This window comes from Cavia porcellus, unplaced genomic scaffold (genome assembly GCF_034190915.1).
Source record: "Cavia porcellus strain 051 isolate PalLab524CR breed Dunkin Hartley unplaced genomic scaffold, mCavPor4.1 scaffold_25, whole genome shotgun sequence".
In the NCBI taxonomy this organism is placed as follows: domain Eukaryota; kingdom Metazoa; phylum Chordata; class Mammalia; order Rodentia; family Caviidae; genus Cavia; species Cavia porcellus.
The window spans coordinates 48,263,037-48,403,947 of record NW_026947508.1 but is presented as its reverse complement, the minus strand read 5'-3'; the positions used below and the strand labels follow the sequence as shown (position 1 = coordinate 48,403,947).

The 140,911-nt window shown below is 48.3% G+C and overlaps 3 protein-coding genes and 3 long non-coding RNA genes across 23 annotated transcripts; 4 read left to right on the top strand and 2 right to left on the bottom strand.

Annotated features, from left to right (window-relative positions):
* Positions 1 to 9,040: 9,040 nt before the first annotated feature.
* On the top strand, positions 9,041 to 11,039 carry LOC134472846 (uncharacterized). The gene is made up of 3 exons (XR_010042822.1): positions 9,041 to 9,108; positions 9,871 to 9,954; positions 10,087 to 11,039. It is a non-coding gene; the product is annotated as an uncharacterized LOC134472846 (long non-coding RNA).
* A 3,263-nt stretch (positions 11,040 to 14,302) lies between these two features.
* On the bottom strand, positions 14,303 to 16,376 carry LOC134472845 (uncharacterized). Of its 3 annotated transcripts, none has more exons than XR_010042821.1 (3): positions 15,885 to 16,372; positions 15,406 to 15,492; positions 14,303 to 15,213 (listed from the first exon to the last, which is right to left on the bottom strand). It is a non-coding gene; the product is annotated as an uncharacterized LOC134472845 (long non-coding RNA). The 3 variants fall into 3 exon arrangements; XR_010042820.1 differs by having other exon boundaries at positions 15,835 to 16,371; XR_010042819.1 differs by having other exon boundaries at positions 15,406 to 16,376.
* A 9,609-nt stretch (positions 16,377 to 25,985) lies between these two features.
* On the bottom strand, positions 25,986 to 30,964 carry LOC134473078 (uncharacterized). Its single transcript, XR_010043186.1, has 2 exons — positions 29,581 to 30,964; positions 25,986 to 29,497 (listed from the first exon to the last, which is right to left on the bottom strand). It is a non-coding gene; the product is annotated as an uncharacterized LOC134473078 (long non-coding RNA).
* Positions 30,965 to 31,029: 65 nt separating this feature from the next.
* Positions 31,030 to 115,003, top strand: Lrp8 (LDL receptor related protein 8). Of its 13 annotated transcripts, none has more exons than XM_063236513.1 (21): positions 31,031 to 31,334; positions 32,013 to 32,132; positions 62,713 to 62,835; positions 80,385 to 80,513; positions 83,410 to 83,790; positions 84,606 to 84,731; positions 85,330 to 85,452; positions 87,308 to 87,346; positions 88,520 to 88,639; positions 88,712 to 88,837; positions 93,597 to 93,771; positions 95,905 to 96,132; positions 97,538 to 97,656; positions 97,883 to 98,022; positions 99,508 to 99,649; positions 100,552 to 100,704; positions 101,434 to 101,658; positions 103,745 to 103,813; positions 107,185 to 107,357; positions 108,324 to 108,500; positions 110,599 to 115,003. In XM_063236513.1, the coding sequence occupies exons 1-21, from the start codon at positions 31,232 to 31,234 to the stop codon at positions 110,635 to 110,637; spliced, it is 3,030 nt and encodes a 1,009-aa protein (XP_063092583.1). In that variant the 5' UTR covers positions 31,031 to 31,231; the 3' UTR covers positions 110,638 to 115,003. The 13 variants fall into 13 exon arrangements, with proteins under 13 accessions (XP_063092587.1, XP_063092583.1, XP_063092591.1 ...); XM_063236519.1 differs by lacking the exon at positions 31,031 to 31,334 and adding an exon at positions 31,888 to 31,902; XM_063236517.1 differs by lacking the exon at positions 108,324 to 108,500 and having other exon boundaries at positions 31,030 to 31,334.
* Positions 115,004 to 117,840: 2,837 nt separating this feature from the next.
* On the top strand, positions 117,841 to 127,029 carry Magoh (mago homolog, exon junction complex subunit). Its single transcript, XM_003460953.5, has 5 exons — positions 117,841 to 118,028; positions 120,401 to 120,459; positions 122,191 to 122,301; positions 125,839 to 125,921; positions 126,683 to 127,029. Exons 1-5 carry the CDS (start codon positions 117,941 to 117,943, stop codon positions 126,780 to 126,782), a joined length of 441 nt encoding a protein of 146 aa, XP_003461001.1. The 5' UTR covers positions 117,841 to 117,940; the 3' UTR covers positions 126,783 to 127,029.
* Positions 127,030 to 127,171: 142 nt separating this feature from the next.
* On the top strand, positions 127,172 to 135,954 carry Czib (CXXC motif containing zinc binding protein). 4 transcript variants are annotated; one of them, XM_063236526.1, is made up of 8 exons: positions 127,172 to 128,875; positions 129,357 to 129,440; positions 130,610 to 130,666; positions 131,092 to 131,173; positions 131,386 to 131,417; positions 133,173 to 133,250; positions 133,918 to 133,983; positions 134,963 to 135,954. In XM_063236526.1, the coding sequence occupies exons 1-8, from the start codon at positions 128,852 to 128,854 to the stop codon at positions 135,038 to 135,040; spliced, it is 501 nt and encodes a 166-aa protein (XP_063092596.1). In that variant the 5' UTR covers positions 127,172 to 128,851; the 3' UTR covers positions 135,041 to 135,954. The 4 variants fall into 4 exon arrangements, with proteins under 4 accessions (XP_063092596.1, XP_003461002.1, XP_013002114.1 ...); XM_003460954.5 differs by lacking the exon at positions 127,172 to 128,875 and adding an exon at positions 129,025 to 129,170; XM_013146660.2 differs by lacking the exons at positions 127,172 to 128,875; positions 129,357 to 129,440 and adding an exon at positions 129,035 to 129,170.
* The last annotated feature ends 4,957 nt before the right edge of the window (positions 135,955 to 140,911 follow it).

Below are 140,911 nucleotides of genomic sequence, written 5' to 3'. Positions count from 1 at the left end.
GCACCTAACCACTGTGGATGATGGTCCAAAGCTCTCCCCAGGTAAGGACCAATGCTCTGGAACTCACTTCATGTGCCCTCAACTCCCCTGAGTGAAGAAGGTCACTGTGTGTGATCTAGTCGGGCTGCAAAACCTCCCAAACTTAGTCTAGTATGGCTGGAAGCTGGACAGTCCTTGATCACTGGGAGCGATGATCTTAAACTCTCCCCCTGTCCATGATTTTTAAAACTTATTGATAATAAAGATATAGGTAGATGCTCCCTTCAGGGGTTAGTATGTATCAGGGTACATACCATCAGTGTGCATAGTGGTGGACAGCTTGAAGCTTATTGAGCATGAAACTCCATAAATTCACAAGCATGGCAAGGACATCATGTTGTTTAACACTACTCTGAAACTATTTTCTGCTATAATTACACAAAAAAACAGAAAGAGACTGAAGTATTATTTGCATGTGATATTTATTATACACCTGAAAAATTAAAAAGATGATTACGAATAGAATAACTTGGGAAAATAAATATAAAATTCATAACTTTTCTATATATGACCATGAATTAGAAAAGATAAAGATCTGGTTGATGCAACAAGGAAAAAAAATCTTACAATAGACAAATGAAGCTTGCAAGATCTACATGAAAAAAGTTTTAAATGATATTGGACACACTTAAACAGGAGTAAATGCAAAGAGATACCCTATTCTTGGGTAGGAGGCAGTGTCTTAGTGAAATCAGTTCTCCCAGGTTAATGTATACACTTACAATGATCCCAATAAGAAAAGAAAATAAGGTTCTGCCCCCAGTATATAATAACTAGAAGAGAGATATAGAATTTATTTTTAGTATACATTAAATAAAAAATAGATGTTTCTGATCAGTGGGGCTTCTCTTTCCACTCTCCCTATTATCCCCACATTCAAATTTCTTCAACTGCATGTCTCTACTATTTTTTAATGTGTGGTTTCCAAAGTGTCTATTAGGCTTTATATCTAGATGCCCCCAAAGCCTCATGTATTCCAATATGGGGCTTTTGAGAGGTGACTGGATCATGGGTGTGTGATACCAGATTGGTCCACTGATTAGGTTAGCATAGTTCTGGGTGCAGATGATAGATTTACTGGAAAGGGAAGACTCTCCCCACCCGAGTGTTGGTGTGACACCAACAAATAGATTTGTAGCCTGGATGGAATAAAAATGGACAGAAGAAGAAAGGCTGCTGCCTCCTGCTTGCCCTGCCATGAACTGTTTCTCCTCTACCATGACTCCACTCCAGGCCGTACTGTGCCATCTTGGAACCAGCCAACTGTGGCTTTAAACCTGTACAAGCAGGGTCTGGGGATTTAGCTTAATGGTATATGCGCCTGCCTTGCAAGCAGGCAGTTGTGAATTCAATCCCTGCTACTGATAAGAAAGGAAAAAGACGAAAAAACAAACAAACAAACAAAAAAACCTCTACAAGCTGTGAGCTAAAATAAGTCTTTCCTTCTTTAAGGGTGATAGATATTCTGTCCCAGCAACGAGAAAGTAACTAAGATAGGGATTATCCATCTGCTTCCAGCTAGCACAGAAACATGAATGGTCAGACACAGGAGTTTCTCTAGGCCAACCCTAGAAGTGCTGTGCATCACTTCCTTTCACGTTGCACCAACTAGTATTTCATATGATCATATTTAATTTTTTAAAAGGGCTCAACTATGTGGTCCCTTTTGGTGCTTAGAGAAATTGAGTTGAACATACTTTGTATGGAAAAATTGACAGATTCTTAAATTTACATGAGGAAGATGCAAGAAAAGCAGGAATATTATAAACAATTTTATGCACAGTCTGATGATTTAGATGAAATACACAGGTTAACTAAAAATTAACTCTAGTAAAACTTGTAGAAGAAGAAATAGACAGCCTACATAACCCCATATCTCTTAAGTAAATCAATTTTTAGTAAAAATTCTTACAAGGAAAACTCTAGGCCCAGTTGGTCTTTAATGGCAAATTCCATCTAACATTTAAGGAAGAATAATACTAACTCTATGAAAACTTTCAGGAAATAGAGCTTTCAAAATCAGCAATTAATATAAAAAATTTTTGTCATCTATAGAAAAAATAATATGAATACTTCATAACTCATTCAGTTCTTTCACGAGACCAGCATTATCTTAATATCAAAATCTAATGAAGATGTTACAAGAAGAGAAAATGAAGAAAAACAACCCTCAGGAAAATAATTATGAAAACCTAACAAAATATTAGCAAATTGAATCCAGCAATATATTAAAAAGAATCGTAATCAAGTCAGATTGAATTTTAAAATGTAAGGTTAGCTTAACATTCAGAAATCCATGTAATTAACTATATTTAGAAAGTAAACAAATAAACCCAAATGCCTGCTTCTCAGAGAAAAATCACTTGAGAAAGTTAAAAAAATTTATAATTTAAAAAAACATTCAGGAAGTTAAAAGCAGAAGGCAATTCTCTCCATTGGATAAACACTATCTACAAATAGCTTACAGCTAACACCATACATAATGGTGGAACATTAACTTCTTTTACCTATATTTAGGACAAGGTGAGGATGTCCACTTTCCCAACTTCGGTTTCACATTGAATTGGAAGTGTTCATTCAGTAAGTCAGGAAAAAGGAAGACTGTAAAAGGCATAAATAAAAGAAAGGAATAGGTTACAATGTCGAAATTTTAGAAAACTATAGTCTCCAAACTACTTAAACTAGTAAGTAAATTTATCACAATTCCAGAACGTGAGGTAAATCTATAAAAATCAGTTTTAGTTCTTTTTTTATAAGATAATAAAACCCAGCAAAATGAAACAGAACAAACCCAGTCAATACAAAGCAGCAAAACTGGTACACAACTTCGAAGGAGGACAGCAGGAAACCACCAGTGGTTACCAGAGTACAGCTGACTTTTGTCTTCACGATAGCTGTTCATCAGGCAAAGCAAAATCAAACCAGAGCAAAACAGAATAAAGGCAATCAAAGAACATAGAATAAAGCAAAGCAGAACAATATTGGGTTTCAAAAACAAGATAGAAGGAAATCCCCCATTCTTGCTATATTGCGTACTGTCGTCCTCCCAATAGATGCTCAGACTGCTGGCCCCAGGCCTGCGAAATCTACCAAATGGTACAAGCATTCAGTTGCTTTTTGTACTTCAGTTGCTATCAACTCAGCCTGCCCTCAGATCCAGCTTGGGGCGGGGAGGGAGGTTGGTGATTGTTAGCTCACTGCTGATAGGATCATGGGAAGCGCTGTCTGACTTTTCTGTTCCTGGACCCTGCATGGCTTGTGCAGCTTACCAGAAAGGCTGGCTATTTGGCTTCTTGGTGGGATTCTCCCTGTCCCAGCATGACTGATTCTCTGACTTTTCTCTTCCTCATCAATTTTATTTCTATATACTAAAAGAAGTTTAAAAGAAAAATGTCAACACCACTTATATGGTCATCAGAAAATATCAAATATTTAAACATATTCAAATATTTAAAATATATCTAATAAGATGCAAACATGTACCTAAAACTAGAAAATATGGCTAAGAGAAATTAAATATCTAAATAAATGGAACAATGCACTCTGGATTCAAGATATGAATTCTCTCCAAAATGACCTAGAACTTTGACGTAAGCCATCTCACAATCAGGCAAGTTTTCTGAAGTAGGGGAGCTCTTCTGGAATAACATGGTAATTTATGATCTGGAACAGCTGAATCAATCTTGCAAATGAAGAGCAAGTTTCAAAAACTGATACTACCTGACTTCAAGACCTAGTATGAAAAAATTCTAGTATTTAAGACGCAGTGGTTCAAAGCCAATAAAACCAGAAGCAAGGTCCAAATCGGGAATTCACACAGAGACCCCACACTGAGTTTCAACTGAGGCACTCAAACGATTTACGGAGGGCAGGGGGAATATCTTTTAAAACAAATGGTATTGGAATAAATGGATATTCTTGTAGGGAAATATTAAATTTAGTCCTTAACTCATGCAAAACATAAATAGCAATGTGATGTGGATCACAGACCTAAACAAAAAAATCATAATCACAAAGCGTCTAGAAGAAAACACACAAGAGAATACTTTGGGGACTTGGAGAAAAGTGAAAATGTCTTAGAGGACAGGATATACAATAATAATAAAAGAGAAATAAATTAGACTGTGAAGCTAAAAGTTTCTGCTATCAAAATGCATCACCGAGAGAGTTTCAACCCGTAGTGATCACCTCCTTGCAGACACACCCTGGCAGCTGTTCACACACTCAGCTGCCCTCACAAGCCCCGTGGAATATTTGATATAGGAATCTGAAGACACTTAATGTTCACTGAGTTCAACTTCTTGCTCTGCAGAAATGACTGGTGTAATAGATTTGACAGTTGTTCACCCACCTTTGACTTCAACTCTTAAATTCTCTAGCATCCTGTGATTTCCTATTCCCAGAAAATGTAGAAAGGTTTGTGATGGAACCTAGACTGCTGATTGAATAGAAAAGTTGTTCCATTATTTCATTTACATGATGTGGATGAATACTTGTTTGAATTACCCAAGCAACATAGAATCTAGTTTCAGAAGAACCAAGTTTTATTTGAATGATTATGTGCAAAAGGATTATGGTCAATGTTGAATAAATAATGAATAACACGAGTATGATTTTCAAAATCCATTGTGCACAATGGACCTTAACAGATTATTTCCAAATTTTGTTTTTGAATAAAACTCTTCAATATCCTACAATTCCTTGCCTATAGATTGGAATATGTAACATATTATTAAAGATGCTATTTCTCATTTTTTGCTTCTTTTCTCATTCCCAACTAATCCAGGGAAGACTAAATGAACAAATGAATACAAAGTACACAGCAATGATTTCCCATACAGAGTAGTGAAAGTGCTTAATCTGCCATATATTACTTTTGTCAACATACAAATAAAAAATTATAACTGCTTTCCGAGACATCATTGGGAAAATGAATAAGTGCACTAAAATTTAGTAGAAAATATTTGATATATGTATATACCTACAAAGAATTAGTTTACAAGAGTATAAGGAAAGAACTTAATATATACCTTTAAAAAGACTAATAGTATAATTTTTAAAATAAGCCATCGGATTGAATAGACAACTCGTAAAAGAAATTATGTAAATTGATAACAGGCAAATGAAGGAAGTGCTCCACACTGTCATCATGTAAGTACAAATGAAACCACAAGAAGACAGAACTACATCTCTACCAGAATAGTTAGAATTGAAAAGATTGACAATACTAAAGATTAAGGTCATGGAGTAACTGAGTTTCTTATATAAATTTTTGGTGGATATATAAAAATCATACAATTTTTTTTTTAAAGAAAAATCTGATAGATTCTTAGAAAATTATCAGTTTTGGTTTGGGGCCGGGGATTTAGCTCAGTGGCATAAGCACCTGCCTTGCAAGCAGGCGGTCATGAGTTCGATCCCCGGTACCGATAAAAAAAAAAGTTAAAAAAAAAAAAAAGAAAATTATCAGTTTCACACAAGAGACATTTTAAAATACATTAAACAAAAAGATTTACACAAGAATGTTCAGAACTACTTTATTAATACTTGTCCAAACTGGAAATACTCCAAAAGTCTATGGATAGAGGCACGCTTGCAAAGTGGCAAGGTGTAATAATGACATCCCATGCAACAGCAGAAAGGGACAGACTACCGATACACACAACAACCTGAGTGGAATCTCAGAATAGGCAGACAAATCTGTGGTGAAACCCCCCGGTGCGAGATGATGGCCGAGGAGGCTGGCTGGGAAGACACGTGACCTCGCGGGTTCTACGTGCCATTCTGAGTAACTACATGTGAACATAATTGCCAAAACTTACTGCACTAAACTCTTATAAATCTAAACATTTTACTCTATGTAAGTTATACCACAATAAAAACTAAAAGAGCAGCGTTGTGGGGCACACCCATGATCCCAGTATTCAGGAGTCCGAGAGTTCAAGGCCAGCCTGGGTTGAATAAGCAAGTTCAAGGCCCTGCACTACATAGTGTCAACACACACACACACACACACACTACAACAACAACAGCAGCCAAACAAACAACCTAGAAGAATAAGTAGCTGGGAGGATCATAAAGAAATCATTAGACACAGTCAGAGATGAGAATTTAGGCTCATTTCAAACGAGCGGATTAGAGTAGATTCCTTAACAATGATGCTGCGGTACCCTGAGGAAAGTCTGGAACCACGCACCCTGCTTTCACAGATTTAGCTTCCAGTGGAGCCAAGATTTAAAGGCAAATACAGGAAACCGAAAGTTCTGAAGCAAACATGGGTGATTCCTTCGTCTCAGTTTGGAAGTGGACGACCCTACTCGAAATGCCACAAACCCAAAAGCCACTAAAGAAAAGATGAATATGAGCCCACCAAAAATTAGCCACACCTGGCTGGGGGAAAATACCATAAATGAAGTTAAAAGAAAATGAATAAAACATTATATAAAGAGCAACCATCTTCAAAAAAAAGATTAATAACCCAAGAGAGAAATGGGACAGGATAGGGACTGATGGCTCACAGGAAATATATGTAAATGGCTTCTAAATCTATGAAAAGACATCTATGCTCAATCACAGTGAGAGAAAGGCCGACAGAAAAACATCAAGTTACCACTTCCTCCATTAGACAGCATAGATCAAGATTTTTGATAATCTCCTGCATGGCAGTGCTAGGCAGTAAGCTTTCTCCTGCCTGTTGATGGGAATATAAATTGATCAGCTCTTGTGAAGACAATCTGGTGATATCTATCAAATATAAAACTGCACTCACCCGGTGACCCAGACATTCAGCTTCTAGGAATTAATGCAACAGATACACTTCCACATGTCCAGAAAGACAAACGACAGAAGCCATGTAGGCTGATTTGCAGAGGCAGATAATGGCCATCAAGAGCGGCTGGCTCAATAAATGGCCATGTCTTCCCATAAAGGGATTCCTCAAGATTGCTCCAGAGCTCCAAGTGGGCTAGTGGGGGCCCAGGCAGCTCAGACTCCGGAGCCGGGAGCCCTGGGTCCTAGCGCAGGCTCTACCCTTCCCCACCCTTGCACCAGTGACTTAATCTAAGCTCCCCTGGCCTCAGCTTTCCTATGTTTCAAATGGGAATGGTAACAATAGTGCCAATAGCAATAGCGATAGTAATAATAAAGCCCTTACCCCACACTGGAGATTAAATGAGTAAACGCGCTCAGTGCCCTTAGATCGGTGCCTGGGGTGTGGTAGATACTTATGCATGGGCTGGAATTACTAATGATCTGAAACAATCTCTAAAACTAAGCTCAAAAAATCAGTATTAAACCGGGTGCTGTATTGAAATGTTACACTGTACCCCCTGAATGTGTGTATTACTATGTGCCAATGAAAAATGAAAGTATGTATTTTTAAAACAGGTGTGCAGAACAATTCTATGTTTTTATACTTACGTAGGCACAAAATAGCTCTAGAAGGGTACACTAGAAACTACAAACTGTACCTGAGGAATGGTGAGGGTGGGAAACACTTCTCATGGGTACCTTATAAACTTAACACTTAGAGTATTTTTACAAAGTATACATATTATTTATTCTAAATTTAAAAAAATTTAAAACCACGTATTTTGCAAAGAAGTCCCATAGGGTGATGGAGCTGTTCTGTATCCTAATTATGGTAGTGGCTGCACAAATTTATACATGTGTTAGAATTCATAGAACCATATATGCATAAAATGAACGAAGCAAACTTTACAGCCTGATTTGTTTCCTTTTGACACACTGAGGATTGAAGCCAGCCCTCTTTGCTTTGAGACAGGCTTGATCAGTTGCAAGGTTTCCCAGGTTGTTTGGAATGTGTGGTCCCCCTACCTCCACCTCCCAGATTGTGGGGATCACAGGCATGCACCACCATGCCCAGATGATATTTTTAAAATTAAAAAATGCTTAAAATAGAGCAAATCTGGAGGACAGAAGACCATGAGGCAACTGCACTGAAAGGGAAAGAAAGCCTTCGACCGAGGGAGGGACACGGTGGGGAGAAGGAAGGGAGGAGGATGCAGCAGAGCTCAGGCCCTGTGCAGGTCTCCTCACGGAAACCCCAGAGAGCAGCCGTTTTGGTCGCTCTCGCTCCAAATGTCCACATGAAATTAGAATCACTTGTCTAAACTGTAAGGGGCAGGGTCTTTAGATCAGGCCCATCTGACTCTAAATGCCATGCTCTCTTTAACATAGAAGGTTCCTTTTCCCCTAGTTAGATCTGGGCATCAAGGAGGGCTGCAGAGAAGAGGTGACATTTGAACTGGGGACTTGGTGAGTTTATCTGACATCTGTCCTTCACAGTTCACAATGTAGTCTCTGTGGCTGGCTCCCTCTGCAGTTACAGAATACAAGCAGCATAGTTATGGACCGAGATGGGAAAGGTGTATCAGTGAGATTCTGCTGTGTAACAAAATACATCACAAATGTAGTAGTTCATTTCAAAGAATAAACATTTACAGATGGGGGGACTGTTCTTCTCATTATGAATTCTCATTCAATTGATGCCCTCCAATCCTTCAGCCTACTCCAGGTTATTTCACAGCAACACAAAAGCACTCGAGCCAGCAAGGGCAGGAGGCAAGGCCCTGGAGGAAGGTTTGGCACAGTCGCCATCTTGGCCATCAAGTTTCATGGGTCAAAGTGAGCGGTAAGGCCAGCCCAGACCAGACGGTCAGAGAATAGCTTCCCCTCCTGAGGGGAGAACTGTGAAGTCCCGCTACAAGGGGAGAACAGAGCACAGGGCACGTTTCATAATGACCTGTTACAGAAGGGGAGCTCTGACTCAGGCCCAGCAATAAAGCCCTCAGGATTGGCCTGTAAGTGCTTATTGTTTGATCCCAGTGTGTGTTTTGCGAAATGGTTTATAGTACTGTGAAATCTAATTACTGCACTTTCCCAGTCTAGGGTGGTTTCATCAGGGAGCGACAGAAATTTCCGTGTCACAGCGTGGTGGGGCTGTGGGAAGGTGGGGGGCGGGGGGAATGGCCGGGGCCAGGTGATTTCTCTTCTTTTGGAATAGCAGTGTGAGAACAGCAAGAGAGGGACCATCGTTCCTTTACAGAGGTGAGAAAGCCCAGGGAGGGCAGGTATATGCCCAAGGCCACACAGTCAGTCATCATGGGCAGGGATGGGAACCAAGGATTTTCTTCCAGGGCTGGGGAAGGCCATGGGAGGAAGCCCTCTGCACCTGAATCTTGTAAAAGAATGGGGCTGGGGCCAGACAGAGGTGGAGCAGAAATTACATTTACTCCTCTTGGATCCTGCAGGCCTGCATTTTTTTATTTCTTGAATTTGCATGATTGAATTTTTCCCCTCCAAAACTCTTTCCTGGGCTCCCTCTGTATCATTAGGTAACAAATGGATTTGCAGGCATTTCATTAGATTGGAAAATTACAGACAACCAGAAGCTTTGACCAGCATTTTCTCACCTCCTGGGGAGCCCCTCAGACCAGAAAATCAGGCCAGGTGCTGAGAATGGGACTCTATGCTGATGTCCTGGCCAAGCAGCCCTGTCAAGCCTACCAGCCTGCTGCTGACTTGGTGGCTCTTTTCCCTGGACCTCTGCTCCTGTCCAGACTTTGCAGGAGCAGCTAAAGTGAAAGATGATATGAGCAGACTTGTGGGGCACAAGCAACACTGACCTGTGCTGGGGACATTTCTGCCCTCCAAGTGGCTGATGGGGGAGGCAGGAGACCGTGGCACCTGCCTTCCTGCTGGCTGAAGATAGGAAGGGCTCTGTCCTCTCCCGGAAAAGGCAGAGGGCCTCATTTGACCCAAAACGCATTGTGTGCCGGGGCTCACAAGGCCTCTGCACTGACTCTTCAGGTTCTCTGTACACCTGGGATGGACACTGGCTGCTGGAGGGGACGAGTGAGGAACTGCAGGTGGAGGGAAGCGGCATATGACACAGTAAGCATTGCACGGGGCTGCTGTGCGAGAGGGTGTGTGCACACGTGACTGCCCAAGTTCTGGGGCATCCCTGCCCGCTGCCTGTAAGACTACTGGAGCCTCTCCAAGGCCGTGTTCTTTTCTCTGCTCCAGGGATCACATCCCATGAGTTCCTTGGCCACTGGCTTCTGGATGAGGTGGCCAGCGACTGAGAGTGGGAGGCTTTATTCCCAGCACCCTCTCTGCTCAGCCACGGCTCCTATCAGAGGCTCCCAGACCATCAGCCATGCTGCCTGGCCCTTCTGGCTGGGGCACTAACTGCTGCCCGCTGCTGTGAGCTGGGGTTTGTCTCACTGCCCCTGCGCCTGTCATCGAGCCCCCATGAGGCTGCAGCCTCCTCAAATCCTTCTTTCTCTCCCTCCTTCCCTTCCAGGGGGTACTGTGAACCCCTTGATCGCGGATCAGGGTCAGGGGAAAGCAGCTGACCTCAGCCCCAGCAAAACGGGTTCTGCCTCTCCAAGCCTGCTAATCTCAGAGCTGGTATCTATTTAATAAACTTGCCGCTTTCCTCTAAAAGCTCTTTTAAAATTGGCCCTAGGGTTTTTTGTAATAAACTTTCTATTTTAGAATAGTTTTAGATTTAGAGAAATATGGTGAAGATAGTTCAGAAATTGACTCACTTTTTAAATTTTATTTTAAAAGGAAGCATTTCATTATTTCTGCAAAGAGAAAACCAGCATGACTTGCCTCAAATAGACTTTAATCTTTAAAATGAACAGAGAAAACAGAAGTATTATTAAATCTTTAAAACTTAAATAAAAAATTAAATGACTCAATGCACATAGTAATAAATCTGATTGATTTAACAACATGCAATTTATGCAAAGTTGGCTAGGGCTGGGATGTGTGCACATGTGTGTATGTACAAAGAAGAGATGGGAGGTGAGCCTGCCACCCACGGGTGACATGTTCTTTTCTTCCACGGTCGGTGAAAGTGACCCAGCTGAGCTTTCTCTCTGGAAGGAGCCAACCAGAGCTCAGCCCAAACTTATAGAGCACTCGCCTGCTGTGGAAGACTGGCCTGCTGACTGGTACATCTCAGCCCATCACAGTCTCCCCAAACCTGATGGGGCAGAGGGTGCTGCATTTTAAGGAAATGGTTCAAGGCCACAAGCTTCTGCTTCTGCTACACTGAGGCAGTGGTGCTCCAAAGCCTGCACTTTTAACCACTACTGAGACAGCAACAGGAGGAATTGTCTTTAAAAAGAGATTCAGGCTGAAGTATTGCTCACAGGCAGAGCATGTGCCCAGTTTAAGCGAGGTCCTGGGTTCTGTCCTCACCACTGCATAATACAAAGAGACAGAGGGAGAAAAGAGAGAAACAGTGAGACAGATTCCGGAGGAGGGGGAGATCGCCTTAGTTTTATCCGGCCCCTATCCACTTTGTACTTTGAATTGTCTCAATTCCATAAAAAAGTTGAATGCATAGAAGGATAAACACATTGTCAACAACGTCTCGTCTCTAAGACTCAGCTACTGCTGGCCCTCTCTTTCTATGCATAAGCTTTGTATTTTGAGCAGAAATAAAGCCCAATGAGTCCTTGGCAATACTAAGTATGATGTGTTTGCTGTTTTGTCTGATAATTCCATTTAGAAATGAATTCGTAACTGTGAAAACAGAGGGATGTCTGTCTGCAAAGCTCCCGAGGTCACCCCGCACATCCCTGGCAGCTGGACTCTGCATCCCAAGAAACGCAGGTTCTGCAACAGGCGGGACCTCTGCAGACAGCTGTGGTTGCTTTCAACACGGCTGCAAGCTGCCAAGGCCCCAGAGTCCCTTCTGGCGACAGGGCTTGGAGGGAGCAGAGAGACTGGCGGGGTCGACACCCAGGTGGAGGTGGAAGCCATGGAGTGGGTGGGCCTTCGCGGTGGCCTGTCCCTGCTCCTGGCTGCTCTTCTTGCATAGTCACCAGCTCTCTCTGTCCCTCTACCTGGGCTGGGCTTACGTGTCCCCTCTTTTAGAGCACCTTTGCTCACCACTCAGCTACTGTGCCCCTCACTCTGCTTCAGCTGTCTTCAAAGCACTCCCAGCTGTCATACTTTTCTCTGCGTGGCCAGTAAGCCCCTCAGGAACATGGCACTGTCCTTTGCTTGGCTCTACGCCAGCACCTGGCAGAGCCAACGTGAGCAGGAGTGAAGTATTGTCCACAGTGGTGGAGTGAGCCAGTGAATGGATGGGCTGGTGACCTGCAGTTCCAGTTTAGACCCTAGGCCGGTGCCACCACCAGGGCCCTTAAAGCCTCTCCTTGTCTGCTCCTTGCGACAGAGAACTTGCTCCTTCTGATCCTGAGAAGTCAGCATGTGCATGAGTTTTGTCCCCAGATATGATCTTTGGCATGTCCCTTTCAAACTAGGCACAAATCAGAGCATCTCAGCATAAGAAGGTCTGAGCTCAGGGACAGTCTGGATCTTTCCTCCAGGTCCCCAAAGTCCTCCTTTCTAGAGACTTTCTAGGGAAGGGAGATTTCCTTCTTTAGGCTGGGCCTGACACTCTGCAGAACCACAGGACTGTCATTACCCTCTCTCTATGTCTGTTACTCTCTATGTCTGTTGATACCTTGCAACACAGATGGGGAAATTGAGTCCCAGAGAGTAAATGGGATATTCAGAGTTCTGGAGGATCAAACCAAATATGTTGTCCAGTAGTATCCATGCACTTTGGTCACTGTCTAACCAGTTGGTGCAGCCCCGTGCTGGCTGCCAAGATCCCCCACATATACCTGGTGGTGACAGGTGCTCAGAGAGACAGGAAGCAGGAATCCCTGTGATTTCCCCTGGCGGTGCGCAGCCTGCCCCTGGCAACTCTGCAAACACAATGCAGGTGTGCAGGCAAGTAGTGTGAGTGGGGCACTGGCATGGCTTGAATAGGCCGAGAACTGGGCCCCCAGCTCTGAGTTTTTTCTCCACTACCTGGGTTTCTGCCAAAAAGCAGCATCTCCTTATGGTCTCAGGAGGCCAGTCCTACTCAATGATTCAAGACCTTTATCTACCAGCACTGCATGTTCTCATCCTGTGTGAGGTCACAGCCTAGGAGCCCTCACTCTGAAGCTGGCTCTGTCCCTTAGCAGCTACGTGACCTTGGGCCTCAATTCCCACAGGGCTCAAACAGTAGTTTGTTTGTTTTAGTCAAGTCAGTTGCAAACATTTAAGAGATAAAAGATAGAGACATTTTACACAATAATCTAGGTCGCTAGCTTTTCTTGAAAAAATCAGGAGATCCAGGCTTGCTGGGTCCCCAGCCCTGGCAGGTGACAATCCACTGGAATGAGGCACTCCCATGCCTGCTGGTGGGTTTCTGGCCTCTGGGAGCCCAAGGTCTTGTCTGCTACTGAATGGTGCTGGGTTACAGAATGAACCAATGAAGGGATGGATGGTGAACGAATTAATACAGCATGATAATAATAATGACTGTCCCTGTCCCCTACTTTCTCAGAGGAAGATGAGGGGTCATGGTGTTTTGTGTATTTTGAAATGCTGAAATAACAATCAAGACAAGCACTTACGTAGCACTTACTGGCCCTGTTCGAAACAACTTTCTTTAGTTCTCTCATTTGTCCCTTGCCATGGCCCTAGAGGTGGGATGTCTGTGAGCTCTGGTGGAGGCCAGGGAAGCCAGTTGAGGTTTCAGGCAGGGAACAGGCAGTAGCACATGGGGCCACTGGCTCTGGGAGAGCCTGTGTGGAATGAGGGCGGGCAGCAGGAGCACCCCCTCAGCCCTGAGGGGCGTCTTTGTGTTTCCTCCAACCCCTCCAGCCCTGCAGCTCCTGCCTGTGTCCGATGCTCCTGCCCAGCGGACTGGTTCCATGGCCCTCTCAGTTCTGCACCTCTCTTCCAGGGGGCAGGCCAGGGCCCAGGAAAGTGTTGCCTGTGGGGGCAGGGTCTGGGTTTTGGGTCAGATCCACTTTGCTCTGGTCCAGCACTTTCCCTCACTACCTCTGAGACCCTAGCCATGCCTCTTAGCCACTGAAGCTCCATTTCCTCACCTTTCATAACTCATTGGAGTTCATTAGTAGTCAGCAAGCACAGAGCGAGAGCTAGGCCTGCATCATTCCCTGTGCATGAACCACAGCATTTCCTAACCGGAAGATGGACGCCCAAATTGGGGAGGCCAAGTCCTGGGGGGGGGGCACAGCTGAGTGTGGATTCACAGATAGCCTTCAGCCTCGGGTCAGGGTGAACCCAAAGCTTGTGTTCTCAACAGGAAGAACATAATGCGGGTTTCATTAGTCGCGAGATTACAATGAGATAATAATTAACAAACAGTAGCAAATGCTTGAGTAGTCTCTCCACCACCAGGTACTGTTCTCAGCATTGTAAAACATTGGTTTATTTAATTCGTGCACCAAAGGAATCAACAGGCTCAGCAGCTACCATTCCTTGGCTCCTTTCATAGATCAGAGAGGCTAGGTGACTGGTGTGGCAGCCCTGCGGCTCTCCAGTCCTTATTTTTCCCATCACTCCTAGGACACACAGCACCCAGAGGTGCTGAGCCCTAAACCCAGACGGGTTCCCTTCACCACACCTAGTGTTGTTATGGCAGCAGAAGTGGCTCTGTCCCAGGACCTGCCCACATCCAGCTGGGTCAGCTGGGTGCTCAGGCCGTGACTGGTGGGGAAGAGAATTAACAGCCTGGGGACCACGCAGGAGCCATGCCGGCCTCCTCTCCAGATACCCGGGCAGGGCTGGCACAGTGGCTGTTAGAGCTGAGTCGGCCTCCTGGCCTCAGTCTCACCAGGCCTCTCCTCCCTCCCCTTTCCTGGATCCCAGGCCTGGGCTCCCAGAAGCCCCCGGGACAGCCATGGCTGTGCTCTCATGCTGTGGCCTTCCCCTTGGGAGTGAGGCCGCTGTCTACAGCATTGCCTCACGGTGACTCTCCCCACCCTCGGCCTTTTCTCCAGTTGCTCCCATCTGAAGCCTCTTCCTTCCTGCTGGAAAGATCTCCAGCTCCCGGTCATTGGAGTTTGTCTGTCCTCTTCTGAAACATAGCTACTAACACAAAATCATACACAAAAATTATCAGCTCTTTACACAGAGAACATACACACAAGTGTGCACTCCTGCGGGGACACGTCACACCACCCAACATCAGGTCACACAGGCACTGTCCCCTGCTGGTGCTGGAGTCTGGTCCATTGTGCTGGGCAGGCATGGCCTGAGGTTGGGCACGGTGTCTCCGGGGAGACAGGCTGGGGGACCCAGGGAACAGGCTGGGGCTCACACCTGCAAGAAAGGAGAAGGGGAGGGTGGTCCTCAGTGGGGACTGGAGTCCTGGCTCCCTTTCCTTCTTGTCACTTGTGCTTTCAAACTCCCTCCAACTCTAAGCCCCTCCCCCAGGCCATCTTCAACCAGCATTTGCAAATGCAGAGCTTGGTCTAGAGCAACCTTGACCCCCACATACCCTGTGAGCCTTACCATGCCAGCCTGGCTCTCATAGCACCAACCCATACCCGAAATCTGCTCCACTTCAGGCATGTTGTCTCTGGGATCCTCTTGGTACCTCTGATGGAGTGAACATGGAGGTTCGAGAGGTGAAGGAAATTTCCATAAGGGAACCAGGCTGCCCAAGATGGCTGCTGGTCCCTGGGTGCCCAGGCTGATGTGAGGTCCCCCTCAGCCCTCACCCACTGCTGGGGCAGCAGCAGGAGCAGACAGACCCCAGCGGGTGGATCTCTATTGAGAGGGCCAGGGGGCAACAGGAGAGCAGCTGCTGGGCACAACTGGCTGTCCTGGCTCTGCGAAGCCATGTCCTCCACTCACAGCTCTGAAAGCCTTAGACAGGGGAGCACAGCAGCTGTTCTTCCCTGTACCCCAGTCCCACTTGGTGCCCACAGACCCAAGTACCAGGCAGAAGCACTGTTGCTGTGGGGCCAGCTCTGAAAACTCTGTCTGACCTGGAGTGGAGAGTCTCAAGTTGTCCTAGACCTGCAGGAGCACACAGTAGAGCTGGCGCCAAGGGCTCAAGAGATTATAGTAGGAAAGCTTAAAACTAAAATCTCCATGGCAGGCTGATTGCCTTTAAGAACTAGGCAAGACAGTCCTAAACAGAGGAAACACTGAGTTCAGGAAGGGCGAAACTGCTCTTGGCTGACATCGGGCACAGCCCTTCCCTGGGACCCCCAAGGAACTCTTCTCTTGGGGGTGGGAGTGCAGCAGGACAGACCCTGCCCATGTTGGGCATCAGCCTCGCTGCTGCTAGACTTGAAGGGAGAAACCATGGTCCCCATTTGAGAGGGGCTCGGTGAGCTGCTGCCAACTGGGGAACTCGAGGCCCCCTCTCCCCTGCAAAAAGAGCACTCAGTATGACTCCTGCTCAGAAGACTTGTTTCCTGCGCCTGGACCCAGTAGGAGACTACATTTGCCAGCCTAACATGCCAAAGTGACAAAAGCTGTGTGCTAGCATTTGGATGTGGTTTGTTTCCAACAAAACTCCCTTGGAAATTCAGTTTGTCGATGCTGTGGCGTTAGGAGGTGGGGCTTTTGAAAGGGATTAATGTATTTCATGCAACACCGGATTAGAGGTTGCAGGAATGGATTAGTTCTTACAAGAACTTTTGTTATAAATGGGGTCAGCCCTTTGGTCTCGTTTCCCCTCCTGACTGTCACTCTGGTTTGCACTCTAGTCACGGGTTGCCACCCACTGTGTTAGAATGCACCATGAGCCCTCAAGTCAGATTTGGCCAATAGATCTTGGGCTTCTTGAGCTCAAGAACTGTAACCAAGTAAACCTCTTTTCTTTAAAAATATTCCAGTCTTAGGTATTCTCTTATAGCAGCAGAAAATGGCCAAATACACCATGTAAGAGGTTCTCAAGGAAGGTGTATGCATAGAAGTTGTGTTCACTACTCCAGGGCTCAGCCTCAGAACCTCTGGGGTGACACCCTTTGATCTTTCCTCTGCCCCCTGGGATGACTATATATTGAAGATAGTGGTACTACGAGAGGGAAGGAAGGTGCATCCCTGAGTCAACATGAAGAGAGATGCTTAGGACCCACTCACCAGCATTACATTTGTGTGAGCAAAGAATAAACTTTGTCACTCCTCCTTTGAGATTTCAGGGTTTGCTTGTTGTCTTAGCATATCATGCACTAGCCTAATAAGCTCCTCCTTAATGGACTTTAAATTTGGTGGTTTCCCAGTTATTTTATTTAAAGACAGAGTTCTATGACTAAAATCCTATATCTGAGATGTCTTCTCTCAGGATCATGCAGCTCAGATGCCCTGGAGACTCAGGCAGCTTTAGGGCTGCAGAAACCTTGAGCACGGTCACATATTCTGCCTGTGACCTTGGGCTGAGCCCCAGGGCCACACCTGCACAGCAGCGAGGACTTGTGGAGTGTGAAGGTGGAGATGGGGCTGTGGGGACTGTGTTTGGTTATTATGTGCATTCTCCCACCATCCCAGCTAAGCAAGGAAAGGGAAAGAAACCCCGGCTTTATTTCAGAGTGGATGCCAGAATTCACAGAATCTTATTCATTCTTTATGCGGGTGTTGATTGGAGTCACTGGTCTTAGTGGAGTGGATCCCCTCAGGCCAGGCTCTGACTTTGAATCTCCCAGTTTTCTCTCTGGGTCCTTCTCTCGCAGGCACAGTGGGCTCCGTTTTGAAGGAGAGAGGGTGTCATCCACCCCAGAGACAACAGAAACTCCCAAGCATTGAGTGCTTACTCTCTGCCAGCCCTTTATGGTTCAGTGGAGCCTCCATGAACTGGGTACTTTCATCCTCCACGTTGCCAGTTCTGGGCCTGGCACAGACGGGACATCAGTAACCCTGGATCACAAGCAAGGTTTCATGGGCTCTTGATGGGACACAGAGTGAGAGGTGGCGAAGAGGACAGGGTGGGACCCAGGGCGGGATGTGGTGTGAGGCCCAGGAACAGGGAGAGGCCGGGACTCAGCTCCTTAGGGCTTGTCCATCTGGGGCCCCAAGGCCAGTTACCCAGGCCGGTTCAGAAGGATGCCAGGGTGGACAAGCATCTCATGATACCATGGCCAGGCTGTGGCCCCAGGACTTAAAAAATATGTGTGATACTCACAAAAGAGATGTATACTGCATTTTGTAAGAAATGAATAGGTTAGGTGCATCATTTATGTACACTAGGACCTTTCTGAGAAACAAAAAAGGTTGTAATGAGTAATTACGTTGAGACAGAGGATGCATGGGCATCCTAGATCCAAAACATAAGAATGACAAACACCTTGAAGCCAGTGTAACCCTGAGAGCCAGCCCAATGCAGTGTGCCTTCCCTACACCCTCCTTCCCCACAGAAGTACACAATATCATCAATTTACAGCAGCTCATTTTCTCAGGTAAACTTCTGTCACATTCGTAGGAAAACTCTAGACAACATTGTTTATTTTTGCTTATTTTGGGGCCTTGTAAATGTTGGATCATGTAATGCGCAGTCTTTCGCAACAAGCTTTTCTCAGTCTGCATTACATTTCTAGGAGTCCTTCACAGAGTCCGCTGCAGCTATGTTGGATGCATTTCCGCTGCAGTACAGGATTTCTCTATATGGAGATGAGACAATTCCCTCATCTCCTGGTAAGGGCACCAGAGAGCTCCCGGACTTTTGCCATCACTGAGCGCACTGCCATGAATGTCCTTGTACCTTTCTGTCCCCAGGTGCTTTGGGGAAAGACTTTCTCCAGGGTTCACACTTGGTAATGAAATCACAGTATCTGACATGGTTACAACAATTCCCAGTGCCAGAGGAGTATGTAAGAATGTCAGTTAGGTCTGAGTCCACCAATACTTCTCACTATTCTGGGGACAATCTCTATGTGGTTTTAACTTGCATTTTCCTGACTGTTTAAGGTACACCTTCTCTTCTTCAGGTTTTTTTTCCATTCATATTTCTTCTGCTGAGAAATGCCTGCTCATATATTAAGTTGTTTGTTCTCTTAATAATATAAAAGAGTTCTGTGCGTATTATGCAGAACAATGCTCTGGTCAGTGTGCTGTGCTGCATTTTCTCAGTTTGTGGTGAGTCTTTTCAACAATTACAGAAGACAAAAAGCCACTTGGAGGGAGCATAGCGTAGGCATGGTGATAAATACTTCATCAGAAAAAAACCCAACAAAACATTTCTAATGCGCACAAAGAAGTAGAAAATATTTCATCCATGAAAAAAGAACAAGATAATATTAAAAAGAAACAGGGTTGGGGATACAGCTCTATGGCACGGTACCTGCCCAGCAAGTGCAAGGTCCTGAGTTTGATTTCTGTACAAAACATAAGGAGCAGTTAGATACCCAAGAGCTATTGGAAATATGGTAGGAGAAAAAAAATTTTAAGGTCTGTGGAATTTTTTCAGAATGGAGAGCAAAAAGGTATGAAAAATAGATGGAAAAATAAGTTCAGGAAGGTGTGTATTTGAGTAATTTAAAAGTTCCAGAAAAAGAAAATAAAGGGAATCACTGTAGAGGTAGACCTGGAATGTTTTCTCCAAACTGAACATGGTACAGAACGGTCTTCCAGAACGAGCAGGCCCCCGCGTGCGCAGCACAGGAAGCAGATGCTCTGGGAGACACTGGAAAGCACCCAGAGAGAATGAAGTGATTAGAAACAGCATTGCGTGGCACTTTTCAACAGAAACTAAGACAGTGGAGTTAGCTTTCAAGTTCAGAAAGAAAAGGTGAATTTTATCCCTGGCCAATTAAATGTCAAGCAGTTTTAGAAATACAATGGCTTAATATTTTTAACTTAATATTTTTAACTCAGCTAACTGTATCAGTTTATTTTCTGTTTCAAACAACACAGTAACACAGAGTAAGTTTTAACGAGAACTTTATTTTGGGTCATGGTTTGGTCCAAGGTCGAGGTGCAATGGCTTTCTTGCTGACCAAGTTCCAAGACAGCCAGGTCATCCTACATAAGAGACAGGAGCCTGTGTGTATGTGTGCGCCTCTGGTCTCCGTTCTCTATCAAGCCACTAGGTTTCAGCCACAGGGGTTCCAACCAGTGACGTGAATCCTAATCATCTCAGAGGCCTCTCTGTTGAACACCAGTCAGACTTTCTGCTGTCTTACGTTTTAACCGTGGGATGAGACTCTACCAGGAGGTGGGGAGGAGAAAAAACCAGAGCATCTCCCTTTAGAAAACTGGGGGTAAGGTTTCCCCAAATAAGACAGATATGGGAACCAGGAAGCCAGATCGAGCAGTCAGAAATCTACAGGGACTTCTTTAAGAAGAGGAACTTGATAGGATGTTTAACATGGGAGATTGCATTAAAAGGAGATTTACAGAAATGAAGGAGAGTTTGGAGGAAGTGGAAAGGATAAAATTGTAGAAAACTAAGCGAGAAATAAAATACCAAAGCAAAAATATCAATTGTTAATTCTAGAGAAAATGCAAGTGGTACAGGCAAATACTAATCATGCACACTGTGAACAGCATTTATTTTGCTATCTCATAAAAATCTTTGGAGGATATGACAACAAAAGTGCAGGTGACAAAAAGAAAAATATAGATAAATTGGAACATATCAAAATTTTAAAATTCTGCAAATTAAATGACACAATCAATAGAGGCAGAAGGCTATTCACAGAAAAGGAAAAATTTGCAATCATATATCTGATAAAACATTAATATCCAGAAATAGACTGGGCATTGTGGCATATATCTGTAATCCAATCTACACAGGAGGCTGAGGTAGGAGAATTGCAAATTAGAGGTTAGCCTGTAACCAAGGTTGATGATGTAGCTCAGTACAAGGCCCTGGGATCAATCCTCAATGTCATGAAAAAAATCCAGACAGAAATACAAGAACTCCTATGACTCCACAGCAAAAAGATAAATCAGATTTAAATATGGGAAAAGAACTTTAAGATATTTCTCCAAAAAAGATAAACAAATGGCAAATAAGCACATGAAAACTTGCCCTGCATCACTCATCATTAAGGAAATGCAAATTAAAACCGCCATAAAAACCCTCACACCCATTAGCATACCTGCTATTTAATAAAGTGTTGGTTGGGAGATAGAAAAATTGGAGCTCTTGTGCGTCACTGGTGGGAACGTAAAAGGGTACTGCTGCTGTGGAAAGCAATGCAGTGGCTGCTCAAACAGTTAAAACCAGACGCCGCAATTCCACTTTGTCACATTCAGAAGAATTGAAAGCCCTGTCTTGAAGAGCTGCTTGTACATCCATTATCACAGAGCATTATTCACAGCAGATAAACTGTGGAAGCAACTCATACGAATCACTGATGGACGAATAGAGGAGCGAAATATGGAACACACACGGAATCATATCCAGCCTTGAACAGGAAGGAAACTGACACGTGTTCCAACATGGATGAACCTTGCAGACATACTCAAAGTGCAATAGGCAGTCCCCAGAGGGCAAACAGAATATGATTCCACTTCCCTGAGGTATCTAGAGTAGCTGAATACCTAGAGACGGAAAGTAAGATGGTAATTGCCAGGGGCTGGGCTGAGGGAGGAGGAACCAGTGCTTGGTGGAGCAGCTTCAGCGTTCTGGAGATGAAGCTAGTGATGGCTGCACAGAGGAAAACGTACTTACCACCACCGCACTGTAAAAATGACAAGGTGGCAAGTTTTATGTGTATTTTACCACAATTAAAGTAACCATATTTGTTTTTAATTTTTTATTAGTATATGTTTGTAGTACATACTGTTTGCATTCCTTGCAGGGATTTGGTAATGCACATGAGGCATCTTAAGTCTTTTATTAGTGTTCGTGCTGCTGAAGCCAGAACATTGCAATTCTTTTTCATCTTGTTCCCTTCCCATCTTTCCCACTTTCCTTCATCTCTTGACCCCCTTCCCATTTGAAAAAGACTTCTCTCTCTACCTTCTATGATCTCTCTTTTATTTTGGCCTTTATTTATAGTTTAGGTTTCTTATATTAAGAGAAATCAGGAGATATTTAAGCTTGTGTGTCTGATTTATTTCACTTAACACTATGATCTCAAAGCGCATCCATTTTCCTGCAAATGACTCAAGGTTAATCTTCTTTATGGCAGCATAGTCTTCCATGGTGCATAAAGACCACGTTTTCTTTATTCAGCCATCTGGTGGTGAATATATAGGCAGTTTCTAAGATTTAGCTATCATGAATTGTCTTGTAAACATGAGTCTGCATGTATCACTGTAATATGATGTCTTTAACTCTTTCAAGACTATATCTCGAAGAGGAATAGCCAGAATTTCTAGTTTTAACCTCCTGAGGAATCTCTATACTGATTTCCATAGTGGCTGCACTTATTATGCTCCCACCAGTAATGTAGAAGAATTCCTTCTCCCCATAGCCTCTTCAGCATTTGATATTATTTGCTTTTTTTAGACAGTATCTCACTATATAGTTTTGGCTGGCCTTGAACCACTATGTAGCCTAAGATGCCTTTGAACATATAGCAATTATCCCTCCTCAGTCTCCAGGGTGCTGGAATTACGGGCCTGCATCTTGGTACCTAACATTATTTGGTTTCTTGATGGCTACTCTTCCTGGGGTGAGATGGACTCTCAATGTTGCATATTTTAAATAGACAGAAATAATGAACATTTTCCATGCATTTATTGGTCATTGTACTTCTGAGAAGTATCTATTTCATTTGGCCATTATTTTATTGGATCTTTTATTTGGGAGGGTGTAACTTTTTTTTTGAGTTCTTAAATGAAGGGAATTAGGAATGTAAAAGGTGAAATCGCAACCAAACACTGTGGAAATCCAGATTACTAGCAACCACTTTGCAAACCTGTTCACCAATAAATTGTAGAATTCAGAGAAATTGATACATTCTTAGATACACATGCATCACTAGAACCAAAATCAAGAAGACACAAAATTCTGAATAACGTAATAATAGGTAATGAAATAGAAACAGTAATTAAAAACCCTACTAATTAAGAAAAGCCCAAGTCCAGTTAGATTCAGTGCTGAACTCTATAATAACTTCAGGGAAGATGTAACACCAACACTTCTCAAGCTCTTTAATGAAACTGAAAGGGACAGAGTACCTGCCAAGTTATTCCCTGGAAGCTAGCACTACCCTGGTTCCAAAATCAGACAAGGATACAACCAATAATCTCTTTAATGAAAACAGATGTAAAAATCCTCAACAAGATCCTGGGAAACGGTCTTCCGGGAGAACACGGCGGACAGATAACAGCAACTACTGGAGGCTATCTGAAAGACTTGGCTCAGAAGCCAGGAATGGTGCGGACTAAGGAGACATAAGCAGGTGGAGATATGCTCTGCTGACTCAGGAACGAACTGGGCTGAGAGAAACCAACTTGGAATGCAGTCCTGGTGCTAAAACAGGAACAGAAAAGCCTCGGTGTGGAGGCTGGACCCCGTGCCATTGTAAGCCGCGATTTGGGTTTCCCGCCGCGCGGCGGCTGGCTGCCTCTACATCGGCTCGGCAAGGAGAGTGACGCGCGGAAGCTCTGAGAATGGCAATCTGCGAACGGCAGAGAGGCGTGCACTGACTTGTGATGAGGTGAGTGAGAGAAACTGACACTCTACCACAGTTTGACTCCAGCAGAGGACTTTCTGGGCCCGAGCAGTCCTGCGGGAGCAGGGCACAGTGGCGACTCCAGCCACACATCCCCCTCTCGGGCGGGATTGGTGAAAAGTGCCTGGCCTGCATGATGCTGCCGGCGGACCTGGTAGGCTGTCCCAACCCAGATCCCAGAGCCTGACGGTGGCCGGGAGGGGAGACGCGTAGGCTGCCTGGTCCGTAACTCCCTGGTGCGCAGCGGTGAGCGGGAACACCTAACTGGCGCAATTCGATCAGGCTGTGGCTGACTGGGAGAGAAGCTGGGCCTCTTATATAAGCTTGCATATATAAGGAACAGAGAAGAAGAGGCAGCATGGGAAGAGGCACCAACAAGAAAAGCTCCTCGGCCCCCAATTCTGAGAAACAGGCAATAGCAGACACCGCGCCAATACACATAAGGCACCATATAGAGAGCCTCATAGACCAATTCAGGAATGAAGTTATCAACGACCTGAAGCTAGAAGTATGCAGAATAGTTAGAGAAATGCTAAGTACCACCCAAGAAAAAACAGGTGGTGGAATGGAAGAACAGAAAAAAAGGGGAGAATTGTTGGATGGAGAAAACAGAGAAAGCATAGAATACGTGAAGCAGGTTCAAAGGGACTACCAAGATACTAAGAAGTCTATAGAAGACTGGCATAACAGCTTGAAAGAAACTAAGGACAGACTATCTGAACTGGAGGGCAGACTTGTAATATGGGAGGATGAAATGAAAAACTTCTTAAAAATAACAAAGAAACAAACAGCAATAATACAAAGACAAGAAGATGATAAGAGGATCCATAACTTAAGGATTAAGAACATAAAAGAAGAAGTAGGGACACAAACAAGTGAACTACAAAAGCTACTCACAGAAATAATCCAGGAGAATTTTCCTAATTTAGCAAAAGGTAAAGATACTCAGATGTATGAGGCATACAGGACCCCAGCTACCTACAACCCAAACAGAGCAACACCCAGGCATATAATAATAAAAATTCCAGAAATTCAATACAAGAACAGAATATTAAAAGCTGTAAGAGACAAGAAACAGACCACTTACAAGGGAACACCCATCAGAATTACAGCAGATTTCTCTGCACAAACCATCAAATCACGAAGAGCGTGGGGGGAAATAATTCAAGCTTTGAAAGATAATAATCTCCAGCCAAGATTGAGATATCCTGCACAACTGTCCCTGGAAATTGATGGAAAAACAAGGTGCTTCCAGGATAAAGAGGAACTGGGGGAATTTGCAACCACCAATTCAACCCTACAGAAAGTATTGCAGGATATTCTAAAAGAAGAAAAATACAAAGAACCCAGAAATAGTGGCGGGGAGGCCACAACAAATGGAGCAGAGAACAAAATGAAGAAGACAAACTGACAACTACTGACAGAAAAAGAGCTCAACAGAAATGAGACAGAGAAGATTGGATGATAGGAACAGCTATTTTGGAGAAAATGACATCTTAATAGGTAATACTGATTTAGTATCATCTTGTTTTGAAGTCTCATCTAGCTTTTGTCCTTCTGTCTCCAATGGTCTAAATAGGCTGTATCTTATTGGATTTTATTATGTACGATAGTATAAGCAAAAACCTTTTAAAGACAAGGAGATTATACAGAAACCATTGTTCATTTTCTGTTAGTCGATTCTAAATACTCTGTAATGCTGTCATTCTCTTGAATGGTTTTACATTGTTTTGATATACTTAATGCTACAGTATACAAAGTTGTACTCAAGGATTTCAAAGAAAGAGACAATATGGTAACTACTTTTAGGTAAGGATTATCTGGTGGTGAAACACTATTCTGCTTAAATGGTTATGTTTTGATCTGCGCTGTTTCGTTGTTATGCCCTCTTTTATCTCAATCTCCAATCCATTATTTACTTTTTTATCTTTATCCTTTTAATTAAAGGAAAAAAATAGCAGGATATATTATAGTAACCCACTTTGACTTTTCATTACCTTGATTTAAAGCCCTGTATTACTCTCACCATCTGGTTTTTAACTGATGTTTCCCTATTCTGTTTTGCTGGTTAGTATCAGGTTCGAAAGTTTAGGCATCAGCTGTGAAGATAATGAGATTCATTATGACGCCCATTCTTGTTGACTTTTATCTACTTTTGAAGACCTACAATGTCTCCAATGTTTTGGTTTTGTCGGTTTTATTCTTTACTGTTTTGTTCAATTGTATTATAACTAACGATATAGGCAGTTCTATTAGAGATAGCGGGAGGCATTATGGTAACCATTGTTGATCACCTTGTATTATGTTTTTACATTATCTATTATGTCCACCCTTTTGACTTGACCGATTCTGTTCTGTTATGTCACATTTGGTTTTACTCTCTTCCAAAAAAGTAATAAGAACCGTGGGAGCAATGAAACCCAAAATGTGTAATAGTCATGGTACAAAAGAGAGGAAAAGAAAGTGCTCCAAACTATATAACTGCATGTATATTTAAGTGTATAAGATAGAAAATGATATCACAGAGTTTTATTGGATCAATGAACAGAACTGTTTGCAGTATCATTGATGGAATGTCCACTTTACAAGCTTTAATTTAGTGACTTGAACAATTATTTCTAAGATGACAATATGTAATCCATTAACTAGTGATTTCCTACTGTTTATTTTTTTCTGTAAATCTGTATGACTTGTACCCTTTCCCCGCTTTTCTTTTTCTTTTCTCCTTAAATTAAAAAAAAAAAAAAAAGATCCTGGGAAACCATGCAGCAAATCATCAAAAAAATTATACATCATGATCAAGTATCTTCATTCCAGAGATGCAAGAATGCTTCAACCAAATCAACAAATACAATGCGTCAGATAAACAAGGACAAAAATTACAAGATCATTTCAATAGATGCAGAAAAAAACTTTGACAAAATCCAACATCCATTTATGATAAAAATACTGATGATAACAGGTATAAAAATTATCTAATAAGATAATAAGAGTTATTTAAGGCAAACCTACTGCCAACATCATACTAAGTGAGGAGAAACGAAAACTTCCTCTCTAAAATCAGGAAAAGTCAAAGATGTCCACTGTCACCCGTGCTGTTCAACAGAGTACTCAAAACATTGGCAAGAGCAATGAGGCCAGAAAGAGAAATAAAAAGGATCTGTATGGAAAGGAAGAAGTCAAATCATCATTATTTGTACATGAACATGATTCTCTACGTAGAAAACTCCCCCCAAAAAATCCACCACAAGACCCCTAGAATTAATAGAATTAATAACCAAATCTACCAGTGTAGCAGGATACATTATTGACACACAGGGCTGGGATGTAGCTTAGCAGCACAGCACCTGCTGGCAAGTGCGAGGCTCTGGGTTGGATTCTCAGTACCAGGAAAAAGATACATCAACACACAAAAATCTATAGTGTTCTTGTACACCAATAAAGAACTCATGGAGAAAGAAACTAGGGGGGGAGGTACCATTCATAACAATGTCAAGAAAAATTACATACTTGGGAATTAAGCTAAATGAAGAGTAAAATATTTCTATTATGAAAACTACAGTACCATAGGGGAAAGAAGATTGAAGAGGACATCAGAAAAAATGGAAAGTTATCCCCTGTTCTTGGATACACAAAACTAATAAAATCAAAATGGCCATACTTTCAAAACTGATATATAGATTTAAAACAATTCCAACCAAAATATCAATCAAATATTCATATAACTAGAAAAGACAATCCTAAAATTCATATAGACCCAGAAGAGATCAAGAATATCAAAAGTAACCCTGGGTAAAAAAGAATAAAGTGGGAGGTATCACAATCCTGGACTTAAAGCTGTATTACTAAACTACCATGATAAAAACAGCATGGCATCAGCACAAACACAGACAAGAGGATCAATGGAATAGAACAGAGGAGAAACAATCCCAAGCACATTCAACTATTTGATCTTTGACAAAGGCACCAAAAACATACACTGGAGGAAAGATAGTCTCTTTAATAAATGGTACTGGGAAAACTCACTATCCACAGGCAGTAGATTGAGTGTAGATTGGTATCTCACTTGTGTGTTAAACTAAAATTGAAAATGGATCAAATATCTAAATGTTAAAGTAGAAACACTTAACCCGCCTGAAGAGAAAATAGACAATTCTCTTGAAGTTTCAGGCAAGGACTCTTTGAATAGAATCCAGCTTGCACTGGGAGTATTACTGAGAATCAACAAGTGGGGCTGCATCAAATTTAAAAACTGTGCAGCCAAAGAAATGAGTGAAGAGACAACCTACAGAGTGGGAAAAATATCTTACCAGCTAAATGAATGAAGAAACTTGTTAAAATCCTTAGTCGAAATCATATTAGGTAGGAGGAAGGTGAGAGTTTGACTCCCTGAGCACGTGTGTCTCTGAATGTGCCCGGGTTCGGGGTGTTGGAGCGTGTGTGTGACAGAGCTAAGTGCTCGTCATCTTCATAGTGGGATGCCAAAAGATAGCATCTAAAATTGAAGATCAAGAATCAGATGAAGTGTGTTACTTAATTTCACAGAGATACGTACGTTATGTACCAAGAAACTCTGCTAAGGGTTGACAGCAGTTGCCTCTGGGAGAGAGCAACGGAGGTGCGGAGTGAATGAGTTAAGTTTCTTAGAAGATTTTCTAGACTATCTCGAGTAACACTTTGATTTAAAACAAAAAAAAAGCAAACACTAATCCAAACCCAATGCAAACAGAAAACTGCTCAGCCTTCCCTGGAAGGCTCCACGTCACAGGCTGCGTGCACATGGGGCCTAGGCCAACTCTGGGTCACCTGACGGCATAAGCGGAGGGCTCAGAGCTCCTGCCCACCACTCTTTTCCCCAGAACACCGAGCTGGTAACCCTTAGAGAAAGTAGACACAGCGGGGGCAGAGGTCCACTGTTTCCTTGCATAGCCACAGTCATTTTTTTTTTTTTTTGTCTTTTTCTTTTTTATTGGTACTGGGGATCGAACTTACGACCACACACTTGCAAGGCAGGCGCTTATGCCGCTGAGCTAAATCCCCAGCCCGCCACAGTCATTTTAAAGCATATTGCAAAAATGCAACTAGTGTATTGCTTAGGATGAAGCCAAGTTCATTAAATGAAAGGATTTAAGAAAAATACAGTCAGTCCTTCATATCCATGGGTTCCACATTCTCAGATTCAACCAACCATGGATAGAAAATACTAAAAGAAAAATTGTGCCTTAATGACTATGCACAAACTTGTCCCCTGTCATTATTCCCTAAACAATATGTACAATAACTATTTACAAGGCATTCACATCATATTAGGCATTCTCCAGAGATGCTTTAAAGTAAGATGCACAAAAGTCATACACAAGCACTACAGCACTGGCCGCAATGGGCAGTAGCATCCATAGATTTTAACGTCCCTGAGAAGGGAGGCTGGGACCAAACCCCCTGAGACACCGAGGGACAACTGCACTTGGGTGACAGCAGAAGACACAGTGGAAATGGAGGCAGCATTCAGGTAGGATGGGAAGGACTGGAGACACAGAAGCGCTGACCTGGTTTAATCCCTTGGGTTTGGACTCAGGACCCCAATCCTGGAGCAGAAGAGAGAGGGAGAAGGAGAGGGAAGCGGGACCCACCCCACGTCCTGGAGAAAGTCAGTAGAGCTGCGAGCCCAGCTATCTGAGAGCACGTGGCCAAGATGCAAGAAAACGAGGCTGGGCTCGCCCTGCTGCTGTGTAAAATCCTGGCTTCCTCTGTATAATGGTGCTTGTGATTACAGATCATAAGGATCGACCCTCATAGAAAGTCCTGCAGGAGAGCCTATGACCATGCTAGAAACACAGATCATGACAAGAGTGAAAACTTACATGCGTGCTGAAAAGCTTTCGAAGGACTTTATATGCACTGACCTTGTTCCTTACACATTCTAGGACATGATGTGGCAGCCAGGCTGCAACACAGTTCCCAGGGACTTGGCTTCCTGGTAGTCATACTCCTGTGTGGTCCCCGCCTGTGCAAAAAAGGGCTGACCTCTGTGGAACCAAGAGGTACAGAATTAATGGCACAATGTGACTTTCACGCATGGGTCAGAAAACCATTTGGAATACTTGCTTACTCTCGGTTGGATCAACTGTCCTGAGGAAAGCCAGCTGCCAGGTCATGAAGACGCTCAAGCAGTCTATGGGGAGCTCTACCTCGTGAAAACCTGAGTCCTCCTGCCAGCCACCGAAAAAAAACTCACACAGCAGGTGACGTGCTTTGTCTCCCAAAGTAGTGATATGCTGCAGGAAGGCAGGCGTGGGCCTTGCCTGTTCTGCACATCCTCCAGCTTTGAACAGTGCTGACTCATACTAGGGCCTCATATATTTCCGCTGACATTTCCTCATCTGTCCGTTGACCATCTGTCTCCCCACCAGGTAGGGCCTCCCTGGGGCTGGCACCGTGCCTGATTCACCTTAGCACTCTCAGGCCCAGCGCAGGGCTGGAATGTGCTTGTGGAGAGACACAGTGATCAAGACATAGAAGGGCTAATGGCAAGAACACGCTAGGTCTTCTGGGCAGCCCTTTGGAGGAAGTCGTGGGGGCTTGGAGGCTGCTGAGACAGGTTGGTTTCCAGGTGGTCTAGGGCGAACAGCATCCACGTTCATCTGGGGAGAAAGCCAGAGGGGAGAGGAGGCAGACTAACAGTGAGCCTTGGCACCTACAAGCTGGTCCTGTTTGGAGGCCCACGCAACACTTTCGAACCTAAAGAAGGTTTGTGGTTGTACCAGCGCACAGGAGGCCGGAGTCGAGTCCTGCCTCTGCTCCTACACCCCCAACTTGGAGGTAATGGAGTGGGGCTGCAACTCCGACGAGATGGCGCGCTTTCACATGCAGAGGCGTGGGCGAGCCCGGGTAAGCGACCCCTAGCGGCCGGGATGACGCATTCCTTCTGTGGATACACAGTCTCAGTTCACCTTCCTGCATCAGTCAGGTTGACGTTGCCTATTTGTCTGCCTCTCTGGCCTGGCGGGTGCAAAGTTCTGAGTCTGGGTGAATGAACAGTCTGTGCGCCTCACCTCCCTGCGGGTAATCAGAGGGTGCAACGTGGGCACAGAAAGCGCCTCCATATCCGCCCCCCCGCGATGACTGACGCAGGGATACTGACCTGCACCCCAGCTTCTCGCTTACTGCGAACATCTCGGTGCCCTAGCTAGCCTTTGTCTCCTGCACATGCCGCGCAGGTCTGTGCACCCTACCATATCATCTTCCCTCCTGCCCTGGCTCTCCTAGACATTTCTCTACCCCAGATCGGCCAGTCACCTCCGCCAGGAAGCCCGTGCTGCTTCCCCCGGACCTGCTATCTGCAGTGACAGGCTTATCCCTGCGTCTGCAGCGCCCCGGCCCTCTGGAGGTTGGGCGCGAGGTCCGGGGAGCGCCCGCAGAGGGAGAAAGGGACGAGGGAAGCTAGCAAGGCGGCAGCAGGAGGAGCGTGCGGCTAAGGCGGAGGCAGAGGCGGCGGCAGGAGGGTGGGCGGGAGCGCGCGCGCCGGAGGCCGCCCAGGACCGGGGCCGCGCGCCTAGCCTGAGCCCGCCCCGCCGCTGAGCGTCACCGAACCTGCTTGAAATGCAGCCGAGGCGCCTGGGCGGGCGGCAGCGGCCACGGCGTTGGCGGGGGCAAAGCCAGAGGGAGCCCCGGACCCGCGGCGAGCACTTGGCGGGCTGAGGCTCGGCGGCGGCGGCTGCGCGCGGGGCTCGGGGCGCGGCGGCCGGAGCCCCGGGCCCGCCATGAGCCGCCGGGAGCGGGGCGCGCTCGAGCCGCAGCTACTCGTGCTCCTCCTGGTGCTGCAGCATCTCGCGGCGGCGGCGGATCCGGCGCACGGCGGCCAAGGTGCGTGAAGCGGGTCCCCGGGCCGGTTCCGTGCCGCCAACAAAGCGCGGCCCGGAGGCCGGTGGGAGGATCGCGGCGAGCTCCTCGGGGTCCCCATCCCTACGGACCCTCGGCCCTGGCTGTAGGGGCGGAGAGCCCGGCGACCCGCTCCCCAGGGATGGGCGTAGCGGGGCCCGGCGGCCTGCGAACTCCGCGGGGGGCGCACAGTTCACGCTTTTCGGGTGTACTGCACGTTGCTCGCCAGTGAGGCTTGAGTGGCATGCGCTCCGCCGCGGCGGCCAGCTGCGTCCCCGCCTGACAATGCATTTCTGGGGACCCCTGCGTGCGGGGCAGTGACTGCTAGCAAGGGGGACGGCCTCGTGCGCGCAGTGCGTGTGTCGCGCGTGAGAGGGCCTCCGTGAGCTGAGACTGCGTGGATTTACCTCTGCGGGCCGCGTGTGCGGCCGAGTGTGTTTGAATGGAGGGTGTATTCTGGGCGTGTGAGCCTGGTGTCGCTGTGCCACCCAGCGGCCCGCCACTCGAGAATCCAAGCGTATCCAACCTTGCCTCTGGGTCGAGAGTGTCCAAGGTACCCGGGATCGCCCCCTTTGCTTCACCCCAGAAGATTCCAGGCTGCCTGGTGGGAAGCTGTGCTCGTGTTAGTTGACCCAACTCACGACTCCTTAACCCGCCACCCAGGGCCCGTCAAGGCGTGTGAAAAGGACCAGTTCCAGTGTCGGAACAAGCGCTGCATCCCGTTAGTGTGGAGATGTGATGAAGACGACGACTGCTCGGACAACAGCGACGAGGACGACTGCCGTGAGTGGTGGCCAGCGGGACGCTCGGGCCCGGGGTGGGTGGTTTATTACGGGATGGAGGGCGCCGGCTGTGTGCGTCCGTGGCTCCAGCCAAGTGGGCCACCTGCTCCAGCCTGGCTACCTCTTTCTAGGCGGTGGCTTTTGGTACCGGGTGGCCGCGAGGCCAGAGCCTCCCTGTAGGGCCCGGGGCGGAGCCCAAGGCAGTGTGCTGCGGACGAGCCAGGCGGGGCTGATGGGCTGGTACCAGGGGCTGGAACGCGGCAGTCTCTGAACTCTTCTACTTTCCAGCCTTACGGCCCTCCGTGGCGACCCACAGGGCCCCATGGGGCATGCGCGGGTTCTAAACTTACACGCTCCTTTTCCGGAATTTTTTTTTTTTTTTGAATGAATGGGCTCCTCGGGGCCCCTGATTGGCTGGGCAAGGACCACCCCATAGGTCTCTGTGGCCCGAGCTGCCAATCATGGGGCGGACCGGTGTGTAGCATTCCAGACCCCAGAGAGCACCCTGAGCCCTCGAGGAGGTCTCAGGGGCTCATCCTTGGTGGCACCGCTACTTCTTCCTCCCGGGTGGTAGGTGTAGGCGCTGCTTTTTGTTGAGTCACGCCGAAAACCTTTCTTAGTCTGCCAGCCCAGCCTGTGCATGAGTCACAGGGCTAGTACCAGGAAGGAGGGGAGCAGGAGGAAGAATTTGTTTCCTGGAAGGGACCCGTCTACCCTGGCTTCCTATGCAAAGCAAGGTGTTTGTGTGCTCTGGCATCACTGATTTTGAAGTGCCTTCTTGGAGTGAGAGGGGTTTGGTGTGGTTGTGAGTCAGGAAGCCGTTGGTTAGCAGGCAGTTTGCAGCAGGGATGGCTGGTAGTTGAGGAAAGGAAAAGCGACTTTTGGAGAATTGCAGGCCTCACCCTGGAGAATGTACAGCCCCGGCCTGGGAGCACTGGTCTCAGGGAGGAGGCAGCAGGTGGGCACCACACACATACACCTGCAGAAGGGAAGAGGACATTAGGCTCGCTGTCCTTTGAGTCCTTGAGGTTTTTTTTTTTTTTTTAAACTGCTAGTCAGCCTTACTGGTTCACTCTAAGAATACCTAACTGTGATTTGAGTATGTCTGTCCTCCCTGCTTGTTTCCCCACCTGATCAAGGCTAATAAGTGAAAACCCTGGACACCTCACTGGACTCTTGAGGCCTAATTCTAGAAATGTCATTGGAAGTAACGAGGTACACCTGCTGCCCAGCACTGTGGTGAGCGCTCGTTTTATATAAATTCCTTTCGTTTTGACAATAGTGCTTTGTACAGAGCAAAGACCAAGGCACTAAGGGTAAAGTTACTTACTTAGTAACTCCTAAGGTGCTAAGTAGGAGCCTCAATTTAAGCCCTTGTCACCAGTAAGTGTTCTGAACCTGTGACCCGGATCATCTCCCAGTGCCTCTGATATTACAACTGTGGCTGTGGCCAGGGCAATTTCAGAGTGAGACTGAGGCCTGGGAGCTGTTTCTCTGGTCCCTGTAGCAGGGAAGTGCTCATGAGCAGGGAAAGAAACTGTGCTTCTGGGCTGGTTACCCCTTTCCTCCCTGGCTCTGTCTTGTGAGGGTGGTTGTAAATTCAGAGCAGAAGCTTTTCCTGTTGTCCTGCTTTCTAGATAAGGACACTGGCTTACCCGGGACGTGATTTGCCCAAGGTCACAGAGCTGAGATTAGAACTTGGTCAAGACCCCTACCTGCCTCCTTGCTCAGGAGCACTGCCTGCTTCTCAGGCAGTGAGTGGTGTGGAAGGATCTTAAAGCTGGAAGGCTGAGCTGTAAATGCTAAGCTTGTCATTTTTTCATTTTATAAGGCATTCATTGGGCAAGACAGAGGAGTGAAGTAGCCTGTGGCTAAGTGACCTCAGGTGGGGCTGGGGAGGTGGGGATGGTGATAGTCAGCCTGGGCTGCTGCTTTGGCTCTGAGAGGTTGAGACAGCGTTACAGACAGAGTTAGTGGACAAAAGTGCAAAAGCTCTGGGAGAAAGGGTGTTGGTGTTGCACCAGGCCTGACTTTGCTGAGCTCGCTTTTTGCTCTGCCAATCAGAGCAGCTGCCCTTGAGGCTCCATCCTGACTTACTACATAGAGCATTTGAAGACAAGGGACTGGAGTAGTGTCCCTACCTTGAGGGCTATAGAAATGGCCTCCTAAGCAGCCAAAGAAGGCAATTAAAGAAACAGCATGAGGCTTTGGGTGGGTGTGTTAGGGCTATCTGCTCAGACTGAAGTCACTGTCTCTCTGAAGGTTGTGTCCCCCATGCCCCACCACGCACCTGACCCCCTCCCTCAGAACCTTACCTTGCAAAGGGGCCTTGAGCTGCTTCCTCTGCACCTCTGTGGGCTGCAGAATAGGGACTGGAATTTATAAATAATTTCTGTGTGAGGCAAAATGAGTTCTAGCTCCCAAAGGAGCCAGAATGCAGCTCCTGAATACCAAGAGGCCGGTGGAGGCTGGCAAGAGGGAGTTTTTGTGTTGAGGAGGCCGAGAAAGCCTTCTGGAGAGAAGAGAGCTGAGCTGGGTTTTGATGGATGAGAACTGGTGTCATTACCTCAGTGCTTTCTATTTGTAGGTGGGATAGACCCTGTGTTACAGAGGGTGCTGAGGCTTGGGGTGACTTAGTCCCCGAGTCACACAGCTCCTCTAGTTTGGAGCTGAAACTCAAGCTGAGGCCTTCTTAGTCTTGATGCTTATCCACAATGAGGGAACTTGGCTCTCTGGACACACAGATGGAGCTGGTGGGATGGGGAAGGGAAAAGCTTGTGGGGCTTCAGTTCCCAGCATAGAGGACCTTCAAAGCAAAGGAAGGGGCAGGAAGCGCAGGCCTCGACAGCCAGGAGAAGTCTGGTGGGATTCCTGGCTGTGGGCCACCTGGTTCCAAGGCCTTGGTTTCCTGTTGTTGCTCTCTGATGTCTGGGGGTAAAGGTAAGGATCTGATCTCTAGCCAGGCCTTTATTCTCACAATGACAACCGAAACACTTGCTTATGGACCAGGCGTAATACTGAGATCTCATGCCTGTCCCTCTGGGCTCCTCTAGTGGGTAGAATGGGTGACTATGGGGTGCTTGGATTGTCCCCAGTTTGTAAAGGCACAGAGTGGGGAAGTTGTTGGCTCAAGGACATATGAATTTTGAGTGAAATTGGAAGGCGTACCACAGTGGAACCCGGGCTGTCTGGAGTACTAGCTGGTGACCCTGGCAGGTCCCTTCCCCAGACCTCTGGTCTCATCTTGACATAAAATCATAATGCTTGGGCCCCCTCCCCTTACTCCCCCAGCTCTGGGGAGAAAGACTAGGTAGAGAGGTGGGCTAAGCTTGTGCTCATTGAGTTCCACCTTGTTCAGACTGCTTGTGGTTTCCTTGTGTCCCCAGCCCTATTACCTCTTCATCCCGTATTTAGTACATGGCCATGGCCAGGTCTCCTGAGGCTGAGCCCATCAGCTGGGCAGGGCCAGCCACCAGCTTCCTCAGTGCTGCAGCTTGCACTGACCCAGGCCCAGCTTCACCTCTTATCAGAGCAGAATCATCTAACATAGAATGCTGCTCTTCTCTGAATCTCAGTTTCCTCATCTGACCAGGCAACTCAACCATTCCAAGTACTGCTTGGGCTCCCAAGCACCCCATGGATAAAGTCACTCTAACCTCTTGTCTGAAGGCGCCTAGAAGAGACGCTTGTCTCCAGCAGTGGGTTGCTGGTCCCAGCAGGGGGTTGTACGAGGTGGTCCTAAGGCGGCACTCAGCCCCGAGATGATGTGGAGGTAGCAAACAGTAGCCTGAGGAGGGGCTTGGGAAGAACCGAATAGACAGGCCTGATTCGTCTCCATGAACAGGTAGCCAGGGGGCTAGAAAAGGCGGGCCTGTGTGGCCTCTAGCTGCTTTTCTGCTGGTGGTAGCTGTAATTCCCTGTACTCTGCCGGCTTCCCTTGCTCCTTGGGTCTTCCCAGGGCTGTGCTTAGCAGGCCTGGGGAGTTTGGTGACACTTCCCTTTGGCCTTCACACTTCCCGCCTGGTGTCCTGTCTGTGAGCAACCTGGGTTTCTTAGGAGTCTGTGCTGCAGTCGGCTGGAGCTGATTGCCTGCTTCTTTCCCAGTTGTCTGTAGGTAGCTAACTTGACATTTCCTTGGGGAAATGCTGGTAGCAGGTGAAGCCAGAGGAGCCCAGCAGAGTGAAGTCCCAGAGGGTGATGGAGCAGGTGCCTCTCGAGAGGCGTAACCAGACGATGCTCTCGAGGCCCAAGGCTAGCAGTCGTGCCAGGCCCTCTTACAGCCACACCTTAGGGCCCCAGCCCTACACAGCCCTGGTAACATCTATACCAAAATACCTACAGTCTCTGAATGCCTGGCACCATGCTGCCTCCCCTGGGGAGCCCTGCCTGACCCCTGCTGGCCCTGTGCTCCCTTTTCTCAGCCCGGAGAGCTTCACTCAGCCTTGCCTTAGGCTCCAGGGTCTCCAACTCCATTCGCTCCCTGGAGGAAGTACTGATTGATAATCCTGCTTAGCTGCCTAGCCCTCCCCTCGGCCATGCTGGGCTGTTCGCTTTCATTTGCTTTGCTAATCAGAATCTCGGAGGGCTGATTTCCTATTATTTCCATTTTAAAGATCAGCAGAGAAAAGGGGCTTGGTCAGGGATGCTGGGTTTGACCATAGCTGTCTGTTCTTGAGCACAGGTGTGGCCTGGAACTGTCCTCTCAGAGCTTTTCCTCCCTGGTGGAGTCTAAGGGCATTGGAGAAGGTGGGGAGTGACTGCCACGCTGGGCAGTGCCTCCCTGGGCTCCAGGTTTCTGACTTGGCGAGTGGAGCTGGGGACGGGTCCTCTTCTCTAGAGATCCCGTGGAGCCCCAGCGTAAGGCTGTTTCCCAACCTCCCACAAGTACCATGCTCCAAAGTTTCCAAAGGCTTCTGTGGGCCATTCTGCACAGATAGGGACACTGAGGCATGACATGTTGCAGGTACAGGGGATCCTGGGGAGTGCTGCTGCTGCCTGTTTACCTGAGTCTGCAGTCACACAGCCTTGCTGCCTGCTCTAGCCCAGGCTTCTCAATGCTTGGCTCACTACTGCCCTGACTGGGCCTTGCCTGTGGCCCCTGGCTGGCAGGAAGTCATACAAGACAGCAGAGTGGATATTTGGTGAGAGTTCCAGAGTGTGCACGTCTCTGGGGCTCTCTCACAGTGACCTTCAGCCAGTGACTGGACACATTGCGATCACAGAGGAAGGAACTGAGAGCCGAAGTTGCTTGTTCTGAATGGCTTGACTCTCGGTGGCAGGACTAGGCCACACCTGACCAGCTGCAAAGTCAGACACAGATGAAAGGAGGAGACACAGCCATGGGTGTCAGTGAAGTCCCTCCCTTCCCAGGCACACAAGGTGCCAGTCCCGGCCAGTTCCTCCTGACAGGCCTGGCCCCTGGGGTGCCCTTGAGCAGCACCCTTGGGTGACCCCGGTTCCTCTCACAAATTGCTGTGTGTCTCCAACTTTGAAGCTGGAGCGGAGCTGGTGGAAGACCTTCGGGAAAGGCTGCCCGGTCCTGACCGAGCTCTGCACTGGCAGCACCCTGTCAGACCCCTGTATCACAGATGGGGCTTGGTTACTTTAGGGTGAGGAACCTGGTGCCATAGGCCCTTCAAGTGTCCTCAGATAGCACCAGTCACCTGTCCTGGGGATTCCTCCCTGCTTCCATGCGCCTGCTCTGTGGGACATGGAATATGATAGGACAGACAGCCCGGAGGCTCTCTGGGAATGCCAGTCTAGGCCTCCCTGATGGTCACCATCCTGCCCTGGACACTGGCCTTGAAGTGCCGCTGCCCAGGGTCTTCATTGCTGCCGCTCTGGAGACTTTTAATTTCCAGCTTGTCCCACACGGTGCAGTCTTTGAGTGTGTGTTTTCTCCCAGGGCTGTGGGTCGAGGGCAGATGGTGCAGGGGGCTGTGAGCACCCCTGTTTTCCTTGTGATGAAATTAAGGCTGGTGAAGTCACAGGATTTTTGGAACTGAAACACCCTTCAGTTGATTCTTTTTTTTTTTTTTCCCCTCATGGAAGTAACCCCCTGCCCTAGTTATGTGGAAGTAATTTTGTACTTGTACTAGAAAACACAAATAATAAAGAAAGCAAAAATAGGCAGGCAATAGTCCCCGTTGGTGATACCACCACATGAGCAGCCTATCCTTCCAGGCATTTCTCTCTGTGTATCAGTTGCTGATATTCATGAACACATGCATTTTTTAAAACAAAAATGAGATGTTACTCTGATTATTTTCTCCTCATGTCCTTCATGGCTTTCCATGACAGTAGCAGTCAGTTCAGACCTCTGTTTTAGGGACTCAGTGTTGTTCCACTGTCCAAATTGGACACACTCTCCTATTGATTGATATTTGATGACACACCCTCCTATTGATAGATTATGTTGAGTTGCCTCCCTCCCCCCAACTCCATAAAAAACTGGGGTGGGCATGCTGCATCTTTGCACCTTTGTCTGATTTTTTTTTTTTTTTTAATCGGTGCCAGGGATTGAACTCATGACTGTATGCTTGCAAGGCAGGGATTTATGACGCTGAGCTGAATCCCCAGCCCCCGGTCTGATTTTTTTTTTTTTAAAAGGTTAATTCCCTTTTTTTTGGACCGGAGATTGAACTCATGACCTCGCACTTGCCAGGCGGGCACTTATTCCACTGAGCTAAATCCCCAGCCCCTAAAGTTTAATTCTTAAGAAAGGAATCATTCAGCAGGTACATTTTCATCATTACTTTCTAGAGATATTTTTTTGCCACCTCAACAACATCCCGAATATCCCCATGACTCCCTTCCCAACAAGGTGACTAGCCCAAAGGATCTCTGCTTTTCCTGAGCCCAGGATCATCTTGTCCCAGCCCCACAGGACAAAGTAACCATATCTAAGCTACTCAAAGCAGAGCAGGGAGAAAGGGCAACTATGTTTTGTCCCCAAGGACTTCTCACCCATTTGGAAAACCAGAAATTAACAAAACCATTCCTTCATTCTTTCCAACATAATGGTAGACTATCTCCTCCATCTGCTTGCAGAGATTATTCTGTCTTTGCCCGGACTTGCTCTGGGACCTGGGGCAGTTAGCTCCGCTGTCTGAACTTTGTTTCTCCTTCATTCATTGGCTCCCACTCTACTACCACTGGGGATAACCCCGAGCAGAATTCTTGTGCTTGGAGCTGGCTTCGGGGCTGGGGCTGGCTTGTCTTTGCCTGAGAACTGTGCCTTTGGCTTCCCATGCTACCTGGGAGGGCTGGGGGAGTGTAGCTGTCCTGGGGGACTGGATTTGGGGAAAGTAAAAAGAGCAGTTAGTCTTCTTATGGTCTACTTCCAGAGCTGAGCCTGAGACCCAAGTTTCTTGCATCACTTGCATTTCCACCTTCTTCTCGTGCTCATGATTGGATTGGACACTGTGCAGTGATGGAGCAAAGTGGAGTGAGGTCCAGCAGCCCCACAGGCCATTCTGAGCAGGGATGACAGCCCACATGGTGGAGCTATACAGGCTGGGGGGCCCACAGCGCAGGCCTGTTACTCCCCTTCCTGAGCCTGATTCCCGCACAGGGAGTGGCTAGGCAGAACCCTCAGCTGCTCTCCTCCTGCTCTCCAAGGACACAACCAGAGGTCAGCTGCTGAAATCACAGCAGGCAAGGTGGTTGTAGGTCAGCTGGCCAGTGGGGAGGCCCTGGCCTGCTGGAGAGCAGCAGGGTCTCTGGTTGGGAGGGGCTATAGGAACCATCTCATCCTGCTCCTGTGGCCAGTGGGGACCTGAGGAGCTGCTTCTTAGGTGTCCCTGGGAGCTGGTTAGCCAGCCAGGCCTGGAATGGTTTGTTACCAACCAGGGGCTTGAGTTACCAGTGGGTCCAGGTTGAGGTTAGAGACAGGAAAGTGGATGAGAGGCAGGGAGCCCTTCTTAGGCCAGTTTAAGCTGCTTGACAGTGCTAGGGGTTGGAGTGGGCTTTCCTGATGGCCTGTTTCCAGGGACAGCTAGCCAGCACTGCTCTGATCATCCTTGCTGTACTTCCTGGACCCTGAGCAGCCATCTGCTGCCCATCACCCTTAGAGCCCCTTCTCAGCCCCAGGCATGGGCACATGTGCTTGTGTGTGGATGTGTGCTTGGGAGGAGGGAGTGTGTACCAGGGGGGAAGTGACTGTTCTAGATGCTCAGAGGGCACGGGCCCAAAGGGACATTCTTCCTCCCACACCCACTGAAGTGGCCCAAACCAAGCCAAACACCACCTCTCACCCCTCACTGTTGCGATGGGGAATTGTGTGTGGCTGGAGAGATGCCAGCAATCTCTGTTCTCAGCCTGCCCCTGCTATGACAGCCTCCCTGCCCTAGGCCCCTACCCTGAGGACTGAGGTGGGGACCTGAGGGCCACAGCCAGCCTTGCCTTACCTCACCTTACCTTACCCGTTGGCTGTTTGGCATTCTGTGCTCCTCTTGAGGTCTCTACTGGGAGACCTCCCTGGGAGGGAGCTATCTCCTCTAGTTGTCTAAGGTTCTGAGAGCAGAGGCTTCCTAGTAGTTGGAGTCAGCCATGGCCAGACCCCCGTGTAGGGCCGCTGAGGAGCTCTCTCCTGTTCCCTGAGCCCCAGTGGGAAGCAGGGGGGAAATTGTGAACTCTGATCCCACAGGACCCCAGAAGCCCTGCCTTGCAAGGCGCATGGCCTAAACTGTACGTGCAAAGCTAGAACCTACTGTTTATTAGCAGAGCCTACAGTTAAATGGTTTTTTTTGTTGTTGTTGTTGTTGTTGTTATTGTTTTGGGGCTTTTTGTTGTTGTTGTTGCTTTTTTGGCCGTTCCTTTTTGCAGAGCTCCGGGTGGTGGCTTTAATACCTGTGAGCCAGACAGAGCAGACTTTACACTGGCAGCCTGTGAGAAGCTCCTTTGTCTCTCTTCCTCCTCTTTGTGCCTGCCACTCCTGCCTGCTTCTCTGTAGGAATCAAGGGGTGCAGAGTCAGGGGGGACTTTCCTATGTCAGCAGCCCTTCCATTTCCTAGTTGGGAGGTCTGGGGTGAGTCCCTTGAGCCTGCACCCTGGGCTCCTGCTCTACAGTGTGGGCAGTGAGTGATCTGGGGCTTGTAGAAAGTATCAGAGCTCCATCTCCCTGCAGTGTAGGAGTCCCACCGAGCCAGGACTTCTTTCTGCCTGCACCATGGAAAACCCAGGCAGTTGTGTCTCTTGAGCCTTTGGTCTCTGCCACTTCCTCTCCTCAGATGCCTTGGTGGTAAGATTCTGTGCTGAGGTCTCCCCTCTGGAAACAGAAGCTGGATCTGTTCAACCCAGTTCCTTTCTAAGCCTGACTCCAGACCCTTGTTTGGTACAGTTGGGAGCCATACCTGTGAAATTCCCAGGGCCCCCTACCAGGCTTCCTCACCTCTCTGAGCATCTACCTCATCAATATCTGGCCCTCCAGGTGACCCCAGGATTATGGGAAGCACTAAGAGTGGTACCTAGCGCATGGCCAATGCTCAGTTGAAGACTGTCTGGCCTGAGACCCCCTGAACCCCGTTGTCCCGTTCGTCCTTCATGGACCCCAGATATGGTGAGCTACTTTACTGCTGGTTGGGGTGGGGGAACCTTCTGACAGATGCCTTTACACCCCTTCTCTCCTGTGGCTCCAGACTGGAACTTATTAGCCCAGTTTCATCAGGGAGCGTCCTTCCAGGGACCTCATTAGGAAATGAGCCCAGGGCCTCAGGGACCTCTGGGAGGTATGGGGTGTAGGAGGAGCTTGGCTTGTGTCCCACTCTGACCCCTAAATATACCACATAGATAGGGGAATGTGGCCCTTTAGAGGGCAGGAAATAGACCTATGACATGGAGTATGGGAAGCCAGGTGTGAAGGGACAGACTTGGCTCTACCTTCTGTCCCTTCTGTGTGCCATGCACTACGCAGAGGTGGCTCTGGTCCTGCCCGCTGTAGGCCTACTGCCCTGGTCTCTGGCCTGGTACAGAGCATGCCCCAGTGAACCTGTGCTGAGTGGGCTGCAGCTCTTGGCCTGGGGCTGCATCCTGGTTTGACCCCAGTGCCTTTGATCAAGCCTCCTCCCCCCACCTCCCAGTGAGGGCATCTCTGCAGCCCTGGGGTGGGGGAGGGTGACTGACTGCCTGCTCTGGGCCTAGACAGTGCTTCCTGCTAGAAATCTGTTCTTCTGTCAATCCCGATCTGCCTGTCAGCTCTTGTGCCCTCCTGGACCCCATCTGTGTTCCTGGGGCCTCTGCTTACAAGCACACCCTTAACCCTAAGCAGAGCCTGCCCAGTGTCCCTTCCCCTCTGTGTTGCTACCACAGCCCCTGTCCAGGGAGGCTCAGCCTGTGACAGCTAATGTGTGCTGTATGCTGTGGGCTTGGATGAGGCCCACGTCACAGGGCCACTGCTTCTCTGAGGCTCCCAGTGTGAGGCCTGTGGGAGCCTCTGTGCTGTCACTGTGACTGACCTCTCAGGCTTTGGGAAGTGGGAGGCAGGGATGGACGTCCCATGCTGGGAGGTGAAAGTGACATCCTTATGCTGTGGCCTCTTGGGTTGCAGAATAGCAGTGCCCAGATCTGTACTGACCCGTGGCCAGGCATTTCTGTCTAGTTGGACCCTTCTATATGTAGGTACAGCCTGACCTTTGTCAGGATCCTCTCTTGCTCTCTCTGAGTCGTTACCTGTCATGGTCTGCAAGTCCTTAGGTTCTCCCCCACCATGACAGGTTGCCCTGCTTACCACCCTCTGCCTGCTCTCTGTCTTCAGTCTGTAGTGATATTACCTTCTTAGGGCCCAGTCTTGTTAATTGGCCTTCAGAGTTTTGCATGAACTATTTCCTCTGCAGGCCCAGGTCCCACTCTTCACTACCCCCAGCCCCAGGACTGTTCTGGCTGTACCCTTAAAAGGAAGCTTGGCGCCCTCTCCTGCTGTCTCTGTGCCATTGTCCCTTGGCTTGGAAGGTCCCCCTGTCCCCGCTTGAGCCGCTGCTCCCAGGGCCCCTCCTAGCCTCCTTGGGTCAGAGCCTCCTCTGAGCTCCCCTGCCCCATTCCGTTCCATTTTTTTGTCTTTCCCTGTCACTGTGCATTCTGATGGCTTGATTAGCATCTGTGGGTCAGGATGCAGACCACAAACTTTGTGGGGTGGGGCCAGGAGGCCTGGAGAATACTGCCAGGCTTGCGCCTGCCCAGCACCCTATACTGTGTGCTGTATATCAGCTCCCTAGCTGCCTGTGCTTGGCATGGTATTTCTGTGCGTTCCTGGGAAGTGCTGTGTGGCCTGGAACCTTGTTGTCCAGCCTTTACTGAGTGTTCACTCTGTGCCATGTGCCCTGCCAGTGGCTGGGCAGGAGCTCCAGATGGTAACACGGACCCTGCCCTGGGAGCCATGCCCCCCTAAGTCGGTGTTGACCTCTTCTGAGCTTGTGAGGGGGTGGAGGAGGACTTGAGACCCCTCCCTGTCACCTGGGGTACATTCCCATGCAGTTAGGGTCACACCCGAGACCACAGCTGGACCAGAGCTTCCTCTGCCCTGGGCCTCTGGAGCTCTGGGCCACCCATCACAGGGTGGACAAGCAGGGGCTTTGCTGGTTTCCAGTGGATATGCCCACCTGCTCAATTGGCTCAGTGTTTACCCTGCTCTGGAAACTTGTCCTGGTCTATTAGAACTATCCTAGTTCTGAACTCTGAATCCTAGGAACCCTTCAGAAGAGAGGGGGCACCTTCAGCCACTGGGCCACCGGGCCCGGCCCGGCCCCTGTCCCCAGGCCTGTAGCCGGCTTCCCCATTACTAGCAGATCTGGTGCCAACTGGATTAAGTGCTAGCTCATTTGAAAACAGAAGATTCTAGTTTCTTCCCCACAATGCAACGGAGAAATGCAGCCTCCTGGAAGTCTGGAAGAGATGGGGCCGAGCATCCTGGATTCCATGCAGGGAGGCAGGAGGCCTGGCTGCCATGGCAGAATCTCCCTACACAGCTGGTGACTGCCCTCTGTGGCCTCTTTCCCCAGCTCTGCCCTGCTCGCTCCCTCAGGTACAGTGAGAGTTGTCACAGTGATGGGGCTGCCTGGCTTCCTACTGCCATCCACACACATCTGCCCGGGGCCCATCTGGCCTCACTGCTCCCGAGAGGTCCTTGTTCCCTCTATAAATAGGAAGAAGCTGGAGAACCGGCTATTTGCCTTACATGTGTTCTCCGGAGAGAAAAACCCTTTCCACCTGTCATTTCCAGGCTCTGGTAGCCCTTTGGAAGTGGGCCCGGTAGGAGTCACTGTGCCCATTGTACAGATGGAGACGCTGAGCCCTGAACTCCACTGGCACTGACTGGCTGGCTGGAGAGAAGGGAAGACAGATGGGTGGCTGCGCTGTGGTCGTGGTTCTAACTGGGGTGCTGGCTGGCTGCTTGGCCTCTCCCCCTCCACATGCCCACTCTGTCAATGTCTTCATCAGTAGGAAATGATGGAGACAGATGGAAGGGGAGGGAGAGAGACAGCAGGGGGAGGGAAGCTGGTGTGCGTGGGGGAGGGGAGAGCACTGGGAGGCAGGGGGAGGGGAGGGGGCCAAGCAACCTTGCTCCTTCCTCTTGTGGTTCTCACAGTCTGTCTGCGCTGATTCCTGACAGATGGAGGCAAGGGGAGAGCTGGTGCCAAGAGGCTGTCACCGCAGGCGGGCAGAGCTGGGGGAGGAGGCTTTGTGGCCAGAGTTTATGTGGGGAGGGGAAGCAGCTGGTGGTCTGGCTGCTGGGCCTCCTTGGAGCCCGCTCCCCTGGAACTGTTGGAAGGGTGTATGTGGAGATGCTGAGTGGGCAGGGGTGAGTCTGCCACCTGCCTGGGGCTGGCCATGCCCCATCTAAGTGAGACAGCGGGGTCCATACCCTGCTCCCTGAGAGTACTCCCTCTAAGACCTCCTCTTGTCCAGCCCTTAAGGGATGTGGCGGTGGGCAGGGCTCTAGGCTCTTGCTGAGTTGCAGTCAGGGTTTGTCAGGGCAGGGAGGGCCCAAGGTCGGGGAAGCCCTTAGGTTCACAGGGGCATCAGGGCTCAGAGCAGGGTATCTGTGGGGCCAGAGCTCAGCTCCTTAAGTTGCTTGGGGCTTGCCCATGTCCCTTTCACAGAAAAGAGCCCCTTCATCTCAGGCTCTGACTTACCAGCTGGGGTGGGCAGGCCTGACAGGGGCTGCCTTGGTTCCCTGGGAGCCTCTAATGCTGTCAGAGCATGGCTTTCTCCAAGTGGGCCTGGCTGTCACACCGTCTCTGCCAGCCCCCAACAGCCCAGCACAGAGGAGGTGCCCACAAAGGGCTCCTGAGTGAGTGGTGGGATCCCCCGTGTGCTTGCCTCCTGGATGGAACCCCATTCCGTAAGGAAGTTCTTTCTAAAATTTCTGGGGGAAAGTTCTATCTGTCTGTCCAGAAAAGCCCTGTGAGTCCCAGGCCTACCACAAGTCCCCTGGCTGGTCTGGCTGCAGGGCAGCCCTATAGAAACCAGAGATGCTTGAAGCCTGCCCAGCTCCTCAGTGGCCCCTGACTTGATGTGGTGTCCATTGCACCAGTCTCTGGGCTCTCAGTGATCACAGGTGTCCTGCGCTGAGCCCCTCTCTGCTGAGGATCACCTCTCAGTCCTTACAGCTTTACTTGGAGAATAGTGAGGTAGGAGACAAGAAGTGACTTCCTCTAGGTCACATGGGGAGCCGGGGGTGGGTGGGCTGGGATGGAGAGGCTGTGAGGGGGGCTGTGGCAGGGTTGGAGTGCTTAAACTGGATAGGATGCGCTTGCCTGACAGAGGCAAAGCCAGCCCATCTCTCCATCCTCCCTACACTCTTCCCTTGCAAGTCCTTGGCAACAGGATTTCAGCTGCTACAGGACCAACCCTGGAGCCTCCCTGGAAGACAGGATGTGGGTGTGCTCAAGGGTGGAGCCTAGGGCCCTTAAACTGCGCTCCCCAGGCTGCTGTCTCCTCTGACGAAGTGGAGGAGGTGGCTGGGGCTGGGTCTCCTTCCTGCTGTTGCTAAAGCTGGCCAGAATTGCCTTCTTACCATTAATATTAATATGGCAGTCATTAGAGATAAATCATTGTGTGTATGCTCTGTGCCTGGGCCACGCCGGTGCCCCAGGGGAAGCCGGGAGGGCCTGGCAAAGTGTCGGTCCGGGATACAGGGAGTGCTTCCTCCACATGTCTCTCCCCAGGGCCAGACCCCAGCAAGGTGAGCTGGGTAGGAGGTGGAGTCAGCTTAGCCCAGACTGAGTGGTTGACAGCCAGCCATGGGACTCTAGTGCATGGATGCCTGCTTCTCCCCTTTCTCTAGCATCCACAGATTCATTGCAGATATTATTGTTGGGTGCTGTGCTCCCCCTCAGCCTGATCTTGGCTCTTTGAATCCTTTGGGGAGCTCTTGCCAGATAGCATCCCTTTACCCCTGCACAGAGTACAGTGATCACCCAAGGATATGACCCACTCACCCACAGTCAGACCCCACATCTCTTCCCTCTCAGTGCTGTAGTTTCCCTGTCAGTGCAGTCCCTGCCTTCAAGCATTACTGACTGGGTATTAAACAAGATGGGGGGCACAGCTTGTGACCTCCACTGTGACACTCATTGTGTGGGGGACAACGTATTTGAGCACCTTAGCTCTCCATTAATGACTACATGGTCCTTTAACAGCATTGTGGAGGTGATCTGCCCTGTCCCTTTGCTGAAAGGGATGTCAAGGAACCAAGACCATGGAAGACTCACTCAAGGTCACGTGGTACAGGAGAGTTGGCAGCGGGATTCAGATCTTGGTCTCTGACTGCCCAAGGCAGTTTGTCAACCACCGCATCAGGGAAGGGTCCAAGGGAAATTTTGGAAATGGACTTGGAGAGATCCCAAATTGCTCCTTATCTAGGAGGCAGAGGCCCTGGGATGCTGGATGACAGTCATCTCAGCCTCTCACTTCATCACAAGCAAGCAAACTCAGGCCCGGCCCTGGGCGTAGGATGGGGAATTCCCCAATTCTGGTGAGATCTGTCACAACATTAATGTAATTAAGCCTTGTTAATTCACCTTCTGCTTACACTGAGCTCTTGACAATGAATTAGTCATAAGCGAGGCAGTAGTGTATTGCTGTGTTTTTCCAAATACTCAGCAGCAAAGACCTCATCAGGAGAGGCAAAAGAAAGACCTGGAGGGCCTGTTTCTGCTGGCCTGGATGTCCCTCATGCCTGACTACGTAATGGCTGCTGGGAGATAGGGCAAGGGTACACTTTGGTTCACTCACCCCAAGCAGCCTGCCCTACTGGAGATGCACAGATGGGGTGGCGCAGGAGCAAGGCATACCCCACCCAGTCCTGCAGCTCTCCCTTGGCTCTGTGTCTCATATGCTCTGCAGAGGAGGGTTCAGGAAAGGCATGTTTCGATCTGGACCTGCGGCCCCAAGCCACCTGAGTGTTCTCCAACACCTCTGCACTGCAGTTGAACTGGACAGGGGAACCTGTGGCCCCCGCAGGTACTGAGCTCCCTGTCTCCTGAAGTGTGCAGGCAGGGTCAGATGTTCCAGGCAGGGATGCTGGAGAGGGGGATCTTTTCCCATCTCCGTCTTAGGAGCATCCTTGGTGCCAGGGCAGGCCCACATTCTGGGCAGATTGTCCTTGGCCCCTCCCCTTTTGCTAGGTTAGGTACCTGCCCATGGTGGGGATCCCCTGGCTGCAGTGCTGTCCCCTCCCCTTAAACCCCACAGTCCTCTTGGGCCTTAGACTAGGCCACGTATGGTGTATTTGGAACAAACCCAGGCTATGGGTACCTAAGATTTTAAAAATTAATTAGAGCATTAAATGGTAGCCCTGTGGGAGAATCCCACCATCTGGCTGTCACAGAAGAGGCAGGGAAAAACTCAATGCATATTTTTCTGTGTTGGGTGAGCATCTTACGAAGCCACCTGTGCACGTGTGGGTATGTGACTCAAATGCTTTGGTGCGTACAAAGCATGACGTGTGTGTGAGTGTGTTCAGTGTGAAGTGCACATCTGAGTGTGTGTGTGCCTCTGTAAGCATGTGTACCCACCTGCATGCGTATGTGCTGTATGCAGGTGCCTAAGGGTCTGTATGCATTGCTGTGCGTGTGTAGTGTGCCCAGGCCTGGCTCTTGGGCAGCTCTGTGTGCAGGGGAGAGGGTCTCCTCAGCTCTGCTGGCTGAGGTGGTGGTCACAGACAGACTGGGCAGAAAGTGAGCAGGGTTGCGTTCAGCCAGGTCATAGCTTGCCTTTGATGGGTCTCGTTTGATAGATGCACAAACTCCAGCCTGCCCAAGCACAGAGACTCTGTATAGAGGGCCTGTTCTGGAGCTCTTGCTGCTCCAGGGGGTAGCTGCCCTGGCCCTTCCTGTCTTTGCATTACGATGCTTTAGATTTTCCTGGTGGCTTAGTGAGTTTCCTGAAATACTGCTACCCTCCACCCTGATTTCTCAGGGCTGCCTAGGAGGCAAGTTCAGAATCCTCACTGAGATATCTGTGTTCTTTCCACTCCTAGAGGAGGTGGTAATGGTCCACTGGCTTGCTGTGTGACATGGCCCATGCCATCCCTCTCTGAACCTTGCCCAGTAGTTGTAAGGGCTCACTGAGGAGGCATATGCAAAGGGCTTTGTGAACTAAAAGCCAACGTAAAGTGAACAGAAGAGGACTCTACGCACAATGACGAAGTCCACTTGTCTTCAAGGTTTTCTGAGGACCAGGCCAGGGCCCTTCCCAGCCTTGCAGTCTGGACCTGACCCATTGCCCAGAGCCACCTGCCTAGGTGCTAGCACTATCTTCCAGCTTCTGTCTCCCAGGTATAGCAATGGGCTAGAGCAGAACACACTCAGGGGAGTGGGACTCACTCCCCCCTCCAATAGGTGGTGACACTAAGGCCCAGAGAGGGTGAGTGGCTTCCTGAAGGCCACACAGCAGCCCAGGATAGAGCTAAAGCCGGGACCCAGGCCTCCTGATTGTTCACCTTAGAATTATACCACTGTCTTGGAAAAGGGAGAAAGCAAATACGAAAAGGGGCTTGTATACTGTGAGAGAAGGAAGTGGGGTGCCATCTAACAGGAGAGAGCTTGGGATGCACTAAAGTCACAAGTCATTATGCATGAACAGAGGATTTTAAAGTAGTATTTTAGTGGTTTCTGTTGAACTGTGTTTGCAGAATTCGGGTGGTATAGTCTAAATATCTGGCTGTAAATTTTGTGTATATTAAGAGATCTAAGCCTCAAGATTATACTCATCCCTCTGTCCATCTGTATGTTCCAAAGCGTCCCCAGGACACCTGTCTGGACAGATCTTATCCCGCCTCTAGATACACTGCCAGTCTGGCAGGGAAGAAAGCTGAGTGACTGAAACACAAGGTGACAAGGCTAGAGCAAGTCTCAGTGTCGGAGTGGGGTCCCAGTAGGCTAGAGGCAGGGAGCCCTCCACTCTCAACACCCAAATAATGAGTACAGTGTGCTTGTCAGACACCCCAGCCTCCCAGCAAGTGTGGCTTTGGCCTTGAGCAGGTGCACCATTCGCCCAAAAGTAGGTGGCTGGTGCCTTCCAGTTCTGTCTCCCCACATGGCTTTGCCTGGCTGGGACTTTGCGTGTGGTTGGAGGAAGGGCCATTTGGGGGGTGGGGGGTGCTCTCTGTGGGGTGCAGCGGAGACCCATGTGGGTCAGGACAGAGGCTGCAGGGAAGTTGGCCAGACTTCCACCTGCTGCTTGTGTACCCCTGAGGGCCAGTCTTGCTCTGTTCCACTCAGGTTTGTTATCCTTGTAGGATTAGCTGGGGCAGCTGCTTCTAAAACCACTTGCCTTGGAAGCCCAGCTAACTGCCTGGTGAAAATTCTACTCACCTCACTCTCCCTTCTTCTTTGTACATAGAGAAAATAAGTCAGAGAAGAAGCATAGAGAGCAGGCACCCTTTAAAAACTGTAATAAAAACTGCTTGGAGGCCCATTGTAAACAAAGCCTGTGGCCGGGAGTCACTGCCATGGTGGCTGAGGACCTGGGGAGGAATGTCCATCACTGAATATTTTCTGAATGCCAGGCCCTGTGTGGGGCACTGAGGTTAATTTGGTCTCATAGCCAGCTACCCTACAAGTAAAGGTTTTTCAGATGAGGAAAACACAGGCTCAGAGAAGCCAAGTGGTGGTAGCCCCGCCCCCCGCCCCAGTGGCAGGAGGACGGCCACAGCAGGCAGCAGTCTAGACTCTTTCCAAACCTTGGTGCTGGAGGGAGGTGTTGTTCATCTGAAGGAAATAACAAGGTGGGTGGAATTACCCTGGGATGGCAGGCAGTACTCAGAGCATAGGCGATCTCAGCATGCCTTGTTGGGACCTCTGCCAGGGTAACCCTGTGGCTCAGGACCCCTGGCTGATGGGCAGTTCTGCAAGAGGGACTCTAAGCATGAGTTGAGATGGCTGTGGGAACGTGAGCTTGCCAGGCACCTGGCCCGCCTCTGGCTGAGGCACTGTGCTAAGGCCCGTGGCTATTACATTGTCGGTGCCCCTTGCCTGTTGCGGCCTCAGAAAGGAGGGAGGTGGCTCAGCCAGAGCCCAGAGAGCTGGCCTCACGGGACCAGCTCCCTGCAAAGGTGACTGGCTCACGATAGGACCTTGCTGGATTCGCTGGCCTCCCACAGCTGAGGCCTAGGACCTATCTGTGGGGACAGGAGCTGGCAGAAGCAAGGCCCTCCTAGGTGCTCTACCAGAAAAGGCGTCTAAGCACGAGCTCAGAAGGGTGCTGGCTGAGGGGCTCTCCCTGAGGTGGGCCCCAGGACACCCTGTACCTTGTGCATTTGCCATCCGTCCAGTGACTGCATGTGGGCCTGCCTGTCTTTCCCCACTTGGGCATAGCTGTCTCCTAGGAAACAGGGAATTTTCCCTCATTCCCATCATTAGGGTGCCAGGGCAAACAAACAGCCTAATCCAGACGAGTCCTGGGCCACAGTCACATTCTCTTTTCGGGTTTTCTCTTTATTTCTAGCAATTTTGAGAAGCCTGAAGTAATTGGTATTCCACACAGGTTAATGGAACTGCAGCCTTCTCAGTATTATGCCTTAATTTCCTTTATCGCATAGCAAGTTGGAATTAATCGCCCCTCTCCTTTCCTTTTCCCACTGACACCTATTACCAGCCTGTCTGCTGGTTAAAGTCACTTCGTGGCAGCTCTTGGCTCCTTTCCACTTCCCTGGGAATCTTTCCGACCAGAGCCAAAGAACAAGGAGGGGTGAAAAATCCATTTGTACGAAGTGGGGATCTCCTGTGGAGAACTGATTTCCCTCCCTGTTCAGCAGGGAACGTGTCCAGCCTCCATCGGGCACAGCTGACTGAGGTCCTGTCATGGAGAGCAGCCAGAAGGCTGGAGTGGCCATATGTCCACGTTGGGAACAGGATTCCTGTACTGGTGGGTGGGGAGGGGTGGCCTCTGCTGCTTCTGGCACCTGGATTCAATCCTGTGACTCAGAGTTCCTAGGGTTCTGTTTTTTGCTGGAGAGAGTCTCAGATTCTGTGTGATTTCACAGAGTGTAGATTTGGTGACTTCCCAGGCCTAAATTTCAGCTGAATGGGTCTGAGTTCTTTTAGCATATGAATTTTAAGATTCCGAGATCCTCCCAAGATAGGCAGTTCTGTTCCTGTGAGTTTAAGGCTGCCTTAAGATTCTGTGAGTCTCTTAAGCTGCAGTTCTGTTCCATGGCTGGAGCTTGCGCAGCAGTGTAATTGCTTTGCTGAGATTGCCTTGGGAGTGTGACCCTAGGTCAGCCCAGTCTTCTCTGTCCTCATTTTCCCTATTTATGAAACACAAGGTTGGGTTCCAGCCACCAAGGCCCGAGTTCCAGGTATATTCTGCCCACGGCCCCTTGGCTCCTCCTGAGCCTCCCCGCAGTGCCCCTGTGGACTGGCCCAGCTTCAGGACCTCCTGGGACCCAGCCAGGCTCCTTGTCCATCTGCCCACCCACTCCCACTCCAGCAGGAAGCCAGCCCAGCTTTCTTCCCTTGAAGCCGTAGCAGGCAAGCCACAGTGGTGAGAATGAACAGTAAACAGCACTATTGACAAGGATGCACCCTGCCTTCTAACACAGGACCGGTCCTTTGCCCTAGTCTAGGTAAGGAACTGAAACCCTGAAAGGTGAGCTGACTGATTGTTATCCAGGTTGTCCGTGGGACTCCACAATGGACTTGCTGTCGGCACACAACAGGTTGGAGTCTGCCCGGATAGAGAAGCCCTCTCTGGGCAGCATGACACAGCAAAAGCTCCCGCCCTAGGGGTAGGATCTGCTCTCGGGCCATATGTTCCCTTGCGCCTGCTGGAACTAACTCCTAGGAGGTTAAAGGGCTTCAGAGAAAGGACCCACATTCCTTTCACCCCCAAAATGTACCAAGAAGCCAGAAACAGCTTCTTTACCTGCTAAAAAGAATACTTTTCCCCTCTGGAGCCAGTTTCTCAGGGTGAACTTCCCCAGCCTGCTGCAGCCAACTAAAATCGCTCTTTTTTGAGGTCCAACTTGGAGACAAGGGAGCGATGGGGGAGGGCTTGGAGGTGATGAGTTCAGTGTCCTCCTTTCCCAGCCAGGCACTGAGATTTGGAGAGGGAAAATGAGGCTTCTTAGATGGACTGTGATTTCTCTACCCTCGATGCTAATCAAGACCATCTTAGCTTGCTCTGGGTTGTGGCTGTTATAGCTTCGAAACTTGTCTGCTCAACTTGGCTGTGAACTCTGGAGAAAGGTCCACCTCCCATTTTGTTCTTGTAGGCTCCTCCGAGTTTCCCATTCAGATACTCTCCTTGTTCCCTAAGGTCCCCATCTCCAGCTGAGGCTCCTCTGTTGTCCTTGCCTTCAGGGCTTGTCTCTTTCTCCATTGAGCACCTGCCCTGATCTTTGTGCTCTGCTGTCCTCATGCCCTCTTGGAAGTGAGGACTGACCCCACTGGCTAGATACCTCCACCTGCCCCGAGTGCCTTCCATCCTTCTGTCCCTTTCTGCCTGTCCATGTGAGGCTCCTTGAATGGTGTCCATGGAGCCATTCCTTTCTCCTCCAATGACTACAAGAGCCTGAGGCACAGGAGAGAAAGGGCTTGTTCAGTCACCTGAGGTCAAGGGCGGCCCAGAGGGGTGCCCAGGGTCTGCCCGTTCAGACCTGGCTTTGTGGAATTCTCCAGAGAAGCCCTTGTGAGGCTTTTCCACTCCTGAGGACCCAGCTACCAATCACCGTACTGGGAAGGGTTTGCTTTTCCTGGTTTCCAGCCCACTGGGCTGCTGGGATGACTTCGTAGGCCTGCTCTGCTCTGGTGGAGGCCCCATGTCTCCCTGAGCCATCGCAAGGAGACAAGCACTGTCCATCAGGGCTGCAGGGTCTCCTCATGGTGCTGATGCCTGGAAGGGCCTCTTACAGATCTGGCTCTGGCCTGCCCAAAATGCAGTGGCAAAATGAGTATCCCTCAGGGGAATCGAGGCTGTAAAGGTCTGCTGTGGACCTCTGGGCCCTGCAGGCCCTGTGCTGGGGTCTATTCATTTCTGCTGTACTGGGTCTTGTCAGACACTATCAAGGAGGTATTTGCACTAGGCCTCCTGGGATGGGGAGGGTTTGCCAGAGGGAGGTGGAAGGCTGCTTGCCTAGAGGAGCTTGTTGAGTAAGGGACCATGCAGAAAGCCCATTGTTGTCAGGGGTTATGTATAGCAGGAGGCCACGGGTCACAGAAGCTGAAGAGTTCCTGAGTGCCTGTGAAGGCCCTTGGCTGAATTCTAAGGGATACAGGGAGCCAGCAGAACAAGCAATGATGGCTGAGTGTGGGGAGGCCTTTGGGAGCACAGAGGGTGCTGGCTCTGGGTGTATGCCCCCTGCCAGAAGCACAGGTTAGAGGGGGAGGACCAGAGGGCCCAGCCCCCACTCCCTCCCTCTGTTGGCCTTTCCCTGGGGCTGAGGATGGCTGACATCATCACTAGTAGGGAGGGGAGCCTGGAGCTCATCTTGTCCAACCATCATGCTATGGAGGAAGACAGCGAGGCATGGAGATACAGGAGACTCATGACCAGGCCACAAAACACAGCCACAACCCCCAGATGGAGACAGGATAGTCCAGTGTTAACCCCTTCTCAGTGGAGTATTTTTAATCTTCCAGTAATCCTGCAGCCTCCCAGCATGGCTGTGGGACTTCACAGAGCCCCACTAACCTACAGCCTCCTGCTGGTCACACAGGTGAGCACAGACTTCCCAGATGGCTAACCTGGGGCTGGGAGTGGCAGCGTCACAGCACCTCCTTGGGCATAATTTGCCTCACACTTGCTGGCAAGGGTCCCAGGCTCAACACAGAAAGGCCCCCGAGAGGCAGCAGGCCCAGCACAAGGAGACAGGTTTCTCAATAACAGGGTGTCGCTGCCCATTTGTCATCAGGATGGGCCAACGGGGCTCCTCTTAGAAAGGCTTCTCTTCCCAGCCTAATTGGTGAAATCATTTGCATTTTTTGCTGAGCCAGAGCTGCTTCGCAGCATGAGCATCCATTGCCTAGTGGCTGAAGGATGGAATAGCATGGATGTTACCGCCCACAGCAGGAGCTACAGTGCCCTGACCTCCAGTGGGTAGGTGAAGGGATCAGACCTGTCCCCAAAAGCACAGGGAGTTCATTGAGTTCGTCACTGGAGTCAGTGTCTGCACCCGTGGGTTTCACAGCCCCTCTTGGCTCAGGCAGCAGGCGTTGGGCTTTCTACCCACAGTTAGTGGGGTCTGAGAATCCAAGAGACCTACCCTGTGTCACCCAGCATATTGGTGTCAGAAGGGTGGGAATGACATGGAGCTGTCCCCGACCTTACCCTTCCATCAGGAGACTGGTGGCAAGAACAGGTACTGTGAGGGTCCCAGGAGTTGAGGACTGCCTAAGAGACCTGTCAGTTTTAGGTGACTTGGCTGGGTTAAGACCAGGTTGTCTGGACAGAGGCTGAGTTCCCTTGGGATAGGTCAGATGCACCTTGCCCAGTGGAGGCACCCTGAGAGCCAGGCAGAAGCCTTGGCTGGAGGTCCTAGGGCTTTTCCAGGACTGGCTTCCTATACTCTGGAGGTTTTTTCTTTGAGCATATCCTGAGTTTTCTTCTAGTTGTTTCCCTGGGACCTATGATACTGGTGCCCACTGGGGTGGCCAGAAATCCAGGTGGGGCTGGCCAGGCCTGGAGGATGGGCAGTGAGGCTACTTTTTCAGGCATTGTACTCACATCATGTTTGGTTCCTTGGAAGCATCAGCCAAGGTCCTGCTGGTCCTGCCCTTCCCACATCACCTCCCTGACCTTCCCTTCAGGACCCCGCTGTCACTGGTTCAATACCCAGTGCATACACAAATCACAGGGACAGGAAGACGCCTTTGTCGTCTCTCCCTCAGAGACGCTCATCCTCCCTGTGGCGACAAGGAGTCCCACATACCCCAGGGAGGGCTTGAGCCTCCCTTAGTGACAGCCAGGCTGGGGTCAGGCAGTGTCCGAGAGCAGCTGGGATGTGCTGGTCTGTAGGAGGAATCGGCTATGGGAGGCTCCAGGTGACTGTTTTGGAAGGATTTGGAGCAGGGCCAAGAACCACAACCCTGGGTTACAGATGCAGAATGTCAGCTGTGCAGGGCTCCTTAAAGGTTTGTTCCTGTGAGGAAACGAAGGCCCAGAGCAGAAAGGCATGGCGTGGTTCATTAGAGGAGCGGGGCCATAGCAATTCTGTGAATGCCCACTTGCCACCAGGTACTGTTAGGGGACACAGGGCTGAGGACATTGAGGAAAGAGCCCTGGACCAGAGGACAGGGACGTGGCCTTGAATCCTGACCCTCACCCTGCTGGCTGGGAAGTCTTGCTCAAGTCTCTCCCCTTTTCTGGGTCTCCCTCCTGTCCCCTTCACTTCCTTAAAGAGGCTAGCCAAGGTTGGCATGGAGACCTAGCTCCACACTGGACCATGGCAATTTAGGCAGTTCATGGAATGACCTCTCTGCCATAGCTACAGGATGCAGGGTGATAGGTGACACTCCCTAGTTATCCCTCAGCCCAGGGCACACGTTACCTCCCCAAGAAAGTTGTCTCTGCCGTAGTCACCCCATTTCGTGACTGTCTGACATCTTTGTACCTCTGACACTTGGGTGGTGTTTGCTCCATCTTGTGATGTGGCCTAGTTAGAAGGCACAGCCCTATGGAATAGGTCAGGAGAGGAGACATGCTAGAGAATTTTCCAGTTTAAAAGTAAAGATGCTTTTACCCCTCAGTGGTTCTCCCCACATCCCCCTTTTCATTCTTTCCACCTCTCCCTCGAATATTTCTTGTGTCCTCAGCTCCTGCAGTCTTCCTCCTCCTCCCCAGGTGGGATGGAAGGGTGGGAGGCGAAGCGAACTCAGATGTCACCCACTGATGGATGGTGGTGGCCCCAGAGCCCGCTGGGCAGTACAAAGCCCTAAAGCTGAGAGCTGTGCCCCGCCCATCATGTGGTGGGAACAGTTCGCTTCCCAGCATTACCAAGAGCCTGGCCTAGGATGCTGTCAGAGAGTGGATGCTTGGGCTCGGGAAAACACCTCCTTGCAGTGATGGGATCCACGCCATCCACAGCTTATTGACTTAGGCAGCCGCAGAGGCTGTGATGCAGTCTTGTCACTGGAATTTAGGTGTGTAAGTCCATGCCTTAGAGGAACTTACGAAAGCCGTCTTCAGTATTTTATGAGAGTCACGTGTGTAGGGAGGGCATAGGATTCAAACTCATCCTTGCTAGGCCCAGAGAAGCTGGCGATGGGCTTCGAGCTCCAGGCTTTCGCAGAACTATTGATGGGATGGTGGGGAAATCGTAGGGTCCCCCATCTGCCACCCTGCTTCCAGCATGCAACTCCCTCGTTACATTTCACATGGTGGAGTTTTACTTGGGAAAAGTCTTCTGCTTAAAAACAAAGAATAAAGTTTGCTAGCCCCTGGACCCCACCCCCGCTCCATGCCGGGACCTGCTGCAGCCTGAGAGGGTGGCTCTGGCAGTGGGGGGAGAGGCAGGCAGCCTCCTGGGAGGGGTGTAGGTTGCTCTGGGCCATGGTCTCCTCCCCCTCTCACTCCTGCTGTGTTGTTGCTATAGCCAGAGAACACTTTGGGTCTGTCGTCCTGTTGACTAGGGTGACAGTTTAATAGTAGCTTCCTGGGCTGTCATTTAAATCTGCCTGCCAGGTTAGTAGGCCGGGGGTGGGCTGGCACACCCCCTGCCTCCACCCCGGATCTTCGTTCAGCTGGCAGTGGTCGTCTTGGCAACACCAGGGTCTGGCTAGCTCTGCAAGAAGGGGTGATAGTGGGGGGAGCAGCCCTTTCATCTCCCTGCCCTGGGTACAAGTGGCCCAGCTGCTGTCGGGCTGGCCCAGGCTTAGGAGGGGAAATAGGAACAGCCAGGGCCCTTTTGTGCCTTCGGGTCTGAGGTGGGGGATTTACATTTTTGTTTCCCTTTTGAGGTCCCTGGGAGGGAACCTGCTCCAGACTGCTGAGCAAGTATCGAGCTATAATCTCCCTTTCTTCTGGGTCTCTGGTTCGCGTTTCTCCAGGGCTCAGGAAACAGCCTCATCCCTGATAGCTCATTTCTCAGACCCAGGTGGCCTGGTATCAATCCGTCCCCCACATCCGGAGGTATCCTCTCAAAAAGTCCCCACCCTGAGCATGGAGTCTCCCCAGTGGGGTTCCCAAAGCTCCACTCTGGGCGCAGTTATCAGTCACCTCTGATGGTTCAGCATCTGGTTGGGCTGACCCTGCCTGGGGGCTGGAGCCCGTGTCATTCTGCAGAGCTCATCCCCTCTTACGATGACGGGACTGGAAGCGTGTGGTGTTTTCCTGGGGATGGTTCACTTGGCCACTTTTTCTTGGGAAATGAGTTTCTTGGTTGAATAGGTTTAGAAGTGCTGGGGAAACACTGACTCAGGTGTCTCTTGCAGGCCTTCTCTGGGCCCTTGGAAAGTCACTGGTAGCATGAACCTCCAAGGGAAGAGTAGGTATCCCAGAATTTGGGGTGGATGGCCGCTCCTGCTCACTGTCCTGTCCCCTGCCCTTCCTCCTTCTGATAGGGGCCAGTCTACCATGTTGCTTGGCCTCACTGATCTCAAAGCAGGCTCTGGCAGTGTGAGCCCCGGGTTTTGCTGGCTACTGAACAGCAGCCTTGTGCTCCACAAGAGGCTGGCTGGGTCCTGGGTGAGCTCAGGGAAAGCGAGGCCCTGTGTTGGGCCTCTTGAGCGGCTTGTGTCTGCGGGGACATGTTGGCCTGGTGGAGATCTCAGGCCCCTTGTACTGGCCTTCACCCCAGCGCCTCCACTCAGACCCTGCAGCCTTCTTCCTGCAGCAGCCTTTCCACTCCCACCACCCCGCAGCCTCCTCTCTTGAACACATGGCCCTCCTCTGCAGCTGCCCCTGGCTTTCTGGCCACTCCGTGGGAGCAGCAGTCAGTCGATGCCTGGATTTGGATGCAGCCCCCAATGGGCGTGTGCTGTCCTTGAGCAGCGACTTCTGTGGTAAATAGGAGGGACATCTACTGGCAGGAGGAAGGACCCTGAACAGCTCTGCGGGGGCCCCCTGACTGCACTGCAACGTGCTGTGGGTGGCACAGCAGTGTGAGGGTGTGCATCATCTCAGGGCTGCCAGAGGGGCTGAGTGATCACAATAATCTTGTAAGAGTACAGCCTGGGTGAGAAGAAGGATTGAGACTCAATCAGCACCCACTCCCGTCTCTTGATGAGAAGGGAGGCCAAGGCAGCTCCCCAAAGGGCCCCAAGCCACACGTCAGACCTGCACCTATTTGCTTTTTTTGCTTTTATATAAAGACCTGGTGCTGTCCGTAGCCCATTTGCTCCTCATAGCAACTCTGTGTGTGTTGGAGGCAGATAAGAGGGAGGCTGAGAGCAGTTGTGTGACTTGAGTAAGTGCAGACGCCTGATTGGCCATGTAGTGTCTGACACTGTCGTCAGCCTGCACTCCTGCTGTAAACAGTAACATGCATATCCTTTGTCCTGAGTTTCCCACTGTCCCTACACTGTCACTGCCCTCTGGAATCCCGAGTCCTTTATGGCAGCCTATCTGTTGCCATGACACCAGATTATGATGTCACAGACCCTGGATGACTATGTATCACTCCTGGGTCGTGGAGTACAGGGACTCACAGAGGTGGGCATTGTCCAAGGGGCAGGCTGGCATGGAGGGACATAAATCCCTGGAAACGGAGCTACGGTCTCCAGCCCAGCTGGGAAATCATGCTGGGAACTGGAGCCAAGGCCCAGAAAGAGAGGTCTGCCGCAGCTTACTCTGCAGTTTACGACTGCTTGCTTCCATGGCAAGCATAAGATGGCCTCTCGATGGGACTGTTGGACTCATTACACTGAATGGCCTGCTGCTGGTCCCTCTTTGAGAGTGCCGGAGGGCCTTTATGCCATTCGTTCTTGTGGCAGCGCTGCATGGGAAAGTCACATCCCACTGGCTCAGACAGGGAATGGACTTGCCTAGGGTCACTTGGTGAAGAGGTGGCCACAACAGGCAGGCTCAGCTCTGATTCCAAATCCTGCTGTGTGCTCACACTTCCAGCTGGGCCCTCCATAGTGGTTAGTGTGACCCCAAACCTAAACCTGACCACACTGTCTCAGTTTCCCCAAGGCTGAACATAAGCAGAGCACAAGTGGTTCCGGGGCAGGTCTCTGCCTCACATACATGGCACACTGCCAGGGCCCACCTCTCACATGTACTTCTGTGCTACATGGCTGACCTTTACCGACTTGTCCCTGCCTCTCCAGGTCTGCATGCTTAGCCAGCTAATGCTCAGGTGACCAAGGGCCTTCATGGAGACAGTGACATGCAGTTGAACTCCCACCATCACCTCTTTGAGCCTCAGTTCCCTCTTCCATAGAGTACATTAGCAACAGCTACTACCATAGCTATGAGAAGTCACTGAGATTACAGGTGAAAGATGCCAAGCCAGAGCCGGGGTTGAAAGTATCCAGAGTGGCCTGGACAGTGAGCAGATTTGTTCTGGAAAACACCATCAGGGACACTATTCCTGCCATTGTCGTTTGCTGGGTCTCCATGCTGCTCTGTGGGATTGTGGTGATGCTTTTGGCTACTCTGGTCTTGCCCAGTGCCTGTAAGGGTTTGGTACATGGAAGGAGACCAAGCTCACCCCTGAGCGTCCAGCGTGCAGGGAAGAAAGGGTCCTGGAGAGTCTGGCCATAGTGTGGCCAGTGACAGAGCCTTCACATTACCTGCAAGCCTGCATTACTCTTCTAGTCCCTGCCTGGTCACGCATCCTGGCCAGAAGTATGTGCCCCCTTGCCCTGGTCTCCTGGCTAGCTCACTGACCTCTGTGTCCAATGGCAGAGGCTGGTAAGTCACTGGCTGAAGCTTCCACGGTGCTTTCCTGCCTGCTTCCATGGGGCCTGCCTTCCACCTGACTGAGTGTTGTTAGGGAGCTATGGTGGGTAAAGGCAGGTACACCTGACTGCAAGTTCACCCAGTTATGATGTAGGCATATAACAGCCTCTCTGGACCTGGGTTTCCTCATGTCAAGGGAGAACGTGAAAGGCCTGGGTCTGTAGTTTGCTAGGTAACACATATAAGGGAGACTGCTGTACAGGAAACTCTCAGCATTGTTGGAACAAGAAAAAGAAAACCTGGGGTATGCCTTTCTCACCGTGGATGCTGGACTTCTTGCAGGGGAACGATTTCCAGTGCTGTGGTTCACATCATGCTGACTTCAGATGGACTATGATTCACCCAAAGGAGGCAGTGGTACAGGGCGCAGGGAGGGCTGCCTCAGACTCCCTAACCGTAGGTGCACCGTGATTTCTTGGGTTTCTTCCAACGCTGCACAAACACAAACACGTCTAAGGCAGATGCGAAGAAAACTCATCTTAGAATGCAGATACACTATAAGGACTCTGGAAAAGAAAGGCAGAAATGAATTTAGGGAACCAGTCTCTCCCCAAATCCCTGAAGGCAGCTAGAGGGCCACAGAGGAAGCTGGCTTGTGGGAGGGCTTCTTAGAAGAGCTCATGGCGAGTGTGTAATTGACGGAAGGCAGTGTTTGGAGAAAGGGCTTTCACCCCAAAGACAGGACGAGCAAAGCGTGACGGTGTGTGTGGTGCAATAGGCACAGGACATCGCAGCTGTTGAGGTGGGGCCAGTGTGGCAAGTATAGAGGCTGAAAGCAAGGAGAGGGGAGTAAGCTGGGGGCAGGCAGCATCCAGGTGGCCTCTGGTGTCCCACCCAACCCCAGCTCCTCCAAAGGTGGACTTTGGAGTTTGGGATCCTGAAGGCCTGGTAGGTTCTGCTGTGCTGAGGAACCTTCCTTTGAGGTGAGAAGAGATTGCCCTCGCTGTTTCTGGGCCTCCTGCTCTGGAACGCCTTCTACACCAAATGATTATCTCCCACCCCTTTTCCAGGGATGAAGAAACTGAGGACCAGAAACAGACAGTGGTTTGTTTGAGGGCACACGGCAAACCCAGGCCTCCCACCTCCCCGCCCAGGGCTCTGTCTTCTGCTTTGCTACCCTGTCACAGCTCCTAGACCTTCAGTCCTGGCCTGTGGCTGGTGTAGAAGTGGAACACAGGTTTGCTCCAGAGGAGGCCAGTAGGTTACAGTGTGGGGAGTCAAGGCCAGGGTCCCCAAGGCCTCGTCTCCCCGCATGTTGGGGTCACCAGGCCACCTATGCTTATCCCAGAAGGCCGAACAGGACAGCTGACCTGACTGTCCTGCCCACAGTTAGCACTAGACACTCCAGAAGGAGCTGGGGAGCCCAGATAGCAAAGAGCAGTCACATGGGGCATCTTCAGACAGAGCAAGAGTCCAGAGCCAGGACCAGTACCCACATCCTTGCCCAGGCACCGCTCCCTGCTGCAGGGATCGAGTGCCCCATTTCTTTCACTCCTCATTAATACTTAGACTGTGGAACAGCTGCCACTCAGAAGTATCTGTGGTGTGCCGGGTTCTCTGTGACGTGTTCCTCAGACAGCACACCTTCTCCTCAGTCCTCATGGTTCTTCATTTCCTTCTTCCCATTATAAAGAGCTAGAAAAGGAAGCTTGGGAACTAACAACATCCCCAAGGTCTCACAAATGGAAGGAGGCCCCAGTGGAATCCAAATGAAGGCACAGAAATGGGAGGTCTCCTCTGCATGACCTCAAGAAGGCATCCGGGCCAGGGACCGCTGTGGGGACTGCCCACACGGTGCTTGGTCACCACTGCGCACATAAGATGCCTCTTTCCTCTTGCCAAGGAGTGCTGTTAGGTTCATGGCCAGCTCCCAGGTGCACTGGGATGGGGTCTCGACTGCCAGTGTGGATGGGATGGGATGGGATGGGCAGGTAAAGGGCTGAACACTGGCTAATGGGACCAGAGTGGGTGAGGGAAAGCTGCCGTGAGGTGGAGACGGCAGCAGTGAGCTTTGAGGGATAAGAGTGTGATGGACTCTGTTGGCCTTGCTGGACTTGGCATTGCACTGGGGGTGTATTTCTGCATGGTGAGGTACGCTGTGGCCGTGTGGTGCTGCAGCAGGTCATGTGGCCTGGCTTTTAACTGCATACCTTCTGGTCACTTTTTGGCCCCTGACTGGGTATCTCAGGAAAGCTTTCCACATCCTTTTGACTCCTCATGCTCTTCTCCTTGCTCCATAGCCAAGAGGACGTGTGTGGACAGCGACTTCACCTGCGACAGTGGCCACTGTATCCCTGGGCGGTGGAAGTGTGACGGCGAGGAGGAGTGTCCCGATGGCTCTGACGAGTCGGAGACTACTTGCAGTGAGTCCTCCCCTGCGGTTGGGGCAGTGTGGGCCTGGGCCTGGATCTGGACCTCAGTTTCCTCTTTAGCTCCTCCATGCTGGCTTGGGAGGCCCCAACAAAGTGATGAGCAGATGCTGCTCCATGCCTGGGGCGGGGGGGTCCTGGTGAACAGTCAAGGCCACATGGTTGCTAGTTAGCCTGCTTCTAGACTTTTCTCATAGTCCTCGTGCAGGTTGGACCGTGTTCTAGAGCACCAGGAACTAGAAGCAGTCCACTGACTCCTTACACCCAGATGCAGCTGATAGAATTTTCGGTGTGGCTAAAAAGATAAGAAGTATGAAATAAAAGTGGCCTTTATTTTAAGAATGTGGAGAGAGACTCCATGACCATCGGGGCCTGGCATTCTCTCTGCCTGACACATGGTGTGGGGGCACACATGTAGTTTAGGTTTGGGGTGGAGCCTAAGGGGCATTACTGATGCACAGGTAGCCCATTGGAATTTATTTCGCACCACAGGTAAATTGCTTAGGGGTGGGGAAGGTGACCTCAAGATAGAGCCTCTTGATTTTACCTCCCAGCCTTCCACCGCTGCAGCTTCCCATCCAGGGCACAAAATCCTTTCAGAGGCCACAGTGCATCTTCTGGGCCACCCCATGTGCAATTCCAGTAGCAGGAGGGCAGCTGGCACTTGTTGAGCATTCCCCTGGTACCAGGCACCACAGGAAGCTCTTTGTTCATGCTAATTCCTTTTAACCTCACAGTAGCAGGGGTTGGTATGTGTGTGGGGGGGTACTGTCACTTCCTGAATCTTGTAAAGGTGGAAACTGCGGCTCGGAGAGGTTCAGTGATTTGTCTGTGGCCATCTAGCCAGGACATTCAGGCCCCAGTTCCTGCCCATGCTGTGGACAGGGTGGCTGCAGAGGCAGCCATGGGCAAGGTGGAGACCTGGGGCCCTGGGCCCGCCTCCCTCATTCGGGGCTTTGTCTCTCCATGATTTCTTTTCCAGGCCCTAATCCTCAAAGCAAACTTACACCCAGCAGGTCATTCCGTGACATTTGTTAAATTAAAAAGGAGATGAGAAGGAGGTGGGGAGGGACCCAGTGGTCCAGAGGCACAGCTTTAGCAGCTCAAGTCTGAGACAAAAGGCTGGGCGGAGGGGCAGCTTGGAGGATGGTTGGGCTGGGAGTGGGCAGAGCTCCTTTTAGGGGTAACGGGCAGAAACCGGAACAATGGAAGCCAGCATCCCATCTAGGGCTGTGGCTGGTGATAACTGGGTTTCCTCGTCTCCTAGCAACAGAGCTACCAGCTCCCTCCATGACAGAGAAAGAGAAAGGGAGAATGAGAGACCCCCGCCCCAGACAAGGGGCCCTCACAAGGCTGTCCCCATGCTCTTGCTTGCCAGGCCCCCTGCAGGCACATCCTGTCTGCACCCCACTGGCAGCCAGACTCCTCGCTGCCCTGGAGGGGAGTCCAGTGCTTTGTCCTGAGTTCTGGAAGGAACAAAGCCCAGCTACACCCACCTGGGGCTCCCATTCTCAGGGTGGCCTTGGGAAGGAACTGGACCCTACTTAGGGAAAGAAACTGAGTCTAGAAAGAAACTGATGCAGAAGCCCAACTAGACAGGGCGGAGTCCTGTGCAATCTGAGTGCTCTTGGGGAGTAGGCTGTGGCCCCAGTGCTCATCTGCCCTTGCCATGGCCAGCTATACCTTCCACACTACTCCAGCTGCCGCCCTGACACTGTGGGCAGAGGGGCTCACTGTGGCTCTTCGCAGAGGCTGCCCGGGCTGCCCTTCTCCCACATCTGCTCTTCAGTGATGTTCATTTCCTTCCTGCCTCTCCTCAGGCCCCATCCAGCCCTGGGCTTGGGCTGCCTCCCTCCTGTTCATCTTCTCTCAGCAGCTCTCTCCTCCCTGCCAGACCCTTCTTTCCCTCTCTCTTTGCCCCTCTGTCTCTTCCCCCATCGTGGCTGTGCAGAGCACTCCTGCTGCACTCATCCCGCCTCCCAGGCCTGCTTCTATTTGGCAGTTGGGCAAATGGAGAAGTTGATAGATTCGCCTCAAAGATGCACAGCTTACTTGTGGACATTCCCCCTTCCATGGTGAAAGGTCTCTTGGGTTTGCCAGGGCACGCTTGGAAGAAGCAGCCACAGCAGCACCCAGGAGAGGAGAGACCAGCAATCCTTTGGATCCATCCTTTGTCTGAGACCCTACCTTCTCACTTGTCCGGGTCCAGATCTAACATCCAAAATTCCAAAGGCCTCACAGGCCAGGTTTTCTCAGCTCTTAATATTCTGAGTCCCTCTTTCTCCTTTGCCCAGCTGGGGTACAGGTCTGGGGTCCCTACTTCCTATGCAGTTACCTTGGTCAGAGGCAGACGAGGCCACAGGGAGGGCTGCCTGGAGGAGGTTGGCACAGTGCAACCGCGAAACTAAGGCAGAGCTGGGGACCTGGGAGCAGAATTGATCCTAGCTTCCCAACTGGATGAGAACCCAGCAGCCAGCCTGCTGTCCATTTAATTGGTGTTGCCATAGCAGCCTCCTTGGCCTGCCAGGTTTCTGGGCCTGTGCCAGCTCTCAGGCTCCAGCCCCACTCCTTGCACCTAATAGAAAGATCAGAGAGGATAATGCACAGTGAATTAGTATCTGATACAGTTGGTCTGCTCCTTTGAGACCTAACCTGTGAGACCTAACACAACTGCCTAGTCTTCCTGAGCCTCAGTTGCTTTGTCTGAAAAGTGGCATAATGGCACCAGCCTTACAGGGGTTGTGAGGATATAAGGGAGAATTCAAGTATGGGTACTTACTGGAATAAATGACAGTGATATTTTTATTATTTGGACCCCGAGCCCTCTGCCCTCAACGTAACTCCCAGAATATTATGATATGAATTGGAGAATAGTGTGGGGGCCGCTGTATAGAAAGCGGAAGGGTTATGGCAGCCGTGCTTACATTTTTTCCGACAATGTTATCTACCCCTAGCTGATCAGGGTTTCTCCTTCTCCTGTTTCTCTCTGGTTCTGAGTTCTATACTTATCAAATAGGGCCAAAGTCACCACAGAAAAGTGCAGAACATTTGCCTAATGAAAGCAGCATTTCAGCTCTAATTATAGCTCCCTTGATTGGGGAAGGCTCTGACCCACCTTCAGGCAGCTGCTGGGAGGGGTGGGGGTGGAGGGGTGGTTTGAAGGAAATGAGTTGCACTCTGGGTGCTACTCATGGAATATGGGATTTTTCCTTGCATCTTAGAGCCTGGAAGGAAATAAGCCTCACTGATTAACCAACCTCACCTTCCTATGACAGCTCAGGAAGATGGGGGCCCAGTAAATAGGGACTGACCCAGCTAGATGCATTTCACCCGATCCAGGGGAGTGCCCCCTTCGGCATGGTGGGATGGGCCCCACTGTCCCAGGCCTGGCCTCCTGGCAGCCCTAGCTGGAGGCTATCTCTCCCAGAAACTTGTGTGAATCAACACTGCAGACTTGCCTGACCAATGCGCAGCCGCCAAGTACTTTCATTCTTTTACCCAACAGACATTTTCCTTTCTGTTAATTTGTGAACTTATGAATTGGAGAAATACCCATGGGTTTGGATTTCTGGGGCAGGATTCTCTGGAAATTACTAGATGCCTGCAGCCACTCCAGGGTGGAGTTGCCAGCCCTCCTGCCAGCTGTAGAGGGTTGCTGTTGTCTGAGAGACACTGGGGTTCTTCACTGCTGCCTGGAAGGACCTGGAGAGCCTGCACAGGCAGGCCTAAGTTGTCCCTTGGGGCATCTGTGCCAGAGGGAGAGGCTGCTCTGGGGTGGGAGCTGCTTTGTGGGGAACTCTGCAGACTCACACGTACTCCTGGGGTAGAGACCACGTTCCTCCGCCAGCCACTTGCATTTCCATTTAATGAACTAAAACACAGGCAACTGTGTTTTGAGCTCCAGGTATGTTCCAGGCTTTTGAGTATAAAGATTTCCATATTTCCTCATTTAAACCATGCACCAAACCAGGAATGTTTAGCCCCATCTTCAGATAAGGGGAGCCAGGATGCAGAATGATTTACCCGAGCCTAGGAGCTGAGCAGCAGCAAATGGATCTGGACTGAGTCGGCCTAATACTCATGGTCTTTCCCCTGTGTCATGCTGCCTGGAGGCCACTGGCTTTAGGGATCCTGAAAGGGAACATCAGACGGTTACCTTGTACCACCTGCCTACAAAGGTCAATGAGTCCCCAGCCCTGGTGATGCCCCTTCGCTCCCCATCACTGTTCTCATGAGCACTGGTTAAGCACAGGAAGTTAAGCAGTGTATCTGGGCCTGGGATGGAGGACAGTTCTGCCCCTCATCACAGACAACTTCTTTGGAAGAAACAAAGAGGACCAACCTGGAAAGTGACACTGCACATCAGCACTTTCCAGGACTCTGCTGACCTGGAGACTGGCACTGACTGGGGTCCTGGCTTTGGGGAAGAGTTGTCCATCGTGAGAGAGAGACAGTGAGGCTCCAGGAGAGGGACCTGTGGAATAGCCAGTACCTCCCTTCTCTGGACCTAGGCTCCTGCTCCTCCAGGGCATCCTTCCCTTTGTGATCCCCTGAGTGTCCTTGTCCTGGCATTCCAAGAGCCTTGGCTGGTGTCAGGTGTCAGGTCTGGTGTCAGGTACTGCTGAATCCTGAGAGCCTGTAATTAGAGCTGTCTATTTAGGGACACAGCAAATGTCTTATTAATTATAAAGAAAGGAAGCAGACAGATTGTTTAATCATTGTCCTTGCTAAAAGGTTATGCTATTAACTGTATAAATATTCATTAAAGGTTCAATCAGCTGCCTGCTGCTGGGGGTCTGCAGAACCCACAAAGACACAGTCAGAACCACAGCCAAGTGCCATTTCAATCACCTGGACTCTAGGGAGGAGAGCTTGGGGTTGGCTCTGAAGCTTGCAGGGCTTGATGGAGAGGGTGAGGTTATAGTCCAGTGCGTCCAGACTCTGTCCCTGACATGCTGTGTGTCTTTGTGTCAGCTGCTTGGTCACCCTGAGTCTCAGTTTCCTCACCTGTACAGTGGCTTGTTCACCTGTGAGACTGCTGCCCTACTGCCCTCCAGGGACACCACTCACTTGGTGATGTCTGTGAATGGCGCCCCTGGAATTTGCGCTCACAGCCTGCAGGGTCTGTTTACCTGTCAGCATGTGGGTGAGGCTGTGTCTTTGTGGGTTCTGGCTATTACAACACCTTAGACTGGTAATTTATAAATAAAAGATATCGAAGGTCAGGGATTTAGCTCAGTGGCACAAGCGCCAGCCTGGCAGGCATGAGGTCATGAGTTTGATTTTGGTACAAAAAAAAAAAAAAAAAGAAAAGAAATCTGTTGAGTGTAGTTCTGGAGGCTGAGAAGTCCGTGATCAAGGCATGAGTAGATTTAGCATCTGGTGAGGGCCATTTTTGCATTAATGGTGCCTTTTCCCTGAATCCTCATGCCATGATGGGCGGGGGAACTCCCCCAACCCCGATTTGTTAGGGCACAAATCCCATTCACAGGAGATGCTTACCACTACTGCCTTGAGGGTTAGGCTCCAGCATGAATTTTGTGAGGCACCGACTTTTCACCTTGATGAGCTGCGGAGTAGCCTGACACTGTAGGTGCCTGGTGTTATAACGTGGGCCCCGGTATAAAGTCCACGGAAACAAGAGTCCAAAACTTAAGTGGCAAAGGCTTTATTGAGCCAGTCCTGGCGGCACAGTCTCTCCTAGATCAAACCAAAGACTGCGCGCCCCAGACTGGGGAAAGGGGTTTTTAAAAGTAAGGGAAAGTGGGGAGGAAACCTGTAAGGCCATTAAACCTGTTGACCCGCATCTGGAAACTGTATTGCTGTCCACTTAGCTCTGACAGTCCCGGGAGTTCCTGGTGTTGCTCAAATTACTCCCATCCTGCAGACTGACATTATCTCAGAGTGGCACATCTGCAGCAATATTTGGGGAAGAAAGTGGAGAGTTAATTATCCTAGGACAGCTTGTCTTCGCCAGTGAGTGCGAAGGGGTCACGAGTTATGAGATGCTGGAACTTAAGTTTTACAAAGATCTGATATCTAACCCATTGGTACATACAGAACAAAAGGAAAGCACCGATCGGGGTTTGGGCCACAGTATTTCCCGGTAATTTCTTTGAAGCTAAACAGTTCTTAAAATTGGGGCAGGCTCATTTTATGACAGATCATCACCAGGTCGGGGAGAGGTCACCAGAAACCCAAATTCTTTATGGCCCAGATAGGTGGGTGGGGGGGAGGCAATAAGGCGCGCTACAGAACAGGAAAACGGCGAGTATCTATCTTGTGGGAAGAGTAACTAAGGTTAGGTAAAAAGGTTAAACTCATGGGCAAATCTCCCTGCATATAAACACACTACTTCAAACAATGTGTAAATTAGTGGGCCTTCTTGTCTTCTTTAGTTCTTTAGCGAAGACTAGAGGCGCCTACCCGTGATTAACAGCCCTTGTTAGCTTGTTTTAGCACCACTCTTCTTGTTTGTAGAGGGCCGCTCCGTGATTAACATTTCAATTAAGTGAAATTCTTGCAATTCTTTACAGGGGAGAGTATTGCTCAACATATCAATTGGGTCACTTAACATATCAGTTAAGAAAAGAAAACATTTAGTAAGCCGCGGTACAGGTTTGCTATAATACACAAAATGATGAAGCTACTTTCTTAGAGTACAACATTCCCCTCTGATGTTGTGACTTCTGGGCCAAATCCTTGGCCGTACTTAAGGTCTGCTGGGGACAAGCTCATACGCTTGTTGCCTGACCATCATTAATTTTATACTTTGTACCTGACGCTTGACATATGCAGTCAGCCTATTTACTATGCAGGGGCCCAAAGTGGCTAGCACTAGAATCACAATGATAGGACCGGCTACGGTCGCTATTATGTTGGTTATCCACGGTGGGAAGGAGAACATTTGCTCCGCCCACCCTAGAGCTCCTTGTCTTAGTCTCTCTCTTTCTTGTATGCCTCTTTGGAGTTCCGCTAAGTTTTGTCTAACTACCCCAGACTTATTGGCGTACAAGCAGCATTGCTCTCCCAGGGCCAAGCACAGTCCTCCTTTTTAGCAAGCAAGAGGTCTAGTCCTCTGCGATTTTGGAGAGCTACTTCAGCTAATGAGTCCATTGAACTCTCTAAGGCCTCAATAGCATTTTGGACTCTTTTTATTTTTTTATCTACCTGTTGAGATAGCATATTGTATTGGTGTATGCTAACTCCCATGGACGCAGCACTCATCCCGAGGGCTGAGAATACACTGATCCCAGCCATAATAGGGAGGGCTGGACTTCTCTTATTGATCTGGTGACTGGCTGAGATGAGAGCCCGGTTCCCTTCTTCCTCGGAGTGCCAGTAGATTCTAGGCAGAACCTGGGTTAGTACACACACCTCATCTTGGTCAACAACGAACTTTTTTTGAAATCATACAAGGGAACCATCCTGAAGTACAAGCCCACCAATGGCTGGCCGGGGCTATTAGGGGAGTAGCGTCACCAGCTCCTGTGATGCGATAAGAGTGAGAAAGGTCGCAATACTCAGGGGCTGTGTGGCTAAAATGATATATGCAGGTACCAGTTATCCCCTCTAAACTGGTGCCTTTCCATAGCGATTGGGGAAGGAGCATTTTGCATCTAGAGGGATCGGAGGCTAGTTTATCAGTGACCGTGATGTAGCCCTCATAGAAGGGGGGCTCTGGGGACATGCACAGCCAGCATGGGATTTTTAAATCGCTATCAAGGGAACTGTTAAGTAGCTCAGCTGCTACTTCCAAAGGTTGGAATATTTCCGCTATCATTGAAGGTGGGGCGGAGGCTTTGGGCTCAGTCTGTGCCCGTCTAGACCTTCTCAAACCAGTTTTTGTAGCCCTTGTTGAAGGTTGCATCGAGGTTGGATCGAAGCTAGGCACTCTAATCTCTATCCAGTATGGGATGCCCCCTTTCCCCCTCCATTTACACAGCTTTATCTGGGGCTGGTCTGTGTGGTAAATGCTCCCATTGTATGTGGCCTCAGTCACTTTAGTCGTCGGAGTGTGCCTCCGGGGTCGACTGAGTGGGAAATTAATGGGTGCCTTCTGAGTGGGGGCTGTCACTGGGCGGCGTCCTCTCCTGTAAATGACTACAGGAGGCTTTCTAGGTGGCTTGTATAAGATATTGATACTAATTCCAGGATCATGTCCAGATTTATAAATTTTAACAGCGTAAGTAAGTCCCTGCCCCAGCCACCTAAAATCCGTTGGATTTAGAAAGGTCAGCTGGACTGGGTTACAAGTATAAACACCATAACAGTTTTTGTTTCCTATGTACTTGACAGCGAGATACTTTTCAGAGTTATAGTATCCATCTAGGCCTCCTGTGACACATGACCACGAATAACAATATTGATGTTTTGGATCGGAGGCACAGTACACATTATAATTGGGGTCAGGCTGGTTTTTAGGACATACATACAGGGATGCCTGCTTGAGTTGGAACATAACTTGCAGAGCTTTAGGCCCACGGCCCGAGCAGAGGTTACGGTGGACCGACCCACCTACCCTGCCAGTTGGGCTGTCATCATTAATTATTATCCCATTGAAAAGTATACATAGGTCAATGGTGACTTGATTTATCGTGCCTTTAGCTCTCCCTAGTTCCCTTTTAGTTTTCTCGTCTGAAACAATCCAGTCCCCATTCCCGGGGTTTACAATTATAATCGAGCACCAAGCCAAATACCATAGTACAGACATAATTTTATGGCTGAGAGTCCTTTACAAACTTTAACTTTAATGGGTTACCAGTCCGTTGTACTGTCCATCGGGGACCCTTTTCGTCGTCTGTAGCTTCCAGTGGTTTGACTTGTGTGTGGTGGATCCACGCAGTCTTTCTTGCTACCTTGACGGAGGTGGGAGTGCTGAGCACCACGGTGAACGGTCCCTCCCAGCGCGGCTCAAGCGAATCCCGGTGGTGTCGTCGCACCAGGACCGACGTTCCTGGCTCAATTGACGCTTGGGGCAGCGTTCCCAAGGGGGGGTTCGGATGTTTTTGTCTGAACAGCCGGTGAATTGAGGTCAGTACAGGCTGGAGACTCTGTAAGGACTTAATGAGATCTTGGTTAGTTACTTCGGCTAATTTGTCTTCTGACAACTTAGGAACTATAGGTGGGGGTCTCCCGAACATAGCCTCAAAGGGGGAGATCCCAGAAATATATGGGGTGCATCTGGCCCTCAGCAATGCAAAGGGAAGAAGGCTCACCCAATTGTCACCAGTTTTTAAAGACAGCTTAGTCAAAGCGTCCTTAATGGTCCGGTTTATGCGCTCTACTTGTCCCGAGCTTTGTGGCCGATAGGCACAATGGAGTTTCCAACTGATTTTCAATACTTGGGCTAACTTTTGAGTAACTTGGGCTATAAAAGCCGGGCCATTGTCGGACCCCATTGATAATGGGAGGCCAAATCGGGGTATAATCTCATGTAGTAGCTTTTTAACTATAACCAGGGCTGACTCAGACTTAGTGGGGAAGGCCTCTACCCAGCCAGTGAATGTGTCTACCATCACCAGGAGATAGCGGTGTCCCTGCAAGCCAGGTTTTACCATATCCGTGAAGTCCACTTTCCAGTGTTCTCCTGGGGAGGTTCCTCGATACCGGGTGGTTTCCAGTGGAGGTTTCCTGGTTGGGTTGACCAACAAACACTGTGGACATCTAGAGCTCAGAGAGGCAGTTAGTTTGGAGAGCTTTGGAATGAAAAATCGATCTCTGAACAATTCTGCTAGTTTAGTTCCTCCTAAATGAGTAGCCTGATGAGCTTGCTGCAAAAGCTCTCGTCCTAGTGCTTCGGGTAACAGCACTCGCTTGTCGGGCAGCTGATACCAGCCCCCTGGAGTGCGGGGTTTGGCTCCAAGTTGAGATGCTAGCTGTAAATCTGTCTTCGAATAAACAGGCTCTGACAAGGCTTGAGGGACTAGCATCAGGGCAGTCATTTCCTCTGCAGGCCCCTCTGATGTGGTTGCTATTTTTCGGGCAGCCTGATCGGCCAAATTGTTTCCTATGATGATGGGGTCATCTCCCACTTGGTGTGCCTTGCAATGAATAATAGCGACTTGCTGAGGTAGCCAGACAGCTGCTAGCAAGTCTAGGATCTGTGGGGCATTTTTAATCTTAGTCCCGGCCGAGGTCAAGAGACCGCGTTCATGGTAAATAGCTCCATGTACATGTACAGTAGCAAAAGCATATCTGCTGTCTGTGTAGATGTTTACCCTCTTTCCTGAGGCTAGCTTTAATGCCTCTGTCAGAGCAATGAGCTCTGCCTTTTGGGCAGAAGTGCCAGGCTCTAACTGCTTAGCCCAGAGTACCTCTTTCTCGGTGGTCACTGCTGCGCCGGCCACTCGCCTCCCGTCCTGAATGAAACTGCTTCCGTCGGTGAAATAATTGTAAGCGTCCTTAAAAGGCTGGTCGGTTAGATCAGCTCGCAAGTTCTGCTGTAACTCGAGAATGTCAGCACACTCATGGAGAGGCATCTGTTGGTTTTCTGGGTTATCGTCGGGCATGAGAGTGGCTGGGTTTAGAGCTGAGGAGGTCTTGAAAACTACTGATTCTGGGTCTAGAAGCAAGGCCTGATAGTGTAGAATTCTGGCATTTGAAAGCCATTTTTCTGGGGGGGTTTTAATAAGAGTCTCTAGGCTGTGGGAGGTTACCACAGAAATCTTTTGTCCAAAAGTGAGCTTCTTAGCCTCTTTGAGTAGCATTGCCACAGCGGCCAAAATTTTCAGGCACGGAGGCCACCCTCCTGCCACTGGGTCGAGTCTTTTAGAAAGATAGGCTATAGGTCTCTTCCAAGGGCCAATATCTTGAGTCAGAACCCCTTTTGCTATGCCTCTGAGTTCATCTACGAACAAGGTGAAGGGTTTAGTAACATCAGGGAGCCCCAGGGCTGGAGCCTCAGTCAGAGCTCGCTTGAGCTGTTGGAAAGCCTGCTCGCACTCATCTGTCCAGTCGAGCGACTTTTGAGTCTCTCCCTTTAAAGAGTCATACAATGGGCGAGCGATTTCAGTAAAGTTTAGAATCCATAGTCTGCAGTATCCGACAGCTCCCAGAAACTCCCGCACCTGTTTCTTAGTTTCTGGGGATGGGATTTGTAATATGGCTTGGATTCTTTCTTTTGATAAAGTCCTCTTTCCTTTTTGTAATTTATAGCCCAGGTAAGTCACGGCCTGGCGACACAGTTGAGCCTTTTTAGCCGAGACTTTATAGCCTAATCGTCCCAAAGTCTTTAACAACTCCTCAGTTGCCTCTTGACATGTTTCTAGGGACGTTGAGGCTATCAACAAATCATCTACATATTGAAGGAGCACTATCTCGGGGTGTTTCTCTCTAAATCCTAAGAGATCTCTTGCTAACGCCTCGTCAAAAAGGGTGGGAGAGTTCTTGTAGCCCTGAGGTAAACGTGTCCAGGTCAGCTGTTCCTTTACCCCTGTATCTGGGTCAGTCCACTCGAAGGCAAATAGGGGTTGACTCACCGGAGCAAGAGGCAGGGTGAAGAAGGCATCCTTCAAGTCCAGGACAGAGTACCAGGTGTTCTCCGGATTAAGGAGGCTGAGCAGGGTGTAAGGATTTGGCACTGTTGGGTGTAGAGTCAGCACTCGTCTATTAACCTCTCGGAGATCCTGTACAGGGCGATAGTCATTCGTCCCCGGTTTCTGAACTGGGAGCAAGGGCGAGTTCCAGGGAGAGACACAAGGAATGAGAATATTATTGTCTCTTAGTCTCTGTATGTGGACTTTAATTCCTTTCCGGGCTTGCAGGCTTATTGGGTATTGCCTTAAGCAGATGGGGCGTGCCTGAGGCAAGAGTTCTACCACATGGGGGACTTGGTTGACTGCTAGCCCTGGAGGGTTGTTTTCTGCCCAGACTTCTGGAATCTCCTGTTTCCATTTGTTCAGCAGTTCTAATTCTAAGTCAGTCCGTGACAACTCGGGTGCACCAGACAAACTTCCCAGCAGGCGGTAACTTTCTCCTTCTGGGACAAGAGCCAACACTCTAATACCCTCTGATTTTGAGGGGGTATCAGTCTCTAGCTTCAGTCTAGGTTCATTCGTAACAAAGTCAATTTGCACCTGTAATTTATGTAGAAGGTCCCGCCCTAAAAGGGGATCCGGGCACTCAGGGACCCAGAGAAAATCATGTTGGACCAGTCTATGTCCAGGTCGAGCCAGACTAGCTGTCACCTTTGGGTACGATTTTCGGCCCCCTGTAGCTCCTATCACATTGACAGATTGCTTGGTCAGTTTTCCTAATGGTTGAGTCAGCACAGAATAGGTAGCTCCTGTATCGACTAGGAAGTCCACCGGTTGCCCCCCCACTTGGAGAGTTATCCGGGGCTCGGGGGGTGGCGGCGAGCCCTGACCTCCTCATTTCTGAGACAACAGGGCCTTAGTCTCTCGTTCTGTCTTAGGCTTTAACTTTGGACAATCCTTACGCCAATGTCCCATCTCCTTACAGTACGCACATTGCTCTTTGTCTAGAGGAGGTCGCTTACCTCGAGCTTCCTTTTTCCTAGGGTTAGCTGACCTCTTGGCTTCTTTTTCGCAAAGTAATTCCAGTACTTTAGTCATCCTTTTGGTTGTTGTTTCTTGCAAGGTTTCCCTATTGTTGAAAACCTTTTGTGCGACCTCGACCAACTGGCTGAGAGGCATTCCCTCGAATCCCTCAAGCTTTTGTAACTTTCTCCTAATATCAGGGGCCGACTGGGACACAAAAGCAATATTAATTGCTCGTGCGTTCTCGGGTGCCATCGGATTGATTGGAGTATATAATCTATAGGTCTCTAAAAGGCGCTCTAAGAACACCGCTGGAGACTCATCGGCTAACTGCTGCACTGCACTCACTCGGGAAAGGTTGGTGGGCTTCTTAGCAGCCGCACGAAGTGCATCTAAGAGCCTCAGGCGATACTCATCGAGAGCCTTCTTACCTGCATCCGTGTTAGGGTCCCACTCGGGTCGGGAGGAGGGGAACAAGTGCTCAATTCGTTGCCGATCAGTGGATGGAGATCCATCCGGTTCTCGGACTCCCTTTTGCCCCAAAGCGCAGATTCGCATCCTTTCCTCAGCCGTGAAAAGGATGCGTAAGATCTGCTGGCAGTCATCCCAAGTGGGAAGGTGGGTGGAGAAAACAGACTCTATAAGGCTAATCAGAGATTCTGGGTCCTTCGAGAAAGGGGGGTTCTGACTTTTCCAGTTATAGAGGTCAGAGAAAGAAAAGGGGGTGTACACAAACATGGAGCCCCCACTCGGGGCTGGGACCTCCCGCAGAGGACACAGTGGCGCTGCCTCGTGGCCCTGTTCCAGAGGTCCCTCTGGTCGAGCGTGGCGGCGGGTTCGAATGGGCCGAGGCGGGGAGGACGAGGTGGAGTCAGGTTGTGGCTCAGGGGCAGGATACGGGGGAGGGGGTAAGGGAAGGATGTCTAGCGGGTCGGAGAAGTCTTCGCTCGGAGGTAAGACTGGAGGTGCGTTGGGCTTGGAGGTCTCCTCTTCAGCCTTGGATTTCGGTTTGAGGGCTGCTAGGACTCCATTCGGAAGTGGCTCAATCCAAGGGGGAGCATCATAGATTGTATCTATCCAAGCCTGGATATAGACAATCTGATCGGGGTGAGCGGGGGGCCCAAATACATACTGGCGGACCGCTCGAGCTGTCTCCATATCAAAGGACCCAAAAGGGGGCCAGACTCCTTGGGTCCCCAGGGGCCACTCCTGTGTGACAAAGGTTGTTAGTCTGGCTTTGCGAACCCTTTCCCCATATCTCCCACCTCGCCTCTGGAATTCTTTAAAGTGGTCAATGACAAGGCTAAGGGGAGTGCTGGGAACAGATTCGTTCCGACCCATAATGGACTCGTTCTGACCCATAGCTGGTGGTGTCGCTGGTTTTGCTGGAAAAAAAACTTAAAAGGCAAAGTTAGGGTTAAACAGAAAAACTACAGAGACTAGGCAAACGGTCGGAATCACCTTTGCCCACTCCGAATTCCAGGAAGGAGCTCCTAAGAAAGAAGGCTCTGTTAGAGTTAGGTGACCAAAAAGGGGAACAATTAGAACAAATGAACACACAGACCGACACACAAGACGAGACAGGACAAGACAAGCTGCAGCAGAATGGCCTTTGCTCAAAAATTAGTCAAATTTTGGGATCTGGAGGAATTAACAAATTTAACTAATGAAGTGGTTCCCCACCCAGGCGGAGTCACAAATGGCAAAAACCAATTGACTTCGTCCTCGGGGGCTTCACTTCCCAAATTAAGGGCGTCCCCTTCCGAACGGAGTGGTTCCTCACCCGGGGCAGATTCACAGATGGACAGAATTTGTCCGACAAACCAACTGACTCTGTCCTCGGGTGGTTCCCACTCCCAAATTGAGGGCGTCCCCTCAAAATTACAAATTGACCGCGGCCCAAACAAAACCTCCAGAGCACTTACTTTCAGATGTTCGGAAATGAGTCTGGAGTCTTGCTTCCATCCAGGGCGAGCCCCCAAATGTTATAACGTGGGCCCCGGTATAAAGTCCACGGAAACAAGAGTCCAAAACTTAAGTGGCAAAGGCTTTATTGAGCCAGTCCTGGCGGCACAGTCTCTCCTAGATCAAACCAAAGACTGCGCGCCCCAGACTGGGGAAAGGGGTTTTTAAAAGTAAGGGAAAGTGGGGAGGAAACCTGTAAGGCCATTAAACCTGTTGACCCGCATCTGGAAACTGTATTGCTGTCCACTTAGCTCTGACAGTCCCGGGAGTTCCTGGTGTTGCTCAAATTACTCCCATCCTGCAGACTGACATTATCTCAGAGTGGCACATCTGCAGCAATATTTGGGGAAGAAAGTGGAGAGTTAATTATCCTAGGACAGCTTGTCTTCGCCAGTGAGTGCGAAGGGGTCACGAGTTATGAGATGCTGGAACTTAAGTTTTACAAAGATCTGATATCTAACCCATTGGTACATACAGAACAAAAGGAAAGCACCGATCGGGGTTTGGGCCACAGTATTTCCCGGTAATTTCTTTGAAGCTAAACAGTTCTTAAAATTGGGGCAGGCTCATTTTATGACAGATCATCACCAGGTCGGGGAGAGGTCACCAGAAACCCAAATTCTTTATGGCCCAGATAGGTGGGTGGGGGGGAGGCAATAAGGCGCGCTACAGAACAGGAAAACGGCGAGTATCTATCTTGTGGGAAGAGTAACTAAGGTTAGGTAAAAAGGTTAAACTCATGGGCAAATCTCCCTGCATATAAACACACTACTTCAAACAATGTGTAAATTAGTGGGCCTTCTTGTCTTCTTTAGTTCTTTAGCGAAGACTAGAGGCGCCTACCCGTGATTAACAGCCCTTGTTAGCTTGTTTTAGCACCACTCTTCTTGTTTGTAGAGGGCCGCTCCGTGATTAACATTTCAATTAAGTGAAATTCTTGCAATTCTTTACAGGGGAGAGTATTGCTCAACATATCAATTGGGTCACTTAACATATCAGTTAAGAAAAGAAAACATTTAGTAAGCCGCGGTACAGGTTTGCTATAATACACAAAATGATGAAGCTACTTTCTTAGAGTACAACACCTGGCACTGTGTCTCTTCCCACTGCCCTGGGAATGTCTGTTCCCCAGGGCTGGCTTAGAGATAAGCATGTGAGGGGTTGCCTGTTCCTTCCACTTACTGCTGTCTCTGGAGCTTGCAAATGCTTGAGATTCCTATTTCCTATTTATGCTTTTATGTTTGAAACACATTTAATGTCCCTTATCTTTTAGGAGTACAAAATAGTAAGCAGAGTTTTCAAACAGAGGTTCCTGGGAATGCCCCGAGCTGGGGATGCAGATTTACTCGCAGTCTGGATTCAGTTGGTATGAGCGGGGCTCCGGTACCTACATGTATGAGGGTTCCTCACCTCTACCCTTTGGTCAGAGGACCCTCATGAAGTGCTGCTCAGCCGCAGCACCTTCATGTCCTGACGGGGCCCTGGAGTGCAGACCTGAAGTCCCACCAGAATAGCGACGCTCTGGAAGGACCCCAGCTCCAAATTCCCGAGCTCCTTCACCTACTCACATGGACGACCTGGAGTCCTTGTGGTGTTGGTGCTTTCCAGAGCTCTGCCTGATGTGACTTCTCATGGAAATTTCTATAAAATGAATCCCATTTTCATCACCTTATATTCTGTGACATGGAGCTCCAGGGAAAACCTTGGGACCCGCACTTCTCCCATGACATGGAACTGTCTGAAGACCTGGACGTAGTTCCCCCACCTTTTCTCCATCCCTCAAAGCTGCAGAAGTCCAAGATAGGAAACTGGGCTGAGATCATAAATCAAAGTGGGACCTGCATAGCCACTGCCCTGGGTACGTGGACTGAGTCCAGGCTGTGGTACCAGACAGGGCTGACCATGTCCTCACACCATTCTTTACCAGCCATGTGACTAGAGCTCAGGGCTCACCACCACGTTTGGTACCCAGCAGTGTGCGTTCAGTACTCACTGAATGGCTAACCAAGAGTCAGGGCTCACATCTGTGGCATGGGGAATCTAATAAGAGGAGATACTTAGTGAGCGCTGGACTGAGTGTCCTTTTCAGTGCTGAACAGACAGTAACCTGGTCATCATAACAACCCTGTGAGATGGGTCATAGCATCTTCCTAGCGAATGGCTAAGGTCACATAGCCAGTGAGTGTTTGAACTGTGATTTGAAGCCAGGTGTCCAAAGCCCATGCTGTCTGTCTCCATCCAGGCAGCCAGGACATAATCCTCACCCTGCTGGGTTATTGTGAAGATTAAATAAAAGCATCTAGCACTGCGTGTGGCACATCCTAGACACCACCAAATCCAGCCTCTCGCACCCCTTGGAAGGCGGTAGGGAGCAACCGTGGAGGTCTGAGATACGTCAGCCCCAGAGGTCATGTGGATCTGAGAAGCCTCAGGATAAGAGCCAGATAGGGTTCCCATTCCTTCTTCCAAATAGAAAATCAGCCCTGCGGCTTCAGGCCCCTGACTGCGTCAGCCTGTGATTGCGGCTGCAGTAATTATAGCTGTGCAGTCCCGCTGGGCCCTGCCGTGCGGTGGCTGTTCCCAGCTGCAGGCTCAGCACCATCACTGGGGAAGCACCATCACTTGGAGAGGGGTGGGTTGGACTGTCGGAGGTCTAGTGAGTCCCCAGTTCTGATCCTGGAGTGGCTGATCTGGACCGCAGAGTGGCATCCAGCTGAGTATCTTACCCAAGGGCTCACAACTTTGGCTGAGCTGGGATGAGTGCAGGGTGTGGTGGCTTCAGATGCTACTGCCTAGAGAGGAGGCTCAGCGGAGTGGGAAGTATAACCGTGCCAGTGGGTCAGGGCTCACTGGATCAAAGGGCAATAGACTGTCAGGGCCAGGCGCTGTGTAGTTAGGTGGGGCAGTGATGGAGTCAGATTTAGGATCTGGAAGGCTCAAGAGGCAGATGGGATTCGGGGCCCCGATGGACTTCCTGGGACCTAGTGCCAGTTGGCTAGAAGCAGGGGACAGGACTGATTAGTGCCTGGGTCCTGTGTCCCCCATCACTAAGCCACACATGGATGTCTTTCTCTGCAGCCAGGCAAGTGTGTCCTGCAGAGAAGATGAGCTGTGGACCCACCAGTCACAAGTGTGTGCCTGCCTCGTGGCGCTGCGATGGAGAAAAGGACTGTGAGGGTGGAGCCGACGAGGCCGGCTGTGCTACCTGTGAGTCTGGGGCCAGCGCCCCGTGGTCTGCAGGCATGGCGGGTAGCCCTGGGTGAGGCGGCCACCTCTGGGGAGGGGCCTGCTGCCCTGGAGGCCTGGTAGGTGGGCAGGAAGCTATGAGAATCAGGACACTAGTAATGGCCCGGCACTTAAGAGACATTTTCTGGTTTCATCCTCACACCACCATTTTCATCTCATTTTGAGGGGTGAGGAAACTGAGGCTCAGACAAGGGAGGGAAGAGTGCCCGAGGCTGAATGACGGAATTGAGATGCAAACTCAGAACTGGACAGCAAAGCTTTGTACCATGCTTAACATCTCTTCATCCATTCCACAAGCCTCCTGCCCTGGGAGCGAAGGCAGGACTACGGAGGGGCGGCCTGTGGAGCAGTGATCTGAGCCAAGGCACTGGCAGTGACAGGGGCTAGCGCAGGGGCAGGGCGCGGGACAGATTCCTGAGGTGTGAAGGACTCCTGTTGCTGCACCCTCAGAGGGGAGCGCACGCACGTGTCACAGGGTGGGGAAGACCTTCCTCGCAGTCTCAGCAGGGACAGATGGAAGTGGTCACTGGGACCCTTCCACATCGCTGAGCTTTAAACACAGGATTATCTCCTTCCAGGGAGCAGCTCAGCTAGGCCTGGGCCTGCAGGCACTGTGACTTGACTCATTTCAGTCCAGTGTGTACCTGAGGGGTTCCGGACCTGGAGCCAGGAGCGGGAGGAAGAGGGAGATGACTCCTATGCGGTCCTGTCTCTTGGAGCCCATGATTTTAGGGAAACTGACGAGGCTGTGAGGCTAGTCTGAGATACAGGTGACCGCTCGAGAGCTATCACCAGGCACTTGTCCACCCTGGCTCTCAGCCCTTCTGCCCTGCACCAGCTTCTCAGTGTGCATCCTAGCTGTCCCCTGCGGCCTGGAGGAAAGGCTGTCTCTCCACGCATCTGAGTGGAAGCATCATGAGATTCTAAGTCTGGAGCTTTGATGGGTCTGAGGTGGGAAACCTCTAGACGGGTGGGGAGATCCTGGCTGTTACCAGCACTTTCAGAATCTCGTGGCCCTGGCTCAGTTCTTCAGCTGTTAAATTCTGTGAGGACTCACTGGCCCATGAGAGTCCTTTTTCTCTCTTACCCACCCCCCAAGAATCAGCTGAGTCCTCCACTATCAAATCCATCAGTCACTATTGCAAGAGGGCATGTCGGGACAGGGACATTCCTTATTATTTACAGGAAGCCAGAGTACCACAAGTTTTTATTGGCCTGTGCAGAGGGGAAAAAAAAAATATCCTCCCTTCTCCCATCTCTCAGAATCCTCTCTCAGAACTCTTCCATTCGTAAATTCTGGGAGCAGGCTCTCTGGCCTAGGGTTTGAACATTACCATCATTTTCAGAACCTCAGTGAGAACTCAGTATAAGAAGCATTTCCTATGGGGGCTTTCAGAGGGCACCAGATCCCTGACCCTGCACACTTACAAGCCAAGGCAGGACGGTTGCTGATCTGGGAATCAGCAGCATCTTGAGGGACGATGGCCCCGTGTCACATGTGCTCCAGGGCCCTAATATCCCAAAAGCCCAGAAGGAGAAAAAGAATGCAGCTGGAAGAAACTAGTGGAGCTGTCAGAACACATGACACGAGCTGCCTACACTGTGCAACCAGGGGCATCACTTTATATTCCGTAACAATGAAAATTGACATTTTTTTCCCCATCAGAAAACAGAAACATGGGCTCTGGGTGCCCCCACCTGGAGAAATCTGGCACTACCACCACCTTTTACTTGGAGTCATAGCCACTGTATCCCTCACCATCTTGGACCTCAGGGCCAATTCTTGGCCAGGGTCTGAAGACACAAAGGAGGGAAGGAGCTTGCTGGCTTGCGTTCCAGGAAGGGACAGGAAAACCAGGAAAGCTAAGGAAGATAGGAGAAAGGAAATGTCCCAAACCTGTGTTCTAGTCTGTCCCCATAGAACAATGATGTAAAGTCAGTCACTCTCCTCTCTGAGCCTTAACTTCCCTGTCTGTAGATTAGCAGTTGGCCTGGTTTTCTCCTAAGGTTCTTCCTACCTCTGAGCTCAAACCAGCTCTTCAAAGAGAGAGGAAGCCCAGGGCCTCGGGCAGTGCCAGGAAGTGTGCCCTTCGTTAGTGCACAGCCTTATCTGTTCCTCATACCCAGGCGACTGGTACCCACCCATTCCAGCCCTGCGGAGCTTCCTGCCAGGCACTGAGGATGAAGCCATTTCATGGTCATGGGCCAGATAGAGACGGCCAAGAAACTCAGACCCCTGGGCGGGTTGTGAAAGGGCAGAAGCAATGGGAGGTTTCCTAACAAGGGAAATATGCAGCATGTCATGGCAGAGGCAGAACTTGAGCCCTGGAAAGTTGAAAACTTGCTTAAACCTGTGGAGGCAGTGATGGTCAAGAGGTAGCTGCTAGAAGGTCGGGCAAACTGAACAAAGGCCCTGTGTGTGCTGGGCTGGGAAAGAGTCTGAGGTGGCTAGAGCTGGTATGGTCAGGAGGAAGCCATGGCCCAGGACTGAGGGTTCAGTCTGTGGAGAGCTTACCACAAGGCGCCGCCTCCAGACACCATGGCCTGAGCGTAGTGTCATGCTGCGTGTCACCTCCTGTCCTGCGAGGCGGGCTGTGTGCTCCAGTTTTAGCCCCAGGAACCCACTCATGTACTTACACAAGACAGCTGGACAGGCTCAGCACAGACAAGTGGGTTGTCTAGGGTCACTCAGCTTGTCCATAGCAGGGCCCAGGGTGGAGGCCCTCTTCGCTGTCTGATCTTACCCCCCTCACTCAGGCCCCCAGCGGGACCTATTCCGGCTCACAGGTGAGGGTCAGTGGGCTGGGTTGGCAGAGGATGGGAGCTGGCCGGCCGACCGGCTCTCTGTCCTGCACAGTGTGTGCCCCACACGAGTTCCAGTGTGGCAACCGCTCGTGCCTGGCCTCTGTGTTCGTGTGTGACGGCGATGACGATTGCGGGGATGGCAGCGATGAGCGAGGCTGTGCGGACCTAGCCTGCGGGCCCCGGGAGTTCCACTGTGGCGACAGCAGTGGCTGCATCCCCGATCGCTGGGTCTGCGACCGCCAGTTTGACTGCGAGGATGGCTCAGACGAGGTGGCCGAGCACTGTGGCCGAGCAGGCCAGGGGACCACGTCTGCGCCCGCGGCCTGTGCTCCCAGCACCCAGTTCTCCTGCCGCAGCGGCGAGTGCATATACCTGGGCTGGCGCTGTGACGGCGACCATGACTGCAAGGACAAGTCGGACGAGGCCGACTGCCGTAAGCCCCCTCCACGGTGCCCACTGCCCTGGCACGCAGCAGCCAGGTGCAGACTTCCTTTGCTTGCTTTCTCCTCTTCCTCTGCTTGCCCCCATTTTCCTGGGGAGGAGGCTTCATAGAATTAAGTGACTGCTTAGGGGCTGGGGATTTAGCTCAGCGGCATAAGCACCTGCCTTGCAAGCAGGCGGTCGTGAGTTCGATCCCTGGTACCGGTAAAAATGAAAAAGACAAAAAAAAAAAAAAAAAAAAAAGAATTAAGTGACTGCTTGAAATCTCATGGCTGCTAGGCAGTGAGGCTCACGCGTACCCCCGGAAGCCAGGCACAGGCTTCACTGGTGCCAGTATCTCTGCCCTGGTGCCCTCCCTTCACATCTCCACTGACCATGAGGCACAATCAGGATGTTACACCCCCCATAGGACATCTTACTGTATTCCTGAGGTGTGTTCAGTCCTCTCTGGGCTCCGCTCCCACCCAGCACAGTACCTGGCCCAGGGAGATTTGGCAGAGTGGAGAGAGTCATGAGCACCATAACTCAACAGAAGGCCATGTTCTGCTCTGGGGGGAAGCGGCAGACAGGAAAACAGGGGCCCTGAGTTCTAGTCCTGGCTCCGCCTACCAGAGCGCTGTGTGACCCAGGCAAGGCCTTCCCCTCTCTGAGCTTCAGTCTCTGCATCTGTACCCTGAAGGTGCCTTGGCCAGGTGTCTTTTGAGGACTCCTTAAGGGCAGCCACTGGTTCTGTTCTTGCCTGGGGTGGATATGGCATATGTCCTGGTGCCACATTGACTCTGACTCTGTCCTTTTGTTTTCTCCCAGCGGTGCTGGCAACCTGCCGTGAAGACGAGTTCCAGTGTGGAGATGGGACATGTGTCCTTGAGATCAAACGCTGTAACCAGGCACGAGACTGTCCAGATGGGAGCGACGAAGCTGGCTGCCTGCAGGGTATGCATAGTGAGGACAGAGCCAGGGTCCTCTGAGGAAAGGCCCATACTGTCCACCAGGTTTGCAGAGAGAGTAGAAGTGGCAGAGGCTGCCCCTTGGTTCCCAAGATGTGTTCCTGCCCAGAGCATCCCTTCCCCCGTATCAGTCAGTTTCCTTCCTGTGGAGTCCTAGCGAAACCAGACCTGGGTTACTCAGGACTTCACAAGCTGAAAGACACATGAAAGGGCACTGCAGGAAGCCCAGCCTTCATCCTGCTTGCCCATGGCCAGGCTTTCCTCACTAGTTCTTGTGGTCACTGCCTGTCCCCTGCAGGAACAGAGACCCCGACCCACCAGCTAGGTGGTCAGCAAGGCACCTTTCCTCCCCAGGCTCTGTGGACAGAGTCTTCTCCTTAGGAGATGATACAGTCCCCTAGGACTCCCAGGCCCAAGCACAGACACACATGGCTCTGCCTGGTGAGATGGGCTCAGGACTCTGATCCTCCCTGGCCCCCCATAGAGACCGGAACTCTGCTTGTCTTCCTTGGGTCCAGGCCCAGCCCTGGGCTTCTTGCCCAGTGTCTCACAGGCACCATCCACTTTTTTGTCTGGTCCAACAGAGTCCACTTGTGAGGGTCCCCGCAGATTTCAGTGTAAGAGTGGCGAGTGCGTGGACGGCGGGAAAGTGTGTGATGCTCAGAAGGACTGCCAGGACTGGTCGGATGAGCTGCTGAAAGAGTGTGGTACGGTACCTGGCTCCACCCGGTGGCGGGACTAACCTCCTGCCAGGCCCGACACACACACCTTTCTCTGGTCCTTCCTGTTCCCCTCTCTGGATGTATGCGCTGCCCTGTGGCTCTTTGCCCTTGGGGCCTCTTGTTCTACATTCTGTGAAGCTTTAAGGCCTTTCCTTTCTAGCCCAGTTGCTCGGAAAGTTACACTGCTTCTTACAAACTTAGCTCCTCCTCCTCGTTCCTTCCACATTCATACCTCTGAGAGTGCGCTCGCTGTAGCTCTCTCTCCTCCTCCATGTTCTGCTCTACTGACCTAGCTAGGGGCTTGGCTTCTGAACCTTCTACCCACTGCAGGAGACTCACGAAGGGAGAGGCAGGGAATAGCAGTCGGGAAGCCAGCTGACACACAGCGTGGGGAGCACCGCCCTGTGCCCTGGACATCTGGGACTTGCTGGGAAGCCCAGACTTGTGAGGGAGCTGTCCTGGTGGCTGATTCTGTCGGGGTGGGTTCCAGGCTGGAGGCAACAGAGGCTCCACGTGCAGGTGGGGTGGGCATTCCAGAGAACACACTGGGAACCCAGTGTGGAACCAGGAAGATTCATGGGTCCTTTCTGTGTGGATCCCAGATGGTCAAGGAAATTTGACAGAGCAGTCGGTGGAAGGCAGAGGTCAGTCTTCGTTTTCCTACATGCTGGTAGGCAGTTCCCCAGTGCCACCCCTCCTGGGCACCCAGAGGAACTGCATTCTCCGTGGCTCCCCAGGAGCAGTACATTTCCTCCCTTTTGAAAATTAAAAAGCACAAACCTTAAGCTGAAAGTGCAGGAGTAGCTGGGTAAAGGTCTGCTTTGAGAGGCCAGCCGAGAGAAGGCCCAGAGGAGGAGCCTGTGGGAAGAGGAGCAGGAAACAGGAACAACCGAGTCTCTCCTCACCACACCCAGACTGCAGTTAGCCAGCACCTACTAATCTGCTACACTTTCTGTTCTCTTTCGTATTTTGCATGACATGCCAAAGGGAAGTATGTATGCATGTGTTGGTGTCTGAGGCTGTTGTCTGTGTGTTAGTGAGAGGCCGGTGTCTGTATGCACAGCTCCCTTGGGGAAGGCAGAAGGGTTGCGTTCCTGTCTCTGGCTGTGTTCCCACATCTGGGTGAGTGTTGGAGTTGTCTATGGTTCTGTCGTGTCTGCATATAAGTATGTGTGTGTGTGTGTGTACATGCACACGTGTGTGTGCATGCAGGTGTCTGCATGTAAGTGTGCATGTGCTGGGGGAAGGGACACTGCTTCCTTCCCTGAAAGGAAGCTCAGATGCTCTCTGAACCACTCTCCCCGTTTCCTTCCTCTCCCGTCCCCTGGAAGAATGACTCCAGACTGAACAGGTTTAGAGGAGACCAGAGACTTCTACTGAGGTCTTCCAGGGAAGGTGGATGGGGACAGGCAGATGCAGACCCACTACTCTCTCTTCCCTTCGCCCACCTCAGACCCCGAGAAAGCTGTTCCTTCTTTTATCAGAAGCCAGAGTTCCTTTGAGGTCTCCCCTTCCCGCTTTCAAAGCTGACCAACCTCCCTCGAGTGCTCAGTAAATGCTGCCACCTGCAGAAGGAGAGGAAGGAAGCGGGTGGCTGCATGAATGAAGTAGTGAGTGAACGGGAGGACACATGAGCCGTGGTGCTCAGAATAATGTGGCCCAAGAGAGGTCAGAGAGGGTTTGGGGTGACAGGATGGTTCCTGAAGGCGGCTTCCCCAGAGACCACTCTGAAGCGCCATAGCTCAGCCCACCGGCAAGAGCCTGGGGCTTCCAGGGCTGGACCTGGTTGAGCCGTGCTGGACCCCTGAGTCATGGTGTTGCTGTGGTCTTGTTCTTTCAGCTGCACCATCATCCAGGGGAAAGAGAAGGAGGCCCAGGGGTAAAGGGGATATTTCCTAAGCATGGCTTAGGCCGGAGGTGGGGCACACCCAGCTGTGCATGGCTTCGGGTGGGCAGCTCAGACCGGCTTCCTGCTTGCCCATCGCTGGCTCAGCTTAGCTCTGCTTGGCTTGGCTGGAGGGGCTGCGCGTGAGGCTGGCGGGCAGGGGGCGGTGTGGCACCTTCCCTTGGCTTGTGAAGTTAACCTTCTGTGATTTTAAAGCTCGGGAGATTCCGTGAGAACTTGTTGAGCCTTGGTCCTGGACTCCCGCTTTCCTTCCCTCCCTTAGAATCCTCTAAAAGGAGGTACGGAAGTAGAGGATGGGGGAACCAGAGCCTGATGACCTCCTGACATCCCTGCATCCCTTGCAGCATTTGGTAATCCTGGAACCAGGCCTTTGATGAGGCAGAGGAAGGACAGATGACAAGAGTTGTAAAAATCCATTGTTTTAATTTAGTTCGTGGTAGAAAAGAATCGGTTGGCAGTACATCACTGTAGGGAAAGGCCAGGCATGGTAGTCTGAGGTACCGTAAGGATGTGGGGCCGTCCGATGTTTAGACTCTTTCTGGCCAGCTGACTAGCTCTGGGCCCCGCCCAGAGTGGGACATGGACAGGTGGAGTGTGTCCAGGGAAGGGGATCTGAATGGCAAGAGACTAGAAACCAGCATCTTTAGGAGGTTTTAAAGGAGCCTCTGCACCATGGCCAACCCCACACTGCAGAGCTGGGAGGCAAAGCAAGCCTACAGAAAGCAGATCCTGGGAGGAAGTGACCCATAAAGGGGAGCGTGAGCTCTCTGAGAAGGTGTTCTTGGGACTAAGGGTTAGACGTCACATGTGGAAGCCCCTCCAAGAGCTCAGGGCTATGAGGAAGGAGCACAGCAAGAAATGTGGACGCGAAAGGAAAGACCTGAGGCCCAGGCAAGGCCTAGCTGCCTCCAGCCTGGTGGTGGATAAAGCCCTAGCCTGGGAACACAAGAACCCAAGCTCTGTTTCTCCCATCCCTGTCTGTGTCTGGCATTGAACAGAGGCCTGAGGCTTAGGCTCAGTGAGGTCTTGAGCCATCCTGGCAGTGTGCGGGTTCTGCTACCCCGGCTGTGCTTCCATGCTGGGCTCTGCACCTGCCTGCCCCACTCTCTGGGCTCTCGGACCTCAGGAGCCTGCATCCTTCTCCAGGACTGAATGAGTGTCTACACAACAACGGTGGCTGCTCCCACATCTGCACTGACCTCAAGATGGGTTTTGAGTGCTCGTGTCCGGCGGGCCTCCGTCTTCTGGACAACAAGACCTGTGGCGGTGAGACTCTCCCTACCTGCCCACGCGGAGACACATCTTCTTGCTGGTTCTGACCTCTGTTCCTCCCCACAGACATAGACGAGTGTGAGGACCCAGACGTCTGCAGCCAGATCTGTGTGAATTACAAGGGATACTTTAAGTGCGAGTGCCACCCGGGCTATGAGATGGACACACTGACCAAGAACTGCAAGGCCGTGGGTATGGATGCCCAAGGGTAGGGGGCGTTTCTCTGAGAAGGGACAGGGAGCTACATGTCCCCATGTACATGAGAATAGCTATGTATATGTGCATACACACCTAGAAAGCAGATTGCACACATGGTAAGCCCCACACTGATGCCACACACACCACACAGGGCTGCCTAACACAGCCCGTGGAAGTGATGCCTGTAGAGCACGACGTGTAGACATGACCTGGGCACACAGACACAAAGAGTGTGATGGATGCAGATCCACATGTTGATAACCTGAGCCAACTGAATTAATTCATTGTGCTCGACTTTATTTTGAATACCTAACATTGTTATAGACACTGGGGATTAAACAGTAAGCAGAGTCATGGACTTATGTTCCTTTCCTTTTATTTTGCTATTTTATTTTTTAAAAATTTATTTTCATTATTATGTTTGCAATGCATAATGTTATTCGCTGTGGGGAGTTGGTACATGTGCACAACACGTTTTTTTTGTTTTTTTGTTTTTTTTGCCAGCATCAGATTTTTCAGCATTTATCAAATTATAAATACATATTACTAAAGTAACAGACCAAAAGTATAAAACAATTATACTTTTAGTATAAGTCAATGTATACTTTTAGATACATTCTGCATTACAATAACATTTTTCCTATTGTCTGCCTTATTTATATTTTGGGTTTCTTCCCTTTTTGTTTCCTTTTTTTGTTTGTTTGTTTCCTTCAATTTTTTTGTCTTTTTTTTTTTAATCGGTACCGGGGATCGAACTCACGACTGCCTGCTTGCAAGGCAGGCACTTATGCCGCTGAGCTAAATCCCCAGCCCCAGTCTTAGGTTTCTTATATAAGAGAAATCATGAGATGTTTACGCTTGTGTGACTGATTTTTTGTTTGTTTTTTGCTTGTGTCACCGACTAACTTCATTTGACATGATAGTGAACCCATTTTCCTACAGATGATTCAAGTTTATCTTCCTGGCAGAGTAGTACTCTTATTATGTATGAATATCACATTTTCTTTATCCATATATCTGTCGATGGAAATACACAGGGTACTTCAAGATTTAGCTATTATGGATTGTGCTGCTATAAACATGGGTGTATATGTATCACTGCAATATGATGCCTTTAACTCTTTCAGGAAGATACCTGGAAGGGGAATAGCTGGGTCAGATAGAATTTCTACTTTTAGTTTTTGACAGTCTCCATCCTAATTTTAATAGTGGTTGTACCTTACAGTCCTACCAACAGTGAAGAAGGGCTCTTACCCCCTCCTGCACCCCTGTAGCCTCTTCAGTATTTGTTATTGGTTGATTTCTTGATAATGGCCATTCTTTCTGGAGTAAGATGGAACCTCAATGTTGTTTTTAAAAAACATTTTTAAATTTTAATTAATTAATTATTTATTTATTTTTGAGACAGGCTCTCTCTGTAGTTAAGGCTCTCCTTGAGCTCACTATGTAGCCCACGCTGGCCTTGAACTTATAGTGCTCCTCCTGCCTCCGCCTCCTGGGTCCTGGGATTACAGGCATGTACCACTATGCCTGCCATTCAGTGTTTTCATTTGCATTTCTCCAGTGACCAGCAACACTGGGCATTTTTTTTTACATATTTATTGCCCATTTCATATGCCGATTTTTTGATTGGGTCTTTAAATTTGGAGGGTATATTTTTTTCGGCCTTTATATGTTCTAGGTATTAGTCTTTTTGTCTAAGAAGTAGTTGGCAAAATGTTCTGTCAGTCTTTAAGTTGTCTCTTCATGCTGCTTGTGTTTTTTAATGTGATGTGATCTCATTGGTTGAGTTTTGGTATTATTTCTAATGTAGCCAGGCTTCTGTATAGGTCCTGCCTACACTTCTGTCTTTAAGAGTTTTACCTGTTTTGTCTCCCAGCAGATTTAAGTGTTACTGTTTTAATATTTAGATCTTTAATCCATTGGACTTATATTCTAATGAGTGAGACAGACTAGAGATCAGATAAATAAATAAATGCAGTACACTGCAGATGGGGATAAAGGCTAAGGAGAAATATTAAGTAGAAAGTAGGGACAAGGAGGTCGAGGGTGGTAGTTTATAGGTTTAAATGGAATGGTCAGGGGCACCCTCACTACAATAGTGACATTGGAGTAAAGATGGCAGGAAAGTTAAGGTACTCAGTGATCTGCAGGAACAGCATTTCAGGCTAAGGGAACAGAAAGTATGAATCCCTAAGGCAGGAACCTTCCTGGGGTGTTCAGGAGAGTGTGAGGAAGCCATTGTACTTGGGGCAGTGTGTTAGGAAGAGATGAAGTCAGAGAGGTGATTTGGGCCAGTCTTATAAAGCGTATCACAAGGGCTGACTCGACTTCTCACAGTGGGGGAAGAATGTGGAGCGCCGTTGGGATTCTGTCTGGCTGTAGAGTCTGAGCAGCCTGCAGAGCTCAAGGAAGGGAATGGGAAATCACTTAGGAGGTGTCTTTGTGGCTGAGACAATACCCGATATCCAAAGTTAAAGGAGGAAAGGTTTATTTAGCTCACAGTTTATAGAGGTTTCAGTCCACTGTTAGCTGGGTCCAAGGTAAAGTGCTGTGGCAGAGGGGCGTCAGAGAGAAGAAACACTTCATGGCAGACAGAAGACAGTAAAACAGTGAAGTCGCCAAGCAGCAAGAGAAAGCAGCAGCCCCTTTTGTCCCTTGTGTCCTGTCCAGGTACCCACCCTTAGGGCAGGTGGCACTCACACCCAGGGTGGGACACCCTTAATCCTAGCATTTCCCATGAATCAACCCCAGCATTACATCCCTGATCCCAACATCACATACCCCAGATCCAGCCACCTCCAGAAAGCCCCACCTATGACCACATGAAGCTTTGGGGGGACATCTAGACACAAGCCAAAAGAGGAGGTTTTTGTAGTGATGCAGAACAGAAGTGGTGTAGCTTGGGCCAGGGTGGCTGCAGTGGGAACGCTGAGAAGTGGACAGATTGTGGTACACTTTGAAGGCCAGCCACTAGCTTTTCTTACAAATTAAATGTGGGCAGGGGAGGAGTAAAAGATGATTCTTGAGATTTTTGGCTGAAAAAGCTGAAAAACTGAAGAAATAGGATTGCTATTTCTATACTTGGGAAAGAGGGTGAGGGAAGCATGGCCAGACTGCTGGGGACATGTTGAATGTCAGAAAACTGTTCCGATGTCCAGGTGGAGGTACTGAGTAGTCAGTTGGCTACGTGAGTCTGGAACTGCTATACATAAACACAATAAATAAAAAATACATAGATTTTAACAGCATAAAAGCCACAAGGCTTGAACTATAGCCTGTAACCCCCCAAACATCACCCATATTGCAGGCCATGTAACACACATTCACCATGTTACCTGTTTTTATCTCTGCGTAGGACGTGACATGCAGCACATCATGTGGGGACAGATGTCATGTATACAAAAAAGCCATTCATACGGATAAAGTACAGTTCAGAAGAACTCAAATCACAAACACATAGGATACTGTTACGTCACAGCTAACATTCAAAGTCACCTCCAGGTGCCCCCCTCACCTGGCTCCTGACTTCAGAGAGGAAAAGTGACATTGCTCCTATCTGGGGTGAGGAGGGTCACAGTTTGTTGGGAACAGAGCTAGGTCTGTAACCGGCTTTCCTCCTTGCCCCTTCTTGTGTTTTGAGCTCCATTTTCTGTGCTCTGCATTCGTGTCCCGGCCTCCCTCTCACCCATCCTGAGATAGTCTCCATCATGGTGCATGCCCGGCCCCAGCACCTACCTGGCTTTGTGCTGGGCTAGTCATGCCCTCAAGGCACATACCAGCCTGGCATAGATGTGCAGACAGGGACCAGGTGGCCAGCAGAAATGGTAGTTGGAAACAAGAGGGAGAAGCTACAGGCAGATCTGGGGGCAGGTGTTGCTAGGAGCTACCACTCAGGGCATTGGGACCCGATTCATCTTAAAGAGCCTGGGGCAGCCTCTGCCAGAGCCCTTGCTCATAGCCTATGGGATGGTGACCTTCCAGATGGACTCACCAGGAATGTCTAGGCCCCTGGAGATCTTTCTAACACTCTTAACGATAAGTCTAAAAATGGGTTTTGTGTTTATCTGGGCAGTTGTAATTGCCATCTGTCAGATGTCATACGTGTCTTACCTCTGCCACTGGTTCAGGGTAGAGAACAGATTGCACCCAGCTTCACTGCCCAGCCCTGCAGTCTTTGCAGCGTCAACTCTTGTCATGTCTGCGGAATAGAAAGGCCCACAGCACCCTCTCTAGGGATCTGCTATCCTGCAAATGGAATCATCTTTCTGAACACTTCTTTGCTCACAGATTTCCTGTTTGAACCGGGGACGGGGAGGGGACGACATGCAGGGAAGGGAGTAGTTGCTGGGAAGAAATGGATCCTGGGCAAAAGGGAGGATGTGAGCAGAGGCCTGTGACAATGCAGCCCTGCCCCGTGCTGGTGGGAGTAACAATGGGTGTTGGGAGCTAGAAGCAAGATGCATTAGAGAGGCGGGTTATGAGGCTGAGCAGGGAACATGGACTTGGGTGTAGGCCTAAGGAGGAGATGTCATAACAGCCTTGGGAGAATTTGTGGTTAATGAAAAGGAAGTAAGTTTTGTCCTGCATAGTGCTTTGCATCCTATACTCTGGTACTCAACTCATGTGTTCCACTACCAGGCAGAGATTATCACAAAGGAAAATGAGCTGTCACACAGTACACTAATGGCAGACTTTGGTCGCCAGACTCCCTGCCTTTTGCAGTGACCCTCTAAACCTCCCTGCTCGGCAGCTGGCAAGAACCCGTCTCTAATCTTTACCAACCGGCACGAGGTGCAGCGGATAGATCTGGTGAAGCGGGATTACTCACGTCTCATCCCTATGCTCAAGAACGTTGTGGCCCTAGATGTGGAGGTTGCCACCAATCGCATCTACTGGTGTGACCTCTCCTACCGCAAGATCTACAGGTGAGTGGCATAGCCCCCACTGCCGGAGCAGGACAGTGGTGAGGGGTGGTGGGCAGCAGGAGAAGAAGAGTGGCCTTGAGCTTGGGAACAGATGCAGGGTCACTGTGGCTTGGTACACCAGGACATCCCCCGCTGGGCCAGCCTGGGCTGACTGCTCCAGTGGGAGAGCAGTTCTGAGCCCACACACTTGGCCTGTGTCTGACCACTTCGGGGAAGTATAAGACGTAGGAACTGTCCGACCATGGCTAAAAGGAAGAACTCCCAGGCTCTAACCAAGCTTTCAATGCAGCTCACACATCTGTGTGTCAGACCCCAAGGACTCAAAGGTGACTCAGATCTGATCCTTGGCTGGAGACTCCACTTCCACTATGGTGACAGGGGAAGTACAGAGGGGACCTCTGGCCCAATCTGAGGACTGAGAAATCGTTCTGAAAGGCAGTATCCCCGCACCCCTGTGTGTGACCTCTCTGTGGCCACAGCAGTGGATGGTGGCATTGGGGAGGCTCCTCACATGCTCTAGGAAGTCTCCTGTCTCATTTGCCACCAACATCCTCCCTGCATGTCAGCAGCCAAGTCCTTTCTTGCTTGAGATCTAGTTTCTAGGTGGCAGGACTGCTAATCAGCAGACACTGGCTACACACTGAGTGACCGCTGCAAGTATGATGGGATGGATGGGGAGATGAGTAGGTGGAAGCCAATACACCAAGTGCTATTCTGTGACAACTAGATTCCTACCTCCCCCAGCACAGAGCCACACGAGTTCACATCTGTTCACACAGACCCAGCTGGAGCAGAACCTGTCTTACAGCTGAAACTGGAAGAGGAGGAGTTTTTTATTTTTGTTTTGGTACTGGGACTTGAACCCAGGGCCTTTGCATTGGCCCAGCCTTTTTGTTTGTTTGTTTCCTGAGAGAGGGTTTTGCTAAGGTGCTAAATTGCCAGGCTGAGCAGAATTTGCAGTCCTCCTGTGTCAGCCTCCTAGAGTACTGGGATTATAGATGTGTGCTACAATTCTTAGTTAGAAGAGGAGGACTTGATGAGTGACTGGATATATGGCTGAGGGTGAAAGAGTCAAAATTAACCTAAGGGTGATGGGGGAATCTGCAGGATCTCCAGGGGAGGAGTTTTGTGAATGGTGCTGCCGTTCTATGAGATGGAAGCTCTGGAGGAGGACCGGGCGAGGGGCTGGGCAGTCTGTCTAACTGAGGAGCTGAGCAAATGAGGATGAATGGTTTGGATACACTGAGTTCAAAGTGGTTGGATTTGGAGAGTCAGAATTATGGACAGCAGCAGACACTGTGAGACTAGTCATGAGAAAGAGGGCATGAAGGAGAAGAAAGCCTCGAGAGCAACAGTATTCAGGAAAGTCCTGTTCCTGGTGCCTTACAGTATCTGTGTACCATCAGTCCCTTTGTCCATCCTCACTGTCTCCCTGCCTGCAGGGCCGCTTTGTCATGTGCACCACAGCCTCCTCCCCAGTTTCCTTGCTTTCTCTTCCTCCTCCTGCAACCCATCCACCCCACAGGTGGCCTCACACACCTGTCCCATCATGTGCTTGGACCTGCTTAGTTACCCACTCTCCCTCCTCGGCCTGAGATAAAGTCCCAGTGCCTTAGCGTGCTACCCAGAGCTGATCAGGATGTGGCACTGCCTGCATGCGTCTTACATTCCACAAGCCAGCTGTGCCCTACTGAACATCTCACAGATCCACAGCATGCTGGACCTGAGCATGTGCATACACTACCTGATGAGCTTTCTGCCTTTGTGTTTACCCTGGTAAACTCGTCCTTCAGGACTTCTTCAGAGTCTTCTCCTGGTCTCCAGGATGATGAGGTCTCCATTTCCCTGCTGCCACAACCTCTGATGCTTGGTGGAATTACACTGCAACAGGCCTGGCTGGCTGTAAGCTGCTGTCTCCTACTAAATTGAGTACCACCAGACCAGAGACTATGCTGACTCAGGCCTATATTACCCCCTGGTGGCCTAGGGAATGTGTTGGATAGAACTTAGCCCATTTCCTCTAAAAGCTACTTTCATGACTCAGAAAGCAGTGAAAGGGACAGGTGCACAGGTAGCTCCAGATGGGACCATGGGTGGAACATAAGCCAATGGCAAGCTCTCATTTCTCCTAAGTGCCAACATGGACAAGGCCAGCAACCCAGCAGACCAGGAGGTCCTCATTAGTGAGCAGCTGCACTCTCCAGAGGGCCTGGCGGTGGACTGGGTCCACAAGCATATCTACTGGACAGACTCGGGTAACAAGACCATCTCAGTGGCCACACTTGATGGTCGCCGCCGATGTACTCTCTTCAGCCGAGACCTCAGTGAACCCCGGGCGATTGCTGTTGACCCCCTGCGAGGGTGAGTGTCCCCACCCAGACTTCTCATTGACCACTGTGGGTGCTCAGTTGTCATGTTTTTGTCACAAGAGCTATCTTGGAGGCTGCAGAAGGCAGGCTCTGGCCCCTGGGACACAGGCCCTGAAGACGAAAGTCTGCTTGTATCCCTCACCTGCTACCTGTCAACCTCCCCTCCAACGCACTCGAGGGTTTTGGGCATTAATCACCAGGTTCTCTCTGGATGCCCTACTCACTCGTTTTATCACAGCACAGGAACAACTCAGAGCAGAGCAGGCCTCGGGAGATGGCCTGGTAGGAGCTCCTGGGACAGAGGCCTCTCCTCAGGTTGCCACAGGCATCTGGCAGCTGCTCACACTCCAGGGGCAGGGAGCTTGTTTCTTCCCTTAGGGCCTGTTTCATTATGTAAAGTGGCTCCCCCACCCACAACCCCAAACCTGTCTCTCTATAACTTCCTAAAGAGTTACCTGCAGGACAGCCAGCAAGAGTTGAGGACCAGGTCACTGGTCTGTTCTGCCCCAGCTACCCAGCTCCTTCGCACCCTCCCCACCTCACTACCTTGTTCTGGCCACAGCTCCGTTTTAGAGGTTAGGAATTCTGAACAGAACAGGACCCTCTCCCTTCCTCAGGGGAGATATGTTAGGATGCATCAGTTTTTTAGCAGCCATGTCACCAGCTTCTTCTACTGTTTCGCTTAGCTGCTAGGGAGAAGCAGCTCTTCTTTGGGTGAGCACAGGTGTTGGGGCCAGCCAGGTGTGAGGGTGTGTGAGGTCCCGGGTCCTCACTCCCAGATGCTCCCTTCACATTTCCAGCTGCTCTGACTGAGTGTCCCGTGAGCCTCACTTCAGCCCTGCTCACTGTTCCTGTGTGGCACCCGTGATGTCTTTTACCCTCAGCCATTTGATTATATCTACCTCTAATCCACTGAGGTCTGTCCGAGTCCCAGCAGGAAACCTACCACATACTGGCTGAAGATAATTGGGGGAGAGCTTAGTAAAGGGGCTATTCACAAAGGAGCTTGTACGGTTTGACGCACTGTCTTGGGTGAGTAGGCCTGAGTCAGTAGTAGGGAGCCTTACTTCATTGGGAAGGTCTTCCCCCCTCCTCTGTAAACTTCCCACACTGATCCTCTAGGACTCTGCTTCAAGCTGCCACAGGGGAGAGATGACCTCAGAGGCTCTATAGCCAAGGCTGGGTGGAGTCATGGGAATCTGGCTTTCCTTAGGTTCACAAATGAGCTGAAGATAGTGCCTTCCACTTCTGTGAGTTGATACTGCCAGGGGATTTCAGAGGGCTTTCCAGTGCTCACTAAGCATAATCTGCAATTATTCTGTGGGTCACTGAGCTTCTGGGACCAGACCACCCCAACCGTGTCCCCACCAAGAAGCCAAATGGGGTTCTTTTTTCAGGTTCATGTACTGGTCTGACTGGGGGTACCAGGCCAAGATCGAGAAGGCTGGGCTCAACGGCATGGACCGGCAAACACTGGTGTCATACAATATTGAATGGCCCAATGGAATCGCCCTGGGTGAGTCTTGCCTCCCTGGGTTGGGAGCCCACTTCTCACCTGATGTTAGAGCCCCAAGGGTCTCCTTTCTGGGTCCCCTCATGGTACTAGTGCCTCCGTTCCTTGATGAGTGTTGCCTTAGGCTGGGTTCAGTAGGAGGCCTGGGAATGTGGGAGTAGACAGCAGAGGTGCAGGTTGGGGTCCCAGGTTGATGACTTAATCCCTCCTTGCCTTCTTCCTCCCCAAGATTTGCTGAACCAGCGTTTGTACTGGGTGGACTCCAAGCGGCATGAGCTGGCCAGCGTTGACTTCAGCGGACACAACAGAAGGATACTCATTTCCTCCTCTGATTTCCTGAGCCACCCTTTTGGGATAGCTGTGTTTGAGGTGAGCACCGTAAGGGAATGCGTGGTCCCACCGGAAGCTGAAGGCTGGAGAGGCGTCAGAAGGGAAGCAAAGAAACGGAAGGCAGCTCAGATGTTTGTACACAAACCGAAGGCTGCTTGTATAAAAAGGCCTTGCGGTCCATTGTCTGCCTGGTAGCTTCCCTGAGCTCACCTCCCTAGAGCACTTTCTCATAGTCCTTCTATAGGTGAGCTGCTAGACATGGAGGCTCCTCTCTGCACTCTGAGTACCCAGGACCGTACCACAGACATACCCAAAAGGTGCCCAGGGCAGGGAGGAAGAGAAGAAGCAGTGCACATTGTCAGAGAATTTTTTTACTGTAGCAAATGGCTTAGATGCTCTGCAGTTTAGCATACTTCTGTTGACCTTTGCTGGACCTTAGGCTCACACCAGTGAGTCAGACAGTATTCTAGACTTCAGAAAGATGAGGAGTCAAGACCCTCTTGTGCCGTGACCCTAACAACATCTTGGGGAATGAAAAAGCCAAAAACTACCAAGTTTTTCCCACATCTACCTCTCCCATAAAACCGACTGCCACCAAGAGGAGGGAAAGCAAAAGGACTTGCTCTCTGGTAGAAGCGGGCAGAATTTTCTTGGAGTGGTTTCACTTAGCACTGCTCTGAAGTTGTGAGCAGAGCTCCACCTCTAAGTCTAGCTCCTGCTTCAAAAGACAGCTGTATTTGGACACCTGTATGTGTGCTTGAGTGTAGTTGTGGCATGTGTCAAGTAAATGTATGTGCGTGTGTATATCTAAACACATCAGAGGGAAAGTGTGTGTTCCTCTATGTGCTGAGTTTGTGAGTGTAAATATGTACACCAGAATTAGATAAGCTTATTTAGGTACAAGTATGGCTTTATGTGTGTAGACTAACACTTGGCTATAGATGTTCTGGATCTGTGTATAAGGATACATGGATTTACCTTCACATGCTTGTCTAGGCTTGTATCAGTTCAGCCATGTAGACTCTTGTGTGTGCCTACCCAGGGCCTCTGGAAGCCCCACCATCCTTTGGTAGCCCACACATCCCCTCCAGTCTTCATCCCAGGTGCCTGTAATGACTAAAGAAATCCAACCTTGGTTTCTGCTGGCTCCAGGAGGCAGGTGTCAGTTGCCATTAGTCAGTTAGTGGTCTTCTGGTCAGAGCACAGAATTACAGCTGATCCTCTCAGACAGAAACCAGGAGAGTTTACCTCATACATAGAGGGTGACAGTCCCATTGAGAATCTGTGGATAGAATAGTCAGGGGAGAGGCTGGGGATTTAGCTCAGCGGCATAAGCGCCTGCCTTGTAAGCAGGCAGTCGTGAGTTCAATCCCTGGTACCGATAAAAACGAAAAAGCCAAAAAAAAGAATAGTCAGGGGAGAGGCCAGGGCGCTTTTTGTCACTATGGTTTGGGGCCAGGTTTTCAGACTGACATCATAAGTTGAAGCTCTAGGCTCCCTATCCTCTGCATCTGTGCCCCACAGGACAAGGTGTTCTGGACAGACCTGGAGAATGAGGCCATTTTCAGTGCAAATCGGCTTACCGGCCTAGAAATTTCCATCCTAGCTGAGAACCTCAATAACCCACATGACATTGTCATCTTCCATGAGCTGAAGCAGCCAAGAGGTGAGCGCTCCCTCCTCCCTGGTAACTTGCCACCACCCTCCACCTCCACTAGGTGGGCTGTATTCATATTCATATCATGACTCAGCATCTCCAGGAAGAATAACAATCTCTCTTGCTGTAGAATACATTATCATCACATATTTTGTCTCGCTGCCCCAGATCTTTGTGAAATAAATCTGGTATAAATAAATACATTTCCTATTCTTGGCAATACAAAGTATGCATATTAGCCTTAGTAACAATTGAGGAAACTGAAGCTCAGAGAGGTAAATAATGTTAGCAGGCAGCAGAACTGAACCCTAAATACAGGTTCATTCAGCTCCAAAGTGCTTTCCACCATGACACAGTGCTTTTCATAATTCTATTTGTACCCATTTTGCAGTAGTATAAACTAATGTGTTCTAGGATCACATTGTAATTTAGCTTGTTGGCTAGGATAGAATCCAAGAGTCTTGTGATTAGGTTGTCTCCTCCTTTATCACTAGGAAACGGTAATCCTAACTGCAGCTAAGGTGTTGGCTGCCCGTGTGAAGGTGGGAAAGCAAAGGAGTGTAAGGAGGTCAGATTAGTTCCTGATTCTACAGCTAGAAATTTAAATAAGAGACACGGTGGCTTATGACATGAGGAGGAAAGCCTACAGCGGTTTTAGAGTCCATACTGCAGTTTAAATTCTGTCTACAAAATTCCTTGAGGTATATCTTGGACAAGTCTGTTCTCTTTGAGCCTACGCGGCTTTATTTGTCAATATGGCACGTAACACTCAGATCTCAGAATACTAAGAATCAAATAAGAGTGGGGATGAAACACTAGGCACAGCGCTGGAAGGTGGGCATTATCCTTGGGAAGCGGGACCACCCAGCGTGCCCTGCATGTGCCTTGACCTCCCCACTCTCTGCCTTCAGCTGAAGATGCCTGCCAGCTGAGTGCCCAGCCCAATGGAGGCTGTGAGTACCTGTGCCTTCCTGCTCCTCAGATACCCAGCTCCTCTGTCAAGTATACCTGTGCCTGTCCTGACACGATGTGGCTGGGCCCAGACATGAAGAGGTGCTACCGAGGTAAGCAGGGCTTCAGGAGGGGTGGCCCCTGGCGTGTCAGGGCCCGCTGTGTCCACCGTGTGATACAGTGTGCTCCTGGGTGTCCTCTCTTCTCTGGGCACTCCCTACCTTTGCATGCTCCCTTGTATTTTACCTTCTTTCAATGCTAAATGCACATGTAGATAAGACACTTTAAATTCAATTTCAGGTGATTTCTGGAATCCCTTGAAAACTTAAAGTTCAAAACCCTTCATCTCCACAGCTTCAGTTACTGTTTATATACAGATAACTATAACCTTGCCTGTTTCTTACCTAGAACTGAAACACTACATAAAGAGTTTCGCTGCATGATTTGGGCTAGTAGCCAGAAAATACTGCAACCTGGAAATTACGTCTATTTCCCACTTGTGATATATGGCCAAAGCCTTTTGTGTGAGCACAAGTTTGCTGCACTGTTTATGATTTCCTGGTTCAGTTGTTTAAAGTGGAGGAAAACTTTATACCAGTGATGGAACAGTATCAGGGTAAAATGTTTCTAAAATGACTCATCTTTACCCAATCAAAGGGAAGCGCTTAGGACTTGCTGAAAAGACCATAGCCCATGTAGGGGATGAGAAAAGGCTTCACAGAAGTAGCCTTTGAGCTGAGCCCTGAGGTTGAGTTCCTATATCTAATTCATAGAGGCAGTATCTTTTACCACGAAAGCAACAAAATGCTCTGTCCGTTGACCTCCATGGTCTTCCTTTCTAGCACCTCAATCTACCTCAACTACAACGTTGGCTTCTACTACAACAAGGACAGTAGCTGCTACCGCAAGAGCCCCTGGAACGACCATCTACAGCTCCACCTACCAGAACCACACCACAGAGACACCAAGTCTGACCGCTGCAGCCCCAAGCTCAGTTAGTGTCCCCAGGGCTCCCAGCGTCAGCCCGTCTACCCCGAGCCCTGCAACCAGCAACCACTCCCAGCACTGTAAGGAAATGAGCGCTGCATTCTTTATGACATGGGAGGGTCCTCTGGGAGCCAGGTCGGGGTGTGTGGGGTGCTGAGAGACCACACAAGAGCTGGAAATGTGTGTCTCCGGGAGGAAGCAGAGGAAACGAGAGTGCCAGCCTGAGGTTTAGGAGTTTTGAGTGGCCTTAACTTACAGAGGGTCTGCAGGAAGTCTACATCATGTCTCTCAGCATATTTCTTATCCAACAAAGGAGAAAAAAGAACCACCCCCAACCTGTCCCACAGGATTGCCCGCAGAGGCTGAGGAGGAAGTGCTCACGTGGCCCCTGCTGCCAGGGTGTGTGTGTCTGCTTCCTGAGGCACTGATGGGTGCGTGAGGGGGTGTCCCTCAGAGTTTACAAGCTCTGCTCTCAGCTCCTGTCAGCCTCAGGGAGCTGCCCACATAGTAGCATCTACAATCACAGCCTGCTTGTGCCTGTGTCTAAACCCTGCTACGAAAATGATTAAGTTCACTACTTATGAAGTCATTGGATGTTATAATTGTCACTGTTAGAACTGTTCTATTTCGTTAACCAGAAAATACCTTTTTAATTGAGTAACCTGACAGGGGGAGCTCATTTAAAAGGATGTTACGTTTAACATTTTTTTTCTATACATAAATGGCCCAGACACCAAGCAGCCTGATGACATCTTTCTGATTGGGCCTGCTCTGCTGTGGGAATCCAGATTCTCAGGGTTGAGCACTCACCCTGAAGTGTGGAGAGGCAGGTGGAACACATAGGAATTCCACTCCCACACACCTGGGGGCAGAACCTTTGACTAGCCTCCCACACCAGCCTCATCTACATGAGGTTTAAAAGCCCTGTCCCGTGTTCGGTCTGGAGCACATCCGCAGTTAGCTTTGTGAGCAGTGCAGGCCTTTCCTCCCCTGAATAGTCACATGGTTTGGGGTAACTTGGAGAGCTAGACATGCTGAAAGGACAGAATCCAGGACATTGCCAAACAATGCAGTCACCTCCTCATTCAGAGCAAATGTGGGTAATAGCTCCTCTGCATGCCTCAGAGCTTGTTAAACTATTGTATAGATGTTATAATGAAGATGAATGTAAGGATATGAATGATGGACGTACTTTTAAAAATACCGTGCACTTTCCAAGCACTTTTCAGTATAGAATGTGCTTCCACATGCCGTGTGAAGTTTAGGCCTCACAACAACCCCCCTCTCACCATGTTCTTTGAACTCTGCAAAGCTGTACCAGGCACAGTGCTGAGTAGTTTATATTATCTCACTTAATCTTTACACATTCCTAAGGAGTAGATAATATCATTGTCCTTATTTTCAAGGTAAATAAGTACAGCATCATATACAGAGTCTGCCAAAAAATGTGTATGCACTTCAGCAATTTGCCATAGTACTAAATATCCGGAAGCAAACAGCTTCCGCCTTGAGCACCTTTCGTAATTGTAGAGGCCAAAGGTAACTTGTATTAATCTCATGATGTCTCAGTAAACTTAGCATTAAAATATTTATGCAAGTCTTTTTTCATGATATATACATTTTTTGATAGATTCTATATGTAAATTTGCCCAAGGTCATAGAGGTAGTGAGTAGTAGAAATGGGATTTGAACCCAAGAAGTCTGCTCCAAGAGCTCTGGAGTCCACTACACTATTATGACCTATTTAATTACTTAGGGAAGCTAAGCTAATAATGCTAATAATGGACAGACAGACCACCAAAACCAACAGGACAGTGCAGCAAATACTGGCTGAAAAGTACAACCGATCCAGTCAGTGAGCAGCATGGCGTGTTCACCCTACCACACACCCCCGGCTTCCTACCACTGTGACGCTGCCTGGGGATATGGGATTTGGGTCACAAGTCCGGTTCAGTCCCAGCTGACTGCTTATTTGTAAGATTTGACTCCCCCCCCCCTTCTGCTTGCCTCACAGGAGTCTAAGGATCTGGGGATTTGAGTTATAATGCATTAGCCAGACTCATCCTTTTAGAGTGAGGACAAAGAGAAGCAGCTGCTGGCTTTTACTGTTTGAGGCCAGTCAGGCCTTGGATTCACACTGATAGAGTAAATGTTTGTGCTTTGCAGATGGCAATGAAGGTGGCAAGATGGGCTCAACTGTCACTGCTGCTGTCATTGGGATCATTGTGCCCATAGGTGAGTGTGAAGAGAGTCTGCCCAGGGCCAGGGGAAAGGTGCTAAAAGGATAGAGAACTTGGCATCCTGACCCGCCTGCCTGACTTGTTCTCCCAGGCAGACGTCTTGCTCCCTCCCAGGCATGATCTAATTTGGTTTCTTAGCTGCATAAAAGGTTTTTCAAGGTTCCCGGTCACAGCAACCACCCATCTGCATCTGTCTTCACCCCTTATTCACACTTAATAACCTGTCCCTGGGCACAGGGCTCACAACTTGTGTACAGCTCACCTCCCCTTCACTCCTAGCAATGTCTGGTGCATAGTAGAAGATTAACTATTTGTCGCACTATGAGGAGAGCTGCCTGCCATCCCTTGAATAGGTCATATTGTCCTGTTTCCTTACTGTTTGACTTTCAACAAACATTTACCAAGCAGTTACTATATGTTATCTTGTGATAAGGCAGGGGAAGTGGCTAGAGATGAGTAAGACTTGGTCCTTTCCTATACAGTTAAAATTTTGTTGAAGAAACACATAAAACAGTTTGTTATGACATGGTAAATCCTAAGATCAAGCTATGTGTACTTAAAGATGCATATGGACAGTACTTAGCTTAGACTGGAAGAGAAGCTGAGAGGCCTGGGAAGGTTTTTCTAATGGCAGTGATCCTTGGGCTCAGTCAGCCCAGGGGAGAAGGATCCAGAGCAGTCCAAACAGTGAAGACATCATAAGCAAAGCCAGGACAGGGAAGTGGTGTGGACCAGGACATTACCTCAGTTAAGACCTCAAACAGAACCGCAGGGCTGACTCATTCTCCTACCCTGATAGTCACAGAGTCACACCAGCCTCACCTCGTGGCAGAATGTTTGAATTGTGAGTGTCTGTTCATGGGTTTCTCTCCTTTACTTGCCCATGAATACTTTAAAAGTCAGGGACTTTGGTATCTTGGGAATCCTCAGTGTACTTAGTAAATGTATTAAAAACTTCTCCCCTGTTCAAGACACTGTACAAGTACTAAGAATGCAGGGAATAAAAAGACTTTTAAGGCTGTCAGTCATACAAAGTAGATGTTAATACACATTATAATGTGCTACGATAGAGACGTTACATAATAGCTGCAGGGTAGTCCTGTGGACATTAACTCCAAAGGGAAAGAGGGCTCCTGAGAGGACAGCATTGGCATCGGCCTTGAAAGGCTCTAGCAGAAAACATGGTGAGATGGCTGTCACTCCAGGATTATTCTGAGTGGAGCGAGCGAGGGAAAGACAGCCGCATTCCTAGCATACTGCGCTCCGAAAGAGCCATACAAGCTGTTTCACCGAGACAGCCCAGCCTGACACAGCCGCTAATCTAAGGGGTGAGCCTCAGTGTTACTTCCCGGAGGGGGAGAGGACCTTTTCACAACCGGATTGGCCATTTGTTTAGACTTCATCCTTTATTTTTTGGTAACTTTTTTATAGGTGCTGGATATCAAACCCAGGGCCTCATGCATGCTAGTCAGGTGCTGTGACTGAGCTAATCCTAATCCATTTCCTCCTTTGTGAAGTGCCTAGTCAGTCTTTTTTATTGGCTGTCTTATTTGCAGAAATATGTATACATCACAAACATTAAAACTTTTATAATATGTATTTTCTCCTAGTCTGATAGTAGTAGGTTTTTAAATTTCTTTATGTTATCTTTTGCTATGCATAAATTTAAAACTTTTATGTATTGGATCTGTTAGTCATCTGTGTAGCTATTCTGGGTTTTGTATCTTGTTTAGAAGGCCTGCCCCTCATTCTCAATTACTGAAATAAATATCTCCTGATATTTTCTACACACCTATCTTGTTTCTCTAAAGCCTTTTTTCCTGTACTGGGAATTAAACGCAGGGCCTCACGTATGTTAGGCAGGCATTCTGTCACTACGGTGTGTCGCCAGCCTCTATCCTTTCTTTCTGACTTGACTTGTCATCTTTATTGTAAACTGCATTCCCATACACACTGGACTGTACTCCACAAATGATCTATTTTTATGTATAAGAGTATATGACACATTACATTCACAGTAGTTTTCATATTTTTGTTTGGTTTTTCTTGTAGATGAACTTTTACCATCAATTCTATGAAAACTACGATGAGATTTTTATTGAGATTGTTTTGGATGTATAGATTTATGTGGGGAGAATTTACGTGTTTTAGATGTTGATGTTTGCCATCCAGGAACGTGACATCTGTTTATGTCTATCTCCTTTTATGTCCTTCAGTAGAATTTTATAGATCACAGAAGACTTACATATTTCTTGTTAGACTATCCCAGGTATTCTATAGTTTTTGTTGGGCTATTATGAAAGTGTTTTTATTGCATTATATTTTCTTATTGGTTAGAAATGAAAGCTGACTTATTGATTGAAATGAAAGCTATTGATTTTTTTATGTCCATTTATGTTGGCTCTTGAACATTATTTCCAATACTTATTCTTGTGCTTCATATAAACATCTGTTAGTAACGTGTATTCTATATATACGAACATCTGTTAATAGTCATTGGGCTTTTTCCCTTTCCTATATTTATATGCTTCAGTCAACTTTTTATCTGTTCAGATGGCACAGTTAGATTTTTGAGACAATAAACAGCAGCAGTACTAAGCATTTTCCTCTCACTACTGTTTTTAATGGTGTCCCCATTAGTGCAGTCTTACTTAAGTAGCAGCCCTCTTGAGCACCTGACAGGTGATCATCCAGCCTTCCCTGCAAGGCTGCAAGCGATTGCTTACTACCTGCAAAGCTGCCGGCCCCAATTTTGCCCAGCTCTGTTGTAGAGAGCATCCCTTTACTCATTAGCGTATTCCTTTATTGTAGCCCAGAGCCTGTGTCACCCTTCTGTGTCTCCTTTTAGAGATGCTTTTCTGGTGGAGTCCCAGCTTTGGAAAGAAATACTTCATCCCACTCTGCTCCACCCTCCCATTTGGGGAGGGAATGGTTTTTCTAGTGACCCAGGGAAGCAGCAGCATTAGGACACACAATATGGGGGATAAATTCTCTCACCACCTGTCTCTGAGCAACTCCTCAGTGATAGACACTGGTCACTGAGATAAATGAGACAGTTCTTGCCTTCAATTGGCTCAGTCTCTTTGGGAGTAAAGATAGGTAAAGTAGAATACTGTGGTCTAGAAGTGCTCAGGAGGGAGCAGACTCTGCCTGATGAGCTCCCCATCTGAGCTGGATCTCAAAGGCTGAGAGGTCCCTGGAGGAAGATGATGAGAGAAAATTTTCCAGGCAGCAAAGGAGCTCGCAGAAGCACCACCTGTGGAGAAAGGGCTGGTAACACTGGAGAGATGGCAATTTCTGCACTGCTGTCTGGGCACTAGGCTGGAGATTCCCAGATGTCCAGCCTAATTGTGTACTTTCCTCCAGCGGTAATAGCCCTGCTGTGCTTGAGTGGCTACCTGATCTGGAGAAACTGGAAGCGGAAGAACACAAAGAGCATGAATTTTGACAACCCAGTCTATAGAAAAACAACAGAAGAGGAAGACGACGATGAGCTCCACATAGGGCGGACTGCTCAGATTGGCCACGTCTACCCAGCGGTAAGTACCCTGGCTGGGAGAGCGTCTTCGTTTCCCTGCTCCCTCCTCCCTGTGTCTCATTCCTTCAACGTTTATGAAGAACCTGCCGTGTACTAGGCACTGTCTAGACCAGTGATGATGAACTGTTTACAGCTTTCAATGATACAGACCACCCACTGCAGCACTCATGCCACAGGGTTGCCAGCACTGCTCTAGACCTTGGGGAACAATGACATGCTGCGGTAGGTGGCTGCTGAATAATTTTCAGAACCTTTATCCTAAAAGGGTGACTGGCTATTTAATTTGAATGCAGTCATTTCAAAAAACACTGCATGCCAGTTACATGCCAAGCACTATGGTAGATATCAAGTGTTCGAATGTAAGTAAAGAACTACTTGTTCCCAAGTAGCTGGTCGGGAGTTAGAGATACACAGATCCAATGTTACAACTCTGTGCCAAGTGCCACATGGAAGCTCAGGAGTCCCCTCCGCGCAGCTTCCCCCAGCTTGCTTTGTCCTCCTGCAGTCCCCCGGGCCTCCCCTCACCCAGGCACTACCACCCTCCAGGCTACTTGTTTTACCCAGTGGTCTCCCCACTAGAACATGAGACCCTCGAGAGGAGGCTCTCATCTGACTAATCTGTCTTCCTGGCACCAAGCACAGCATAGCTGACTTTGAACAAATACTTGTTGAAGGATGATGTGGAAACATCAAGGGAGTTAGTCAGTCTCTCTGGGGAAATGGGCAAGTTTTGGCTCACCCGCCTAACGGATGAACTGCCTGTGAAAGATTAGTGGCAGTTTTCCAGTTGGAGAAGGAGGGAAGTGGCATTGCAGACAGAAGCATGCACAGAGGCTTAGCAGTAAAAGAGCATGGCTTGTTGGGGGAATAAGGACAATTAAGTGACTTGAGCAGGTGTCATTGTTGTATAGCAGAGTCAGGGGGCTGAGTGTGACCTCAGAGGTCATCCGGTCCATCCCCCTGTCAGGCAATCAGAAGCTTTGATCGCCCAATGTGGGCAGAGCCTTGTCTTGGGGAGACCAGAGAACTGGAAGACCCAGCCCCTGCCCTCAAGGAGCTTTTTGTCTTGCCGGGGGAACCAAAGTCACAGCTGCACCAACTCCCGAAGAACCCTCTTTCCGAGCTGCCCGTCGTCAAGTGCAAGGTAGGGCAGAGCCACTCTAACCTTGAGGGGCTGGTGAGTGAGGGCCCGAACCTAGGCAGGTGCAGCCAATCCCGGAAGGCTGTAAACTGTGAGCTGAGTGTTGGGGCACGGAGGAGACGTGGGCTTGCCGCAGATGAAGGAAGCGGGCATGTGGAAGCCGGTGACCACGCAGGGGGCAGACAGAATTGCTGTGGAAGCAAACTGTTTATAAAAGGGCAACATGGAGGATGAAGACGAACAAGCGAGGAGGGTTAGCAGATGGCCTTGAGGACCTTTGACCTCAGCCAGCCTAAGCAAACAGCTGCTCAACCAGTATTTAAAGATCAAAAAAAGCACAGTGCAAGACGCTTGGAGTAAGAGGGTGATTCCCACCTCCTCATTCTATAGCCAGTGACCTTAGTCACTTAAGTCTCTTTAGCTTTATTTGTAAAATGAGAATAATAATCCCATTCCAACTGTCTAATAAGTTTGGAAAGTTCAAGTGAGGTAGCATGTGTGAGAGCAGTTTATAAATTACACAGCACTTTATACTTGTAAAGTGGCCTTGTTTCAGAGAAGGAAATGACTCAGAAGTTACCCATCATGAGTCTAAGGCCCAAATAATAAGCTCCTGCCAATGGCATAAAAATAGCGATAACAGTGAGAAATAGTTTGTGAACTCCTACTATGTGTCAGAACAGTTCTGTGTTTCACATATACTTTCTCATTTAATCGTCACAGTTAGAGTTCATATTACAGCCCCATTTTGCAGATGAGAAAACTGAGACTCATAGAAATTGAATAACTCACTGAAGATCATAGCCAGAAGTGGCAAAACCAGGATTCAAATTCTACACGGAGGCCCAGCTCCTCCCACTATCCTGGGGTAAATAGCCCTGGAAAGCTCTGGAACTCAGTATTGGGAACCATTGTCTCCTACTCTTTCTCGGGTCAATCTGCCTGTTTTTGGCTTAGAGTTTTGCCTTGTAGAGGCTAGGAGGGTGGCTGTACTAAAGATGGTCTTAGAGGTCTTTATTAATGGAGTACAGCCACGACAGAAATGGAAGACCACAAATAACTCAGAGAGGACTCGAGAGGGAGTGGACTTTCTTTTAATTACATGCATGAAGACATTTCTTTTAGGCCAATATACGATATTTCAAACCTCATGTGTGTTAGGTATTATGTTAAATACTCTATATGCATTGTTTCATTTAGCTCTCTATCAACTACGGAGGTAGGTCCTATTATTCCCATTTGACAGACATAACTAAGGACCAGGGAAGTTGGTTCACCCAAGTCACATAGCTAGCTGTGAGAAAGATAATGGAACTTGGGCCTGTCCAAAGGAGGGTGTCCAGGAGACACAAGAGCAGCAAACAAGATTATGTCAGGACCAGCTGGGAGAAGCTGCAGGTATATCCTGGAGAAAAAACAAGAACCAAATGAAAGGAAGGGGATTCAAACACGATAGACCTCAAGGGTTATCCTGGGTGAAACTCAGAATCAGGGACTATCAGAAGATCTGAAGAAACAGCTTTTACATTGGCATAGGAAAGAATTCAAGTCCACTGTCCACGGGGAACAGACTGACTCAGGGGTTAGTGGCCTCACCATCTAGGACTCGACCATTTGTAGCAGAAAGGTGTCTGGCATTACAGTGACTGCAAAATAGGCATGAGGGAGAGAGAGCGAGTTTATAACTGACTGGTACTACCTCGTTCTACTGTTTGAAGGGTGCAGCATGTTACTACTTACTTAGTTGTGAGGAGTGCTCTGGGGATAAATTGCTCACAGCCTAGAAGTTAACATTAACAGAACCCACAGAAGCTGACCCAGTCTAAAATCCTGTGAGAGAAAGTTTAGATCCTTCCTGCCCTCTTTTACAGAGATAGGACAGAATGATGAAAGGAGCTACAGCTTTAGGGTCACCCGGAAGAAATATTTCTCAAAGAACGTGTTTTCTCATCTGTAAAATAAGCATGATAAACTTTGTCTCTTGGCATAACCTGAAGAGTATGTGAGCCAAAACCTGTAAAATACTAGTATGTCTACCAGTTTAATAATGAAGGATGGCTCCTTCGGGTCTAATGAGGGTTCTTTTGGTCTATCTCCCCAGCGAGTGGCGTTAAGCCTTGAAGATGACGGCCTCCCCTGAAGATGGGACCACCCGCTTCGTGCCTCCTGGAGTTCAGTCCCATGCACTGCTCTCTCTGGATGATGTGTGACTGGATGGATGGGTTTCTATATATGGGTCTGTGTGAGTGAGTATGTATGTATGTGTAACTTTTAAAAAATTTATGTTGCGGAAAGGTAACCACAAAGTTATGACGAACTGCAGACATCCAAAGGATGTGAGAGTTTTTATATGTATAATGTTTTATACACTTTTTAACGGTTGCACTACCCATGAGGAATTCATGGAATGGCTACTGCTGAGCGACTAACACGATGTACATAACCAAACAGGCCAATGGTACAGTACCTTACTCATCCTTTAAATGCTATATTTACAGAGGATGTTTGATCTGGGGGGACTTTTTTAGGTTTGGGGGTTTTGTTTCTGTAAATAAAATGATTATGCTTTGTGGCTATCAATCAACATAAGTTAAAAAAAACACCTTCAACTGCCTCCCCCATTTAGATTATTTATTAACATATTTCAAAAATAAGATTAGTTCTATAAAATAATTTAGAGAAGTGAAAGTATTTATTTTTGGTATGCTTGGCCCATGATACAGACTCTGTGTGTGTGTGTGTTTATGTGTGTATGTGTGTGAGAGAGAACAATCTGTAGAGAAGAGGCACATCTATAGCTGTTGTTCAGATACATAAATTTATTTTAAATCTGTACACAAGAAGGGTATCTGCAGTTTTCGGAGAAACCTTTGGTTTGTGCAAACAGGTAGTAGAAGAGGCAGATCTTTTCATCTGTGGCTGCTATGACTCCCAGCTGGGCTTTCTTGTCTGTGGCTAAGGTCAAGGTACAGATGCCGTGTTATGCAGTGCCAGATGTTCTAGTAAGCTCAAAAGACAGCACACATGCTTGTCAGAGCAAGCGAGTCCTTGTTTTAACATTCAGTTCTTTGAGTAACTTCTTTAATTTCTGTTAGGACACTGGGATTGAGTCAAGTCAGCTTCCTCTGAAGTACCCTGAGGGTACCATCCTTACAGAGCTAAAAGGAGACATTTCTAGAACAGCCCAAGTTTGCTGTACATTCTGGCCCATGCTGTAGATGCTGTAGATGAGGATAAAGATGTGGAGTAGGTTTAACCATTTCTTTTAGCTGGAGGAAGGATTTTAAAGTTAAGAAACAGATTTCTTACCATCACATGTTCATAGAAAAAGTAAATTTTGGCTTAAGTCAGAAAAAGTGGCCAAACCTAAAGTCATATTTGAGGGGAAATGGCATATGCAATATTATAGCACATTGGATAAATATATTCACACAGCCATTTGGTTTTTTGCTTTGTAAATAAAAGGAAAAACTGGGTGTATGTACAGATTTTTTTTTCCATGATTGATACCTTCTTTGCTTTTTCCTTGGCCTTGGGAGAGGTGAGGAGAAGAGTTACTTTCTATCTGTGGGGTCACCACTGGATACATAACCTACAGTCCTGGAAGGAATTCGGTCAGCATTGGTTCCCTCATCCGAAGTGTGCTCTTTCTTTAACTCTGCTGTTCTGTTACTCCATTCCTGCTAGACAACCAGGCACCCGCACAACATGGAAATGTTTGGCCTAAGTAGGAGCAGACGACTTATCTTACCTTAAATACCTGGAACTTGACATACTTAAGCAATGCCTCCCTACTCCTACCCTCCAGCATCCCCAGCTCTGAAGCGTGGATGTCTCAACAACATTTTGAATTTCTGGGCAGACAATCTGGAGTTCTATCATCCTGTTCCTAGGACTTTTCTCTGCATCACTCTTGGTCTCCTAACTTCTAAGGAAACAACCATGTTCAGAGCCTCCAAGGCACTGTTTTACAACACCCTCATGACACACATGTGTTGACAGCTCTGAGACATTCACTGAAAGACATTCATCAGTTGCCCTAGAACCATACCAAACAAAATTCTAAGAACAGGTGGCCGACTCCTGTGGAGCTTAATCACTACTATTCTTTCAAAAGTGGGAAGTAAAATTATTTTTGACAAGAAAAGTGATGAAAGTGAGAGACACTGAAATTTAAGACAAGTGACTTTTTCTGTGATACACCTCCAAAGGAACTGAAATCCCAAATTAAATGATAATGTGGCTAATGTATAGTTTTTAAATGTTTAGTCAAATCCTGTCCTTCAGAGACAGAGAAAAAAAAATCATGAATAAGGCCAGACCTACAACCTGCGACCTTAAAATGATGCAACTCAGAATTCTTTCAGAGACGTTCCTATTTCCTACAACTGCAGTGTGAAAGAGGCAGCTGTGAGAGGAACCCGTAAGAAACAAACGGAAAATACATGTTGGACGGCAGTAACTGAGATGAAACCAGAGGAGTCGGATCTACATTCCTCCTATTCTTGGAGGCTTTTGAGCCTTGTTTGAGGTATAGTTTCATTTCCTTCCACCATGCCTATGTATTTATAGCAAAAGCAGATCATAAAGTCCCTGGACTATACAGTTGGAAGAAACCTAACAGATAATGCTAGCAGGGCAGTAGACAAGATTTCCTCTATTTGTAATAAACAAAGAAGTTAGCCTAGTCCTTTTCCTTCTCCAGGAGACACCTTTGGGTTCCCTGAACATTGTTTCAAGCCTGCTTCCTATCCTGTCTTTCTGGCTAACTTGTTCACTGGTAGAAAAGGGAAAACTAAAACTTTACTCCTGACAGCGTGACTGCATATAAAACAGATTGAAGTACTAATGGTAACCTTGGCTGGCAAAAGGGAAAGGAGACAGGATTTAAGTGTATGGCACTAAGTACTAGCTAGCCCTTCAGTTATCTCTGTGATTGCGGTACATTACATACATTCCCTAAAACCGTTTATTAGGTACCAACAGTACACCAGGCACTGCAGATACAAAGGTCAGTTAAAATGTTTTCTGTCCTTATAGATCTCACAGTAATGAGGAGGATATCTGTGGATAGAAAAAAGGAATAGTTTCCATGTAGAGTACTGTTAGGGAACAAAAGGAGTCATCCTACCTGAGGAGAGGAGGAAGAGGGTGGGGTCATTAACCTTAGACTAAGTCTTAAAAATTAAGCAGGGGTGTCTAGGCTGCTTCTGGCAAAGGAAACACTGAGCTCTGAGGCAGGAACCAGCATGGGAACTTTAAGGAACTGCGTGTAGTTCATTATAAGTGGAGTGAAAGACTAAAGTGGATTTACTAAGAAATGAGGCTGAATGCAAAAATAGGTTCCAAAAATACTTTACATTTGATTTAATTAAGCAAACATCTCTCGATCATTTATCTTGTACAGGGCACTACGTGGAACGTAGGACGTGTTGCTAGCACTTTGCAGACATAACATTATTCAGCCTCAGGCTTTCCAGGGACCACAGGGAAATGTTGATTGTTTTTCATGCGTATGAGTCAGATATTTCTGATACAGTTAATGAAAACAAACAAAGGACAGTGACAGTTTCACAGAAGCATGCCATGTTATCAAGACCCTCTTAGATTTTCTGAACTGCAAGAAATGAAACTGGAAATTTGAAAGAAGTGGTCTAGAGAAAGGATCCCAGTCACTACACAGTCAGGAACTGGTGGGAGTGGGGTAAGGGCCATTTGGATCCCCCACCCCGGCTCTCGCCTATGCTCATCATTTCACAGAATATAAGTGAGTTAGTTTAAAGTTTTAGAATAAATGATTTCCTTTCTCATAAATGCATGACAATAGAGACTCAAGAATCTTCTCACACTATATTTTTAGGGTACTTGGAATTTTCAGGATAATGAGGATTTTAGAAGATAGAGGAATTACAGCTTCAAATTTTCAGTTAACATAAATCAAGATGCTTTTCATTCAGGCTGTGCACCATGTGCACGGTCAAGCATCAGCAGAAACCCTCTGTATTTGCAAACACTTTGTGCTATAAAAAGTAATTTTAAAACATCTGTATAAATATATATATTTAAAGACAAGGTTTTGATACTTTTTTACAAAAATTACAAGATAAATAACTGTACAGATTGTGTGCTTTTAAAACAGCATTTTGTTCTACAGAAACCTGTTAATTTGAGGGTGAAGTACTGGTTTGTAAACTCCATGTTGTATGCAAATGGATTTCCCTGTCTTCCTCATGACCCCAGATTACCGTTTTGCTGTCACAGTCCAGCATGTTAGAAGGCTGGATCGCACTAAAACCTTTCTGCTTTGTCTTGTCCTTCGGCGTTGTTAGGTCTGTGCGGGTGTCCTCTGCAGTGTGGCTTCTCTTCCAGGGGCAGAGGGACAGGAGGGGGTGCGCTCGCCTCACCAGCTGTGCTGACATCGTCTTGGTGAACTGAAAACCAAATGTGGACATCTGTAAAATCAGTGCACTGTTTCTAGAAAGAAATTAAATCCATTTTAAAAAATCTTTTAAGTGTTGTTTCATTGTGATGTTTTAATGGGGGATTGAACCATCACTGAGTCCTTACTGTGTATTAGGTATTCTCCATAAATTCTTAATCTCAGCAAAAACTTTACAAATACCAATATTCTCCATCCCCATATTATAAATGAAGAAATGAGTAAAATAACTGCCCGAAGTTCCATGGTTATTTTTAATGACCCCAAAGAGCCAATTGCCATGTAGCACTGTCTCCCTAGGTTTCCCTTCACTGCCTCTTTCTGGTTGATCCGTGTTTGATCTTGAGTACTCTACTTAGGTCTCAGTACTCTCCCATCACCTCCCATGCCACCGGGGTTTTACCAAGGTTGTCTAGCACCTCCTTCATTATAAATCTTATAAACATTTTATTTTCCTTGACCTGGAAATGGTATTTACCTAATATCTTCTGGGGATACTCTCATTTGGGCTTCTATGACATCATACTTCTGGTGCCCTTCACCTACCTCCTGATATACGGTATTCCAACTCACACCATCCAGACTTCTATTTCCATTACCACTATCTGATATAGGTCACCATTGTCTGAGGTTACCACCTTCATGGGTTACGTTTTACAGCTAACCTGAATTTCTAATCTTTCCAAGTTTTGATCCAACCTATAATGTTGCAGCCAGTTATCTTTGTAAAATGCAGTAGTAGGTCACAGCACCATCACCTCTTCCACTTTCCCGCTTAAAGTCCTTTGACTGCTTCCCTTGCACTTAAAACTCAATATTCTCGAATTTACTCAAGCTTTTTAATATGGCTGGTAAAGGTTTACTCAAGCCTTTAATGGGCTCCTGTCCCTTTTCCAGTCTTATTCTCTGTATTCTAATCATGCAGTCCTGGGCTGTGTGTCTGGAAAAGTTCTTTCAGGAAGGTTTTCTCAGTCCCCTGGACTGGATTAGGAGCCACCCCATAGACTTCCAGAGTATGCAGTGCTTCCTATTGGTAACCCTTAGCTCTATACTATAGTTGCCTTTATGTGTATACTGCCCTGTGGGTAATATAAGGAACTGTGTTTCTAACATTGTATTCTCAGCACATGATACCTAGTAAATACTCAGTAAATTATGCCAGATTCAGGCACTGCAGACAGAAAGCATGCTCTTTTGGCTATACTATATTGTGTCTCTCATGTCCAAAACTCGACTTATAGGTTGTTGAGTCAAACGTCCTTTAAATTCTCAGCATTTTTATTTGCCACGTCTCCTGATGCCCAGATTAACCTGTTACTCTTGAAAACAACCTTATAACAACTGGTGGATGTCTCTAATTCCAATTATCACCTCAAGATAGTTGTGATTCAAAGAAGAAAAAAATGTAAATTGGCTCAGGCTAGGGGCTGACAGTGTATTAGATTCTTAATTCCTGGTGATTCCCTTCTGTTCATATACAATTTCTTTCATATCCATAGCCACGGATTTGTAATAAAAATGCCTCAAGATTTTACAGCGATTTACAGCTGGTAAGGTATTTTCCAATTTTTTTTCTTGTAACAGTGCTGCCAGGTACACAATACCTGTGCTTATTATTTGCAGTGCTTGGGATACAACCAAAGACTTCTTTGTATATGAGGCAAGTACTCTACCACTAACCTATATCTCCAGCCCTATCTTTTTTTTGTATTTTTCCTTTTTATCGGTACAGGGGATCGAACTCACGACTGCCGGCTGAGCTCAATCCCCAGCCCCCCGACCCCCTTATTTTTGAAAATAGGGCGACTGAAGTCTAAAAAGGTCAATTCGTTGATCTCTGAATTGGCTAAGACTATTTTAACCCATTTCCAGCGTCGCCACCCTCCCTCCACATGGCCACTCTACACTATGCTACCAAGGCTTTGTCAAGGACAAAAGAGCTAAATGTGAAGGTGGGGAATAAGAAACAGATTACTGGCCTGATGTACAGAATAGGCTCACACTCCAGGCCCCAGTATGTCCTCTCAGCACCGTCTCTAGAACGGTTCTCTCTATAGGTGTAACTTAAGCTAAAGCAGGGTTCATAATTAGGATTGCTTGCCTCTGGCCAACTCAACTATGTTTTTCTCAAGCCAGAAAGCTTTCCCGGAAGTCAACTTTAGCCTTCAAAAGACAGCCTTTTGGGGGGTGGTTCTCAACTGGAATGTATTTGGGGGGGCCAAGGCCTCAACACCTTTTGGAGGTTCTAATGCGACTCGCGGTCAGGGCTGGGAATCACTGAGAAATCAAACAAGTTTCCGAGTACCTAGTTCCACTGTCCTCACTACAGATTTGGGACATGCGTCACTGAGAAAGCTTTTCTTTAATAGAACAGTTCAGTAAAGTCTTTTTGTTGTTTTTTGAAGGAGGGTCTCACTATGTAGTTCACTATGAACTCCTCTGTAGCCAAGCTGGCCTGAAACCTGTGGGGATCCTCCTGCCTCAGCCTTCCGAGTCTGGGATTATAGGCATGCGCCGGCACGCCCGGCAGGAAAGCCTATTTTATGCACACTCAGAGCCGCGTTCTCTCGCCAGGCTGGGTCATTTTGTCCCATTTTACTTTTGAGACGAAGTCCGGAGGCAGCGAAGCGACTTGTCCGACTCGCAGTGTCGGTGCTCTACAAAGTTGATCCTGGAGGACGACATCTGGGGATGTCTGGCCCGAAGTCTAAACGAGCTATCAGGCACTGGAGCGGAGGCTCACTCGTGGCTTACCGCCTTACGCCCAACGACAAGGTTCGCTAGCACCCTACGCCCGGTCCAATTTCTGGATGAGAAACCCGCGCCCCGACCCGCCTCGGTGTGAGGGTGGCGGTGACCCCTTCCCGCCTCCCGGAAGGCGCGGAGCTACTTGGCGCCGCTTTGTGACGTCATTTCCGCGGGCCGCCGAAACGTCAGTGTTTAGCGCGGGACTCGGTGGTGCAGTTTGGTCCTAAAGTTTGGTCTCCGATGTCCTAGGCGAGCTATGGAAAGTGACTTTTATCTGCGTTATTACGTGGGTCACAAAGGCAAGTTCGGTCACGAATTCCTGGAGTTCGAGTTCCGGCCCGATGGTAAGCGCAGCTCTCTCCACCCGGAGCTGAGATTAGGCTGGGGAGCGGGCGGGGAGACCGGGCGTCCGGAAAAGAATGAGACTAGAGCACCTCGGCTCCGAAAAGGATGCTTTGTGTCCGCTCCTTTGGTTCTTTCTATCCATGTGTAGAGGCTGCCGTTTGATGACAAATTTGACCAGATTGCTTACATTTTAACAAATGAGTTAGACGGCCACTTTATGGGCAGGCTGTGTTCTGCTCTGTGGGACATAGCGACAGAGATGGCCTATCTTCTTTTCGCGTGAGACTCGTGTTCAGTGCTAAGAGGGAGATAATAAACACACAAACAAGCAGAAAATGATCCCAAATAGTGACGAGTGATCAGAAAAAAAATATTGAAATAATTGCTGAAATACAGAGTGGCCTTTAAAGAGCTCCCTGAGTAGTGGATATTTGAACTGAACCCTAATTGACAAGAAACAGCCATCCTTCTGAAGCTCAGGAGGACGTGCATTCTGTAGAGGGAGTAACATGAGTCCAGCCAGGCGTGTTTCGGGTGGCCAGTGAGGTGGCTGAAAATATGTGAGCTTTGCAAAGAATAATAGATGGTGTCACGTGTGAAGGGACCATAGCATGTAGATTTTTATAGGGTGGTAACGGTTTAGATTTCTAAGTGCAGTAGAATGCAGTTACAAAGTTTCAGGTAAAGAAAAAATGTGACCTGTTCTTGAAAAAGCAGTCTATTGTCTGAATGCAGAATTGGCAAGAATGGAAAGCTGAGGGTGTAGCTCAGTGATAAAGTGCTTGCCTAGCATGCCTGAGGCTTTGGATTCAGGCCTCAACCCTGGAGGAAAAAACTATGAGCAAGAGTGGAAACAAGATTATTAATGAGATGGTGACAGTGGTCAAAACAATAGATGTTGGTTGAGACCAGGATGATAATAGGAATGGAGAGGATTTATAATACTATTGGAGGCAGAAGTAATTGCGTTTTACTGATGGATAATATTTGGGGTATAATATTTGGGATGGTATTTCTTTCACAATGGTGTAAAAGAGGAATTGATGATTGAAAACGAACTCATTGGGGCACAAGGATGAATTTTACAAACTACAACAGCGTGGGAGATAGATTTGAAACAAACCATGTAGTAAGTGTCATGGAATGAAGACACAGGAAACTTTGAGAGCAAAGAGGAGGCCCCTAATCCTGCCTGAGGGTTAGAGAAAGAAAGCTTCTTACATAAAATGATGGGGTTGGGAGCGAGGATGCACAGTAACAGTCAAGAAGGCATTTTGGGTAGCATATACTGTAAAGAGGTTGAACGCTAGAAAATTGGTGGGATGTCACAGGAAGAAACAAACTAATTTGACTCCAGCTGTGTGAGAGAAGACCACTGTAGGAATGAGGCTGAGAAGGCAGGCAGGGGCTCAGCTGAGTTGTATGCTGTTGATAAGGAGTTTGGATTTTGTCCAAAAGGCAGAAGCTATTGACAGTTACCATAGTGTTAGAACAATCTAGTCAGATGGATCTTTTGCTGTATCATCTTGTTCACTATATAGAAAATGAACTGAAATGAAAGACTTGAAACACAGAAACAGTACAGAGGCTCTTGGAATAAATTATTTGACTCTGTATATATGTGTCTTCTATGGTGGAAAGATCATGTTTTCTACTTTTCTTTTTATTGTCCCCTTCATCCCCAACATACAACAAACTAGCCTATTGGTTGGTTACGTGTATGCATAAAGGGCCTTGTGAACCAAATGTTCTCAATGATAAAACTTTTCCATCACAGAAATAGATCAGAGTGTTGCATAGTTGTATGATAATACGTGAACAGCATCCTTGAGTTTTAAAGTGCTCTCATGACTCATTTGAACCTCAGCACATTCTCTGTGTGTGTAGGTTTTCAGTTACAATCCCTGTTGTCAGTTTAAGACATTAACCTACAGAAGTGTGATTTGCCAAAATCAAAAAAGAGCTTGGCTGTGTTCTATGTTCTTGTACCATATTATGTGTTTTACTTAAACTGTAGTTCACTATTGAGGTTTTTTTTTTTTTTTGGTCTTTTTTCGTTTTTATCGGTACCAGGGATCGAACTCACGACTGCCTGCTTGCAAGGCAGGTGCTTATGCCGCTGAGCTAAATCCCCAGCCCCTGTAGTTCACTATTAGCTGTAGTTTTGGAGGAGGCTGTTTAGTAGCCTAAAACAAGGAATTGACATGACTAGAAATGTTGAAACCCAAAAAGCATAAATAGTAATTCTGTTAGTTATTTTGAAGAGCAGCTAGGATACATTTTAGGAAACAGCTAAGATCTTGGTAGGCTAATGATGACATATTCTCATGTGTTTTTATTGTATATTGCGTTTATGTTTTGCTCCTCACAGGGAAATTGAGATACGCCAACAACAGCAATTACAAAAACGATGTTATGATCAGAAAAGAGGTAGGAGCATTTCATTCACTACAACTTAGCCTTTTGTTTCTGTATGGTCTGTGTTCTTTCAAGGGATATTATTAGACAATAAATAGGGAAGTAGATGCATACTCATCAGCAGCTATTTCCTGCCACAGAGCACTCAGTGAAGAGACCTACTTAATTAGCATCCAAAAGAGAAAGGAATGCATACATGGGAAGGCAGGTAACATCATTGAATGCATATTAGATGCTGTGCATGTGGCACTAGGTATTTAACATGCATGTATGATCTTAATGCGATTATAAGCCCACGTGATGGGAATATTATATCCTTTTCATAAAAGAAAATGAAGGTCCAGATATTAACTATGGAACATGGTCACAATCACCACTAGTAAGAGATTAACAGCAGGAATTCAGTGAAGTCCACATGTTCCCATTGTACAGTGATTGCTGTCACACCATTAAGGCTTCAGCAGAGTTACTCTTTTAATCTCTTTGTCACATTTGAAAAATGTCTTAACCAGTATCTTTCCATACTGTTTAATTTTGTATTTTTCATACTGTTTGATTAATAGTTGATTTTATAGTCATATATAAGCATCTTCACAGGTTTTCTTTAACATAGGCTAGTGTGCAAAGTGTATTTTTAAACATATGTCTCTGTTTCTCAGAATTATGTTATTTAATACCGGGATGTATTATCAGACCTGGTGTACTTATAAGATAAAGTTGATTTAGCCTACAGCTGTGGAGGTTCCAAGTCCCAAGTGGCATCATGCAGGTCAATAAGGACTGGCTGCCTGTTGAATGTGTCACTCCATGCATGAGTAGCGAAGGCTGAGCACACGTGTGTGCAGTGTCTGCCTCTCATACCAGGAGCAGAGAGAGACTCAGGTGTCATTAGGTCTCACCTCTGAAAAGTCTCTACTTCCAATTTTACCACACTGGCTATTGAGCCTTAAATATACTGTGAACCTTTGAGAGGTCACAAATCGTGTTCAAGCCATACTATTGAGTAGGGCGTATATCAGCTTATTTGTACTACTGCAGCAAAATGTCTGGGACTGTGTAGTTTATAAACAATGGACATTCATCTCTCACAGGGAAGCCCAGGGTCAAGGCCCTGGCAGGTTCATTGTGTCGTAAGGGCTCAATCTCTGCTTCCAAGATGATGTCATATTTCCGTGTCTCCTAAAAGCAATACTTTGTCCTCAATGGCAAAAGAACAAAAAGGGTTGCAGCTAATTTTCTTTGGTCTTTTGTTTGTTTTTTGGGTTTGTTTTAGACAAGATCTCTCTTTATAGTTCAGATTGGCCTTGAACTCACTATATGCATCACTATGCCCAGCTTTTTATGAGGTTCTGCCCTCATGGAGAGCCTCACCTCCTGAAAGTCCCACCTCTTAATACCACTGTATTGGGGATTAAGTTTCAACATAAATTTCGGAATGAACACAAATATTCAGACTGTAGCAGGGGCATTTACAGGTCTGTTTGGGCTCAGCTCCAAGCTGGGTACATAGGCAAGTAGAAGGTACATCTGAACAGGTAGTTACAACAGGCTGGGGAACTGGGATGTTATCTTTCTGACCCTGAGCTGCCTCCTCCTCGGCATGCTGAGGTCTAGCATGAATGTCTTCTTACTTACCGAGGCACCAGGAATAGGGCATCAGGAGCAGTCACTCCTGTTTCATTGCTGTCTGTGTCAGCATGCTTAGAGATACAGCCTAAATTCTGTTTTTCAACTTGCTTTCAGGCCTATGTACATAAAAGTGTGATGGAGGAACTGAAGAGAATAATTGATGACAGTGAAATTACCAAAGAGGATGATGCTCTGTGGCCTCCTCCTGACAGAGTAGGCCGGCAGGTGAGTGTTGTATTGACTGTTCTGTACTGTAGAAATCTGAAATGAATATAAGGTTTACTGTTCTGCCTATGACATCGAACCCATGTTTGTGTGTGTGTGTACCAGTCTTCTTATGAAGCAAATTACCACACCTTGGTGTAAGGAAACAGTAATTGTGTAGCGAGGGCCAGAGAAGCGGGTAGTACTGCTGGCCACCTAGATACCTAGAGCTCAGCCCTAAATTACCTGCCCACTCTTACCCCACCCTACCCCTGCCCCACCCCTGCCCCAGAAATTTTATTGTCCACCTCACTTACTAAGTAGTAACTTCTGTGGACAGTATTATGGGATTACAAAGATAAAATACAGTAAAGCTATTTTCATATTTGACTTAACTATCAGAAAAGAATTCCTCCTTAACTGTTATCATCCTAATCCAGACTCCTAATTTATTTCCTTGTTTCGCCTCTTGGGTACATCTCATGTTTCCATCCTAAAGCCAGTGTGATCTTTAACAATGTGAATTTGTTTACATATTCCACTGATTTAAACTCTTTGGTATAAGGACTTTACCTGTCCTTTTCATTGCGATATCTTTAGTGACTAGAACAGTAGCAGGGTGCTAGGCGTGGTGGCACACACCTGTAATACAAGCACTTGGGAGGCTGAGGCAGGAGGATCACTGCAAGAGGCCTGCTATATAGTGGAAGCCTATCTCCAATAAAAAAATGAATAAATAAAGCTGGAAGTTTAGCTCAGTGGCATAAGCGCCTCCCTGGCAAGCATGGGGTTGTGAGTTCGATCCCCTGTACCAATACATACATATAAAAATACTTGGTGCCAGTGTATGGTAAAATCTCTAGTATTTAGTAAGTTAATATTGTGGTTATATGTGGTGGGTTTTTTTTTTTTTTTTTGTCTTTTTCATTTTTATTGGTACCGGGGATCGAACTCACGACTGCCTGCTTGCAAGGCAGGCGCTTATGCCACTGAGCTAAATCCCCAGCCCCTATGTGGTGGGTTTTAACCATGGTATCTACCTCATAACTCCTTTTCCAAAATGGGTTGTAGAACCTAACATCTTCCTCTCCTTTCCTCTCTTGGAACTTGGGACCTGAAGAGATTTTCTCTGGCCTCCCCTTGTCAAAAAGTAGGCCACAAGACCTCCTTACTCCCTGTGTAACAGAACAAAAGTTAAAAAGAACTTGCACAAATTTACCAAGATATATAAAACTTAGGGAAAGGCTTTATCAGAGGACATAAAAATATGCATCTATGAATGAGAAGATTCAGCATAAAAATACTGATTTTCATCAAAATTATTTAATTCAAATCAAAATTACAACAGGATTTTTTTTTTTTTTTTTTTGGAAAGTAACAGAATGAACATTAAATTCATAGATAATTAAAGGGGCAGGACTAGCCAAGATAATAATGAAGACTTCTTTTAAGCCTGCAGGTATTTGTAATATATAGTAGTATTGTCTCAAAAATTGGCAAGTAAACTATTGGAACACAATAGGGAACTCGGAAACACACCTGTGGCTGGACGTGGTTGCTCACCCCTCTAATCCCAGCACTCAGGAGGCTGAGGCGGGAAGGTTGTTGCGAGTTTGAGACCAGCCTGGGCTACAAAGTGAGCTCAAGGCCAGCTTGAACTGCATAGTAAGACCCTGTCTCAAACAAAAGAAACACATCTGTGAGTAGATAGCAGCTTAGATTGGTACATTATAGAGGTGGACTTTAAATAGATGGAAAAAGGATTGTTCAACAAATTATACCAGGATAGTTCATGGCATATTTATGTAGTATTTTTTAATTAGGCCATTTATAGAAATAAAGTAAGAAATTAGAACAAAAGAAAATATAAACTATTATTATTCCTGGTTAGAGAATTTTTTTTCAAACTCCAGGGAAAAGGTTGATAAATTCTTTAAAACTCCTGTATGACAAACAACATCATGATAAAGTTGAAAGATAACCCACAAACTGGTAGAAAATGCTTGTTAAACAATACTGGCAAGTAGTTTCTATGTTGAATATATAAAGAACTATCGATTAGCAGTCAGGCTGCTAGTACATCCTTGTAATCCCAGCTGCTCGGTGGCTGAGACAGGAAGGTCATCATGCCAGCCTGGGTAATTTAGTCACACTGTCTCAAAAACCAAACCAAAACAAAACACAAACACCCAGACTAGGGCTGTAGCTCACTAGTAAAACATACCTAGCATGAGCTGAGCAAGGCCCTGGGTTCAGTCCTCAGTATCTGCCCCCTACCCAGTTAAAAAGACAACCCAGTGGCACAAAATACAAGTTATAAGTAGACACTTCATAGACTCAAAGTAAGTGGTCAGTAAAGATGAAAGGATCCACAGCTTCATTTGTGCGAATTAGAACAGCAATGAAATACTATTCAGATTCGTTAAAACAAACGGCAGAAAAATAAAACATGATAATTTATTTAAAAACATACTCCCAAAGCTAAAAACACAAGTGAAAAGAATATACTCCAACAACTTTCAGGATGTAGGATGTATAGAATAAATGATGGACATAAACCAGTATTTCTTTTAAAAAGAAACTAAGTAGGGTGTAGGCTTCATTAGAATATAAATTTTATAAGAGCAGCGCTACGTGGTTCGTTAGGTTTTGCAGATCTGTACTGAGCGCTGAGAATAATACCTGACACCCTACAGACCCCTGTAGTTTTTTAAGGTTTATGGTACTCATGTCACTATTTAGAAATTAAGACCTGTCTTAATTACTTTTCTCATTGCTGGGACAGAAATACCTGACACCCACAAGTTAAAGGGGGAAAGGTTTATTTTGGCTCACAGTTTGTAGAGGTTTCAGTCCATAGTTGGCTGGCTCCAAGACAGGGTGGCGTGGGAAAGGAGGAACAGTGCCTGGCAGAGCAAAGGAGGGAGTGAACAGGAAGCCTGCCTTTTCCTTTTTATTCATTTCAGGCCATAAGCTAATGGCAGGCCTTCCCGTTATCCACACCCAGAACTATGCTAAACCAATGAATAGGCTAAATTAGCACACAGTCTGTATTCATACACCCTAGATCTAGCCCCTTCAAAAAAGCTCCATATCTGAGTACATGAAACTTTGAGGGGCACATCTGGACACAAGCCATGACAAAACCCAAGGTCACACAGTCTTTGAGAGTGAATGGCAAGCTGGGATGAAATTCAAAAGTCTTTAATACTTTTCCTTAGACCATGTTGTGCAAAAAGATTGGAACCTTAGGTATTTAAAAACAGATCTATGTGTGCTATTCCACACTGTTAAGAGTGAAACAGTGAAAGTGGTATGTAAATTCTTCTAAATCTCAGGAAGAATATAGCCTGATGACACAGCTTCCTGTAAGAGGATGAGCTTCTCAAGGGCTAAACCAGTGTTACCTCTTTTTATAGTGTCTTGTAGAGTTTAGTGCTTAGGGTAAGCTGCCATCAATAGTAGAATTTGGGTGATTTGGCAAATAATTCACCCTTCTGTGTTAGTGATGAATAATCCAATTCTGCTCAACTTAGGATTTTTTAAAAATGTTTATAGGAGCTTGAAATTGTCATTGGAGATGAACACATTTCTTTCACAACATCAAAAATTGGTTCTCTTATTGATGTCAATCAGTCCAAGTAAGTATATGATCCTTATATCTGTTTGTGTCTGTTTTGGTGGAAACTGGTACATCCTTACCAAACTGGGACTATTATAGGATGATTTTGCAAGTGCAAGACAGAGGCGGGTGGTTTGACCCCTCAATAGTGAGGTCTCCAAATTAGTTATCTTTGGGTATCCATAAAGGATTGGTCCAGGACCTACTGTAGACACCAAAGTTTTGGTGCTCAAGTCTCGTATGAAATGGGACAGTGTTTTTATATAACCTCTGTACATCATTATGTATACTTTAAATCATCTCTAGATTATGTCACCTACTGTGTTGTCAACTGTTTTCCTACTTTATTATTTATAAAATAATGACAAGGAAAAACTTGAACATGACTACTAGAGACACAGCCATCATAGGTCTACTGTATACTTGACCCATCAATATAGCCATTGTTAATATCTTGAAATGTATTTTTATAGTCTTTTTCCTGTGCATTAGAAAACAGTTTCTAAAGGCCAAAAGAGATCAACAATCTGTTATTTTAATCATGATGGTTTTTCACTTAACATATTTCCCCAACCCCAAAAAACTCAATATTTAAATTACCACATTAATATTCCATTTTAATATGTAGCCTCTTCTTTCTTTGTGGACATGTGGTTGTTAAAAGTTTTAATACCGTAAATACACATAAGAAATACTTCGTTAGATAATCAAAAGTTGTTGTTGGGGGGGGCAGTTGCCAGCTTTTTTCAGCTTTTTAATTATTTTTTTCTCCTATTTTAGGGACCCAGAAGGCTTAAGAGTATTTTATTATCTTGTCCAAGACTTGAAGTGCTTGGTCTTCAGTCTTATTGGATTACACTTCAAGATCAAACCAATTTAGGTTGAATATTCATGTGGACACGAGGGGGGTAGGAATAGTTGTTTTAATTACCATTATCAGGAAATTTTTATGTATATCAAGGCAATATTTTTTATAAACTTTGTCTTTAATAAATGTAATAAGGACCAGGGATATAGCTCAGCAGCACAGTGCCGGCCTGGCAAGTGGAAGGGCCTGAGTTTGAGTCCCAGGACCTTCTGTAGAGAAAAAAAGTAATAAAATCCTGTTTTTGTTATTTTATAAAAGATCTGAATGTCTAAACTCTCATTTAATTTGTAAAACAAACATCTTAGGGAAGGATTGCTAAAAAATCTAGCCAACTATATAAAATATACCATTTTACAGGAAAACAGGAGACTGGGGAAACATGTTAAAAAATGAGCCTCTGATCAGCAATATTCAGAGGAAGTTTTGGATAGATGCCTTAGTTTCTTAAATAATTGGAAGAGACACAGGTGGAGGGGAACCTATAAAGGAAATTTAGAAGACACATTAATTGCTGGAGGTGTAGGTCAGTGGTAGAACACTCAGAAAACCAGCCATTAAAAACTGACCAAGTTGGCCAGGCATGGGGGCACACATCTAATCCCAGTACTTGGGAGGCAGGAGGATCATTGCAAGTTTGAGATCAGCCTGGACTACAAAGTGAGCTCAAAGCCAGCCTGAACCACATAGGGAGACCCTGTCTCAAAAAGACAGAAACAAAGTCATCGAGTTGGCACAGGTAGTGTGGGAGTTTGTGTAGCAAGGGGATGATGTTTATTTTTATTTTGCCAAGTCACCAGGCTTTTCTCTTTTCCTTTTTCTTTTTTTTTTTTTGAGACTGTTGCTATATAGTCCAGGCCAGCCTCAAGCTCACTGCAATCTCCTGCCTCAGTCTCTTTTTTTTTGGTCTTTTTCCTTTTTTATTGGTACCAGGGATCAAACTCAAGACCACACACTTGCAAGGCAGACGCTTATGCCGCTGAGCTAAACCTCCAGCCCCCTGCCTCAGTCTGTTGAGTACTGGGATTACAGGGCACCATGCCTGGCACATGGCTTCTCGACAACAGCATGGCTGCAGGTCTGATGGTACCACCTGTAATCTGAGCACTTTGGGATTGCACGTAAGTCCTGACGGGGCAATTTAGGTAGACCCTTTCTCAACAAAGAGGTCTGGTGATTACAGCTCAGTACAAAGGCCTTAGACTCGATTCCTGCTACCCCTAAAACTCAGCTGCATAGCTTCTTCAGGCAAATTGCTGGTTGACTATGTAACATCTGCTGAAAGAAGTGGGCCTTGGTTAAAGTTATTTGAGTGAAAGGACAAGTGATAGGCCTAGAACTCACATCCCTGGGAGCCCAGGTCTCAATGTTTTTTGTTTTTTTCATACCAGCGATTGAACTCACAACATTGTGCTTGCCAGGCAGGCACTCAGACCACTGAGCTAAACCCCTGATCCCCAATGGTTTTTAATGTGAGCCAATGCTTTTTCCACCACACTTTACTGTGCCTCTTTTAAAGATTATGGGAACCAGGCATGGTAGCTCATGCCTATAATCCCAGCATTTGGGAGGCTGAGGCAGGCGCAGATTTTGAGTCCAGCCTGAGCTACAAAACAAGACCCTGTCTCAAACAAACAAGATTATGGAAGCAAGTTAGGGGAAGTCTTGTAATCCAGCATGTCAGGGCTCCTGACAGTCACATCTGCCTATGAAGGTACTTGGCGGGCACTGAGGCAGGCTGGTGGTGAAGAGAACAAAAAAAAGGTCCAAATTGTAAAGACACTGAGGACCTCAAAAGGTTATTAAAGTCTCGAATGTGGGTGTTAATGATGCCCTCAGCCTGCGTGGTTATCTATCAGTAAAGGCACGCTAGACTAAGACGAGTGGGAGGAGAGGAACGCTTTTCACGAGCCACGATAAGGATGAGGACACGGGTGATCCCTGGAGAGATTCTCAAAACCAGGCTCCTGGGCAGAGCTAGAGGAAGCAGTTGAGAGAAGACATCATACTCCAAATCTGTGATGCTGTCCGTGGGCAGGAGGAACCAGGGCATACCAAGAACCCTCAGAGCCTGAAGAGCAGAGATGAGCCAGGGGAAAGCCAAAGGGGTAGGGACCTGTCTTGTCTGCTTAGTGCTCACACAAAATCGGAGTTCAGTAAGGGTCTATGGCATTGCCAGTTCCTGGAGGCCAGTTTCCACGGGTCTGAATATCGGATTCACACCGGCTCCAGCTCACCTAAAAGGAAGGTCCAAGAACTGGGTAAAGTTACCTGCAGGGTAGCAGCAGCCGGAGGCCCGCCCCCGCCCCCGCCCCACTAAAACGTGCGCGGCGCCTCCCTTTTACGACAGGCCGGAAAGTAGCGGCCGCGGCTTGTACAGCGCCCAGCCGGTCTATCATGGGGGTAAGAGGGCGGTGGCCTGCTTTGAGGCGCCAGGAGACCCGGGTTGGGGAAGGTGCGAGGAACGGGAAGGCAGGGGCTCGCGTCCGGAGGAAATAATGGGAGCGAGGTCTCGCAGGGAAAGTGGGCGGCAGAGCTACAGTCGGCGGGTCCCGGGCGGGGCGCTGACGGCGTGGCCTCTGCCTTCAGAAAATCGCGCTGCAGCTTAAAGCCACGCTGGAGAACATCACCAACCTCCGGCCCCTGGGCGAGGACTTCCGGTGGTACTTGAAGGTGCGGGGTGAGCGGGGCCTGCGAAGGGGCGACTTGCAGAAGGCGTTGGGGCCTGGGGCCTCCGGGAAGGTGTGGCCCTTCATGACCTAAGCATCTCCAGCAGCGTGAGAAATATTTAATCAGACATTACATGTTAGGGTTTTTATGCCTAAGATTTTAGATTTTCTAACTGCTGATTCATCTTTAATCAACAGTCATGAAAGGTTTGTAATTTTTCCCTTTGTTAAATATTTTGTAATCTGTAAATAGATACTAATCGAAGGGATCTAGTAAGGTAAATAATTTCACCTCCTGTTTTGTCGATCAGATTGTATTTATTGAAATAGCTTAATTGTGTGCAAGATCTACCTTTTTTTTGACACATGGTTTCACTATGCAGTTCAGGGTGGCATTAAACTTATTTGTAGCCTAAAATCTCCTGAGTGATGGGATTATAGGTGTGAGCCCCTACACCCGGTTTATCTACACTTTCTTCCCCACTCCACACCGATATGCCTGGTACCCTAGTAGCATATTTTGCAGAGGTCCTTTTCTTAACAGTTTAAGGTCTTTCCCTGTCGCAGATCCCAGAGATTCTGCCTGTCCTAGTCCAAATCCCAAATCCTTGTGAACCCATCAAAAGTCCTGTCCTATAAGAAGCCACCTTTGACTTTTATTTCTAAATATTTCTGAAGTTTTGAGTTTCAGCATTTATTTGAGGAATCAGTGTTTTGTGATTACAAGAAGCAGAGTGTAGTGATGAAAGCAGAAAGAGGTCTAACAGCAATGTGATAGGTAAATATGTAAATCAAGGACTGATGGGGCCAGTGGGGACACAAAGGAATCTCCTAACCAGGCCACTTGGCTGGGGGCCTGTTGAAGCCACTCCTGTGCCACCTAAGCCTTGAGTCCTCATCCAGGCCATAGAGGCAGGTACCACAACAGGAGACACGCCTGGATATGGTCTTGGCCTAGAGATAAATCTGGTTATGTCCTTGTTGGGGCTGATTGTAAAGCAAAGTGTCAGGAAGAAGGTGATGCCAGGGATTTAGCTCAGCGGTATAAGCATCTGCCTTTCAAGTGTGAGGTCATTGAGTTCAATCCCGGGTACAAAAAAAAAGAAAAGAAAAAGAAGGTGAGATATTGTCCACAGCTGCTTTACTAGTATTCTTTTTTCCTCCTACCCCAAGATGAAATGTGGCAATTGTGGTGAAATTTCAGAGAAGTGGCAGTACATCCGACTGATGGTAAGTGGTGTTGTCAAGCACATGCAACACTTACCTTCTGGCAGAAATTTGGAGAAACTAGTTTGACTTCTTCAGTCTTTTGGACCCTACCTTTTTTGGTTCGGGAGAGCAGACATCAGTGTGATCAGTACTGGGAACAACACACATTTTATGACGAGGCAGAATTCAAAAAGGAACCCTTCCTCAGTCTCACTAGGCCTCTTTGGATGTTTTCTGCTGGTGCTAGAGATTGAAAGCGGGTTTGTCCACATTAAATATGCACTTGATTACTGAGCTGCACTTTTGCTCTCCAAGACCCCTGTCTTAGCAAGTATTGACCTCTCTGGGTCATGTCTCTTCTTTTGGGTAATAAGTGGTGAGGTGGAGTCTCAGGAGCCTTGCATCAATTTGATATGTGACTAGAGGCTCTGTTTGCTCTTTGCCAGGACAGCGTGGCATTGAAAGGAGGGCGTGGCAGTGCCTCTATGGTCCAGAAGTGCAAGCTGTGTGCACGGGAAAATTCCATCGGTAAGTCAGGTTGTAATTACTGAGTTCTGCCAGGCTGGCCCACAGCTTTCTGGTACCAGACTGAGAGCAGGCTCATATTACTTGTGGGTGTACTATGGTGTGAGATGCTAAAGCCTATGCACCTGGCTGTCTTTCCCAGAGCCACATCTGGGCACTAGGGTGGGGCCTCAATATGAATTCAAGTCAACTTTGTCTTCTCTTTTATGTTTCAGAGATTTTGAGCAGCACTATCAAGCCTTATAATGTAAGTTTGCTGCCGTAGGTGGCAAGCATGGTGGGATTACACATAAACTGGAAATAAAGAGCTTCTGGGGCTGGGGATTTAGCTCAGAGATATAAGTGCCTGCCTGGTAAGCTCAAGGTCATGAGTTTGATCCCTGGTGCCAAAAAAAAAAAACCCCCAAAACAGAAAAGGTTCATTAACAGATTGTAGCAACACCTCCCAGTAAATGCTAGGCTGTGGGAGCCCATTGGACCTCTGACCCCAGTTAGCTACTCAGTTTCCATGGCCAAGGGTACTTGCCTTGTCTGCATCTTAGGGAAGTGGTGAGTCTTCTCTGAAACCATGGATGGGACAGTGCTCTGGTGCACCCCATCTTGGAGAGTGTCAGTGTTATTATTAGATAGTTGTCCAACACTCCGTAACAGGTCAGCCTCACAGTAGGAAAGGAGTTGAGTATGCTGGGTCTGTGTAAAGAATGGCAGTTCTTTGTATTTATCGTTTCTTTATTTGATATTTATTAAAAAATATCTGAATTACATCAGATTCTCACAATATCTTAAATTGAAGAGAGCAATTAAATAAGGACTTGCCCTCAGGTCAATCATAATATAGCAAAAGACCAGCAGGCAACCAAGACCCAAAAGAACAGTGCTTCATCCGTGCTAGACATGCAGTTGAAATGCAGGAAACAATTTTTACAGTGAATGACAGGGTAAGAATGAACGTGGGGATGTGGCATTTGAGGTTTCTGAACTATACCCAGGTAGGCATGAGTTTCCTGGCTCGCTGCCCCCAAAGAGATGCCCCCTCCACCCATAACCCCTTTCAAAGGCTTAAAGGCAGCTCTCTGCCCTTGTTGCATGACAATAATCAGCAAAAAAAGGTTACAACTCAGGGTCCTGGGACCATGTGGATAATATGGAGGTTGTGTAGCTTAATATTCCGTTTATGTACCATTTATTGGGCATTAGCGTTGGGTCCTATGCTGGGCTATTTCACATATTTCAAATTCTCACAGTTAACCTGTAAAGGTTTCCTCAGCTCCACTTGACATCTTAGGGCTCATAATGCCCCAAGGAGAAGAGAGGCAGAACTCACCCTCATCATCAGATAGCCTGACCCCAGAACCTGCTTCCTTTGTCTGTGGCATCCATGTCCACCGAGTGTGTGACTGTACGCACAGAGGATGGTGACGATTACTGGGAGACAAGATTTGGTTCAACCACCCAGAACTTAGATTGCTTCTTGGGCATAAGAGAGCCTTGGAAACAGCAGCAAGCTGAAACTTTCGACAGTTATTTATCTGTAAGAAGGACATGAGAACAAAGATGTGGAAGAAAGGCATTTGCAACATACTGTATAGTCTTGGTCAGGGGATAGGCCCGGAGTGGGATGGTTCGTCACATTACACGTCAGCCCAGTTCAAGGACTCTTTCTGGGGCAGAGGGGAGATGATGGGCAAAGCAAACATCTCTGAAAATAAACTGCTTTTAGTTCCGCTGACTTTTCCTGCCGATTTGGCTCTAACTCCTAACCATACATTCCAGGAGTCTTGAAATGTCCAGAAAGTTGCATTCTCTTCAGACACCTTTGGCCAGTCCCCCCGCAGAGGGTCTCCCGGGGAGCAGTAACCAAGCAGGCTTCTTTCCAGGTGGAGGAGTTATTCCTGCGTCCCATTCTGAGCTCACAGGGACAGTAAGGCCCACATGGCAGGAAGGACAGGAGTCAACCTGAGAGCGTAGTTGTGCCTACCTCCACAACACACTTCATTTCTAGGCTGAAGACAATGAGAAGTTCAAGACAATCGTGGAGTTTGAATGCCGGGGCCTAGAACCAGTTGATTTCCAGCCCCAGGTATGTATGTCTTTGAGGAGGGAATGTACAACGTGACCACAGAACAAACTTTCTGCAGAAGCCATGGACTAGGAATTCTCCTTTGTCAAACATAATTGTCGCTCATGAAGTGCCTTGTGTATGCTGGGCACCACGCCCATTTTACCTCACAGCAACCTGTGAAGTGACCGTCCTCTTTCAGATAATGAAAGAACTTCAGAGGTTTGTAGCTGTCCAGGGTCACACAATTAGTAAGCAATGGAGCTGTAAGTTGAACCCAGGTCTGTCTGACTCCAGAACCACTGCTCACCACCACCCCCATTTGTATACCATTTTCACCTCACAAGAGATCCGTGAGGTGAGGCAGAAGGGGGAACAGTCATCCTCTTCGTAAATAAAACTAATGTCCAGAGAGGAGTGACATGCCTGGGTCCTGAGCAAGTCAGCAGTAGTGGAAGAGTTTACCTCACTCCTGCTTCCTGTTCCACGGCTGTAATCTGGAAGAACCACTGCAGTCCAAAGCCAGGTAGCAGGTCCTGGAAACTCAGCAGTTACTCCAGAACAGCTGCATACCATGCATCTCTGCCTCCATCCCAGATCTGCCAGAGAAGCCAGGTCCTAGGCAGTTCACAGCGAGCACTGTGCCTCCCTCCCCCGAGACTAACTGCTTCCTTCCCTTCCTCTGTAGGCAGGGTTTGCAGCTGAGGGTGTGGAGTCAGGGACAGTCTTCAGTGACATTAACCTGCAGGAGAAGGTATGTGACTTGGGAATCCTGCAGGGTGCTGTAGGACATCTGGTGGGAATTGTCTGACAGCATCAGTAAAAAACTAGTTCTGCATTTCTGGTGTTCTTTGCTATTATTTAAATGGTCACAAATATGGTGCTGAGGTGCTATTTAGTGTCCTGTGTACAGGAAAGCTGAGATGTACCTGGCAGAGATGATAGATAATGTTCATTCAGGCATGAATGGCAGGGCTACTGGCTGTGAGCTCAAGCAGTTGCCACTATGTGTTAAATAAGGTATCTAAACAGAAAGTAGTATACCTAGAGCAAAATTATCTGTTAATCTGTGAATGAGAACCTGACCAGAGGCTTACAAGGCCCTGACCCTGTATTTTCCTTCGGAGTCATGGTCAGTATTAATTCAGTGTTTGTAGTGACTTCATAAAACTAACAAGTAATCACAGTTCTACCCCATAGAATACTCATGCTCAGGCCCCAAAGAAAGGGCAAAAACTTGCTTCCAAGCTGGACATGGTGGCAGGGCCTGCAGTCCCAGTGCTTGGCATATTGAGGGGGACAGAGAAGTTGAGCCCAGCAGTTCAAGACTGCCTGGGTAACATGGTGAGACCCTGTCTGAAAACAAAAGCAGAGATCTGCATTCCATTTGCATGGCCCCTAGTAATAGTAGCTGGTATTTACTGAGCTCTTCTTGGTGCCAGGTACTGTGCTTAACATGTTTCCTCACTGCATTCTCTCCACATTCAACCTGCAGTCTGTCGTTGGCCCTGTCTTTAGTACAAGACAGCTGAGGCTTGGAGTTCAGTGACTTACACGTAGACACAAAGCTGACAGCTGGGGTTCAGGCCAAGCTCTGTGGCTCTCTCTGGTCCTGGATGGTCATGAGTATCTGAGCCAGAGTCTCAGGCTGAGCTGGCCTCGGTCCCTGTTGTCCACTGTGCAGAGTGATCTATTCTGTGCCATGAGGCTAACACTGCCCTCTTACTCCATAGGACTGGACTGACTATGATGAGAAGGCTCAGGAGTCTGTGGGAATCTTCGAGGTCACACACCAGTTTGTGAAATGCTGAACCGTCTTGCTACAGACTTCTCTTAAGAACTGAGAAGAGACTGAGTGGCCCAGGCAGTGACACCCGCAGAGGCTGGTGCTCGAGTCCCTCATCTAATCCTATCTGCATGCTGGGCTTTGTCTTAGTTCCCGAGCCTCACCAATAAAGCCTCTGTTCTGGCTCTACTGGTGCATGGGGGACGTCAGGGAGCAGCCCCTCCCTCTAGAACTAGGAGTTCATGCTGGAGGTTTCTGCTTTCTGGCACCTTCCTTTGGTCTTAAGTCCCTGATCCACTTTGCAGAACACGCAGAGAGCGTACACTTCCAAAGGCTCTCCAGCTCCTGGAGAGAGAGCAGGTCAACCCAGAGGATTGAAAGTGCCACAGCCAGTGGCAGAAAAGAACAGGGAAGCCTGTGGAATGGTGCCAAGAGCCAAGCAGTCCAGAGCCAAAACACTGCAGTGGCCAGCTTGCCTCTCTGTACAACCCAGGCATCTGTTAGCTGGTGTCACTTCACACCCTGGGGCTAGAGGATTTCAGTAGCTCTCCCCCAGCCTGTTCCTGGCTAATGGCCATCAGGTGTCCACTCGCTTGCTGTGATGGGCACTCCCGGCCCATCAGGAGTGTTAGTGTGAAAGTTCTGCCTTGTGCTCAGTGAGCCTCTGTGGTTCCTACAGTTCCCTGTGGATCCTGGTTTCACCCCCCAGGTCACACTCATGTTCTTCTGCCTCTGGGCAATACTTCAAAGCTGTGAACAGAGTGGTCAAGAGCTGCTCATGGATCCAAGATCCCCACACTGCAGACAAGCATGAGACCATGAGAGGATGTGCATGTCCTCACTTTGGGGAACCCGTTGTCTGTAAAACCTCTGCCACAGCCCTTACTTCTCACCTGTTCTATGGAATGTGGAATTCTTTGGAAGAAAATATTATCTGTGGCTGCGACTTTCTGTGAGCGGGAAAGGGGTGGCCTAGGCTCACTAGGGAGAAGGAAGTCCTTTGGTTCCAGGCAAAGCTGGCTGTGTTCAGGAGTGGTGAATAGGTGCCACCTTGTCCCCTTTCCAGTGTAACCGCCACATTGTGTCCTCTGGATTACTTGCGGGCCCTCTGGCCCAGGCTTTTCTGTACCTGACAGCAGGGCTTCTGCAGTCCTCCACCAGCCTGCCCACTGCCTCGTCCACTGCCTCAACAGGAAGCGAATTCCACAGGAGACACTGGCTAGCGGAGGCCACTTTTCTGTTTTTAGTCTCTGTACTAGCCAGTGTGTAAGTTCAAGACGTCAAACACTAAAGAGCTCAAGGTTTTCTTTATATTTTAAATTACTTTGGACCTGTCAGGGTAGAACTCACAGTCATTAACAGATTAAAAGCATACGAGGAAAGACAAAAAGTATTCAGTAAATATTCATTTATAAAAGCCTTAGCAACTAGGAATTAAAAGGAGCTGTCCTCACTGTACAGCATATCTGCAGAAAACCTAAAGCGAGTGCCATGTTTAATCAGTGATGAAGCATGTGAAGTACTACAGTCAAGGTCAGGGTGAGAGGAGGTGCTGTCAATCATGGAGTCTGTTCATTGTGTTGGGGATGCCCCTGGTGAGGCGCAGTGATAGAAAGTAAAGTGAAAGGGTAGAGAAGGGAGAAGACTCTAGGGGTACAGGTGTTTGAGACAGGTTTCCCTATGCAGCCCAGGCTGGCCTGGAGCTCAGCAGTCCTGCCTCAGCCTCAAAGTGCTGGGATTCTAAGTATGTGCCACCACACCCAGCCAATAATTCAGTTCTTCACAGATAATTTTCAGTTTGTTCCAAAAGAATTAACAGGTGCCAAGTAAGATTAACTTACAGAAATTGAAAGCATTTTAGTACACTGCTTATAATTCAAAAAGATACCACAATAGCAAACAAAAAATACCCCCTCAAAAGTAACTAAGAGCTTTCTATCCTATCTACAGAGAGATTCATTACTGAAAAACGTTACAGCCTAAAGAAATGAAAATCTGTACTACTGATGGATGGCAAGCCTTGATACTATAAAGGTACTGTAAAGTTGATACACAGAATGAGTTTGGGCCGGGGAGATAGTCTAGTGGCATAAATGCTGCCTGGCTAGCGCATGGCCCTGAGTTCAATCCCAGTAACAAAATAGAGAATTCAGTTCTTATGAAGTCTCAATTTCTCTAGTGGAATTTGATTCTGAAATCTAAGTAGCACAGATGGGGAACCTCCCCTGGCAGCTATCATAGTCTACTTATTAGGCCATGGCAGTTAAGCCAGGAGGTATTGGCACTGGATATTCAAACAGCCCAGCAACAGGAGCCAAAGGAACCTGTTAATATATGAAACTGCTTAATGACAGATGGTGTTGCAGATCAATAGATTAAACATTAACTCATAAGTGCACAGGGGTAGCTGTTAAATTTCTTATAGTAAGTTTGGAACCCTGCTGCATTCAAAGAACACTCCAAGGAGCAGTGGGCTTCCATGCCTTGGTGCTGTGCTATGTGGGCCTAGCAGATCCCTGGCCTCAGTCTCATTCCCTGTAAATGGGGCAAGTACCTCCCCACTTGGGATTTCATTTGCTCCATCTGAAAAATGAGGGCGCTTTTGGCTCTGAAAAGCAGCACAATGGTAGCCCGTCTAGGTCCTACCTCTCATTCCCTGCCCCATACTCCAAAAAGCAGTGTCCTGTGGGTGCTCCTGGAAATGGAGAGTCCTAAATTCTCTTCTGGGGCTTTGTATGTTCTGTGCAGTTCCTCTGTGTGCTGTTACATTTCCCACATTCCCCTTTTTTAAGGGCTATCTTAAGGATAGCATTTTTCTTAACTAGACTTTTGTGTAAAATCTTGGGTTTTTGTGCCTAACAGTGAGATAAAGGTTGGGTACAGCTAGGCCACAGCGACTCTGCTGATTCCCAGGAAGACCAGAAGCCTCGGGGACTGCCTGGCAGTCATTGCACAATGCTGTCGCTATGCTTAGTTATTCTCTTGGGACTCCAGAGCGGGTGGCTTTCAGACTGGCCCTTTAGAAAGTTACAGGAATCCTGCATGTTATTTTACTTGTGCATCTGAATGTTCCTTTGACATATCTTTCCTGAGGGCCTCTTCTGCACCTAGCACTTGAGAAAGGGAGCTCCTGCTCTGGAGCAAGGGTTCAAATGAAGTGTAAGCCATTAACTTATGTCGTACTTCACAAACAGCTATGCACTGAATTGCTGGGTGAACTTGAAATACAAGATTGGTTTCCTGGCCCCACTTCATTCCCACCCACTGAGCCTTTCTCAGGCTGAGGCCTGAGATTTTCCATCAAGGAGCTTTCCCGAGGAGAGCTGATCACTTGGCTAGGTTTCACAGCAGGGTTTGTTGTCAGTTGCTGCAGGGATCAGATGAGTTCACACAGGCCACATGCTTAGTGCAATGTTGGGCTCCATAAGCAGGAGCCAAAGGGGGAGCAGTTAGGATTTAATTAGAAATGCAGGCTCTACTGTTCTCTAGTGGCTGAGGAACAACTGGGAGCCAGCCCAGGGCCCGTGTCTGTCCCTGGAGAGGGGGCCAGGCGGATAGCCTGCCTGGGCCTCCTTGGCATCTAATGCTAACTCGTGCCTGGCCCGCCTGATCCCTGAAGACGCCCGAGGAATCTGGCTGTCTTTTCAAATGAAAAGACTTAAAACTGCCTAACAGCTGCTGCTTACCTCTCTTTAATCTGGAAACAGCAGTGAACTTCACAGCCATCAAAATAAAAAGGCTCCAATCAAAACAACAGTTAACACACATTGGTGAGGACAAGGAGGAACTGAATTTCATCCTGCTGGTGGGAATGTATGACGGTCTGAAAGTCTGACTGCTCATAAGCAACTAAGCAGTTACATGACCCAGCAGTTCCACTCCTAGGTATGTACCCAAAGGGCTGTAAACATCTACATAAAATGTATGGCACACACCTGTAGTCCTAGCTCTCCAGGAGGCTGAGAAAGTAAGATTCTCAGTTGGAGTCAGGGCAATTTAGTGAAACCCTTTCTTAAAGGGAGGTGGGGCTTAGAAGGCTGAGTCAGGAGGATCCCTGTGGGTTCAAGAGCCTGGGCTACACAGTGATTTCAAGTCCAGCCTGCACTACATAGAGCTTGTCTCAACAACAACAAAATGGGATGTAGATCACTGTACAGGTTTGGGGCTTAATCCTAAGTGCCCCATCCCCCCAAATCTAATTTACAAACATTCACAGCAGTAATATTCAAATGGCCTCAAAGTGTGAACAACCTAGCTAGAACATGAGGGAATACTGAAAACACAGTAAAAGAAACCAATTATAAAAGGTCACATAGGATTTTATTTATATGAAAATTTCAGAATAGGAAAATCTGCACAGAAAAATTAGTGATCATCTAGGGCTTGGGGAAGTTAGAAGGCTGGAGGAACAGGGACTACTCGTAGGTATGGGTTTTCTTTCTGGGAAGGGAATCAGAAAATGTTCTGATTGTGGTGATGGTTGCAATAACTACATGCTGAAATAATTGAATTATTCACTGGTATGTGAATAAAGCCAGGGGCTAGGTATGGTTTTGCATGCTTGTAGTCCCAGCACTTGGGAGGCTGAGGCAGGAGGATCACCGTGAGTTCAAGGCTAACGGACACTATAGTGAGACCCTGACTCAGTCAATGAAGAGAGAAACAAAAAGAAAAGAAAGGTTTAAAAAAAAAAACACGTCATGGCAGCCACAAACCTAGGCTGAGGGTCTTGGAGGAACTTTGAGAAGGAGCAGATACACCTCCAGAGGCCCTTGTGGCTGTCTGCAGATGTGCCACACCTGCTCAGAGGTCATGTACACAGCCACCTGCACAAGCAGGGGAAATGCTCTAAGGTAAGGAACAGCAAAGACTAAGTGACAAAGTTCACTGTGCTGAGCTGGGAGGCCAGCTGGTGCCACATGTCATTACTGTATGCATAACCAGAGACACAGAGCACTGGACAGTCTGCCACTTCAGTGACCTCCTCAGCCCTGCAATCTATGCAGAGCTCACAGAGCTCACAGAGCTCACAGGATGAGGTCAGCCAGTGCCTAAAGAAGAGCTTTATAGATGGTAGATACTGCACATATGTGTAAGACTTATGTATGAGCCCTACTTGGGCTGAGGCTTAACAGTGTCTCTGCCATCCTAGCTACCGTCTAGAGCCCTTTATCATGTGATTCCCAGACCAGCAGAAGAGTAGGGCTTGTCATAATGCTGAGCCCTGTGACAGGCCAGTATGCACCGAAGTGTGCAGTCCAGGACATTCACCCCGCGGAGAGCTTCTTGTCCAAGGCTCAGCACTTCGCTCAGGAACGGCAGGGAACGTTAATAGGCATCCCCAGGGCAGTAACAGAACACCGACTAAATTTCAGCTGTGTGCCCGGTGCCTCACCTGTTGTTAATGTTTTGTAACACCTCACACTATAAGAATTACTATTTTGTTTTGGTTTTTTTTTTTTGAGACTGTCTCATCATGCAGTGTAGGCTGGCCTGAAACTCAGCAATCCTTCCTCAGCCTCCTGAGTGCTGCTGTTACAGGGGTGCACCACCACACCTGGCAACGCTGTAGGAGTTATAGAGAATTAAATGAAGTAATACACTGAACATGCCTTGGGACTGACATTTACTAAATTTCAAACCCAGCTATAGCAGTGACTCACTAGGAAGCCACTGATACAGTAGGATTAAACACAAAACCCCTTCCTTTTCAAAACTCAAGTTAAAAATACCCATCTTCCCAGGTTACTGCAGTGTTGTAACAATAAACTGGTGAGAAAAGTGTAGGTTCGCTCCACTCAGTGGAGAGGTTCTCCACTGCAAAAGCTCACCCAGTGACTGCCCAGACGTTTCAGATGTGCCTTTTCTAAATCTGCGTTGGCTGCGTTGAGTAAGA

Coding starts and splice junctions, on each gene's coding strand:
- Czib (XM_063236526.1), top strand. CDS start 128,852: ATGAGCCAGGGGAAAGCCAAAGGG. Junction 128,876..129,356: donor GCCAGGGGAAAGCCAAAGGG/GTAGGGACCTGT, acceptor CTCTGCCTTCAG/AAAATCGCGCTGCAGCTTAA. Junction 131,418..133,172: donor GCACTATCAAGCCTTATAAT/GTAAGTTTGCTG, acceptor CTTCATTTCTAG/GCTGAAGACAATGAGAAGTT.
- Lrp8 (XM_063236513.1), top strand. CDS start 31,232: ATGAGCCGCCGGGAGCGGGGCGCGCTCGAGCCGCAGCTACTCGTGCTC. Junction 62,836..80,384: donor CGAGTCGGAGACTACTTGCA/GTGAGTCCTCCC, acceptor CTTTCTCTGCAG/CCAGGCAAGTGTGTCCTGCA. Junction 85,453..87,307: donor TGAGCTGCTGAAAGAGTGTG/GTACGGTACCTG, acceptor TTGTTCTTTCAG/CTGCACCATCATCCAGGGGA.
- Magoh (XM_003460953.5), top strand. CDS start 117,941: ATGGAAAGTGACTTTTATCTGCGTTATTACGTGGGTCACAAAGGCAAG. Junction 118,029..120,400: donor GTTCGAGTTCCGGCCCGATG/GTAAGCGCAGCT, acceptor TGCTCCTCACAG/GGAAATTGAGATACGCCAAC. Junction 122,302..125,838: donor CTGACAGAGTAGGCCGGCAG/GTGAGTGTTGTA, acceptor AAATGTTTATAG/GAGCTTGAAATTGTCATTGG.